Raw genomic sequence first — 131,489 nt, 5'->3', positions numbered from 1 at the left:
ACTTTAAGAGCTGCCGCGTCAGTCTAAAGTTTGTCAGGATTTCCATCCTTCCCATCTCCCCACAGCATGATGCCGCCGCCACCATGTTCCCCCATGTGGGGAGTTCCCGCCACAGGACAGCATTGGCAGCAAACTGCAGGAACCTCTACCAGATGGGCCAGAGTTGTGGCAGACATCGGTTCACACTGAATTCATTGAATGCTCACGCATTTTGTTATTTTGGGGGCGGCAAAAATTTAATTCAGACTAATTAAAGTTTGGGGTTGTTAGGTGAAAATTACAGACTTATATCTTGTGTGTAAAAAAAGCCCCCGCTACCGCAGGTAATTGTCCCTGCTACCATAGACTTTACAATGCTACTGCACTATAACCTGGTGTAAAACAACTGTAACAACTGTGCAATAACCTGTACAATAAATCCTGTACACTGCAATAACTGGCCATTACTATTTGATAGTTTTTTTCCCCATCCACTGATTTTACTTTATTTACTTTGTTTTTTTTATTTTTAAAAAGGGACAGGTACATTAATCAACATTAAAACAATGTAAAGGTATCCGAGTTAGTTAAAGAGTGCTAAATTTTCATCGGGAGTCCCCCAGGCCAGGTGTAAAAAAGGAAACCTTAAAAATAATCACAGGTAAAAATCACAAGATAAAATTACAATGCCAATTACATAAAAAACATTATTAGGGCGCCTGCAATAGCATTTGCAATGAGGAGGCAGTGCTGTGCGAAGCACAGCACTGCTCCCATGCAAAGCATGGAGGCACCTATACTTGCACCTCTAAACGGACTCTTTTTAGGCGCCTGCCATAGCATTTGCAATGAGGAGGCAGGCTGTGCGAAGCACAGCACTGCTCCCATGCAAATGCATGGAGGCACCTATACTATGCACCTCTAAACGGACTCTTTATTAGGCGCCTGCATAGCATTGCAAATGAGGAGCAGTGCTGTGCGAAGCACAGCACTGCCTCCCATGCAAATGCATGGAGGCACCTATTACTATTCACCTCTAAACGAGTCTCTATCTTATTATTATTATTAATATTCTTAATTGTTTGACGTCAATGCGGCCCGAACCATAGCGTGCACCCCCACAAATAGGTATCAAAAACGTGCGGGCTCCGTCGGGAATAGTGTGCTACTACTTTTATTGGGATTTCGAGTTACCATGGCAACAAAATTTGCGAAAAACCACCCCAAAAACCCATAGGAATGAATGGAGTCGGGTAGAAAGAAAGCCTCAAAAAGGCCTCCAAATGACCAATTTCAACGCTGTACTGTGTCGCCATGTTTCACCTCGAACACCGTTTAACTTCCAGTTTGTAGATATATCTGTGAACTACTCAGAAGTGAAAACGGATGTGGATATTTTTTATCGTCTCTTCACAGTTTTACTCCTCAAAGCTCATGTCCAAAAATCAGCGAAATCATCGTTTACAATGAAAGTCAATGACGGAATTCTCCAACCGCTAGAGTGGCCCACTCTAGCTTTTTTAAAGATTTCAAACTCCGAACAACTTGACCTTTCTCGCTCAATTTTCCACTCTACGTAGACAAATTATCATCAAAACGTAGGTATTTTGTCAGGATTGGGAAATGTAACCTCATTGGTGTGGCATTTATAGATTTTTCGCAAATCACTCAGACCGACACAAAACCCGAAACCTCCCCCATTCATTCCTATGGAGCGGTTTTGAAAAATGACGTTGAAAATCCAAAACATCACATGTTTTCGCATCGTCGCTACTCCTAAAACCGTTTTATGTACAGACATGAGACTTTCACACATGAATGTCCCAACCCTTCTGGCACTCAAGAAAAATGAATTTTGTGGATAAATGTTACGGTTTTTCCACAGGAACAATTTGTTCGGGAGTAGTAGCGAATGTGCAAAATCCTGAAATCGCTTTGGAGCTGCATTTTCCCACATCATCCACTTTTACATCGTCGCTGTGCCTACACCAGATTTTGTAAAAATATGAAAATGAGCTACATGGTCATCAAAAGCCTGCTGATACTCACAGTGAAAGAATTATTTGATATCTCTTATACTTTTTTAGCCAGAGACGATTTGTTCTGGATCATTTTCAGAGGATTTCTGAAATTTCATAAAAATGTCCTTTAGATCATAATTTTTTACGCCTTTATTAAATTTTTCCAGCAAAAACCGATAGCAAGTCTTCTTCCCTATCCGTTACGAAAAAAACACAGAAAAAAACGTACGTCCTCTACCATTTACGGTTCCGGAGAAATCGTGCGTTGTTCGAGGCAAAGTTCTCCATTATAATCAATAGGCTGACTTGGACAAAAAGTGTCTGCACTTCTTTTAGACTGGCCCGCTGCAGCTGTGTCAGTGAGCTTTTCCATGACGACGGAACTCTGAGGGCCAGTGGGAGGAACGTTCCATTGAGATACAATGGCAACTTTCATCGCCTCACTGCAGTGGCTGTGATTAATGTAGAAATCTGAAATTCGCACAGTCACTTCCTCTTAACATTTTAAAATTTTCATGTGACTTTCAGTCATGTGTCAGTTTTCTGTGCCATTTTGGATTTCACATGCTTTCTATTGGGCTTTGCTTCTAACGGACCTGGAATGATGCCCAGACATGACCCAATTGGCCAATACAGCACCACCCACATGTGGGAAATGGCACTACACACCTTTTGGTCAAATGTTGAGTTCTGGGCCCAGATGTGGTGAGGCTGAGTTTCTAAAGGAGGCCAATCTGTCCCATGAACTTTTGTCACGTTTGGTGACATTAAGTATTGGCACCCCTATTTGAGGCACTTCCCAGTACGGATTTGGACAAAACTGAGAGAGTACAATCACCTGGTGATACTGAAACACAATGTTGCTAGCGGCTAACAGTTAGCATGTGCTAACCGGAAGTCGCTTTAGGAAGGTCTCACCAACTTCTGCTTCACAGAGTCTGTTCTTCCTTTAGAGAGAAAGCCTCCACAAGAAATTTGGGCTACGTGCCTAAAGCATCTCCAAGCTATGAGGTGTCAAACATCCAATGTTTTTTCAATGGGGGACCAAAACCCTTATGGTCCCCAATACTGCATGATCTTACTATGGCGCTACAGTATGGCTCAGATGGAATGGAAAGTGCAGGCTTTGCATGCAAGAGGTCGTGGGTTCTGAAACCCGGCGTAAGTGAGTAAGATTTTTTGTGTTCATAATCCTCACAGTGTGTTATTAAAACATCGTTATGCTGATCCCCATGAAGTATTTTTTTGTACCACCCGCCATTTTGAGAGTTACCATGGCAACATTATAAATGACGTATTTTCTCCCTATTTGAGGCTCATCCCAGTACAGGATTTGGACCAAACTAACAGAGTACACTAACCCAGTGATACCAAACAGAACCATGTAAGCGGCTAACGGTTTAGCATGTTGCTAACGGAAGTAGCTCTCTAGGAAGCTTGTACAAACTTCTGCTTGACAGATTTGGTGAATTTTAGGATTGTCTCCCATTTTAGGCATTTCTCAGTACAGGATTTCAACCAAACTAACAGAGTAACATCACCCGCTGATACTGAACACAACCCATTGCTAGCGGCTAACCGTTAGCATGTTGACTAACCAGAAGTAGCTTTAGGAAGGTCCTATCAACTGCTGCTTAGCCAGGGTTCTTCTGCCTTTACAGACAGAGGGGGCTGTAGCTGTCAGTGAGTCTCCATGACAACGCTGCTAGCAAGAGGCTCCTAGGAGGTCAATTGACTTAACCATGGCACCTTTCAACGGCCGCTGCGAGGGTCTGTGAAGGCCATAGGAACCTGAAATTCGCAGTGTTGCTTCCTGTTGCTATTTCTGACGGTACGGTACGCACCAAGTGGCAGGCGCCTTGCTAAATTTCTTCAGAAATTTTTCTAGTTAATATTATTATTCTTTATATTCCACGATTAATGCGTCCCGAACCGTAGCGTGCACCCCCACGATATAGGTACCCAAACTTGTGGCTCGGTCGGGAATAGTGTGCTACTACTTTTATTGGGGTTTCGAGTTTACCATGGCAACAAAATTAGCGAAAAAACCACCCCCCCAAAAAACCCATATTAATCAATGGAGTCGGGTGGGAGAAAGAAAGCCTCAAAAAACCCTCAAAAGGACTATTTTCAAAAGCTGTACTGTGTCGCCATGCTTTCACCTACGAACACCGTTTAACTTCCAGTTTGTAGATATATCTGTGAACTACTCAGAAGTTAAAACGGGATGTGGATATCTTTATCGTCTCTTCACAGTTACTCCTCAAAGCTCAAGTCCAAAAATCAGCGAAATCATCGTTTACAATGAAAGTCAATGACGGAATTCTCCAACCGCTAGAGTGGGCCACTCTAGCTTTTTTAAAGATTTCAAAACTCCGAACAACTTGACCTTACTCACTCAATTTTCACTCTATGTAGACAAATTATACATCAAAACGTAGGTATTTTTGTCAGGATTCGGGAAATGTAACCCTCATTGGTGTGGCATTTATAGATTTTTCGCAAATCACCTCAGACCGACACAAACCCGAAACCTCCCCCATTCATTTCCTATGGAGCGGTTTTGAAAAATGACGTTTGAAAATCCAAAACATCACATGTTTTCGCATCGTCGCTACTCCTAAACCGTTTTATGTACAGACATGAGACTTTCACACATGAATGTCCCAACCCTTCTGGCACTCAAGAAAAATGAATTTTGTGGATAACTGTTACGGTTTTTCCACAGGAACAATTTGTTCGGGAGTAGCGAATGTGCAAAATCCTGAAATCGCTTTGGAGCTGCATTTTCCCACATCATCCACTTTTTTACATCGTCGCTGTGCCTACACCGATTTTTGTAAAAATATGAAAATGAGCTACATGGTCATCAAAAGCCTGCTGATACTCACAGTGAAAGAATTATTTTGATATCTCTTATACTTTTTTAGCCAGAGCGATTTGTTCTGGATCATTTTCAGAGGATTTCTGAAATTTCATAAAAATGTCCTTTAGATCATAATTTTTTACGCCTTTATTAAACTTTTTCCAGCAAAAACCGATAGCAAGTCTTCTTCCCCTATCCGTTACGAAATAAACACAGAAAAAATTACGTCTCTACCATTTACGGTTCCGGAGAAATCGTGCGTTGTTCGAGGCAAAGTTCTCCATTATAATCCAATAGGCTGACTTGGACAAAAAGTGTCTGCACTTCTTTTAGACTGGCCCGCTGCAGCTGTGTCAGTGAGTTTCCATGACGACGGAACTCTGAGGGCCAGTGGGAGACGTTCCATTGAGATACAATGGCAACTTTCATCGCTCACTGCAGTGGCTGTGATTAATGTAGAAATCTGAAATTCGCACAGTCACTTCCTCTTAACATTTTAAAATTTTCATGTGACTTTCAGTCATGTGTCAGTTTTCTGTGCCATTTTGGATTTCACATGCTTTCCTATTGGGCCTTTGCTTCTAACAGGACCTGGCATGATGCCCAGACATGACCCAATTGGCCAATACAGCACCACCCACATGTGGGAAATGGCACTACACACCATTTTGGTCAAATGTTGAGTTCTGGGCCCAGATGTGGTGAGGCTGAGTTTCTAAAGGAGGCCAATCTGTCCCATGAACTTTTGTCACGTTTGGTGACATTAAGTATTGGCACCCCTATTTGAGGCACTTCCCAGTACAGGATTTGGACAAAACTGAGAGAGTACAATCACCTGGTGATACTGAACACAATGTTGCTAGCGGCTAACAGTTAGCATGTTGCTAACCGGAAGTAGCTTTAGGAAGGTCTCACCAACTTCTGCTTCACAGAGTCTGTTCTTCCTTTAGAGAGAAAGCTCCACAAGAAATTTGGGCTACGTCGCATAAAGCATCTCCAAGCTATGAGGTGTCAAACATCCAATGTTTTTCAATGGGGGACCAAACCCCTTATGGTCCCAATACTGCATGATCTTATATGGCGCTACAGTATGGCTCAGATGGAAAGTGCAGGCTTTGCATGCAAGAGGTCGTGGGTTCGAAACCCGGCGTAAGTGAGTAAGATTTTTGTGTTATAATCCTCACAGTGTGTATATTAAAACATGTATGCTGATCCCATGAAGTATTTTTTTGTACCACCCGCCATTTTGAGTTACCATGGCAACATTATAAATGACGTATTTTCTCCCTATTTGAGGCTCATCCCAGTACAGGATTTGGACCAAACTAACAGAGTACACTAACCCAGTGATACCAAACAGAACCATGTAAGCGGCTAACGGTTAGCATGTTGCTAACCGGAAGTAGCTCTAGGAAGCTTGTACAAACTTCTGCTTGACAGATTTGGTGAATTTTAGGATTGTCTCCCATTTTAGGCATTTCTCAGTACAGGATTTCAACCAAACTAACAGAGTAACATCACCCGCTGATACTGAACACAACCATGCTAGCGGCTAACCGTTAGCATGTTGCTAACCAGAAGTAGCTTTAGGAAGGTCCTATCAACTGCTGCTTAGCCAGGGTTCTTCTGCCTTTACAGACAGAGAGGGCTGTAGCTGTCAGTGAGTCTCCATGACAACGCTGCTAGCAAGAGGCTCCTAGGAGGTCAATTGACTTAACATGGCACCTTTCAACGGCCGCTGCGAGGGCTGTGAAGGCCATAGGAACCTGAAATTCGCAGTGTTGCTTCCTGTTGCTATTTCTGACGGTACGGTACGCACCAAGTGGCAGGCGCCTTGCTAAATTTCTTCAGAAATTTTTCTAGTTAATATTATTATTCTTTATTATTCCACGATTAATGCGTCCCGAACCGTAGCGTGCACCCCCACGATATAGGTACCAAAACTTGTGGCTCGGTCGGGAATAGTGTGCTACTACTTTTATTGGGGTTTCGAGTTACCATGGCAACAAAATTAGCGAAAAAACCACCCCCAAAAAACCCATAGGAATGAATGGAGTCGGGTAGAAAGAAAGCCTCAAAAAAGCCTCAAAATGACCATTTTCAACGCTGTACTGTGTCGCCATGCTTTCACCTATGAACACCGTTTAACTTCCAGTTTGTAGATATATCTGTGAACTACTCAGAAGTGAAAACGGGATGTGGATATCTTTTATCGTCTCTTCACAGTTACTCCTCAAAGCTCATGTCCAAAAATCAGCGAAATCATCGTTTACAATGAAAGTCAATGACGGAATTCTCCAACCGCTAGAGTGGCCCACTCTAGCTTTTTTAAAGATTTCAAAACTCCGAACAACTTGACCTTACTCGCTCAATTTTCGCTCTACGCAGACAAATTATACATCAAAACGTAGGAATTTTTGTCAGGATTCGGGAAATGTAACCCTCATTGGTGTGGCATTTATAGATTTTTCGCAAATCACCTCAGACCGACACAAACCCGAAACCTCCCCCATTCATTTCCTATGGAGCGGTTTTGAAAAATGACGTCTGAAAATCCAAAACATCACATGTTTTCGCATCGTCACTACTCCTAAACCGTTTTATTTACAGGCATGAGACTTTCACACATGAATGTCCCAACCCTTCTGGCACTCAAGAAAAATGAATTTTGTGGATAACTGTTACGGTTTTTCCACAGGAACAATTTGTTCGGGAAGTAGCGAATGTGCAAAATCCTGAAATCGCTTTGGAGCTGCATTTTCCCACATCATCCACTTTTTTACATCGTCGCTGTGCCTACACCGATTTTTGTAAAAATATGAAAATGAGCTACATGGTCATCAAAAGCCTGCTGATACTCACAGTGAAATAATTATTTTGATATCTCTTATACTTTTTTAGCCAGAGCGATTTGTTCGGGATCATTTTCAGAGGATTTCTGAAATTTCATAAAAATGTCCTTTAGATCATAATTTTTTACGCCTTTATTAAACTTTTTCCAGCAAAAACCGATAGCAAGTCTTCTTCCCCTATCCTTTACGAAATAAACACAGAAAAAATTACGTCTCTACCATTTACGGTTCCGGAGAAATCGTGCGTTGTTCGAGGCAAAGTTCTCCATTATAATCCAATGGGACTTATTGTGACCAAAGTGTCTGCACTTCGGCCGCTGCAGGTGTGTGAGTGAGTTTCCATGACGACGGAACTCTGAGGGCCAGAGCTAGACGCTCCATTGAGATACAATGGCAACTTTCATCGCTCACTGCAGTGGCTGTGATTAATGTAGATATCTGAAATTCGCACAGTCACTTCCTCTTAACATTTTAAAATTTCCATGTGACTTTCAGCCATGTGTCAGTTTTCGGTGCCATTTTGGATCAAACCACTTATGTTTCCAATAATGCATGCCCATATATGGCGCTACAGTGTAGCACAGATGGAAAGTGCAGGCTTTGCATGCAAGAGGTCGTGGGATCGATTCCCGGTATGGAAAACTTGGAGTTTTGTATTATAATCCTCACAGTGTGAATATCAAAACATGTGTGCTGATCCCATGAAGTATTTTTTGTACCACCCGCTATTTTGAGTTACCATGGCAACGTTATAAATGACGTTTTTTCTCCCTATTTGAGGCACATCCCAGTACAGGATTTGGACCAAACTGACAGAGTACACTCACCCAGTGATACCATACACAACCATATTAGCGGCTAACGGTTAGCATGTTGCTAACCGGAATTAGCTCTAGGAAGCCTGTACAAACTTCTGCTTGACAGATTTGGTGAATTTTAGCATTTTCTCCCTTTTTAGGCACTTCTCAGTACAGGATTTCAACCAAACTAACAGAGTAACATCACCCGGTGATACTGAACACAGCCATGCTAGCGGCTAACCGTTAGCATGTTGCTAACGGAAATAGCTTTAGGAAGGTCCTACCAACTGCTGCTTAGCCAGAGTTCTTCTGCCTTTACAGACAGAGAGAGGGCTGCAGCTGTCAGTGAGTCTCCATGACAACGCTGCTAGCAAGAGGCTCCTAGGAGGTCCATTGACTTAACATGGCACCTTTCGACGGCCGCTGCGGGGGCTGTGAAGACCGTAGGAACCTGAAATTCGCAGTGTTACTTCCTGTTGCTATTTCTGACGGTACGGTACGCACCAAGTGGCAGGCGCCTTGCTAAATTTCTTCAGAAATTTTTCTAGTTAATATTATTATTCTTTATTATTCCACGATTAATGCGTCCCGAACCGTAGCGTGCACCCCCACGATATAGGTACCAAAACTTGTGGCTCGGTTGGGAATAGTGTGCTACTACTTTTATTGGGGTTTCGAGTTACCATGGCAACAAAATTAGCGAAAAACCACCCCCCAAAAAACCCATATTAATCAATGGAGTCGGGTAGAAAGAAAGCCTCAAAAAAGCCTCCAAATGACCATTTTCAAAGCTGTACTGTGTCGCCATGCTTCCACCTACGAACACCGTTTAACTTCCAGTTTGTAGATATATCTGTGACCTACTCAGAAGTGAAAACGGGATGTGGATATCTTTTATCGTCTCTTCACAGTTACTCCTCAAAGCTCATGTCCAAAAATCAGCGAAATCATCGTTTACAATGAAAGTCAATGACGGAATTCTCCAACCGCTAGAGTGGGCCACTCTAGCTTTTTTAAAGATTTCAAAACTCCGAACAACTTGACCTTACTCGCTCAATTTTCGCTCTATGTAGACAAATTATACATCAAAACGTAGGTATTTTTGTCAGGCTTCGGGAAATGTAACCCTCAGTGGTGTGGCATTTATAGATTTTTCGCAAATCACCTCAGAGCGACACAAACCCGAAACCTCCCCCATTCATTTCCTATGGAGCGGTTTTGAAAAATGACGTCTAAAAATCCAAAACATCACATGTTTTCGCATCGTCGCTACTCCTAAACCGTTTTATGTACAGACATGAGACTTTCACACATGAATGTCCCAACCCTTCTGGCACTCAAGAAAAATGAATTTTGTGGATAACTGTTACGGTTTTTCCACAGGAACAATTTGTTCGGGAGTAGCGAATGTGCAAAATCCTGAAATCGCTTTGGAGCTGCATTTTCCCACATCATCCACTTTTTTACATCGTCGCTGTGCCTACACCGATTTTTGTAAAAATATGAAAATGAGCTATATGGTCATCAAAAGCCTGCTGATACTCACAGTGAAAGAATTATTTTGATATCTCTTATACTTTTTTAGCCAGAGCGATTTGTTCGGGATCATTTTCAGAGGATTTCTGAAATTTCATAAAATGTCCTTTAGATCATAATTTTTTTACGCCTTTATTAAACTTTTTCCAGCAAAAACCGATAGCAAGTCTTCTTCCCCTATCCTTTACGAAATAAACACAGAAAAAATTACGTCTCTACCATTTACGGTTCCGGAGAAATCGTGCGTTGTTCGAGGCAAAGTTCTCCATTATAATCCAATGGGACTTATTGTGACCAAAGTGTCTGCACTTCGGCCGCTGCAGGTGTGTGAGTGAGTTTCCATGACGACGGAACTCTGAGGGCCAGAGCTAGACGCTCCATTGAGATACAATGGCAACTTTCATTGCTCACTGCAGTGGCTGTGATTAATGTAGAAATCTGAAATTCGCACAGTCACTTCCTCTGAACATTTTAAAATTTCCATGTGACTTTCAGCCATGTGTCAGTTTTCGGTGCCATTTTGGATCAAACCACTTATGTTTCCAATAATGCATGCCCATATATGGCGCTACAGTGTAGCACAGATGGAAAGTGCAGGCTTTGCATGCAAGAGGTCGTGGGATTGATTCCCGGTATGGAAAACTTGGAGTTTTGTATTATAATCCTCACAGTGTGAATATCAAAACATGTGTGCTGATCCCTTGAAGTATTTTTTGTACCACCCGCCATTCTGAGTTACCATGGCAACGTTATAAATGACGTTTTTTTCTCCCTATTTGAGGCACATCCCAGTACAGGATTTGGACCAAACTGACAGAGTACACTCACCCAGTGATACCATACACAACCATGTTAGCGGCTAACGGTTAGCATGTTGCTAACCGGAATTAGCTCTAGGAAGCCTGTACAAACTTCTGCTTGACAGATTTGGTGAATTTTAGGATTTTCTCCCTTTTTAGGCACTTCTCAGTACAGGATTTCAACCAAACTAACAGAGTAACATCACCCGGTGATACTGAACACAGCCATGCTAGCGGCTAACCGTTAGCATGTTGCTAACCGGAAATAGCTTTAGGAAGGTCCTACCAACAGCTGCTTAGCCAGAGTTCTTCAACCTTTACAGACAGAGAGGGCTGTAGCTGTCAGTGAGTCTCCATGACAACGCTGCTAGCAAGAGGCTCCTAGGAGGTCCATTGACTTAACATGGCACCTTTCAACAGCCACTGTGAGGGCTGTGAAGACCATAGGAACCTGAAATTCGCAGTGTTACTTCCTGTTGCTATTTCTGACGGTACGGTACGCACCAAGTGGCAGGCGCCTTGCTAAATTTCTTCAGAAATTTTTCTAGTGGTTAAGAAATACAATTCATGTAAAATAATTTTGAAATTATTTAAATACACACAGAAAACCTTAGAGCCTACTAGTTTGGCTCTCTACAAGCCATTTTTTTGCATTCTGTTTGAATATATATATATATATATATATATATATATATATATATATATATATATATATATACTCACCGGCCACTTTATTAGGTACACCCGTCCAACTGCTCATTAACACTTAATTTCTAAGCAGCCAATCACATGGCGGCAACTCAATGCATTTAGTCATGTAGACATGGTCAAGAGAATCTCCTGCAGTTCAAACCGAACATCAGTATGGGGAAGAAAGGTGATTTTAGTGACTTTGAACGTGGCATGATTGTTGGTGCCAGAAGGGCTGGTCTGAGTATTTCAGAAACTGCTAATCTACTGGGATTTTCACGCACAACCATCTCTAGGGTTTACAGAGAATGGTCCGAAAAAGAAAAAACATCCAGTGAGCGGCAGTTCTGTGGGCGGAAATGCCTTGTTGATGCCAGAGGTCAGAGGAGAATGGCCAGACTGGTTCGAGCTGATAGAAGGGCAACAGTGACTCAAATAACCACCCGTTACAACCAAGGTGGGCAGAAGAGCATCTCTGAACGCACAGTACGTCGAACTTTGAGGCAGATGGGCTACAGCAGCAGAAGACCACATCGGGTGCCACTCCTTTCAGCTAAGAACAGGAAACTGAGGCTACAATTTGCACAAGCTCATCGAAATTGGACAATAGAAGATTGGAAAAACGTTGCCTGGTCTGATGAGTCTCAATTTCTGCTGCGACAGTCGGATGGTAGGGTCAGAATTTGGCGTCTACAACATGAAAGCATGGATCCATCCTGCCTTTTATCAACGGTTCAGGCTGGTGGTGGTGGTGTCATGGTGTGGGGAATATTTTCTTGGCACTCTTTGGGCCCCTTGGTACCAATTGAGCATCGTTGCAACGCCACAGCCTACCTGAGTGTTGTTGCTGACCATGTCCATCCCTTTATGACCACAATGTACCCAACCCATGATGGCTACTTTCAGCAGGATAATGCGCCATGTCATAAAGCTGGAATCATCTCAGACTGGTTTCTTGAACATGACAATGAGTTCGCTGTACTCAAATGGCCTCCACAGTCACCAGATCTCAATCCAATAGAGCATCTTTGGGATGTGGTGGAACGGGAGATTAGCATCATGGATGTGCAGCCGACAAATCTGCGGCAACTGTGTGATGCTATCATGTCAATATGGACCAAACTCCCCGAGGAATGCTTCCAGCACCTTGTTGAATCTATGCCACGAAGAATTGAGGCAGTTCTGAAGGCAAAAGGGGGTCCAACCCGTTACTAGCATGGAGTACCTAATAAAGTGGCCGGTGAGTGTATATATAGTATATATCTGGATGTACTGTGTATACCTCATGCACGTTTTCCTCCTTTGTGCACCTTCTGTTTTATATAAGAGCCGATGTCACAAGTAAATCTCTCCATGAGATCAATAATGTGAAACCGTTCATTGGGTAAAAATCCTTTTGTAGATTAAGAAACAGACCTCTTACTGTCATAAAGGAAAACAACCCGTTTCTAACCTTTGAGGCTGGTGGTTTTTAGCCTCAAACAGGAGCTTCAAATCTCCTCCTGAGTGATGCAGGGCGGCTGTGGAGGGGAGCTAGAGGAGCTAGAGTCTGTGGACGAGCAGCTGCTGAGGAGACAGAGCGGGCCCAGCAGACGGAGCATGCGGTCACCGTCTGCGGACCGGGCCGATGACAGGCAGCAGGGTCGGCGGCTCGGTTAAAGCAAACAGCCCGACCCACCGGGGAGCTCGACCCGGTTCCACCAGGTCACAGGCTTCCTGGCAGGACTCTGGGCCCGGCGGCGAGTGATGTGCCATTGGTCCATGATGGAGTTCTGGATGTTCTTGGTGGACGCATTTAAAGAAAAAAAAAAGAAAAACAGGACCGTGTGGATTTTGGCCTCCGGCAGACAGCAGCTCATAAATTAAAGATGGAGATAAAGACCTACAACGACTCCTTTTGAAGACATAAAACACTCCGGCTCTGTTTCCTTTTCCAAGCAGATGTCATTTTCTTTTCTTCTTTTTTTTTTTTTATCAGTGGCATGGTGTTCTGAGCTGAAACCTTGATTAGTTCAGAAGCAACGACTTGGTGACCTGATTAAAACCTAAACAGTTTATTCATTTAACAATCAACAGAAACACCAATGAGGCTGCTGCTCCTGATGTTCTCCTCACTTTTGTCAGTGTTGAATCTGCTTCTTTGGCATTGTATGTGGTAGAGCAACACTTAGTTGGTTAGATGGTTTTATTTTATATGGTTAAAAAAAAATGGATGTCACAAATGAAACGTGTGGCATGAATTTATACGAGGATAAATGTGAGGAGCAACCGTCCCGTAGAGCCTCCGTTTGCTGCAATCCTTCTTTTTCAAACCAGCGTCACGCGTTTAGAGGCTGAACGTCTGGCCCGGTCTCACTGAGCTATAAAATATACTGGAGTGCTGATTTTGCCGAAAAACTGAAGTCACTGGCCGCCATCTTGCTACTCCCTACTCTCACAGAATCCCATAGGCTTTGGTTGCAACAACAAGCAGTTTTCTGGCTGTGTGAAAACGTTTCACAGGTAAATCTACAGTCAGTGGATGTACTAACACTATCAACTACTAGGAAAATAGGTGAAATATGTTACATGTTATTCATATTAAATATACAAATATGTATATATAAGTATGTGTATATGTATATATGTATATATATGTGTTTGTATATAGTTATTTATATATTTAGAAATGTTATATATCTATATTTAAATGAATAAAATGCAAAATATTTCAGCACATAACTTTCTCAGTACTTGATATTTTTAGAACATAACATAAAAGTATATGGCATTTGACATTTTAAAGTTTTAAGCCCCCCCTGAACATGAGAAAATCCTCGTTATTCGATGCTGTAGTGCACATATTCCCTAGTTACTGGAGGAAAATAGGGAGTACCAATATGGCGGCCGGTGGCTTCAAAGCGACTCGTTCTAACAGCGGGCGATTAGCACTCCAGTGTATAATATAGCTCAGTGGCTGGTCTTCTGTTCGCCGTAGCTCAGGCTCAGTCAGATTTCAAATCTAGTCACAGCGTCTCAACTGGATTTAAGTCTGGACTTTGGGCCGCTCTGATGCAGCCTTTAGCTGAATGCTCCGGTCTGTTGCAGCCTCTAAAACCCTCTAACAGCTTTTCCTCGTGTATCTAAGCTCCATCCATCCTCCCCGCCCCGCCTGAAGACATTTATCCCCACAGCATTGTGCTGCCACCACCATGCTTTATGGCGGGGATTGTGTTCATTTTCCAACACGTCGAACATTTCAGTTTTTCTCTCACTTGTCAAGAGGATTTTCTTCAACTTCTGCTTGTGGCAAAGCTTGTTTACGACTCAAACAGGAATCGTTTTCTACTCACTGCTCTCCATGAGTGCCAGATCTGTGGGTCCTTCACTGAGAGGCAAGGCACATTTATTTGTATAGCACAATTCAGGACAGAGACAATGCAAAGTGCTTTACATGATTAAAATATAGGAAAATAAAACAGAATAAAAGCAAGTAGGAATAAAATGTAGAAACAAAATAGAACATGAAAAAATAGAAACTAAAAGCAAACATTAAAAACAGTTGGACTAAAAAAGTTGAACTAATTATGTTTCAGTAAAACAGTTTAAATAGAACAGTTGAAGGCAATCCTTAACAAATGTGTTTTTAATCTTGATTTAAAGGAACTCAGGCTTTCCGCACTTTTACAGTTTTCTGGAAGTTTGTTCCAGATAAGTGGATCATAGGAACTAAATGCTGCTTCTCTGTGTTTGGTTCTGGTTCTGGGTATGCAGAGTCAACAGATTTCTCCTCCTGAGCTGTGGATCTCTGCAGCTCCTCCAGCGACACCACGAGCCTCTGCTGCATCTCTGATAAATAATAATTTACTAGCTGTGTGACTCCTGAAGGCAATCGCTTGCTCTGGATTTACAATAAAAGGGGCTGAATATTCATGCCGTGCTTTTTAAAGATTTCTAAGAATAAAATTTAGAAAATCACTCTCACTTTCCATTTCACTTCACAATAGGGCTGGACGATATAGAAAAAAAGCATATTGATAAAATAGAAATCATGTTGATCGATATTGATAATTATCATCTAATTAAAAAATATATATATTTTTAAGTGCAGCCCTGGCCATTTTATGCTGTTGCTTAGCGACCTATTTATAGATAAAGAACACACAAACACTGAAATCAAGCTCAACACTTTATTCAAACAGCTTTTTACCAAAATTGCAAGGTTTTAATAAAGAAACTCTGAAGGGGGCGTGGCTTGGTGAGGGAGCGGTCCTGGGTTTGCATTGTGATTGGTTGGGAGGATGTAATGACTTTAATATTAACCCACATGGCTAGAATGCAGAAGGAAGGAAAACTGTTATTCTATTGAACTTTTTAATTTACCTTTTTTTCTATCATAAACATCTTTTTCAGGCTCATTCGAAGGGAAAAAAACAGCAGGTTTACATTTTGAAATTTAACTTGAATCACAGTTTAAAGTTACGACTAATCGTGACTTGATTTTGAATCATTTCTAAAGCTTAACGAGTTCTAAAGCAGAGGAATAAGATCACTGACTTTAAAAAGGGCCCATTTTATTGTGCCCTGACATGAATCTAAACGAGAATAACCTTCGTGTGATTTGAGATTTTCATGAACATGATCTCCAGATTAAAACTTAGACTTAGACAGCTTTGTCATTTTGTATGCACAGAGTGCGTACAGAATGAAATTTCGTTGCATACAGCTTGTAAATTGCAGTAAAAGGTGCAGCAGTGATTTAAAAGTAAAATATTGAAATGTAGTCAATGCAGGAGAAGTCACAGTGTACATGTGAGTATTTTTTTAAATCATTTGTATGTGCAGAATTGATTGTGCAAAGGGCATTAGTGCAAGAATACAGCTTGTAAATTACAGTAGATTTAAATTACAGTATAAGGTGCAGCAGTGATTTAAAAGTAAACAGTTTAAGTGTAAACAATACAGGAGAAAGTCACAGTGTACAGGTATTTAAAAAATAAAAACATTTGTATGTACAGAATTTGATTTGTGCAAAGGGCATTTGTGCAAGAATGCATTTAAAAAAAAAAAGATCATCTTAATGAAATCCAACGTCATGACGAAGGCCTTCCACAAGTTTTGTTTAGACGAGTCAAAATGTGCTGAACGTGTGTAGAAACTAGTGCAGGTTCCTCAGGATGCGTGTCACTGGATGACACTGTGAAAATGAACGGCGTGTGAATGAGAGCCTCCAGAGGCAGGAAGCAGCTCATATGTTGCTGCATCACATGCTGCTCTGACCCCAGCTCACTGTGCCGACCCGAGCCGAGGACAGGCTGCTGGTGTCAAAACATCTTAAAGAGTTATACAACGCTGGCTGTCGGCGCTGGCAGCCGCGGGCTGCAGCAGCTGTGCAGGACGAGTGGCCTGAGCTCCGTGTTTGATCTCTGAGCAGCTCCTCGCTGATTAACGACCTTCTTCAAGCTTCTGTGTCCCCGGCCTGAATTCCTCAGGCGAGGAGGAGGAGGGAGGAGGAGGAGGAAGAGGAGAGCCGTGTGAAGCCCGGCCGGCTTCTGGGCCCTCCAGAGAGACGAAATGGGATATTCCTCCCAGCATGGACCATGTGACACGATTCAACGTGGCTACAGCTGAGAGGAAAATTCCTCAAACGTCTGGCATTAAAAATGCGTGTTTGATTCTTCAGGAGAGCCACGCCCGAAAATGTAGTTTCCATTAAACTGTGACGGACCGGTTCAGTTTTCAGGACGATGAGAGCAGCGGTGGGACTTTCTGAGAGGAATAAATGAACTCCTCTATGAAGATGTTTGAATTCAGCCACATTGGAGGGTTTTCCAGTTTGAGCGTCACCGTAGGAGGCAGGAGGCGATGCCACAGGAGGACTTTAATGCAGACTAGACCAGGACATGCTGAAACCATGATTTAGCTTTAGCGCAGAGTTTACCGTGGACTATACTCATGCTGTTTAACCCAAGCAAGTTTAAAGGTCACAGCAGATGTCCTCTGGTTCCATCATGGATGAGTTGTTGTTCACTTTCTCCCTCCAGTAGATGCTGACAAAGCTGGGAGAGTAATTCACTCTTCCACTTGTTCACAGCTGGTTTGGCTGTGAGCGGATGACCCCACCGGCAGCGGAGCGGGTGTTTAGACACTCGGGTGGCTGAGCGGGGGGACATCTAAAGCATCTAAAGACAGTTACAAGGTCGGCTTTCTATCACCTGAAGAACATTTCTAGGATTAAAGGACTGATGTCTCAGAAGGATCTGGAAAAACTAATCCATGCATTTATATTTAGTAGAATAGATTACTGTAACGGTGTTTTCACAGGTCTGCCTAAAAAGTGGATCAGACAGTTGCAGCTGATCCAGAACGCTGCTGCCCGCGTCCTCACTAAGACTAAGAAAGTAGAGCACATAACCCCAGTTCTAAAGTCCTTACACTGGCTCCCTGTATCTCAGAGAATAGACTTTAAAATCCTTCTGTTAGTCTATAAATCCCTAAATGGCTTAGCTCCTAAATACATCACAGACTTGTTATCAGTGTATCAACCATCCAGACCACTCAGGTCTTCTGGCTCCAGCCTACTCTGCAGAACCAGAACCAAACACGGAGAAGCAACATTTAGTTCCTATATGCTCCACTTATCTGGAACAAACTTCCAGAAAACTGTAAAAGTGCAGAAAGCCTGAGTTCCTTTAAATCAAGATTAAAAACACATTTGTTAAGGATTGCCTTCAACTGTTCTAGTTAACTGAATCACCACTTTTTTTGTTCTTTTTTCTATCTACATGTTATTCCTACTTGCTTTTATTTTGTTTTATTTTGCTATATTTTAATCATATAAAGCACTTTGCATTGTCTTTGTACTGAATCGTGCTATATAAATAAATTTGCCTTGCCTTGCCTTGGATGTCTCGATGATCTCTTTGCACATAAAAACCCCACGATTCTCTCAGACTCAGCTTTCCTCAGCCCCCAGCTCTTCGCATCCAACTCCAAACACTAAACTACATTCAATATTTCTACAGGAAGGAAGGAGAATGAAGGAGACGAGGAGGAAAGCACGGAAGGAGACGAGGACTTTGAGAGGAACATAGAGGATAGTGGCGAGGAAGACACGAGGAACAAAAGGAAAAGGAAGAAGGAAAGAAAGGCGCGGCGAGGGAAGGGAGACAGGTAGGACACAAGGAAGGATGGACACAAGGAAGGAAGGAGGTGAACAGTAGGACGCGAGGTAAGAAGGAAGGACTCAGCGAAGGAAGGAATTAAAGGACACCTGGAAATAAACATTTTCTCTCTCCACGCTTTTCTCAGCCTTGGAAAATATTGAAATCATTCTCAGCCTTTTTTTTTTCCAGTCTGTGTGCCGCTGGCGTCTCACAGCTGGAGGACAGACCTGCTGCAGGAACGGCAGCTGAACGGCCCGCTTCGCCCCTCGGTCGGCGAAACATCTGACCCCTCACTGCTCTCCTGAGGGGGGGGGAGCTGCATTCTGGGAAAAAGCACCGCGGTAGAGACGTGAACCGAAGCGAACCGGCGAAGGCGTGCGGCACGTCGCCCCGTCCAGCTCAACACGTGCTGTTAACACTGGGCCCATTCATTTGGAGAACGCGGGCGGGACTGTTTGGATTCTCGGCACCAGGCCGGTGCAGGATATGAAAAGCCGGAGCGGTTCTGTTGGATGTGAGCGAACAGGCGGCGTTTCTGACAGGATCACGGCTCTTCTGCGGCGCCGTTTGTGTCAGACGCTGGTCCTCCAGGTGTTGTGGTCCAGGCCTTTAGCCTCGTGAGACCATCCTGATCTCGCAAGCTTTCAAGGTTTCACTCGCAGATCAGTCTGGCTACTCTCCGTTAAAGAAAATTTGGAGCCGTTCACCAAACGAACGTCCAATCAGCGTTGGCTTTGAGGCGGGTTGAGGTGTGACGCAACGAGAAGCGCGACAGTTCAGTCTAAAGGACATGGCGGCTTCAGCCGATGAAACTAGCGTTAGCGTGGCTATCGAGCAAGTTTTATCGGAATTACAGAATATTTCTTCACTGAAAAAGGAGCAAAGCACTGCTCTGGAGGCTTTTCTCAGAGGAAAATATGTTTTTGCTCTTCTCCTCACTGGTTTCAGCAAGAGCTTGTAGTTGTGTTTTCGTCGTCGCTGTTAGTACGTCATATGCTTCGTTGATCTGATTGGTTTATTTGGCCCGTCTATCACCAACATAGGCCAATCAGCTAACCAGTATTTTCGCCCCTTCCCAAAATTACTTCAACGGAAGGTTTCCAGATGGATAATGCGGAGCAAATCCATCTGGCGGAGTCAGGTTACCAGGCCTTGACCCCTTTGAGAATCTGCGGGATGTGCTGGAGAAGGCTTTGCACAGCAATCAATGTGAGATCTTGGTGAAAAATGAATGCTGGGTGGAAATAAATCTCATCACATTGCAGAAGCGTATCGAAACAATGCCACAGCGAAGGTGAGCCGGAATCAAAGCTAAAGGCGGCCCAATTACATATTAGAGTGTGTGATCTTTTATTTTTGTTGGTGGCAACTATTTGTTTTTGGCCAGGCAGTGTAGTACACAGATATTTCAATTCAATTCAATTCAATTTTATTTATATAGCGCCAAATCATGAAACATGTCATCTCAAGGCACTTTACAAAATCAAGTTCAATCATATTATACAGATTGGGTCAGATTATACAGATTGGTCAAAAATGTCCTATATAAGGGAACCAGTTGATTGCATCAAAGTCCCGACAAGCAGCATTCACTCCTGGGGAACCGTAGAGCCACAGGGAGAGTCGTCTGTTTTGTACATGGCTTTGCAGCAATCCCTCATACTGAGCAAGCATGAAGCGACAGTGGAGAGAAAAACTTCCCATTAACGGGAAAGAAAAACCTTCAGCAGGACCAGGCTCAGTATGAATGATCATCTGCCTCGACCGACTGGGGTTACAGAAGACAGAGCAGAGACACAACAAGAGAGACAAAAAGCACAGAAGCACACATTGATCCAGTAATCTGTTCAACATTAGATGGTAGTAGCGAGTGTATTTATACACGTCAACATCCTGACCATGGATTAAACTGGATTTTAGGCTTCCAGTCGGGTTCTCTAAAGTCCACAACGACTTCTTTTGTCTTTGAAGCATTTAGGTCAAGAAGATTTCTGTCACCCAGGTCCACCGAGGCAGAAAGAGTCTCTCCGTGGTCTGACTGCAAACGACGAAGAAGCAAAAGAAAAGGCTTTGTCATCAGAAAACCTGAGCAAGTAGCTGCCTTCTCCTGCACCCACCTGCAGCCGTTTGGGTTTCTATCCATTAAAAGGAGAGGTGAGAGAACACCGCCCTGAGGTGTCCCTCTGTCTGTCATCAGGACATCGACATGTAGAGCTGGACGATACAGGAAAAAAAGCATACAGATAAAATAGAAATCATATTAATCGATATCTGTAATTATCAACAAATAAACATGTATTTTAAGTGCTACCATTAACGCAAACCCTTTGTCTCCTGTCAGATAGAAAATTTAAAAGCGAGACGCCGTGCAAGTCCAGCTGATAGAGATCTAAAGGAAAGCAAATATCAAATTTTCCTTCCTCCTGGGCTGCTCTCTCACCTACAATCCAAACAAACCGCACCGGAGATTGTTGTCATAAAACGAAGAGAGAAGACTTTCTTCACAGACAGTACAAGACTGACCTTAAAGATTTAAAGTGTGCGCTTTTGTTCACTTACTTGGACCTCTGAGTCAACTTGGGAGAAGTAGGAAAAAATCCTGGACAGAGACACTGAAGAGGAGGAGGATGGGAGGAAAAGAAAGCAATGACTAAACCTGCGGTTCAAACTGAACTGCATTAACATGTCGGCATGTTGACATTAGGGGATCCAAAGCGTGGCGCTTAATTTAATACATTCCTGGTTTTTTTTGGATGTAAAAGTTGGTGAAATGATCTAATCCCCCAAACACCTGCACGCTCCCTCTGTTTAAAGAAAACAAGCCTTCAGTCATCGCTGGATGCGGGGACTTGTTAACACGACCGCGCTGCACGCCGCAGCAGGATTAATGGGAGCCTGGCCCTCTGAGCGTTTGTTCACGTGGAGTTTTTTTTATGGGGGGGAAACGTCTCCTTCGTTTCTCCACAGGCGAGCCGACCGCAGACTTCCTGGAAGAGGCGCGGAGGGAAGGGAGGCCTTCAGGCAGGAAGGGACAGGTAGGAGGAGTTTGAAATCAGACTCATCCTGGAGGGCAGAGATGAACTTCTGGACCAGTCAGACGGCTTTTTGAGACCGATAACTCCTGGGGAGAACAGGCCGGGCCTCTGGAGGCAGCATTCTGCCGCCAAAAGGCCACATCTGACCTGCACACTTCCTCCTGCCCCCTTTTCTTTAGGCCGCAGCACAGAGGACCATCAGGGAGCAGCGACCGACCTCTGCTTGATGCTCAAGGTGAAGCACGACTGTCCCGTTTGCTGAGAGGAGCGTTAGTTAGCTAACCTGACCCTAGCCAGCTGTATGTCGCTCCGCCTAGCTTCACTCACATCCATCTGGGACCATCTCCCATAGAGAGTGATGTCTCCAACCAATTTTATTGTCCAGCCAATCAGGACGCAGGGCTGGAGTTTCATAGATGTGACGTAGCGGAGAAGCGACCGTGACGTGAGACTGTTTTGATAGCAATGGCGGCTCGCATCGAGGAAGCAAGCGTTAACATTGATGCTGCTATTTCTTCCGTGTTTTTCAATCTACCTAATATTGTTTCATTAAGAGAACATCAGAGAACGGCTCTGAAGGCTTTTGTTGGTGGAAACCATGTTTTAGCCCTTCTCCCGACCGGATTTTGCAAGTTTTGTTTTCCGGGGCGCGCCCGTGGCGGTTAGCGGTTAGCGCGAACCATGTTAGGAGGCCTTTAGTCCTCAACGCGGTCGGCCCGGGATCGACTCCGACCCGCGGCGCTTTGCCGCCTGTCTTCCCCCCCCCCCACCCCCACCTCTTCCTCTCAGCTCACTGTCAATAAAACGCGTGACACTAGAGCTGCAAACACATAAAAAAAAAAAAAGTTTTGTTTTTTCCTGCGTCGCTCTCACAGCGTCACGGATTAGCTTCGGTGTGAGTGGTTGAAATAGCACGTCGATAAAGATGACAGACAAGTGGCTTATCCAATCATATGCAAGGATTTTTGATGAGGCCAAGCCTTCTGAAACACCATTCCTATGGATCTGTTCCAGATGGATGAGTGGAGCTAGGCGGAGTGAAATACATCTGGCTAGGGTCAGGTTATTAGTTAGCAGCCGACTAAAACACGCTTTGTCGGCCGGTTCGGTGCAGCTTGCGGTGGGACACTGCCGGGCCTCGCGTTCCAAACAGCTGCAGAAATAAACACCAAGTGATCATTAAAGCAGGAACACGTACTAATGGGCTCAGGGTTAGGCTTTCAGCCGGGATGAGCAGATCCCTTTGTTTTGGTTATTAGCTTAATGATGCAGTCGTGCAGATTTGGTTCATCTGGCGAGACGGCGTATGAAACAGAAGCAAGAAGTCATCAGTGCAATCAGTCAAAGGAGGGATCATCTCACAATAACCCCCGATATTAAAACACTCGTCTGTCTACTTCATCCAATTAAGCTCACTGGAGATCTTTGTTTCTATCTTAGTAAAACAATGTTAAATGACGTTTTTCTTTTCATAAGGTAATTCTAAAAAGGCGTCTCTGAATCAAAGCTGTGTCCCACATGTCTCACAGGCACATTTTGTTTAACAAACAGCTGTAGATAAATATGAGAAACAGCTGAAAAAAAGCTACTGGAATACATAAAAGTCTAATTATAACGCATTGCAGACCATCTCGATGTAAATGATATAGTCTTATTTTGTATCTCTTTTAAAAAATCTGGATATTTTTTAAATCTGCAGATATTGCTGCTGTAAAAACAGTTACATTTTCAGCTTTCTCTCTAGTCTGACAATTTATTCTGACACTGCAGACGGAGACACATAACATACATACGTATATATATAAAAAAGAAGGTTTAGGCAGGATAAATGTGGCTGTAAATAATTAAAGAGGACAGAGCTGGATTCTGAGGTTGTATAGAGGGAGCGACAGTGGTGCTCCCCCTGCTGGACACATTGCATAACGCAGTTTACTGTGAAGGCAAAGCAAAAACGATCTGATCAAGCTGAGGAGATCCATTAGAAATAAACTGCAGCTAAATTTATCCAATGTTTGACAGGCAGTGAACAGGGGTTACAGTTTTTTTTTTCATAGTGGCATTCAAGAGACAATAAAGACAAAAAGATGAAGATTATATGAACTAGTTGTTCTTCATGAGTCACAGATAATGAGGTAACAAGGTGCTTTTGTGGAATGATGATTTTAGGCTTCATTTACAGCGGTGTGCATTTAGATATTCTGGGATGATTGTGTGCAGCAGGCAGTAACATTGAGATGATTGTAACGTATGACAGTGTTAGTAGTGTCATGGTTTAGTTTTGGTCTGGCTTTTATCCCCTGTTATTTTCCCACACCACCTCCACTCCCTCTGCAATCAGTCACACCTGTTAGGCACTAATTGGTCAGAACTCACTCCACCTGCCAGCCTCCCTACAAAAGCCTCCCTCAGTCTTCTCTTCCTGCCGGTTCGTCATCAGTCTCCACTCACTCAATGTCTGTCAGCCTAGTTTGCGCCTGGTTTTGCTGCTGGATTCCTGCCACCTCTGTGCCTCAAGTAAGCCTCTGCTAGCTGCTGGATTTACTGCAGCCCCTGTGCTATCCACTAATCATCTTTCAATAAACTCTCACAAAATGGCTCCGTGTGTGGTGTGCTTTCTGGGTTCATCATGAAAAAAAACATGACAAGTAACAGTGTGGGTGATTTTTTTTTTTTTTTAAAGCCATGGACTGCAGTCTCCCATCAGGGGGCGATTGCCCTCACAGCTCTTGGGAAGAAGCTGTTTCTAAGTTTATTTGTTTTAGCTTTGAGGCTTCTGAAGCTGATGGGGGAGAGGCAAACAGTGCATTGCCTGGGCGGGTGGGGTCAATGTTGATAAATTACATTTAGCATGAGAACTGCTGCCACTGAGGGTTTAGCCCCTCCTGACCCTAAAATACCACCATCAGAGCAGCGTTGGAGCAACATGGCGGAGAGCATCCCAGCAGATCAAAATGTTCTCCTGCTAACAGCATTATCAAGTTCTTCACGTGAAATGTTCCTCTAATGCTGTTTTGCTGTTTTTTATCCTTCACAAATATGCACATAGGAGGCGAGGCCCGAGAAGAGAGGCGGGGTTGGCGCACATCTTGTTTTGGGCTACAGACTGAAGCACCGTCTGGTGGTGAAATATCGCTTACTGCTCCTTTAACGGTGGTTGAGCAAAACGAGCTAACCCAAGAAGTGCTTTCTGTCGCCACGAAACACAATCAAGACCGGCCAAGTGAACCTCCAGGGTCGAACTACACTGAGCTGCCTTTTACACATTTCCATGCAGTAACGTGCAGTTTAGTGCGAGTCAAGGATCTGACACCAAAAGTGTTCAGCACGTTTGTTTGGTGCAAAATGGTAGAAAACAATGCAACAGTTTGCATTGTTCACCAGATCCAAATCTGTAAACATGTGGAAATAAAAAGAACCATTTTTCTTGGGTCATGTTGTTTTCAGTGTCCAACCCTCCATGATCTTCCCCATGTATTTTCAACCCCGGCTTCATAAACTAGTTAACTTCCTGGTGTTGTCCACGCAGCCATGCTCACTCAAACCAAAGACAGAGCTACAATCAGAGTTTAATCATCTGTTTCTGTGTATTTAAGACGTTGCAGATATCATGTGTGATACACGTATACAGGCGAACAGACAGGACTCATAAAAAAAACAAAAACAGGCTATGATTATCAAAGGATACAAAGAACAGCATATGTAAAAGCTTATTTAAAATCATTCAAGTACCTCTAACTTCAGTCTTGAGAATCTGAAAATGATCTTTACAAAATGTACAAGAGCTGTATCCCATGTTGCACAGGACAGAGATCCGTCCTCCGTTCAGAGAATCTACACAGACGACGTCTGAGGAGGAAAGCAGAACTAAACCCCTTTATGATCAACGTTTAACTTTCTCATTTTGAACTGATTTCAGCGCAAAGCTTTGGCTCCACAACCCCGAATCACTGTTTAGAGATAAATGTCCACGTTTGGGAACACGTTTTCCTGAATAGGTTCCTAAAAACGTCTGATTTTGTTCAACCTTTACAAGTCGCTTCTCCTCTTATGAAAACAGAAATGCAGACATTAACGTAAAAAAAAAACACCTTCATGCTGAGACTTTTCTCTGCACCAGATGAATCCAACGCCGACCGTCTGCGCGTGCGAGTCATCAGCTGAGCTTTTGTCAAAATGGAAATTTTTGCTCCGATTATGGGGCTGGTCGCTGTTTTCTCCTGCAGGACGAGCCACGGGGGGGTTGTGTTGAGTCGAATGCAGCAGGAAGAGGAGCGCCGACTCCTCTGCTAAACGTTACGGTGCAGAAAACCTAAGACTGAATGAAAATCATGAATGAAAGGCTTTACTAAAGGCCTCTGAGGTAACACAGTGGGAAAAAGCTGTGGAAAATGTACTTTTCTCCTCTTTACAGATTTTTTCTGTTTCTGTCACACTTAAAGGTCTCAGACCGATAATCGAATGTTAACTCCAGACAAAGATTAGCTGATTAAACACAAATCTGTTGCAGGACAAAAGCTATGCAAGCATCTCCTCTCATCTGACCGTTAAGTTTGATTATTTGAAACTTTTAAGTGTGACAAAAAGAAGAAAAACGACAACAGAAATGTGAACGGCAGAACATTTTTCACACCTACGTATCTTTGTCTGCTCTTATTTACGGGGTACTATTGATGTGGAAGATCATTACTTAACTTTAACTTCAGAAGAAAAATACTTCCTCGAAAGATTTCAGTAAACATCGGGTTTGGCTTAGGATTCACACAAGAAAAAAAATTAAAAATGATCAATTAAAAAAAAAAAAAAAAAAAATGTAAAAGCCCTCTGATGTTTTCCTACCGTTGTGCAACCTTTAGCTCGTGAGTCTCAACGTAAAAGAATGACACAATCTGCAGGCACCAAGACACTAAAAACCGCCGACATTTACAAATCTACTGGAAATCAAATGTTTTAAAATTCACAAATACCAAAAGGTTCGCTTCCAGTACAATGAACAGACGTGTGCAAATGAAGTGAAAGCATGTACAGGACCAACCTTTTCATGAAAAAAAAAAAAAAAACACGCTGATATTAAAGGACAGGAACAAGGCTTTTGTCTTCCTTTTTTTCTAAGTCAGAACTTGTCTTTTACGGGAAAAACAAAAGAAAAAAACTAATGAATAAGGGTTTTTTTTTTTTTTTAATTCAGATTACCAAAGTGCTTCCAGTTTCTGAGAAAAAAAAAAAAACTGCAAGTTTAGACGTTCGTGAAGGAGGCTGAGCAGCGTCAGGGTCTCTGCGGGTCGTACTGCTGGTAGCGGTTGAGCTTGTCCGGGTCGTTCGAGGCCATGTGGGTGAAATCCTGGAAGATGTCCTGGTAGGTTTCGTCGCCTGTGAGGCAGAGAGACAAGAAATACAAAACACAAGCGCATCAAACATAAACGTAATGGGAAAATAGAAAAAAAAAGAGGCGCAACTGTTTCTAATCCGCCCGTCGAATGTTTTCCACAATCGACTGCAGGTTTAGCAAAAAACGGAAAAAATGGGAGACTGACTGACATCCAGGGACATAGATCTCCAAAGTGTCGACTTCTTATTTTAAGCTTGTTTAGAAGAAGAAAACACGGGAATTTATGGCAGATAATAATGGATTAATAGACTTTTTTAACACAACGTAGCAGGGAATAGAGTCTGAAAACACGGAATAACTGCGGACACTGGTCCAGATCTAGAAACACCCGGCATTCAGATCCCAGACTTCTCCAAAAACTGTGAGGGGAAACGCGCTCCTGGTGGAGCAGAACAGGTCAGAGCTGAGAGGCTCATGCAGGGAAGGATTGATCGGCATCGACAGGGAATAACGGACGGAGGAATAAAAGTTGCCCCTACCTGTTCAGAGGGCCGGCGTGGCTCGAGAAAATGAAACAGAACGACAGAGAGGAGGAAAGGAGAACGGCGGCGGCGGTGGCGGCTCTGCTTGGGGAGAGCAGATCCACTCAGGAGAGAAAGAAATGAAGCCCACAGACATTTGTTTGGTTTTTTTTTCCTCAACAACTGTATTGTGATTAAAGTGCAGGAGTTTATATACAAAAAAAAAAAAAAAATAAAAAATACAGTTGTGATGGCCTCGGTACCCCCCCGGAGGAACAGAGAGGAACAGAAAGAAGGCACAAACCTCTGGGGGTGGAGAGCGAGAAAAAATGAAAAGCAAAATACAGAAGAGAAAGAGAGGCGAGATGAGAAGCAGGCGCCCTGAAGTCACCAGCTGATTGGAGGCTTTTTAGAAAACACGATCGCTCTAAACCCTCCCTGCTGCTGCTGCTGCTAATTAATCTTTAAAAAAGGAAAACATTTAACAGAACAGTACGGTGCCTTGCTAAAGTACTCACACCAGTTGAATGTTATAGCTGCTAAGCTGCGTGTATTTTGTCGTGACTGACCCACACAGAGTAGCGCATGCTTGTGAAGTGGAAGAAGAAGCTGCGTGGAGCTAAACTAAGAAAAAAAAACCTGTGAGAAAACCTGCCAGAGGCTCTTCAAAGCACGACTATATGAGCACCCAGAGCTAAGATAGCACAGCTTAGATCCAAGCACGTGCAGAAAGGGTCTAGTCAAAGGCCAGACCTAAAAATCCAGCTGAAATCTGAGGCAGCACTCACAGATTAATGCACTCAGATGTGCTCCTTGCAATCCGTCTGAGGTTGAATAATTTTGAGAACACTATAGTGTTGGCTGAGGAGGGGTGAATAAGAATGCTAATGTTTTAAACATGTTTAAACCTGCAGGCTTTTCTTTCCTCTTCATCGTTATGCTCTACTTATTATTGCTTTGTCACATTGAAATTACCGTAAATATATCAAGCTTTGCAATTTTGAGGTAACAATATGTGAAAAAGAGGAATGAATACTTTTTCAAGGCACTTTACTTTCCGTATATTAGGATTTTTTTTTGCCACTCAGTTTAAAAACAATAATAATAATAATAAAAAAAAAAACAGCTTCTTGGGTAAAAGCAGCTCTGTAGAGCTCCCTCTTGTGGTCAGCATCTTCACTCGCCTCTCGTTTTAAAAATAAAAGCCCATCTGGTGATGCAGCAGCACCTTTCATTTTAAAACATCACATGTTGCACAGCAGGGGGCGCTGCTTCACTTCCCCATCAATTCAAAGTGCTTTAGGCGCCCTCTGATGATTTCATAGAGCATCAACCGGGGGCACATTTCAATTAACAAACCCAAACTGAGCCTTTCAGCAGACTTTGATAGAAGTTGCTGTTTTAGAGCCCTCCCCTCCCCCCTCCGCGTGCAAAGAGAAGCTAGAACTAAAAATGATTTTAAAAAGCTTAACACTGACAATATTCATCTTTTTCTAGGACATTTCACTTGACGAAACGTTATCCCTACGTGGGTAATCCACTAACATTCTAGACGATCGCTGCAACGGCACCAAAAGGCCTTTCGTCTTACAATTTTAGATCTCCTGTGAGTTTACGCAACAAGGGTATTGAATCTTCATGAGTGAATACCTTTCAATCGAAAAGAAAAATAAAATATATATATATATGGGTATGAATACAGCATCCTCATGGCACTCATTCCCCCTACGGCTACAGACATACTCTGTTATTCACAAGCTGTAAACATGAAATTATTTTACAACATTTACAGTGAAAATAGCTCTAACATGCTTCCTAGAGGTACTTTGTAAAACAAAAATTGTCCTAAAATAGACGTCATTCTGTTTGGGCATGTAAAAGCAGCACGATGCATCTTTACAATTAAAGCATAAAAACAAGTAAACAAGCCCTGAACGTAATTAAGACCTTAGATTAAAACCAGACAGTCACAAGTAGGAAGGTACAGTAGTTGCATATGACCAACACCTGGAATGTGCATCATTTCTAAAAGGTCGATGTTTGTAGTTTGCTAGCATACGCCGAGTTTTCACTCAACAGTCTTGATTATTGCCACATCTTGTGTTAAAGTCTGATTTTAAAGTAGTTCTGCGGACGCTTACTTGGCTTTGTTTTCATGAAATACTTTCATTTCCTGACAAATTTCCTCTAAAACAGAGGAAACCACAGCGTCTTAGACAGGGATGGAAAAAAAAAAAATGGACATTTCGTTGCAGTTTGCTGCCATCCCACATGATGACAGTCACTTACAGGAGAAGTCGCTCAGGTTTTTGGAAGCATAACTCTTGCTTAAGAGTGCAGATCTGATGGCTTTACGCTGCGAAGCGTGCCAACACGGTGCAGCAGCTGGCTCAGCTCCCAGTAGGGGATGCAGAGTTGGGCTGAGTCAAGCCTTCCCTGGAGTACGGTAAAGATCGTGGCACAGCTCAGAGCGCCAGTTTTGCTCCTCTGCTGCTTTAACTGAACCCAACCCTGAACTTTCACACCTCTACTCAGACTCATCGAGCTGCAGGCTAATGAACTCCTGCATGCACTTCCTGTACTGCATCTCGGTGGGGCTGTTGGAGTGATATTGACCTGACGGGTTGTAGGGCCCCTCCGCCTCCCGCATCTCTTCGTTCATCTTGGCCAACCGCAGCCTGACGAGGACAGCAGAGCAGAAAATGAGAAACCTATGAAAGGCTTAACATTAACAGAGTTAAAGAGTTTGTCTAAGTTAGACTTAGACAAACTTTATTGTCATTTTGTATGCACAGAGTGCGTACAGAACGAAATTTCGTTTGCATACAGCTTGAGAATTTCAGTGAATTGCAGTGGATTTCAGTATAAAGTAACTTTGCAGGATAAATAAAGTAACTTTTCAGGATAAATGAAGTAACTTTTCAGGATAAATAAAGTAACTTTGCAGGATAAATAAAGTAACTTTGCAGGATAATAAAGTAACTTTGCAGGATAATAAAATAACTTTACAGGATTAATAAAGTAACTTTGCAGGATAGTAAAGTAACTTTGCAGGATAATAAAGTAACTTTGCAGGATAGTAAAGTAACTTTGCAGGATAGTAAAGTAACTTTGCAGGATAATAAAGTAACTTTGCAGGATAATAAAGTAACTTTGCAGGATAGTAAAGTAACTTTACAGGATTAATAAAGTAACTTTGCAGGATAGTAAAGTAACTTTGCAGGATAATAAAGTAACTTTGCAGGATAGTAAAGTAACTTTGCAGGATAGTAAAGTAACTTTGCAGGATAATAAAGTAACTTTGCAGGATAATAAAGTAACTTTGCAGGATAGTAAAGTAACTTTACAGGATAATAAAGTAACTTTGCAGGATAGTAAAGTAACTTTGCAGGATAATAAAGTAACTTTGCAGGATAGATCTGTTAATTATAACAGATAGATCTGTTAATTATGGCTTTTTTCCCCCACCTCCAGCTAATAAAAACACAGCATTTAAGATAAAAATTTCTAATAATACATTTTATCCTGATTAAATGATGGCAATTTGCGTCAAAGATATGTTATAGATTAGTTAATGCAATTAAAGTAAATGTCAGAAATATTTATACTATTTTTTTTTGTTAAATTAACCCATTTCTGTTTAAAATTATTATTATTAGTAGTAGGAATGGTTAGAGAATTTAAATCCATCTTTAACGAATCAACACTCACAATGTGACAATATCTGCGTTTGCTGCGTCCACAGCGATGCTCAGAGGCGTCTTCTCGTCAATGTCGGCGGCGTTTTGGTTCGCTCCTCTCTTCAGGAACAAACAAACTTGCCTGTAAACAGAGAGACGTTCGTCATCTTTGACGTTTCCAGAAACGGTCGCGGCAGAGCGACGAGCTACTGAAACAAAGCGTGTGAGCAGACCCTGTGTGTCCCAGCATGGTGGCGTGGTGCAGCGGCCCTCGGCCCTGAGCGTCCAGCTGGTTCACATTCGCTGCATTTTGGAGCAGAAACTCACAGGTGACCATCGAGCCCTGGGGAGCACACGATAAAATGCATTTCCCCAAGTTGTACTGATATGTTCTGGATTCGTTATGAATCAATCCAGGAAAAAAAAAAACCTGCAGTAAAACTGACAGGATGTCTTATTTTCACACTGACCCCGTGCACAGCCATGATAAGCGGCGTCCTCTTGTCCTCCTCGGTGTTGACCCAGTTGACCTCGGCGCCGTGGGCCAGCGCCTCGGCCATGTCCGGCAGGCTGCGGGCGAAGGACGCCCAGTAGAGCTGCAGACCCGGGCTGTACTCCTTCGGCTCAAAGAAAACCACCTCCTTACAGGGAGACGCCGCCGGGAGCGTGGCGGGCAAGGGCGGAGCCTCTGCTGCCTCTGGAGACGGAAAGGAAATATTTAGGTCTTATGTACCCCTTAGATTGGTTTTCTGTTTTTACTTTTTTTCTCTCACACTCTGATGATTAGGATCAAGCAAACTGGTAACCTGAGTAAAGGTAAAAAGCCTTTAAACAACGATTTCATTTATTATTATACAAAGTTATGCAGACCTGCATGGCTCTAGATGGAAAAGCAATTGCCACAACATGTTCAAACCAAGGATGACGTGTGATTAAACCCGAACGCTCGGTTGAATTTCGCTAGCGACACAAAGGCCTGGCCTCATTTATAAAGCTTGCGTACACACAAAACGGGGCCTTAAACGTGTGTACGTCACTTTCCACGCTATAGTTGGGATCTATAAAAAAAACTAAACAAAAAAAAACTTGACTAGAAAATGTGCGGTCCTCACTGTGACTCCGACCCAGGCGTACGTACATTTTGGAGACGGCGGGATTTTGGCGACGCAGATGGTAAAGGTGTGAACAGTGCAAAAACAGAACTAAAAATGAGTAATATTTTCTTAAAATGAGCGTATCTGTCCTTGATTTGAGCAGGTAAATAAGATGATCTGCCAATGGAATAAGACTTTTGCACTTAAAATAGGAACAACTCATCTCAATCATCTTATTTCAAGTGCAGGATGTCTAATTATCTTATTTTAGGGGTCAAAGTACTCGTTCCATTGGCAGATAATATTATTTAACTGCTCAAATCTAGGACAAAAACACACATTTTAGGAACATTTTGCTTATTTTTAGATCAGTTTTTGCAGTGAACTGCAGCCACGTTGCACCACGGTTCCTCTCAGACGCTCAATTTCACTCCATATCAGACTTTAATCATAGATCAACTTTATTATAAGCATTCTAAACCCCAGTGTTATTCATGTCTGCGCTGGTGACACTTAAGTATACATAAAGACCTTTCAAAAAAATAAAAATAAAAAAATGCCCATAACCCAACTTAAATCTTAAATCATAGTCCGCTCAGCATTTTACCAGGGTTTTCACATTCCTCTCCCCAATGATTACCGCGGTTGAGTTTATATGGAGCTCCGTGTGAGGCTGTCATCCGGCGTTTAAGACTGCAATAAAGTTTACTTTTTGACAAGTTCTTTTAATGTGGACAACATAGATGCTTTTACCTCTGATTTAGACATTCAGTAAACTTTTTAAATCAGAGTTTGTTCTTTCTTACCATGAAAAATCAGCTGACCCATTTTTAACACACATTAACATTCATGAGGTGCTTTGCGTCGACCATTTATGGTTGAATCTGGGCGTGTAGAGGGAAGAACATGAGGCGGAACATAGTACGCAAACATTCAGGTACAGATGTGATCGATAAAGGAAAACTGCTTGCTGGTGTGTGCGCACGCATGATCTTATAAAATACGATCTTTTTTTTTTTGCCGTACGCCATTTTATTTTTCTTGCCGTATGGGCACTTTTAGCATGGATTCCACGCAAAGTTTTATAAATGAGACCCATGGTTGCTGTCAAACCTGGAATAATCAAGATTCACTTAAATAGAGCCAGTGTGAAGCAGAGAAAAACAAGAAGCGCTTTTAATTTCTAGTCGCACTCAAAGCACTCGACACCAGACTGACTCCATCCACTGAGCCGCAGTCGACTTGATTTTGATCCTGCGGACCCTAAAACCGGCATTTTGCAGCAACTCAGGTTATTTTTGACAAATATTAAAATTAGTTTGAAGGTCTGAAGTTATAGTGAGGCTGAAAAAAAAATCAAAAGGGAGGCAAATACAAATTCTTGCCTTATAATCTGCTCAATGAAAAATGTTTTAGCTTCACTTCAGAGGCAGACATCTAGTCAAAGTGTCCTGAACGCTGATGTATTTCTTCTTCTTCTACAGGAAACACAAAGCTGTGAGGAGAGGCGCGTCTCACCTGCATCTGCCAGGCTGTTGCTGGACGCGGCGGTGGCCAGCCTCTCCCTGCTGCCGTCGGCGCTGTTCTGGATGCCGCTGTCTGCGCTCTTCTCTGTGAAACAAACAGTCTGCTTCACTACATGTGCAACGACATCAGGATGTTGTCGCCAAAGAGTAAAAAAATAAATAAAAGGAACACCTTCCAGCTCATGAGATTTTGCTTGTATGATGATAAAATACTCCAAATGTTCCTGAATGGCAGCTTTTTATTTAAAAACAGGGTTCCCACACCTTGGTGAACATCAAATTCAAGGACCTTTTAATAACTTTCCAGGACCAATTTCCTCAAATTCAAGGACCACACATGGCGGCATTTACCTACTGTGACCGCTGAATAGGATATCATATTTTAATACAATGCAAATTCAATAAAAGACTAAACGGCATAGAAGTTGTTGGGTCAGAAGCAATGCAAGAAAGTGGACTTAATTTATAGCCTACATTGATATTGATCATATTCATAGCCTACATTTATATCCACAGTACATGGCTATGCCATACTACATTACATATAAGATGTACATTAGCCTACCGTTTCATGGAATCTTATGGAAAAAAGTGCAGCATTGAGATGTTCAGAATTATATCATTTTGTTTCACTTACTTTCATCTTTGATTAAGCTAGTTTTTTACTTCTGTTTAAAGTGCCAGAAAACTGCTCAGAGATATATTTAAGTCATTCTCAGGCTTTTGTTACCTTTGTTAAAGACACAATTTCAGTGCATTTTACTAACCCTCCTCCTTTAACCGGGTTTGAGATCGGCAAAATGAACCATAAAGAGACACTATGGCGGAGTTACACATTTTTTCCTTTTCAGCTTTTTTTTAACATTTTCTTTTTTCTCTAGTGGTCCACTAAGAAGCCTACAAATCACGGTAAAACATGAACATGTGGCTGTGTGGATCAAATGCCGTTATTTATTTAAGAAAAAATATTTCAAATTCAGTTATTTATGATCAACCTGCGCCGTCAATCCCGGCACATGTGCGCTTTGTTTGCAGTCTGGACGCTGAGGGTAAACATGCTGTGGCTCTGACTGCAGCGCTGAGAGGGACTCCTGCGGGAGGGGGAGAACGGGAGAGGCGCCCCACGGCAGCACCTGCCGCTGGAGGACAAGAGTATGAACGATACGTGCTTTCACGTAAGAGTCTCCAAAAGTCGCTAGATTTGTCGCTAGTCGCTTTTTTGAAAAAGAGTCGCTAGAGGGGTCTGAAAAGTCGCTAAATATAGCGACAAAGTTGCTGAGTTGGCAACACTGCATGAATGTAACCTATTGGACGCAGGTAGGCCTAAACCGTAGCCTACCAACCAACGAAGAAGAGCGAACGTACTTTTGCAAATTAAAAGTCTGCGGAATAAACATAATTTTAAAAGATCGTGTGGTAGTAAAATAATGACACATGAGTCGTCATCCGTGTGAACTTTCAACCCCACAAAAAAATTCAAGGACTTTCATGGACAAGGTGGTTTTTTTGGCTGTTTTCAAGAGCTTTCAAGGGCCTTGAATTTATTTTTTTCAGATTCACAAACTTTCAAGGATTTCAAGGACCCGTGGGAACCCTGTAAAAAGATGAAGTTTTTTTATGTGCTTTTCTGAAAACGTATTATCTGTTTAGCTTGGTTTCTGCAGTCTGATTAGGAAGTTGCACCTAGTATTTCTCTTGGCAACAACTCAACGATAAACACAAAACAGAGCCCCTGGATGACAGACTCCCTCCATCACCTTAAGATCCCGGTTCCCTAAAAAAAACAACAACAAAAAAAAACACACGAGGAAAAGAAAAACAAAACAGTGACAGACTAAGTGCAAATACCAGTGTGAGTGAGAGAAATCCTGCCCTCCTCCTTAGCAAACACAGCAGCATGTCATGTTCTGCAAAGCTTACAGGACAGCATGACTTGATGAGGGAGAAAGAGAGGAAGAGAGGACAAAGAGGCGGCTACTCCCCAAAAACTGGAAAATTCAAAACGAACAGCAGAGGGAGGGCGGGCGGGTTTGGGATAGCAAGCCAAATACTCAGCTTTTATTACTTACTGCTCCTGAGCTTGGAGGAGGTGTCAAAGTAGGAGAAGAGCGAGTCAAGCTCGTCGGGACAGAAGAGAGAGTCGCGGCGGGCCTCTCCGCCGCGGGCGGCAGCTACGCAAGGGATGATGGGAGGTGCGGGTTAAAGTGGCGAGGTTGGGTTGGAGAGTTTCGAGGTGGGGAAACATAAAAAGGAGGTTATAGTCCAGAAGCACAGAGCAGCCAGGGGAGGAATGAAGGGTGTGAAAGGGAGGAGAGGAGGAGGAGGAGGAGGAGAGACAAAAGAAAGCAAGGTAGGGGGGAACAGATGGTTAGACTACAGGCTCGGCTAACGCTGGAAGAGACAAAGAGAGCAAAAAGCAAAGCGAAGCAAAGAGGCTGCAGAGGACAAACACTACGCCGACACCGCACAGCTGTCAGTCCACATGTTGTGCTTCTGCTAAACGAGTCTGAGGAGGGAAAAATCCTCTAAAATCCAGTGTTATAACGTTTGTTTCTGCTCGGCACTGACCTGACTGTCCGGAGGCGTGAGAGCCCGGCCGCAGTTTGGGAGTGGGCGGAGGCGCTTTGGGCGGCAGGTGGTCCGAGCTGCTGCTCAGACGCTTCTCCTGTTTGCTCAGGGAAACCACTTTGGTTCGGAGCTCTTCGTCCGACGGCCGGCGCACGAAGCGTCGGTCCACGTATTTGGCTTTGATGTAAGCCTCCACCTCGTGTCTGTCGCACAGGAGGAGGAGGAGGAGGAGGGTCACATGTTCATCCTCCTGTAACTTTAGCCCCGTTTTCTCAACTCCAAACTCCAAACTTCAATGTCATTTCTGAGGATTTATATATGGTAGACCAACACGGTGCATAGTTGCCAAGTGGAAGAAAATTGATCTGTTTTTAATAAATATTATTATTTTTTTTTTCTCAAGTTCTACTGTTCTTCAATTATGCATTGCTTGTCGTCATTTCAGCTTTTAACTTTTTGCTCTCTCTCTTTTTTCTTCATAGTAGGTACACCTGGTCTGGCGTTCTGTTAACTGTGACATCATCCAGGGAAGACGGCTCACCTGCTATTACCATCTAATGTAGAACAGATTACTAGATCAATGTGTGCTTCTGTGCTTTTTTGTCTCTCTTGTTGTGTCTCTGCTCTGTCTTCTGTAACCCCAGTCGGTCGAGGCAGATGACCGTTCATACTGAGTCTGGTTCTGCTGGAGGTTTTCCTTCCCGTTAATGGGGAGTTTTTCCTCTCCACTGTCGCTTTATGCTTGCTCAGTATGAGGGATTGCAGCAAAGCCATGGACAATGCAGACGACTCTCCCTGTAGCTCTACGCTTCTCCAGGAGTGAATGCTGCTTGTCGGGACTTTGATGCAATCAACTGCTTCCCTTATATAGGAAATTTTTGACCAATCTGTATAATATGATTGAATTTGACTTTGTAAAGTGCCTCGAGATGACATGTTTCATGAATTGGCGCAAATAAAATTGAATTGAACTGTATTGCTTTAGTCTTCTGTTGCTGCGACAATATTTCGTAGAGTCAACATTTAATACAACTGTGAAAGTCTTTTTGGGGGGGGGGGGGGGGGGGGTTGGCTACCAGGTTTGCACATCAAGAGACAAATATTTCCCCATTCTTCCTTGGAAAGCAGCTCAAATTCATTTAGGTTAAATAAATTACCACTGTGAACTTTAAATCTTTAAATCTTACAGAGACTCAATAGTGGGCTTTGACTAGGCCATTCTGACACAGGTATGCTTTAATCTAGCTTTACGTTTAGGGTTGTTGTCCTGCTGGACAGTCCGTCCCGGTCTCTTGGAGCCTCTCTAACAGGATTGTCCTGTATTTAGCTCCACCCGTCTTCCCTGTCCCTGCTGAAGAACACGGCCTCATGCTGCCACCATCATCAACCAGGGATGCTGTACTCAGTACGACAAGCAGTGTTAGATTTCCTCCAGACATCGTGTTACTTTTCCCCATTTTTTTCCACAATTATTCACTACTTTAAGTTGGTCTACCAGGTAAAATCCCAGTAAAATATATTCAAGTTTTTCTGAGTAATGAGACGAGATGTGAGAAGTTTGAAGAGATACTTTTTCCGGGGCGTTTTTCGGTAAAATTAAATAACTAGCAGTAAATAGAGCTTGTTTAATACCTGGGGTCTCCCGGCTGTGGCTTCCTGGCCCCTAGTTCTTCTCGTCGGGCTTCATATATCTGGTTGATCACTTTGTTTCCCAGCTCACACATTAACTGGGAAATTTACAAAAGAATATATTTACTGAACCTGCCGTAAATCTAAATAAAAATACTGTGTGAGACGCGAGTTTAAAAGAGAGATTATTATCAATCTGAGCGATGAAACTGACGTACCTTAAGCAGTTCTGGCTCCCAGGTATCTAAGGTCAAAGAGCGAACCTTGGAGAAATGCACTCCCAGACTCCTGCAGGGAGAACAAGCAAAAGAAATATCACGTTATACGCTTTTTATTATTACAGCAAAATAAATAAAATAAATTTTGGAAGACAAAGAGATCTTGAGGAGCATTAAAGTTCTGAGGATTTATTGGCACTGCAGCATTAACTACACAAACTCCTTACTTCGTATGAGACTCTTGTATTTGTTGAATAACTGGCTTAGGACAGATAAAATACCAACATAAATAGTAACATTTTACTAAATAATGGGCCTGTTTATTCCAACCAAAGGCATTTTTAAGTTTGGATTTTATGGAAAGCAGCTTTCATGCCAACGAATGTTGCACCCTTCTCATTTTAATTAAGCTAAAACCAAAGTGTCACTACAGAAATTGAGCTGCCCTATTATTCACAATTATCTACACTATTATCTACTAAATCATGTAACTCTTTTTTTTCCTAATCGAAATAATTGTACAATGAAACCTGAGAAGATGAAAGAAAATCAATGATGAATCGTTTCTACGTTCAATTATTCTGCAAAAATTAGGAAGTTATTCCAGCGTTTATGTGAAATAATAAATTACGAATAATTTATAAATATAAAATCATAAAGGATTATGGAGCTGTAGTAAAAAGTTTTAATCTCTCTCTAAGGCAAACAAAGCATATATGAGTCCAATTCCTGTACTTTGAAGTTCCACTATTTTATACGATAAATTTACTATTTATTAATTTAACTTACAGGTTTGTGTAGTGAATCATATTCTATAACCACAGAGATGCCATCAGATTATGGCTTTTTAATGCAGAGTGTGGGAACAAACCTATTCACCTATCTTTTTTTTTCATTAATCTTCAGTTAGCATTACCCTGGAAAGTAATCAAAGGTTGTGACAACATCCCACACACAGAGTTTATGTAACAGCAAGTTTACATTTCACCATTCCTTCACGCCATAACAGGAAACATTTCCCCAGTCTCACAAAAACAAACAGTTTTTAATTATTCCTAGTTTTTTAGAGCTAAACTGACCTCCACATGAACTGTGTACAACCTTTCAGAGATAAAATAAAAATTTATTAGTTTTGCTGATTTTTTCCCCCCATCTTGTGTAAAAGCCATTTGAGATTATTTATATATAGACTGATTTCATCCTTAACGCCTCCCTCTAGTTTTAGCGTCTGTCTAACGCGGTTCATGTGGTTGTAAAACCTGTTTCTGCCGGGTTATCCAGCAGGAAGGGAGCAGGCTGTGGAAGCGTGTTGCTACCTGTGGATGCCAGAGCACTGTATACAGAGGGTGATGCCCAGGTTGATGCTGGCCCAGCGGGGATCCGGCTGCCCGCAGTCGCAGCAGCAGCCGTTTCCGGGAATGGCCAGGACCTTCTGCAGGGCGCTCTCGCCTTTCAGCGACCTCTCCTTGGGTTCCCCACCGGAGTCCAGACTCCCCGTTGACGTGGACGACTTCCTGTCCAGCTTCTGGCGGCAGAATGTATGAGAAAAAAACGCTCAGAATAGACATTTAATTAAACTCAAGACATGGGAAATAAACAGTTGAAAACAACTCCAGAAGGCTAAAATTAGACCCTGTTTGGTTATAGCGTTTAAAGATTTAATATCTGAATCCTGCTGCCAGCAGAATAACTGATCGTGTTCTTATACTTCAAAAGAATGAAGTTTCAGCTCATTTTCTGTGTTTTTTACCTCGCAGTTATCTCCCTTGTCACGGAAGGCGGTGGCGATGCTGTTCTGGACAGCTTTGATCCAAGCCTGCCGCAGCTTCTCCGAGTCGGCCTGCATCATGCAGCTCCTTCACGGGGGGGGGGGGAAACAAATGCATCAAACAGCAGCTGTGCTTGTGCGTATTAAATCAAAGATACGCTGCTCCTCCATGTTTCCCAGCTCTCATTTCCATATTTATTTCCTTTTCCATTTTAGTGTTTCTGGGACTAGTTTGTGGTGTCCGTGCGCCTCAGACTTACTTTGTGGGTGAAACGACTTCGAAGCAGAAGCGGCGCTCTATGTCCTCGCAGTGTTTGACCGTGCATAGCCTCAGGTCTTCCACCACTACTGTTGGGTTGTCCTGCAGGGGGACAGCAGAAGCTCGTTGGTCAGACAAATTACCGCAGAACACATCTAAGGCACGTACAAAATAATAAAAATGTATTGCTCAACAGTTTTAACAAAGCTGTCCGATCCAGACCATCTGGGCTGCTTTCTGGAGCGAATCTTTCACTCTGGTTCTCTGTGCTTTACTCCACACAGTAGAGCCGTTTCAAATAGATGCCCTAAAGACGTGAGCTAAATATATCCACAAGGATATTTGGTCTGGAACCAAAATGGAAGCATATTTCCCTGTGGTTGCTACAGGGAGAGTCATTTGACATACCTTAAATTTCTTCTGGTAAACTAGCTGATTGTTTTGGATGGAGAACCAGCGTCTGAAAGGAAATCACATGTTTAGGAGGAAAAATCAGTCGCATGCAATGACCAGAAATGCTGCTAAATACATTACACACTAACATCCAGAGCAACAAAGCTGAAGACTAAATAGATTAGTTTATTTAAATAAAAAATGTAAGATTACATTCAGGAAGCTTTAAAGTAATATTTTTGAAACGTCTAAAACTTTAGCAGAAAAGTGTTTGGATTCCAAGTCATTCATGAATCACAGGGAAGAAATTTGAGCTTTAGAGTTGCTAAATCGGATAAAACATCATCAAACCCGGATTGAAAAAGCACTTTTCCGAACATGCGTGCCAAAAATGCCAGGATAAATGTCAATATTTGAAAACAAATCCTTTAGAGGTATAAAGCTTAGGGTTAATGAGCCTGAAAATCATTTGAGTTTCTACACTCAAGATGCATGAGAAGCGTTTAAAGCAGCTTCTTTCAACCACAGCTTTTTGGGGCACTTCAAAGAAGCACAAACACGCTCAGCTGGATTGAAGTCAGATTGTTTTTTTTGTTGTTTTTTTTAGTTCTGATACCATCTGAGCTATAAAGTGTCCTATTATCCGAGCTGCAGGATCAGACTGAATCTAAGAGGAGAGAATTTAAGTGTAAGAAAGTGGCTAAAAGTTAACAAGGGCCACATTATGGCTCCTTTACTTCAGTCTACATGTCTTAAGAGTTCTTATTAATAACAATATTTAAAATCAACTCAATACCCCAGCAATAAAACATGCTACCTTGAAGCAAAACACCTTGTATATTTCTGGAACTTCTTGAAAACTATTATTTCCTAATACCATTAAACGTTATATCAGGTCAAGCTTACTTTGAAGTATACATAAAGCTGCCAAAACAAGCAGAGTTATCACCTGTTCCAAGTCTTGAAAGCATTACTGGCCCTCTTGAAAAGATAACCTTCCATTGCGATGCCATTATCTGCATCCACATTGTATTCCAGCTTCGTGTCATCATTTGAGAAATCCTGGAGATCACATGGGAAAAAAAGGAAACGTGCAGATATAAACAAAGGAAGTAGCAGAACAATTATTAGACAGCTTAATGTGATAAAGCCTTTGATGATGTTTATTTTCTACAGAGTTATGAAACCAATTTGGAGCCTTACTGTAAAGTGTCTTTCACAGAGCAACACTGAGACGACATGCCTTACTAACAGAATTAAAATACCTCGTCATCACTGTATGCAACATATGCAATAGGTTAAAACAAAGAGAAACACATTTACCGTTTATCACCTAAATAATAATAAAACAACTTATTGCGCTAAAGACAATACATAGAGGGTATCAAGAGATAATTAAAATCAAAATGGATTTTTTGATGTTTATAATAAACCAAATAATAAAGAAAGTACAAAAATGGTAAATGGTGGGATTGATTTTTAAGTTTTAAGTCAAACATGCAAAGGTTGAATTTACACATTCCCTTGTTTAAAAAGAAAAAAACAAAAACAAATTCTCAGTTATCTGGGTCATCGCAACTGCAAATGAGCTTAAATTGGAGGAAACTGGACTTTCGCTCAGGGGAAGTTTCCAGCAAACGTCCGGCTGCCTCCAATTTAAGTCTGTTTGCTGTAAATATTGTCGTGGGGAAATCACTGCTAACGATTAAAAATTTTAATGCCGATTAAGCGCAAAATTGCAATAGTTAACGCAAGATTAATCGCATATTTTATCTTTTTATTTCTGAAAGTGTAAAAGCCTATTTGGGCATTTTAATATGCAATGTTGCAATAAATGACACTAGTAAAAAACATGCTTGTACGAAAAATATTTCTATTTTTTATTTTCAAGCACTTTTCAGAATTGGAATGAAAACATCTAGGTGCCACAAAATGACTAATCATAACGCCCTGATGTTAACACAATGTGTTAACAAATGTATAAATAAATAAATATTTCATGCTGAAATATTTTTTTTTGCCTCTTAAACAAAGATAGACATGGTATTAAGCATTTACATATAAATTAATACTAATTTTACATTTTAATAAAGTGGCAAAGTTTATTGTTAATTTATTCACTCTCTCACACACACACACATCTAATCCTGAGATTTCAAACCAAAAACAATAATTTCTTCGTATATTTTTGCATGCTGTTTATATCCACAGTCAAACAGTTTCCAGGTCATTCCAGAATCTTAGGCTACGTTCACGCTGCAGCCTGAAGTGACCCAATTCCAATTTTTTTGCCCATATGCGACCTGTATCTGATCTTTTTATGACAGTCTGAACGACACAGATCAGATTTTTTCAAATGCGATCCAGGCCACTTGGATATGTGGTCCTGAATCCGATACGTATCTGATCTTTTCAAATGCGACCTGTGTCTGTACGGCCGGGTCGCATTTATCCGACCTGTACGTCACCGATACTCGACAAACGTCACTATTCTGCGTCCTGCTATGCAGAAGCAGGAAGAAAGACGACACCCATAGCGGACTACAATGAGAAGAGCAGTCAGTGGACGGAAAGCTCTGGTTAGAAAATAAATTAATGACCGCAAAATGCGCGCCAGCATTATAATCCATGTTTACTTCTGCAAACACTGAGGACGCTTGCTACGTGTGACGTCATCACGTCCTCGAGTGCGCATGCGGGACACTTAGGTTGAACGCATTCAGTTCACACAGGAGATCACATACAAGTTGCATATATTTGGAAATGTGAACGACCATGCAAAAAAAAAATCCAATTTCACAAAAAAATCGGAATTGAGCATTAAGGCCTGCAGTGTGAACGTAGCCTTACACTTTGCTTGCAACTGGGCAGGAGCTTAATACCCTTGAAAGAAAAACTGTTTAGCACAGCTTCACGTGCTGACACTGTAACTCCAGGCTACTTCGTTTGGCAATGTGATTCAGCCTTAGTTTGTCAAATACAAAGACAACAAATTCACAAGTATGGTTTATGGGTTGGGTTTCTGCAGTGTTATCAGGGTGTGAAAACTCATCTCCAGAACCATGTCTGCACAAAATGGTCATCTGCACCACGTAATCTACTTTCAGCAGGTATCACCGGTTATAGCAACGGTAAACTGCAGAAAATACGGGCAGAGCTGCTCCATCTGCCTTTACTCCCGTCGGCTCCAATGGCGGAGGGATATTTCAGCTGGTTATACTCAGCTGAAATATTTTAGAGCCCAAATAAGCGACTTCTCTTTCAGAAACGACTCATGAAATTTACAAGCGATTTTAGAAAAAAGAAGCTCAAAGTTGCATAAAATAAGCGGATTTGGCATCAGTGAGCGCGGGTCTGTTTTGCTACAGTCTTTAGCATTCTTGGAGCTACGGAAAGCGCTGAGGGTAAAAAAAACATTAGGGAACGGTGTGTGCGTGTGTTGACGCGCAATTAACGTTATAGTCTGATAAAGTTAACGCGTTAATGTGTTAAAACGGTCAGCACTACTTTGTACTGTGTATAAATCAGATGTTGGTTAAAAACATAAGCTTGGCTGCATGAATGTGGATCATCCTGTAATTCCTGCATTTGGTGTTGCATCTAAAAGCGCTTCTTCTAAGAACCTGTAAGCCCATTACTCATTTCGATGCGTCATCGTTCTTATATTTAAACTTTGGAATTGTTCAAAATCAGAGATGGCAGCTCAGAGATTCATGGATGTTTCTCTACAAGGCACTGTGAAGCATTTTGTTTATTTTTTCCCCCACATTTGTTTGGAGTTTGCACAGTGAAAATGTGCCGTTTAAGAGCCGTCAACGAGTCTCTCTCTGAATGACTCTGCATCTCTGCTGTAACCCAGTCTTACGTGTCGTTATGAGACTGCTCAGCTTTAACTACCAGACCTGCTGCCACACTCTCTCAGCTTCAGGTGACACTAGGCCCCAGACTGTGCAAGAACACAACAGTGTGTGTGTGTGTCCTTGAAGAGTCAATTTCCACCAAACATCAGCGTCTCCAAGTCTTCAGATCTGTTCCTGTTGTAAGCAGAGGCATCATCTTATCCGTTGTCCTCCTAGAAACATCCACAACCTTCCACCTAACTACTCTGATTAGTAAAGCAATGCCTTTGTAAGTGCCAGCAAGCCAGTATCTACGCACAGGACTCTCCTGACTGAACTTAAACGTGGAGGAACCAAATGTCCTCGTTTGTTCTCGACTACTCTGCATGTGGAACAAGTACTGACCGTGTTGTAAAAGCAGCAATAAAACAACTATTTCAACAATGCACTACAAATAGCCCGCCTCCCCAAGGAGCCTCGGTTTGGACCCAAAACATTATACGGCCGTGAACAAAGCAAACATGTACAGATCCCTGTAGGTTTATGTTCCAAAGCCGATAATTGTGCTTGTCGACTGGAAGTGAGCTCAGTGACGCAGCAGGCGGTGACAATGGCCACCACTTCCTGTTTCACCGTCTGGACATCAGCATGCTAATAGAATCAATTTTACAATTGTAGACGACCACAGTGCCTTGCACAACTATTCAGACCTATTGAACACCCCCCCAATGCAATACTTTGTAACTTCTGCCTCTGTCTCTTGAGGCCTTTAACAGGTTTTGTTTCTGTATTGTCCTGCATTTAAAAGGTACATAGCCACGTTATATGCTTATAAAAATTGACCAAAACCCATTTGACAAAATAAGGTTATATACACCAAGCGTCCATCCTGATAGTGTATTGATAGTCCTTTTTATGGCTAAATAGAACCCAACATCGGGCGCGATGAGTAAATATAAACAAACATGGCGCCCTCTACTGGCAGTAGTGCAGAACTATCAGAAAGTCAGATGAAGACTGTGGAGGCTAAGAAAAGCATTGCAATTACTAATATAACCGTATAAATCAGAACATTTACTCATGTCAATCAACTCTGATGCCAATAGCCGTTCGCCGTTTCCCTGTTTAACCCCTGCTGCACATGAGCAGTGTCGTACTTATAAATAAACACGAAGGGCTTTATTTACTAACTAATTGAGCAAAAACAAAACAATCTAATGACAAAATACGGCAGCAGGACGTGATAATCTTTCATAAAACACTTTGTATGCCACCTAGATTGAGCTACTGACACAAAAATTAAAAACAAAATGTTAAATAATTTGGCTATATACCTTTAAATCCGTACTCCCAACAACTGACCAGCTAACCAGCCTCTGAAGAATAAATCCCACACCATGACACTGCCACCACCATGTACTGTTGGTGGGATTGTGGAATACTACACATAGTATTTTATGTGTAGTTCCTTAGATTTTATTTGTGTATGTAACTCTTTGAAAGCCATTTATCACCTTTCAAATTCACAATTGTGTCCTGATTGTGTTGGGCTATCGTATACAGTTCTGGTTAAGTGTGTTGGTTTCTGTGGTGATGTGACAACTGGATAAAGTTCTAGGGGTATAAATACAAAATACATGAAAATACATTGAATGTTTTTGGTTTTAACTGTATAACTGAGAAAGTCTACTGCATCATTTATGATAAAAAGAAAAAAAAGCAGATTTTTACTAAATGAAACATCTGCATTCCGTCTCAAGGTCTATTCACCTCTACAGAGTCACAGACTAATTTCCAAGCTTTAAAAACACCAAAACAAAACAAACAAACAAATAAAAAGAACTCGCTTTGTAATAATCTAGAACCATGCTAAAAAAAAAATACGTTTTAAGATACCTTTTGTAGAAACACTACAGAGTCACACAGCACATTACTCCGGAGCAAGCTATTTTAAATGCACATTGGAAAAAGCCGTGTCTTGTCAGGGTTTTTTGATAGAAAAAAGAAATAATGGAGAAGTTCAACATGTCCCAGATGTAAGCAGACAGCTTGCAGTCAAACAACTACAGTTAACTACATACATAACGATAAAAAAAAACTAATTTAAGACTCCATCTTAAGGTGAACCAAAGAAGCATCTTGTTTTTGTTTTAATGTTTACCTTACAGGTTCAGAGCTGTGTTACTTTTAGGGCTTAATAAAGTATCTCAATCTATAAGTAAAGATCTAGAACAAAGATCCCACTGAAGCATTTCAAAGCAGTGGATTCTTGGTCCTGGTTTTAGCCATCCCATAAAAGACTAAAATGTGAAAAATAGCAAACAATAAACCCCTCTGACATCAAACCAGCAACCCAAACTCCCCATGGCAGACACTGGCAAGGATAAAAAACGTTACATGCTGTATTATGAGGGCAACAACACTGATGCATGTGTCGGGGCTGTAAAAACGGGGAAACGGACAAAGATGCAAACATCCACACGAACACTGCAATGCAGTTTCCAAGCATGTGGTGGCGAGGGGATGAAGGGCTGAGAGGCAGGTGGGGTTACAGCACAGACACCAGGTGGAAGTCAACGCATCGACTACGTACAGAGGTCGACCTCCAGGCACAAAAGCTGCGATGGTCTGGTAAAAAGTCAAGCTCTGCCACCTCCTAAAATTTCACACAAACAGCAAGAGAACCACACAGAGAAAAGAACATGTTGCAGTTCCATGTGCTCAAACCCAGGAATCCATCACGGAAGAAAATACAAAAAAAAACAAAAAAAAAAAAACAAGACAGTCCACATAAGAGGAAACTTGATGTGAAGAAGCAAAAAAATAATAATAATAATAATAATTCGAGTGGACACTGGCAGGGGGACACCGTCACACGCACTCACCAGATACCACACATAATGAAAACGGCTGAAGATCTTCATCTTTCTCAGCTTCTGCCTGTAAGCTAACTTGTGTGAGTCGTCCCCGTGAGGCCGACAACAGGTCAGCGTCTCACAGTCTGTGTGGCATCTCGGTGACTGAAGTCACCTGAAGCCTCGTGGCTCGTCACGTCTACAAACCATCGCCTCCCCGCCTCTCCTCTCCTGCGGCTGCGTCTATCCAATCCACCGTCACAGCCTCAGCTGCCGCTCCTCCTCCAGGGGACTCAGGATCCCAGCCAAAGTCACCTGTCTGTGTGTGCTTGTGTGTCTTACGGCATTAAACATTTATAAATGACTTAATTTTAGCAGTAGTACGCTCAGCCCCCACGCCTTAGCCACTCTGAAATCCTTTAACATGGACACAAAAAGCTAATTATTAGGCGCTTGTGTCATAGGGGAGTCCAGATTATCCCCATATTAAAAACTTATGTTAAACTAGAGATTTTTGTGCATTTTCTTTAGATCAGATGGAGATCCAATGCCCCCCTTCAGCATGTAATTACGTTTCTTAAAGCCGTTTTCGTTGTGTCATGGTCTGAGCTCAGGGTTTCTGCTGATCAATGCACGCAGGCACCGAGATGGCATACTAAACACAACCTCAGGACCCGTTTAAACTCCCATGAGGATGTAAAGCGTCTGCAGAAGAATCACGATGGCTGATATTTTTATTCTGCACAAAAATAAACATTCTGGATCCGGCAGACTTCCTTTTTGCATTACGGGGAAATGACATGATAAATGACAACGTGCATAGAAGAGGTTCCTTGTATTGCTTTTATAGACCTAACACACACTTTCAGACAAATTATTTCCAAACGCATGCAGGATCCTTCGGCTTGGCGTTGAAAAGCTAATTATGCGGTCACTGTGCAACAACAAACTAGTTTTTTTTTATTCTGAAATATGTGATGGGGCGACACAAAGCAGTGCAAAAATAGTAAAGTGGAAACAACACTGATTAGGGTTTAGGACAAATGCATCTGGAAAATGTGGCGTGCATTTTGTCAGTCATTGTAGAAGCACATGCTGCTGCAACTTTGGCTGCAAATTTTTTGGAGTACGTCTCAACCAGCTTCGCACAACTAAAGACTGAAGTGTCTGATCGTTCTGCTTTACAGGGTCAGACTGGGTGGAGAGTGCATGTGGACGGGACATTTCCAGCCGTAGATTCTAGATTAGGGCTTTTGCACTGCAAAAAGGGAACTAAAAGTAAGTAAAATCTTCTTGAAATGAGTATATTTTCCTTGATTTGAGCAGGTTAATAAGACTATTTGCCAATGGAATAAAATTTTTGCACTTAAAATAAGAACAACTCGTCTCCATCATCTTACTTCAAGCGCAGGATTATCTAATTATCTGATTTTAGGGGTAAAAATACTCGCTCCATTGGCAAAAAGTCTTACTTAGCTGCTCAAATCAAAGGAAAATATACTAATTTTAAGAAGATTTTACCTACTTTTAGTTCCCTGTTTGCAGTGTGGAGCCTCCAACAGGATTTTATTCCAGTTTTAAGATCCACCCATAATTCTGTCTACTCTGAGCACCTTAAACTTCTCTGCAACTTTCTCCCCGACCTGTCTGCCGCGTTCTTTCATCTTCGTAACGCTGTTTATTTTTTCTCCAGCAAACCTCTGACACCTTCGCACAGAACTTAATAATGCATAGTAAGGTGGACTGTTTTTTGATAAAGTAATTAAGGTGTTTGTACTTAATTTATATCTAAATGCCACACTTTTCAGATTTTCCTTCGTAAAACATGCTGAAAACTATGTTTCATTCTCACTAATTTACAATTATGTGATAAAACATTGTAAGGCTTGAGGTTTTAAAGTTACGTGACAAAACGTGAACAAAATCAAGGGTAATGAATTCTTTTCAAGGCCTTGTATGTCTGATATGAAGTGTGATAATTTGGCATTAAGGAAAAGTCAGCAGCTGAGCCTTGTTTTAACAAGGCTATGGACTATTTTAGGAGCCAGACCCTTAAGCTATAAAAATATATATATTTTTAAAGTTAACAACAAACTGACAGATTTAGGCTAGATAAATTGAAACTAAAGACTGAATAACGTCTGTGAATAACCAAACCTGCCTGGGGATGAGTAGACCACGTGAAGTCATGTGCAGTTAGGGATTAAAAGTGTCAAAAACATTTTTAACTTCTTCAATAAACTGAGTGAACTCATAAAAAGGTATGAATGCACAGAAGCATGCATGGCGACTCAAAGCAAACATGGCGTCCCATCATCCGGGCTGCCCATCAAACGTCAGGATCTTTTAGCTCACTGCTAAATAGCGAGACCAGCAGAAATCACGTCTGACTTCTCTGAGATCACACGGCAGAACGTACGGTACATTCGTGCACACGTTGCATGGAGGGGACAGAGAGGGGGGGAAAAAAGGAAAAGAAACATGACTTACCTGCAAAGCAGCCTGGAGAGATCAGAACAAAAAAATAAGAGACAAGCGCGAAGGCAGAAGGAAGGAGAAGACAACAGGTTAGAAGTGTGCAGGTAGATGCAGCCAGCCAGGCAGAGCAAGAACTACAGAAAAACAGCATCCGGCTAAACTGAGGGAGGACGGGCGGACACGGGCAGAGATAACATGATAGAGCTACAAAGAAGACAGGACAGGAGGGAGGAAAAAATACATGTAGGAGATAGAAAACCGTAAGGCTGGGATAAAATCACTGAGCTAACAGGCATGAAAAAAAATAGAAAATCTCAATAAGAGATAAGTGGAGCTAAATCTGGACCGGATAACTTCCACAATAACAACCAACATCCGGCTCCACTTATAACCTACAAGAAGATCATCAAACTGAGCAGAGGCCAGGGTGAGCAGATGTAGCACTGATCCGTTTGCCTCAGAAATCAGAATCAGCTTAATCGCCACGTTGCTTCAGACAACAAGGAATCTGACTTCCGGTCCACACTGCAAAAACGGATCTAAAAATAAGTAAAATGTTCTTAAAATGTGTGTTTTTGTCCTAGATTTGAGCAGGTAAATAAGATTATCTGCCAATGGAATGAGTATTTTGACCCCTATAATAAGATAATTAGACATCCTGCACTTGAAATAAGATGATGGAGATGAGTTGTTCCCATTTTAAGTGCAAAAGTCTTATTCCATTGGCAGATCATCTTATTTACCCGCTCAAATCAATTACAGATACACTAATTTTAAGAAAATATTACTTATTTTTCGTTAAGTTTTTGCAGTGCACTTTGCTCTCAAGCAAGACATTTTAAGCGCAACATTAAAAAAAAGTCAATAGCGATATTTTTAACGCGGATATGAATATATACATGTTGAGAAAAGACGACTAGACTGGCTGTCAATAAAAGGCGGAGAAACCGAATGGTGAAATCGGCGCGCGCTAATCAGAAGATCTCAAAAACACGCTGAAACCTAACCGAGCTTGTTTTGGAAACGAATTCCCGGCCGCCGTCAATAATGCATGGATGTGTAGCTGAGATCATCCTCAGGGCTCACCTGACACCCCGGAGTGGACTACTACCTCGGTTTCCTTAATGACAAATAAATACACATTCACCCGAAGAAGCTAATACCTCAGCACTCCGTTGTTTTCCTTTGTTTCTGACTCATTTTTTCAAATTTTTTACCAGATATTTACCAGATTCATAATGAAATTCAACAGCTCAAACGCTGCTAAATAATTTGAATGTTCATTTAAACAGTAAATTACTGCTTCAGCCTTCAGATCTTAACAAGGTGCTTTTAGGTTCCAGCCAAACACCAACTCTGGACATTTTCAGAACGTGTGTTAAGAAAAGTTAAAAGGAGAGATTTTAATCATGGGAAACTAACAGTATCAATATTAAAGTTACTAAATATGCAAAATGCAGCTTTATTCTGATGACTGCACTTTAAGTGTTTCTGTGTTCTTGAAGGGGTCGTTCAAAAGAAACCACCAGTCACGCTTTCTCTCCACATTTGTGCCACTAATCATTACACACAGTGCATTGCAAATATATTTATACCTCTTGAACTTTGGCAGACTTTGGCATGTGACAACCACAAACCCCAACAGATTTATTTTCAGTTTGATGCGACAGATGAACACAGATTAGTGTGTAGCGCTAAAGTGTGAGGAAAAGGATACAATGATTTCAATGTTTTGTACAAATAAAGTAACTTATATTTAGACTCTTCTCTCTTGGGTCTAAAATCTAGACAAATCCAGTCTCTATAGGTGTGTGTGAGGACAAAAGGAAGTCATGTTTGCAGTTTAGCACAAGCCAAGGTAGGGACACAGCAAACATGCGGAGGGGGAAAAAAAAAAAAAAAAAACTCTTTTTGGTCTTCATGCAAAATGCTACGATACACATGATCTTATAAACACAATCTCCACTGTGACACAGTGGTGGCAGAATCATGCTGTGGGTACATTTTGCTCCAGCTGGGACAGGGAAGCTGGTCAGAGTGGGAGATGGGTGGCGCTAAAAAAGAGGGCAATCCTGGAAGGAAAACGTTTGGAGGAGACTGGAGACTGGGTTCATCTACCAGCAGGACGAATGGGCACTAACGTACAGCCAGAGCTGCAGAAGAAATGCAACCCTGGTCCTCGACAGCCACTGTCCACCATGTTTTAGATGTGTCTCTGCTCCAGCACACATAAATCGAATGATTGCTTTACATCCTGAGCAGCCAGGGTGTAAAACTGCAAATACATGTTAATCATGTATTTAAATCAGATGTGTGGAAGCAGGGAAACATATACAATATGCAGGATAGTGGGTCCTGAGGACCAGGGTTGAAGACCTGGGGTCTGTCTGGTTTAGATCGCAGTATTCGTGTGTAAAAAATGGCCTAGTCAAAGTCCAGATCTAAAAACCAATTCAGAACATTTGCCAAGTTCTCAAAAAAGTTTATTGTTTTAATGTGCCAAAATGTGAAATAGCTCCAGGGATGTGAATCATTTTGCAAAGGCAAGAAAGCGTACGTGCCAAATGCTAATTGTGTGTTTATGCGGTTTTGGTTCGGATGCCATCTGACCGTGTTTGATTCAAACCCAGAAGACGATAAGCCGACAGCGGCCACTTGCATTTACCTTTTGCTGGATGGTGGAGTGCTTCTGCTCCATGTCCCTCTTCTCTTTGGCAGCGTCGACCACCAGCTGGTCCAGCTGTAGGAGACAGAGCAACAAGCTTAGCGAACCAACCGGTCCCCCATACATGTCAGTCAAAGTCTGCTTTAGCTTAAACATAAAGAGGAAAATGTAACACAGTTTAAAAGAAACTGGGCTCAGAGTTTGAGTCATTACAACCATGTTGGGATTTTAGATCATCAGAATGTGAGGTTTATCTATAGACCTGAAATGTGTTTTAAAGGCCAATTATCATCTTTTACACTGACCAAATTTAAACAGAGCAAGTTTTCCCTTCTAAACAAAATCGGTCTGTGTGGAGCTGGCTTGATCATGAGGGAAATAAATGAGAAATGATTGATTCTTTTCATTCTTTACAGTATTAAATGCATGCAGAGGGGGAAACAAGGGCTCCTTTGAGAAAAGGAGAAAACAGCCCGCTAAAAAAAAAGCCATCGAAATGAAGCTCGGGCTCATATGGTGTTGCTGAAAATGTGCCAGTTTAGCTTAAAGCAGTGAAATCTTAACTAGGTCTCCCAATGGTATGTTGCTGCAGCATGACCTAAATGATCCTGTCTGCAGCCTCTAACACAAAAGCGTCGGTGTCTGATTCAAGGTCAGTGTTTGGAGGGGCTGCAGAAGGCATGCAGGATGGTGGTGATGAGGGGTCAGCGTTTCATCAGCAAACCACTTATTCACATACTGAGTAATGTTGGAGGTTTAAAGTAGTTTGAACAATTTGTGGCTCATCTGCATGCCCACAATTCAAAATGTTGTATTTATTTCAACAGGAAAACTTTAAATCACATCATGAAGCGCTTTCTCTATGCATTTCTGGGCTGTATATGCGTGTGAGTGTGTGTGTGTGTGTGTGTGTGTATATGTGTGTGTGTGTGTGTGTCTAACACTTTGTCAAACTTTCTGATTGCAAAATAAAGATTTTTTAAAAATAAGCCCATTTTAGCAGCAAGGCAATTCAAAGTGCTTTATATTGTGAAAACATAAGAAAAAAAGAGTAAAAAGTAAGACAGGGACAGTTAACAGAGACTTTGAAATGAGAGAAAAATGGGAGGAAAACTGAACCCAAAATGATCACAAGTAATACACAGTATATTTGTGTAAAATGTTAATTTTTAGTTCTGCTGAACCTTGCAGTTTTAACTCTTCTTCAAAGTTTAGTGCCTCAAGTCAGAGCTTGGATTTGGGAATGACTTCACATCAGAGTTGCACGTCAGAAAAACAACGTACTGAGAAAAGGGAACTAAAAGTAAGTAAAATATTCTTGAAATGAGTGTATTTGTCCTAGGTTTGAGCAGGTAAACAAGATGATCTGCCAATGGAATGAGTATTTTTACCTCTAAAATAAGATAATTATATATACTGCACTTGAAATAAGATGGAGGAGAGTTGTTCCTGTTTTATGTGCAAAAATCTTATTCCATTGGCAGGTCAACTTATTTACCTGCTCAAACCTAGGACAGGAATATTTTACTTACTTTTAGTTCCCTTTTTGCTGTGTGGGTGTTGGCGTTTCTTGTACTATTATCAGCATTACCTACAGCATATCTCTGTCATTCAAACATTGGAGGTAACCTGTTTGCAGATAAAGATTCACAATACAATGAGTGCCACTTAATTTAGATTCAAAAGTTAAAAAGTGCAAAAATTTTATTCCTTCCACTTTCAATTTATTTTTATGTGCACAGCAGTACATAAATAATAATTTTATTTCAAGCATTTTGGACAAGAAAAGAGAAAAAAGAAAAACGCAAATATTAAACAGAAAAGAAATGATCTGCTTTAATCAAAAAGTTTTGTTTTTGTTCAGCTCTAGTCAGAACAAAAAAGTACCTTTAATCATTTTAAGAAGTTAAGGTTAAAAGCAACAATATACCAAGTTTAAAAAGTTACACAGTAGAAACACATCGTGTCTTTCAAAAAAATATTAAATCAAGACATTTTTTTTCTTTTTTCTTTTAGTAAAGACATATTTTACTACTGAAACACTTAAAACTGTTCCTCTGATTGTGCCTTTTATCTCTCAGCATAGATCCAGCTGAACAGACCTATTTTAGGAGCAAACAAAACTAACAGATTCACACTTTAATCTCAAATGTATATAAAACAAATAAAAATAATTTTAATGTGATCTTTACTGGCCTATATAAGGTTTTTAAAGATTTTTATGTAGTGTTGGTGACCTTTATTGATTGGGACAGTGAAGGAATCGAACCCCGGACAGCTGCGTCGAGGACCACAGCCTCGGTGTTTGGGGCTTTTCCAGCAGCAGCTCACCTGAACCTGTTTTAGTCTGACCATATTTCAGAAGATTAGACGGGCCAAACAGGGATCAGAACCAAAAGAGTCTGAGAATAGGGAGTAACAGGAGTCTTACTTTACTTTTCCAGTTAGTCGAATGTCAGATTTAACTATTTTTAGGATTATTTATCTCTATAATTCATGAAAATACTTAACAAGAGAAATAAACTGATCCCTGAAGGTTTAATTTAGTGGCATGATGTGGTTTACTGTTGTCATAGTAATAGTAATTTATGAAGATAAAATGGGTGCAAAACTGGGGAAGGAGAGAATTGATGTGGAGATTATTTTGAAAAGATTATTTTCTAGGATAAAAACAATAGAGGTGAACAGAAGTCTTGTAGACTTAGAACTCTTGTGGCGTCTGAATTTGCATGGTAACCTTTTTTTTCCTAATGATGTAAAATTTTTTAATGTGGACTTAAATGGATATGTTTTTTTCCCCCCATTTATAGTAAGTGAAGACTAAATAAATAAAAAGACAAAACTCAAAACGCTATCATCCCTGAAGCACAGAGGCTCACGTCGCTGCTAGCCGACTCTTTTAGAGAGGACCGTTCTCTCTGGAGCGGGGATTTGTTTTGCTTGGACCGGAAATGGGTGGACGCGAGTGCTGCCGGCTGATAACATCAGGATGGGAAACATTTTTCGCTGTTGTGTTTTGATAAGCGGTTCGGTCAGAGCCATACAGTCTCTGCTGCCTTTTATAAAGCAGGTTTACATTCGATATAAGGCCGTTTTAATTTCATATCCACCTCCCGTGACAGCGTCCAGGCTGTCGGCGCAGACGCTTCGTGACTGCCTGACCGCAGAAAACTACAACGACAAGCTTTATGACTCATGGAAAAGAGACAGAAAAATCCCTCCGACTGAACGAAGCTGGTAAATTCATCCAGTCACAAGGCTGTTTGTCACTGAAAGATGCGATCCGTAGATTTCATATCTAGAACTAGTTGAACGTGTGAATGAAGGAAAAGCCTAAAAAAATGCAGATCAGTAAAGCCAGAAGTCATCTGCTAACTTCTAACTCATTTTCCGGGCTTCCCTTACGATATTTCTCAAAGTTTACCTTTAAATGTTTGAAACGCCTTTAAATGTTGACTATTTCCCTATCAGGACGGGTATCAGATGGTATTACCAGACCTGTTGACAGCTCCTCCACACCTCCCTGCACAGCCTCTCCACCTTCTTCAGCTTCATGACGAGAGACGAGGGAAAGCACGACGCCGTGGCTGCGGCTTCCCACGGCCCGCTCTCTGATCTCCCGCTCCTCTCTGCTTCTCCTCCGGATTCGGTGCGACAGGCTCGTAATCCACAGCAGGCTGGTAATTCAGAGCCTCTTGGCTTTTGTTTTCCTCCCTCTTTTTAGGGTTTGGATCTCTTTCAATCTTTACTCATTGTTCCCCTTTTTTTTTTTCCAGTGCATTACTAGTGCTGCCTTGCAGCTCTGAGCAATCCTTTTATTCCTTAAAAAAAATATATATGCTTTTGAAGGTTTTTTTCTGTCTTTAGCTCCTTTTTCTTCTTATTTTTTTGTCCTCCTGCTGTCTTTACATCACAACATGTTCAGAGGACAAACGGCATGCTCTTCCCTCCAATCCCACAGATTTTACCGCCCATAGTTTCAACGCTGGCTCCCAGAGACGTCATCTTTCAAAAATATAAAAAAAAAGATTTTTCTAAATAGAGGAAACATGACAAAAATCTCTCTCTCTATCACCGCTTTTCCTTCCAGGTCTATCTCATGATCCCAGCCTCTTCCACGGTTTTAGCTCTCAGATTCCACACGCTCCGTGCGCTCCGACCTGGAGCATCGTCCTGGAGTTTCTGCGCTGCGTTTCGCTCAGCTGACGAGCAACGCTGCTGCGCGTCTGCCTGTGGGAAAACCCTGATCCAGCCTCCTGGCAGCATCCTTCCTCATTCCTGCTAAGTGGAGCAGCAGCACCACTGCGATAATAATCTTAAAGTCAAACTTGGGCTGTGTTCTGCCTCAGAAGGGCAGGCTCTGTTTATTGGCCGAAAATTAAGCTAAGGCACACACACACACACGCACAGAGATGAGATGTGAACATAAACAGTGTGTAGGGGTGGGTCATCCTGGGGTGAAAACCGCCTTTTTGCGAACAGGACAGCACTAAGCTTACCATTTCAGAGTTGGAGAATACAGAGGGAGGGATCTTTGATCATTCCCATTTGCACAATCTTCCTAAATCGACTAGAATCCTTTTTTATTACAGTCTTTTCTCTCATGGAAGAAGCATTGTTTATCTGGTGAACCATTTCTGTGTTGACCTATAGCCGTGCGTTTTGGATCTTTGTCCTGTTTGTGAACCAGGTGACGACCCGTTTTCAGTTTTCCGACAAAGACTACCAGATCTGAATTTACACCCATAGGGACCATGATAAAACAAACTTCAACCAGCCTCCCCTGGCCTTCACTGCAAAAAGGGAACAAAAAGTAAGTCAGGTTGTCTTAAAATTAATGTATTTTTCCTTGATTTAAGCAGGTAAATCAGACCATTTGCCAATGGAATGAGTATTTTTACCCCTAAAATAAGATAATTAGATATACTGCACTTGAAATAAGATGATAGAGATGAAATGTTCCTATTTTAAGTGGAAGAATCTTATTCCATTGGCAAATAGTCTTATTCAGTTGCTTAAATCAAGAAAAAATACATTCATTTCAAGAAACTTTTACTTACTTTTAGTTCCCTTTTTGAAGTGTTTGTAAAAGAAACAGGCCCACAGTGTTAGAGATCTTCCATAATAACTAACAGTGTCAGTATGTTGCCTTTCTGAATATCATTCCTTGTTTGATGAGCATATTTGTTCCCCAAAAAGATGAATCTTAAACAGTCTCATTTAAATAAAACACATGTTCAATTAAAGTCCCAGGAGAGATGAGCAAACTCCACATGTTTTACATTTGCAACGGTAGGATTCAAACAGGCTTTTTTATTTAATGGCACGCCTCATGAACCACCAGCTGGCATGCAGATGCTACCCAATAGTTGTTCAGGCAGATTGGTTTGCAGTTTAGAGAGCCAAATAATTAACACAACCTGATTATTCTGACTTTTAACTGTATGGAAGATGTGATTGAAGAGCCTGGGAGGCATTTTCTTTTTAACTCTGGGATTAAATAAACGGATCAACATATAGAGCAGTTCCTTTGACTCTGTGTTGATTTAGTTAGAAGCACAAGACCAGATCTATTTCGGGTGAGTTCAATAATGGCGACTCCAAGATGCTGATCTGTGCTGCAGCTCTCTAACAATGGCTTTTGGAAATGTTTTTCCTCCCTGAACATCCTGCTCACTCCGTGTAGTGGCAAGATGCATACGTGTGGTTCCCCGTCCAGTCTAGTGGCCAGCGGCTCAAATAAATGGGTCTTTATGTCATATCATACTGTATATTTATACACTACTGGAACAAAAGGTTATGGATCACTAATAAAAAGTTCATAGAAACTCTTATCAACTTTAAAAATTAAAATAAATAAAAGAAATACATCAGTTGCATTAATTTAAAAGTGATTCTTAAAGGTACAAATAATTCAGTCCCCAGGATAAAAACCAAAAAACACTTTACCGCTTAAAAATGTACTCAAATTAAAGGTTTAATCTTTCACAATTTTTCAGTATGAGATTAAGCTGCTGTCCTAAAACATAATTTTTTCTTCATCATTTGGCCCAATAAATGAATAAAAAGTGAAAAAGCTCCTAGAAAACCCAAATATGTTCAAGCAAGTAACACGAATGATCAAGTTCTGCACAGATTATTTTTTTTTCTATGGCAATAAATACAAAAGATAAAAGGTAACCAAAACCTAAAAGCAACAGAATTCGCACTAAAATATCACAGCACAACACTTCAGCGCATTAAAGCTTCATGAGGATGTTTGCAAAAAGCGGCGCATACCTGTCCCCCCAGCTGCTTCATGAGAGGCTGCAGTTCACTGAACAGGTCGTAACCTTGATGGAAGAATGTCAGATGGGCGTACATGAAGGACAGCATCTATAAAATAAAAGAAAAATAAGAAAAAGAGATGATCAAACAGTTATAAAACCCAACAAACAGCTGGTTTCATGGCGATCAGGAGGTAGAGTTACCGATTTCAGGATTTCTGATCTTCTCTTAGACTGTAGAACATTTATCTGCAAGTCAGAAAAGTGAAACGTTGAGAAGCAGCAACATAACGTGAAACAAAAAAAAAAAACAAGACTTATTCAAAATATTGATAATAAGCAATCAGAATTAAAAAAAATGGAACAAAAAAAAAATCCCAATTTATGTTTTCCTTTTTGCGTTTGTTATCTGTAGCATTAAAATAGACCGACGAAACTGAAACAGGCAGTAAGGTTCATATTGAGGCTACAAATAAATATAAAATAAAAACAAAAAAACAGCCTTTAAAATACATTCAGACAAAGATGAAAACTAAACTAAAGAAAGATTTGCCAACTGGCTGACAAGCATAAAAAAAAAAGCAGTATGCCACTGCCCCAAGCTTTTATAGACAGCGCTTCGTTTCCTGAACACCAGGGGGCGCCCAATGTCACACATTTAACAGACTAAAGTCCCTCTCTCCCTGCCGGGCTGCACTACAGCCTCCTGTCTTCCTGCTTATGAGCTTGTCTGTGTGCAGCAGACTGTGCCAAATGATAGTAAGCTTCTCAGGAGGAGTTCATCGGAGGTTAATGTTGCAGAGGAGAGGCATTTGATGGAGAAAATGAAATGCAGAGTTATTAAATACTTGCCAGTCTATATTAACTGGCAAGGAACCAATAACGTCATGCATGACGGAACAGTCGATAGCACGGTTTGGTTGGTAAGAGCAAGAAGGTCCAGGGTTGAAATCCCAATTTTCTGCAGGGATCTTCTCCCCATGCATTGTCCTCTAGCAGATAGTCTCCTTCCCAAGGAGTTTGAGCCCACAAAGCGTCATTGCTAAAGAAGCTATCTGTTCCCAGAGTGTTATATCAAAGCATATGAACAGAAAGTCAAGTGGAAGGGAAAAGTGCTGCAGAAAATGGTGAACAAACGACAGAAATGACTTGTGAATCAAAGCCCTGCGAAGAGTTAAGAGATTATCTAAAGATTATCTAAATTTAGTGATACTTTCATTTATCGAGATGGATTTTATTGAGACGGTAAGGCCACTGCTGAGCGTAGAGATGCCTCTGGCTGCTTAGAACAGACAGGAGAGTCTGTCAACACTCATTTTGTACTTAAGGTTTAGGAAAGCTCCCAAAACAAAAGATCGGATCCCTTTTTGTGGCCGGCAACAATTTCATGGTCGTAAGGCAACGCCGACCACAGTTGTGTTCCTAAAAAGATCTTAACTTCCATCCTGGAAAGGACAATTATTTTGCCATCTGAAAGCCACAGCAGCTGATGCATGACAGCTTTTACAAGCACCCCCCCCCCACCCCACCCCCACCCGTTTCTCTTTTGATTGCATGCAGTTTGTAATTGTGCCTAAAGTAGCATGTCAAAGCGACGGTGATTTAGTTGGACCGGTTGCAGCACGGGGGTCGAGACAACAGCCGCAGGCAAAAGCTACGGGCAATTAGAGCTGCTTGTTCAGTTGTGGTAAATCTCACGTGGCACGGTGGAGGGCAGACAAAATTTGAGAACAATTAGGCCTAAATCTGTCCGTCTGCAAGTACTTTTCAGAAGCTTTAAGAGTTAAAAACAGCCCTCGTGTGTTTTCTGTATTCAAATGTTAAGAGCTGGTCTTTGTTTCCAGGGTGTCTGAAAGACACCAATGCCACTGAAGACTAATTCTGAAAGAAAAACAATGTAGCGGCAAATCTTTCTATTCTGTTAAACAAGTAATTTTCCTTCAAAAAATACTGTTTTACATTATATTTCCATTCTTATTGTGTCCTACAAATCAGAAAACAAAGATTAAAGCAAAAAAAATACATGAGGTGTCAAATCCAGCATAAAACGGATAAATAAAACAAACCCTTATTTATATTTACTATATAAAACCCCTGAAGCATTCAACCATAGCTGAGATGGAGCTGAACACAACTAAACCAGATAGTTACACGCACCGTGTCTATAAAGAGAAATGTTTTCCCCCTCCTTTCTCATTGTCTGACATCAAATTTGCTGCTTTAGGCTTGATTGGGATTTCCTTTAAACAATCTGGGAAAGACCAGATGGTGAAGTCATGGCTGGGTAAGCTTCTGAATGAAACAGAAAGCACACCTGTGGATGTGTTTTAAGACACCGCCTCAAACCAACAGCTTCCTGTGAGATCATAGGAAAAATGAATGGAAATCAGGTCAGATTCCATAATGAGAACTGTGGACCTAAACAGGACTGGTTAATAATCTCAACTTAACTTAAGTTAATTTCCAGAAGTTTGCACGTAATTGATGGTCTTCTGTTAAAACAAATATGTGCAAATATAAAACAGCAGGTTTACAGCCATTACACAGTTCAGGCAGAAGACGGGTTCACTGAGCTATATTATACACTGGAGTGCTAATCACCGTCTGTTAGAACGAGTCGCTTTGAAGCCACCAGCCGCCATATTGGTACTCCCTATTTCCCCCCAGTAACCAGGGAATATGTGCGCTACAGCATCGAATAACGAGGATTTTCTCATGTACAGGGGGGGCTTAAGACTTTTAAAATGTCAAATGCCATTTACTTTTATGTTATGTTCTAAAACTATCAAGTAATGAGAAAGTCATGTGCTGAAATATTTTGCATTTTATTTATTTAAATATATATATATATACATATATAACATTTATAAATATATAAATAACAATATACAAAAACATATATTTACATATATGTATACATATATATACATATATACATATACACATACATATATATACACATATATATATATAAAATATGAATAACATGTAAAATATTTCAGCACCTACTTTCCTAGTAGTTGATAGTGTTATTACATCCACTGACTGTAGAATTACCTATGAAACGTTTTCACACTGCCAGAAAACTGCTTGTTGTTGCAACCAAATCCTATTCTGGGAGGGTAGGGAGTAGCAAGATGGCGGCCAGTGACTTCAGTTTTTCGGCAAAATCAGCACTCCAGTGTATTATATAGCTCAGTGGTGTAGAGAAGCATGGCGGCGGTAAGTGTGACACGGACTCAAACTACGGAGGAGCAGCGCGTTTCGTTCTTTTGAGCTTTATATTTAAACAGAGAGCATTGACACTTCCCTCTTTTTCTTCTTCTACTGTTTACATTTGGTTTCCGGGTAGATGAGTCCGAGTAGCGCCATCTCACTACGGGGCTGAGTCCGACGTGTGGATTTTAGACACACAGTGTAAGAACAGATATCGTGAGCTCTGAACTTTTAAACCCTGCGGTTTCATCGTACAGTTTGAGCTGTATATGAGTACAACGATTAAAAATTATCGTACAGTGTATGCCCGGCTTAAGAGATAGTAAAACTACTTAAAAAGTGTCACAAAAGCCAGTTTCCAGCTTTCAAACGTGCGTCGCGACGAAAACCTTAATTTTTAGAGACATGTCCTGTTGTTTGCTGAAAATAAAACTGAAGTGTTGGACCATAATGATTACTGTTACATTTGGAGGAAATGTATCATACAGTGATAAAAAAAAAGCAATGTGTTGTTTTTTTCCCAGCGCATCTAAAAGCTGGTTTCAACCGTACGTCTGTTAAACATCTTTCACTTTCCTGTGTCTTCTGCAGTCAAATTTTCTGAACTGGTTTCCGTTTCAGGGGTGAAAACAAAACTGATCAGGACATTTTTTATGCATCTGTACTAGAATCCAAAACCCTCAAGTTCAAAATGTTGTCAGCCAGCTTTACTCGTCACATTCTGGTAACTAAACCAGTCCACAAATGTCATGGTTTAACCAACTGCTTTCAGATTTTCTTTCCATTGCCACCATGTCAATGTCAATTACCTAAAATCTAACCAGGGAAAGACGATCCTAAAGAAAAAAAAGAAGAAGAAAATCAAGTGGAAATCTTTGAATTTTCCCAGAAAGGGAGAGCTTTTAAAATGCAGACAGCACTAACCGGATCTGAGGTGTTAAAAGGAGGCTCTTTGAAATCAGCTGAGCTAGCTGCTCATTTAAAGATTTCCTGAAAGCAAACTAAACTGGACGATAAAAACTCAGCTAATTCCCCACAGTCAGGCCTCATTTAAAAGGCAGCGATTATGCAGAGAGCTGAAGAAGGACGTTGAGCTAACGTAAAATCCTGCTTTCTGACGGGGGGACAGTAGACTAGTACGTTCCTTTGAAGAGCGAAACTGCTGGCCAGCTGCTTTATCAGAAACCACAAACTAATAGAAACTGCTGATGTGAACATGGGCAAGTTAAAGAGAGAGAAACGCTTGTTTAGCCAGTAAAAAAAAAGAAAAAGAAAAAAAAAGGCAACACTTCTCCTGCCTCGTGATACTTCTTGGAATAACGTGTTAAATCTAGAGTCATGATGATTTATTTCTCAGGAAACCTAATAGGCAATTTGTATTAAAAGGTTTCAGCTGTTTTCTTGCAGGCTTCCTGTTTTTTTCCATTTCCCCTTCAGCTTATTTTTGATGAATAGGTTGAAGAAGAAGAGAGTCATTTCTCACAGAGTGAGAAAATGTGACAACTGGAGGATCTTTGTGCATCCGTCACTCCAAGCGGAGAGCTTGATTAAAATCGAATCACATGAACTCAATTGAGCAGACGGATGTCAGCCATACATATAGGAGTGTTTGAAAGCAGCCGCTGCTGCTTGTTTAATAAACCCTTTACCTGAGAGGAAGTATATCATTGCAATTAATGTTGGTTCAGGGGATATAATTGCTTTTTTTAATCTACTATATAGGGCTGGCCGATAAATCGATTAATTCAGATGTAAAATGCTTAAAGATTTCTGGATTTTATTTTGCCAATGCACTTTTTGTGCTTCCATGAAGAGAACAGCATGCAATGCTGATATATGTTTTGTCAAAATATTGTAAAGAGGAAACATTTTTGTTTTACCACAAGACAAGACGCACTTTAATTTACTAATTTAATCTTTTTCTAGTTAGTCTGAGATTACCCAAGTGAAGCCTGTTCTTAGCTCATTGTGTAATACCACCAGCAGCAAACATCTTGTTATATTTTCATTGTTTTCAACGACAGGGCCGCCATCTTGTTTTATAAGCATGTTTCACAGCTTATATTTAGTTGCCCTTTAAATTCAGAACAACTCCCACACAAAATGCTTGACATAAAAGCAAGTTTTAAAATTACTTCTTTAATTTTTTTGGTGAAACGAAAAGGAGAAAAACATCTTTTGTATAATACAATCTGAGATTTTATTTTTAAGCCCGCCCACCTACTAGACACAGAGAAATACAAAAGTATTAATACTGCTAACATTTTGTCACATTAGTATGAAATTTGACATCCTGTTTTGGGATTTTATGTGATAGACCAACATAACAAAGCATCATTTTGACATGGAAGGTAAACGATTCATGGTTTTCAAAAGGTTTTACAAGTCAAAATCTGGTAAGTTATTCGTATTTAGCCTTCAATACTTTCACCTCTTTTTGCAGTGAATGATGGTTGTACAAAGTATTTTATAGAGCTTCACACATGAAGAGACAGAAACATTTATCCAGTCGTCTTTGCAATCAGTCAGACTGGATGGAGATCATCCATAAACATCACATGCCAGGTTTTGAGATTATAAAATAGGTTTACGTCTGGACTTTGACTAGGCCACTTTAAAAATGCTTTGATCAAAATCTTTCCACAATTAATGGGCTGAGTTTTTTTTTCCTGTATTAGCTTCATCCCATCAACTCTGACCCACAGCGTGACGCTGCCACCAACAGGTTTTGGAAAAAGGTGGCACTATTATTTCCATATTTCATATAATCATTAACTACACGTTTTTATCTGTACGTTTACTTGATCATTTAATTTTGTGTCTCTCTAGTGGTTAAATGCCTGACTTCCTGTTTTAAACATGTGTAAATCAATTCTGTTACACTTGACTCCATGAAACATGCGCTATAAATTAACTTGGACGGCAAGATTTGTGGAGTCCACATATAACGCTTTGTTTAACTCCCACAGAGGCAGCAATACCTGTAAGACGTAGTCGAGGACAATATGTCGGAAGCATTTGCGCGTGGCGGTGAGGATGTTGGTGGCCTCCTCCACTTCATGCTGCTTGTTGCGAGGAGCCTGAGCATTCTTGATAAGCGCAGCCTCCTTTTCCTCGCTAACTTTGTCAAAGTGTTTCTTGGCTTCTTTGAACTTTCGCAGGTCACTGCAGATGAAGAAACAGATTTAGGAAGCAAATTGAGAATTAAAGCATTTATATATAAAACAAACTTTCTTAAAACAATATACAAAAAAAGAGCACTAGATGGTGATGGCACAATTAATTTGTAATTTATCTTAAATTCTTATAACAGTCACTCAGCTGTTATAAGTAAGCCTGTGCAGACAATTTAGAAGTGAGAAATGTAGAAATTCATTCTGAAAATAATCTAATTATGAATCCTGCTTGCTTTTTAAAAAAATCTCATGATGTCAATCAAACAACATATTACTGATATTACTGATATCAAATTGAAAATTCAATTGGGTCTAGAAAACACAGACCTTTATTTATATACATATTGATCTTTTAAACAACAATTTGTTATGCCTAAAATGACAGCTTAAAACTCATCTTTAAACTCTTTTTAAATGTCATCTTGTCTGACATAATATTAAAACTATATATAATATTAATTTAAACTATGAGGATCATTGCACCAAAGGTCCATGAAATTTTTTTTATCTTTAAGTAAACGTGGGGGGGAAAAGCCTCATAAATAAGTAATTTATGAAATTTCTCTTTATCTTCAATGGCCTCAAAGAAAGAAACATTTATCTTTCAGCGAGGTCATACAAAAACAAACTCAGTGGTAGCTGGAAGTCAAAACAGATAAAACCTACTTAAAATATCTCCACAGCTTTTGTTAAAGCTCTCAGAAAGGTGCCAAGTTTTTACCCTTAATGATGTTTATCTCACATTTAGGTTCTCCAAGGTCTTTTTTATCTCACATTTAGGTTCTCCAAGGTCTTTTTAAGGAGCAACTGTAAATGAAAACATGTTCTAGCTTTCCCTTAAACGTATTGGAGCTGATATTGTGGGTGTTCAGCCTTGGTGTGCCTGGGGCTAAAACTGTTAATCCTGCTAATGATTTAATCCTGCGACTACTTCCAGAAACTATGCCAACAGTCTGAATTTCCAAGCAAGAGACTTAAAAGCAGACAGATATGATGAAGTCAATTGAAAAAGTATTCACACAGCTTGACCCCTTTCCAATTTTAGTCGTGTTGCAACAAAGAACTTCAGTTCATTGGGATTTTATTTGCTAGACCTAGCACCAAGTAGTGGATAATTGTGAAATGGAAACTGGATATTTGTGTGTTTTTACTACTTTTAATACTCACTCTTTCACAAACGTTTGCAGCTGAGTCTTGATTGATCTCTGCGCCTGATCAAACAATATCTGTGGAAAGAGAAAAAAAAAATTGCTTATCAATTTATACTCGCTGACAAATTATGAATAAAGTTTTTAAACGATCAACATGGAATGAACCTGAGAGATGTACAATAACAGCAATACGTTTTCCATTTCATGCCTCTATTTATTCATATAGCCCTTCACTACAGCCAACCAGGCAGCCAAAGTGCTTTACAATAAAATGATGAATATTAAAACAACACATAAAACAAATACAAATAAAAAAATAATAGTTAGGAATCTCAAATAAAACACCATTGCACTATTACAAATTAAAGCCTTCCTGAATAAAGTTAGGGTTATACGCGATGAAGTCCTGCTCAATGTTTTCTCAAGCCATGATGTATTTTCTACTGAACATTTCATCTAGTATAGTAAAAAGTGTTTCTGAACAGCATTACCAAGTACAGCTTTAAGTAGAGAGTGATGGATGCGACCGATACCTGGTTTTAAAGACGGTAATCTAAAATCTTATGTATAACAATGGAACGACAAGAGGTGCTGAGTTATAATCGCCTTGAGTGGAACCAGATAGAGGGGAAAAAGGAGGGGGCCAATGATGGGACCCTGTAAAAACCCCACCTGACAGAGTAGCACTGGAGGAAGATGCATTATTACTTATAGCTGCTGCAAAAGACCAGTCTGTTGGATGGGATGTAAACCATTTAAGCGCTGAGCCATGGATACCAACATAGTGGGTTAAGTGACACAGAAGCAAATAATCAAGGACTCTACCATCAACGGGGCATCGCATGTCACTATGGCTACTTTTAAATTATGGCAGAGTCTGTACTGTGTCGCAGTCTGAAGCCGGACTGAACATTTTCAAACCATTCAGCATCTCAGATTTGGAGAGATTTCGCTAACATCACAGGCTGTAATTAGGAAACTAAATTTACCCAAACACAGCAACTCTGTAAACTCCCCTCGTAAACGATATAAACACACGGAGTGACGCAAAACGGTTTATTTTTCTTGGTGAGTCACACTCTCATTAACCTGCATGCTTCCCAAGAAAAAACAAAAAGGGATCCCTGGCAAAAAAAAAAATTCCTACAACCACTTAAAGTGGGGTCTGAAGACAATATGAGCAGTGTGGCGGGGAAAGGCCATCCCTGACAAACAGATTGAGCTCTGTGTTTGAGCGGATCATGCGCTGAAAGGTCGCTGAGTGGTAAAAACCAATCAGACAGTCAGCTGATACGGTCACAGTCGCCTCAGATGAGTAACAGTCGCAGGCTCGCAGTGCGACTCCTGGAGGCCTATAGGGGACCAGACTGGAGTCATTGTGGACGTCTAATGTTGGATTTAATGTTTTCTGAGCAGGTTTCTTTGTTATAATGCATGTCTTCCAAATGGTTTAGTGCCAGATAACATATCTAATCAGTATAGGACTCTGACTTCCACGGTGCTGACTGTTCTACTCCTGCTTTCTCACGTTTTTATCTCCCTGTAAATATGATGAATGTGCAATTCCCGGTACTCCATCGGTCTAAAGATCCATCTTTTCACAGAGGTGGTTACTTTTTCTGTGACAGTTATGCAGATTTGCGATTTTTTTATTTAATCAATCAATCGCTGTTGAGTTTCAGGGTTTCCCCCGGCAGATTATAAGCCTGGCGAGGCTTGACTCAGACCCCCAGAAGGTTAAGCATCTTCTGTTTATTTTAAATGCGTCGATGTTTGAAAGTGACATAAAACGGTGAGTAAAGTTCCCGTCCGGGAGAAAACCTTATAGGTGATTTAGGTAACAAGCTAGCTGTTCTCAGCTCAACGCACACCACGTCGCGTCCCTCCTCATGATGCAACGCCGCTACATCATAGCGTTTCAGGATGAGCCCATATCCTGGGGAAAAACCCTGAGTTTAATTACCATTGTCTCCCAAATTTTAAAGCAATCTAGAACATTAAAGTATCCTTGCATGTGGCATTTACAAAAGCTACTCAAGTCTAAAATGTATTTCAGCCCTGATCGGTGGCTGGTTGTTCAAAACCGTGAAAGTATGACAAGTGGACATGCCATACGTTACGTCCACCAGGTCACACTGACAACAACTGTCTTTGCTGTAATGTTCTTTCTGAGTGAAGTTAGCTATTTCAGTACCAGCGAGGTGTTTTAAACTGAAGTCAAAGGAATAATAGAGGTGTATAGTTTTCTATGAAATGTTGATACATTTCAGAGTTTTATTTGGGCCGTGATAAAGTGGGAGAGATAGAAACTTTCAGTAGATAACAGGAAGGCTCGACATTACAGGCAAAGCTGGCTCGTTTTTTCCTGTTTTAGCCTCTCCAGCTTTTAGCTTATCTGCAACAGAACAAAATGAGTTTGAAAACCTTTGCCAACCATGCTAATCACTAGTATAAGACGGTGAAGACATTTTATAATATCTCTCTTTAATCACTTTGTTTTTGTTTAATTATCAGAACCGTGTGTTCCAGTAACTGTTTCCTCACATGACGCAGCTTCTGGTAAGTGCATCAGCAAATTGACTGCTAACAGCAGGAAGGCAGGAGGTTTTTTCTTTTCTTAATTGTTTCTTATATCTTCTTATATTCACATAGCTCCGAAAAAGAAATTGTAATTGGCTAAATATCAGTATAAAAACAGGACATCAGAAATTGACCTAATTCTGTGGCCAACTGCAAGATAAATCTATAGTTTGTCTTCAAATTAAAAACCTAAAGCAACCTAAAGAATTTTGTTTCTCAGTAGAAGCAGCCCAGGATTTCATAGTTTGGTTGACTTGAGTGGTGAGAGTGAGAGTGACAGCGTAATGCTGTCTAGAAACTAACTGTGGACGTGATATACGGCGCTAACAGAGACGAGACATGACAAGCAGGACCAACAGAGGAACAGTCACTGCAGGAAAAAAAAGAGCCTTTAGCTCAACTTGTGCCTCCTCCCTGTGGCTAAATTAGAATTAATATCTTTCAACGCTCTGCCGTCTCCGTTAAATGTCACTACAATCCTAGCCAGAGTTTGACAAAATAAGGAGTCTTGGGTTGGGACTCTAAAGCAAAGCCTTCACAATATTAAATTTGACTAGCCGGGGCGCATAAACGTTCAAAAACCTGGAAATCACTGCTAAGCAGGAGCGAAGATCGCACATTTGAAATATTATATTACAGCAATATGACACTTAAGCTGTAATAGGAACAGAAAACCCCATCTACAGTCTAAAAACGCTTCTTCTAAAGTGTTGAATTGTTACGAAGGATGAGAACCACATCATAAAAAATTGACCATGACCATGCTGACTCCACTGACGCATAATTTATTCCTACAGATAAGATTCCAGCGCTCCGCAGCATGCAGTCTACCCTAATAGTTCTCAGCAAACCACTTTTTAAAGGCGGGTGGTGTCTTCAGCAACGCCGTGCTTTAGGGTGGTTTATCTATGACATTAAATCTTTGCATCACCTTTACCAAAAAGCGATGCTAAGAAAATGCATTTCGTTTAAAAAAAAAAAAAACATACATTTTCTGGCCTTCTGCACAGAAATATTTCCTTTCTGGTGGTTTACTGCTGTGTTTCCCAACAGTGAATACAAACTCTGACACTCTCACAGCTGTGGTGAACTATCTACCCATCTGGGTTTGTCATCAGCCCACAGCTGACAGAAAAAGAGAAACTCTTGAGAACACATCCGCTTTTCCTTCAGAGCAGCATACCGTGTGATAGTTGATCATCTCCTGCAGACTCTCTGCAAACTTAGTGAGGCTGGACTGTGAAGAAAGAGAGATAAAAGGGAATGACTTAGGCAAAAACAGTCTAGTGAGAGTTATCTGATGAGATCTAAAGGAAATCCTTAATCTGGGTGTGAAAAAAAAAAAACATCAAACTCACTAGTTTTTCTTAATTTAAGTCAAAGTCTACAGTGTCTGCTGAGGTTGAATTTCACATTTCAGGGTGAGGCAGTGAACACTGCTCACAGCCAGAGGGGAAAGCATGCGCACAATTATGAAAACTCACATGAGAAAAGAAAACATCTGGCTTCTACAACATGCAGAGGACAATACAGGCTTTTATGAGCCATGTTTGCGTGGCACTTTATCTAATCCAAAACATTTAAGAAAGGAAAAAAGGTGTTGGGTAAAAACCAAGAAGAACCAGGGCCGTTTATTTATGGGGAAAATAAAAAATCTAAACAAAAAGACCCTCGAAGCGAGGTACTTTCTTTGGTCTAGATCAAGTTGGATTATTTTACTGTTTACCTCGATGACTTCATCTTTGGCAGACTGCTGGGCTAGTTCCCGGATCCCGCTGACAAACTGTTTGTTGGCTGAGTTGTAAGCTTTTCCAGCATCAATCATCCCAATACACAACTTCACCAGCTGGCGAAAGAAAGGAGATGAGTTAATGAGGGTCGTTACAAAATCATTTAAAAAGAGAAACCAAAAGCAATGTAGGTCATTGCTTCAGGCCATATTCTTTAACATTGAAAAACTACTCAATTAAATTTTATTTATATTGCACCAATTCATGATACATGTCATCTCACTTTCCAAAGTCAAGTTCAATCAGATTATACAGATTGGTCAAAAAGTTTCTTAACTAAGGATATTCTGAGTTTATCTCCGGATGATTGGAGAGGAGGTTTTTTTTTTGCACAGAGCTAATATAAATGCTGCTTTATGACTTTAAATGCATTCTGTTTGTGTCCAACCTGAGCTTGGAAGAACCACAGAGGCCTTTCCAAATAAAAGCCTCTTCTTAAAGCTTAAAAACATGTTTTACTGTGTGACATTAAACCCAGCAGATTGCATCAAGTCTTGACAAGCAGCATTCACTCCTCCTGACGGAGCGTAGAGCCACAGTGGACAGTCGTCTGCATTGTCCATGGCTTTGCAGCAATCCCCCCATACTGAGCAAGCATTAAGCGACAGTGGAGAGGAAAACTCCCCTTTAACGGGAAGGAAAAACGGTAACACTTTGTTTGAAGGGGTGTACATAAGACTGACATTACAATGTCATAAACATGACATAACACCTGTTATGAACATAAATTACTCTTTATGAATGTTTAGGACTGTTGTCATTAATTGTCATTCGGTAATTTATGACACTATTAAAGCAAAGTTGACATTGTTTAAAATGTCTTTGTTATGACAAGCCCTTAACTTAACAAAACCCTAAGCCCTTAACTTAACCTAATCCCAAATCAAACCCTAAACTTAACCTCGTCTCTGTTAATGTCAAGTTGTCATAACAAAGTATGGTGAGTATGGTTCTGAGACATATAATGGGCCTGTTTCAAATCTTAATGCTCTGGGACCCTTGTTCGAGTGCACATCAACTTAAAGTTTTAAAGAGCCAGAACATTTTAAAGAGGAATCTGGGGGCTATATAGACCGAGAAACGGTATACAAGACACAAAAACAACCGTCCTGTATTGTCATCTCAGTCCTGTTGGAACTGTCGACCTGTTCTTGGCCTCCCCTGGTTCTTTTATCCGATAACGTGGCGTTTGCATTGTAGACTTCTGTAGTAATAAAAAAAGACTCTTCAAACCGTAACTATATTTTACCATATTTAATCTAAAAGGCAGAGGAACGTTTACAGACAGAACTATGTTCTCATAACAACGCAACCGGTCCCTGAGAACCTCGTTAGTTACATTAAATACCAAACAGGTGTCCACCAATTCAGGGCGTTCCCATTATGATATCAGCGTTCCTATTATCCCATTGGTGGAGAAGATCTGTAATGCGGACGTCCTTGCTGACACATATCACTGGGAGAAGACCGAGCTGTCATACTGATTGGTTGTACAAAGTATTAACAGCAGGACTACATGTGACTTAAAGGTTAAAAAAAATAATAATAATGTGAGTTTGTTTTACCCACTAAGTAAATGTTCTCAAATTACACTGTCTGGCAGTATAAACATGATATTATGATGTTAAAAAAAGACGAAGGGTTGTGGCTCATCCTGTCTTCCGGTTGATTAACAACAGGCTCTTCATCTTTTAACAACGTTGAGAAGAAACCAAATTCCAGGTTTTGTAATCTCGCCAAAACAAAATTTGACAGTTCCGACTGTACAGACTCCAGTGTCAGACTTGACCCAGAAAACGAGAGTGATTCTGTATCCAAAAGCAGCTAAACACCTCAAGGAAAAATGCAAATAGAGATCTAATTGCTTAATTATAATCCAGGCTCGCTGGCGGCTCGAGCCTATCCTTCGCTGTAAACAGGAGCCGAAGGGTAAACCGTGGAGAGGTTTGCCAGCGCGTCACGGTGCCAGAGACACGCAGAACCAGCAGACATTCCCACTTACACGCCAAAGGGCCACTTAAAGTCGCCAGCTAACCAGACATGCATGTTTTTGGATGGTGGGAAGAAGGCGGAGAGAGAAACATGCAATGGTCCCCGTCACGATCTGAACTGGTGTCCTTTTAGCTGTGAAGTGTGAACAACGGCATCCACCGTGCAGCTGCTTAATTAACTGGGTCAATCACATTTTCATTTAACTGCATAATTTAATGTGACACCAATTGTTCTCGCGGACTAATGTCATTCACTGTTAGATGGTTTTATATTAAAGAGTTTAGACCATAGACCACTAAGAATGTAAATGAGACATCATATGCCCATTCCTATTTCCTTTTTTTGTATTTTTTTGGTATTCTTTCTGATCCATTGTATATATGAAGATTCACTGTATATAATTGAATGCACCTTCCCTACTCTGCACCTTCTTGTATGAGCCGATGTGACGAGTGAATTTCTCCATTGTGAGATCAATAAAGACCATCTTATCTTATCTTATCTTATCTTAAAGAAAATCAACTGCAGCTAAGTCATATTTAAACACCACTACGGCTCAAGTTTTCACTGAAAAGCATGTTTGCTTCTTATTCAATGCGCCCGTGTGTGCGTCGGCCGAGCAAACAGCGAGCTCCAAATAGAAAAAAAAAAAAAAGTTGAACTTCGGTCGGTGTGAGCAGGACTCCACCCTGGACAGGGGTGACATTACACCCCGTCAGAGCCACACTCATGACTGCAAACACACCCACTGTCGGGCAGAGCCTTCCTCTCCACAGCAGGAGGGGAAGCGAGGCCGGGGCTGAGTCACAGAGGCGGGGCTCTAAGACCGTGTAGGTCCAGGAACAATGAAGCGGGTTCTCCCAGACGCTCACCGTCAGGCCTCGCACTTAGTAAACACAGCGAGTGAACTATTTTCAGGGGTTTAAACACAATAACAGCGATGGAGCTCCTATGATGTCAGATACTAGCCATCACAAGATGTCGAAGAAACGATGACATATGGTAGCATTAATGGGAATAAATTACTGTTAAAAGATGGCACCTCGTAGCTGGCATGCAAACCACGGATAAAATGAAACGTTGAGTGAGCAAAATTTGACTTGAATACCCGATGGTGAACTTTGGAGATAACTGGAACTGGAGATTTTCAGTAAGATCGATGTTCAACGTCTGCGATATCTCAGCGATTTTCGGTCGGTGATCAGACCAGGGTAAACACCGAAAACACTATTTACAACGAGAGCTGAAGCCTCAGTGTTTACCGGGTGTTTAAAATGACGGAAAGGGGGCAAAAAGGGGTAAGAAGTAGGGCTGAGCGATTATGGAAAATAATCTAATTGAGATTTTTTTTACCTCAATGTGTGCAATTTAATTAGGGCTGTGCTATTTTTGCCAAAAGTCAAAATCAGCGACTTACTTCAACCATAATTGCAATTTTTACTTTTCCCTGCAGCAACAAAGATAACAATAAAGATGTTTGTAAACAAGGAGGATTTAAAACAAGAACTTGATCTGTTACTTATTAATCAGAATATTTTTTATTCAAGAGAAATAGTTTGTTTAGTTGGATCCTTGCATTTCCATCCTTGTCGAACAAAAAGTGCAAAGTGCAACCAACGAACAAGTCTGTAATAAACAGTTTGACTGGTGCTTAATGATATGCTGAGATTCCTGTAAGTTTAAAAAAGTATTTATAATATAAACTCTAAAACGATTAATAAAATTGCATTATCTCTCATCTGCAACTCTATTCCCTTCAACCCAGCTTTAAACATATTACCATTATATGGTAATCCATTCATCCATTAATTGTTACTTGGAAAAAATAGCAGACCTCTGCGATTTGGCAATAGTGTTATTTAAAATTGTGATTATATTGTAAATGCGATTCATTGTCCAACCCTATTAAGAAGCTTTCAAAAAGGAAAGAAAATAAAGTTTGTGTTTTCTCTAGCATTCAGGCTGTGTCATCTCTTTGGGTTTTCCACCTCTGTTTGATTGCTGGATTCGGAAATGTTTGGGACCTTTGTGGAAATCTCAGGCTATTTTAGGATCAGCAATCTGAAGGAAGGCACATGGGGTTGTTTTAGTTATCATAGCCGAGCTAACGATGCTAATCGCTAATATATAATGCTAAAGGCAGCTTAAAATGTCAACTCAAAGTCCTTTTTGCTTTGCTTTTGAATAATACTTAAACCTCTTCATCTGCTCTCTCACACAAAAGTGTGACACATCCTATACTAGTGATATATAAAAAAAAAATAAAAAATAAAAATCGAGGAGTGCCCAATGGCAGGAAGAGTAAACAAAACATACGTCAAATGCTGTCCTTATGCCGGCTTATATTACTGGTCTAGTTATAACGGAGGCTTTTACTTTCTTCACTTTCTCAGTTTTGATTGACAAAGGTGTTAGAATAAAGAGAGAGACTTTTTTTGGCTTTAATAGTCAAACAAATACAGATAAGTCAGCATTGTGCCAGCCGTTTGTGTTCATCTACACAAAGACGACATATGATGATATTTCTTTATGTGAAGCATCTTGTCATTACTATGCAAACGTTTACAATAGTTCAGTTTAATTGCACTGTGCACTTTAACTTATGGGTTTGCGTAGACATAATACAAACTAGGCGCTAAATTTAACCATTTCTCCAAAGGTATTCTGCCAGAGAATACGCGGCGGCGGACGAGCGCTGGGACAATCCTGCACCTTCCCACTCACAGCATGTCCGTTTGCAGCTGCCAGCTCTCACAGTGCTGCAAACGAACAATTAAACAATGTTTTTCATGGGTGGTGGTACTCACTTTGTCGAGCTTGGACTCCAACTCGCACACATCCCCCTCCACTTCCTCTATGGTTGCTCTGTGAGGAGAAAAGAAAAAAGAAAAGAGGTTTGAACTTGAGCCCCTCTAAAAAAACTACGATTGCAGCACATGGTGTTATGGTTGTGAAGACTATTGACACGAGCAGACGTAGAAGCTGGTGGAGGAGGCCGAAGTGTGAGCTGCCGTTTCGGGTCAGGCCTCACAGATTGGTTCTCTGCGGGATCAGCGGAGTAAAAGCTGCAGAACGCCACGAAGGGAACGAGGCACTTCAATGACCCATGGCAGCTCCATCGGAGCTAATCTCTGCGCTCCTTAATCTTTACCTGCACGGCTACCGCATCACTAACATCTCACTTAAATGTTAGAGACCTGAGATTAAAATAAAAAAAAATTTAAAAAAATTGTGTTGCACCGATACCGATACCAGTATGGGACGGGGCCCCGATCCAGCACTAAAATGGTGGTATCGGTATCGCCGAGTACCAACAAATCTCTCCCGACTAGTATTATGCATGTTATATAAGTTCATGAAAGTTGCACTATTTTGGCCTTTGAGAGCCAAAACTCTGGGTTTAAAAGAGATTATTCAATTGTTAATGTGATTTTACCGTCTTACTGTTGCACTACTATTATACATGTTATAATTTCACGAATGTTGCACTATTTTGGCCTTTAAGAGCCAAAATTCTGGGTTTAAAAGAGATTATTCAATTATTAATGTGATTTTACCGTCTTACTGTTGCACTACTATTATACATGTTATAATTTCACGAATGTTGCACTATTTTGGCATTTAAGAGCCAAAACTCAGGGTTTAAAAGAGATTATTCAATTATTAATGTAATTTTACTGTCTTACTGTTGCACTACTATTATACATGTTATAATTTCACGAATGTTGCACTATTTTGGCCTTTAAGAGCCAAAACTCTGGGTTTAAGAGATTATTCAATTGTTAATGTTATTTTACTGTCTTACTGTTGCACTACTATTATACATGTTATAATTTCACAAATGTTGCACTATTTTGGCTTTTAAGAGCCAAAACTCTAGGTTTAAAAGAGATTATTCAATTGTTAATGTTATTTTACTGTCTTACCGTTGCACTACTATTATACGTGTCATAATTTCACAAATGTTGCACCATTTTGGCCTTTGAGAGCCAAAAGTTTATTCAACTATTGTCACCCATTCCAGGTAGGCAAAAAAAAGTTCTACTACGCTATGCAGTTCTTCATATATACACACACACATCCATTTCAAACAGATGGTATCGGTATGGTATTGTATCAGCCAATACTGCACAGCCAGGTATCGGGTATCGGTATCGGCGCAACACTAAAAAAAAAAACTGAACATCTCTAAATGTAAAACAGTGTAAAAAGAAGATGGCAATTACGCCAATCAGAACCAACACCTACGTTTCATTACCTGCATGTTTATATGAAGCCTGCTTTTAGATAATGATAAATGCCTTTTTATGCATTCAGTGCTGAAATGAAAAGACTGTCAAAGACGCTGAGAATGAGAATAGGAACGCATGTAGGAGGGTTAAAGCTACAGAATTAGGAGCAGGGCCATGATGCAGAGGTACGTTGGTCTGTAGGTGGGCCAGCTTCTCGTCTCCAGCTCCACGCACTCAGAATAAGACACCAGGATACTGAGACTCCTACAAAGTGTGGCTTTTTTTTCCTCCATCCAGCGCCATGTGTGCATGTCTTTGAGCAAAACACTCATTCAATAGTAGATTTTAAAAACAAGAGCAGCGTTTGTTACAGCGACAAGATGAAGGAAATAATCAGATCCACATCTGAGTTTGCCAGAAAAAAAATTATCAACAAGCTGTATGATTGTTTATCTGGAGCGGTGTCGAACTGGAAGGGTGAGCAAAAAAAATAAGCTTAAATAAAAGCCACATTCAGCTCAAGTGTTCTGCACCAAAGCAGCAAATGACTGCTGAAGGCTGACTCAGCAGAATAATTCCACCGCATAGAAAAAAAACAAAAAAACTTTCCCTCATTTGTCACTGCAAAGTGGAGATAGATTATAGTTTTACAAAGAGTATAGTTGGAGTCTTTTAAATTTCTTTGACTGAAATGAAATATAAGTGAAAGGACAATAAAACACCATCTCCTCCGTCTACGTGTTCATCGCCACATGTTAACAAAATCCATCTGACAGCTGTATCTTTTTTAACTTTTAGTTCACCATCTTCACAATAACCTAGGGCTGCACATAATGTTTCAAATATATCAACGTGAGTAATATGATTGCAACGGATTGCTTGACATGCAATAATTGTTGGCTATAATATTGCAGCTGTGGCGAGTTAACGTTTTTGCTTGACAATCTAATATTCAGACTGTTGGATGGCCTCTCAGTGAAGTCGATGTTTACACCTGATGCAGGTCAGATCACCCCAGATGCTAAAAGTCACTCCTAAAAGCCCAGATGAGAAAGACGGCAGTGAGGACAATGTGGATTTATTGCAACGGTCATCGTCAATATTTACTGATAATATCACCATTGGTTGATTTTCCGATACTGCAGTCCCCTGTAATAGTCCATAAATCAATTATTCAGGTGCTGAAATCAGCCATTGTTATTCCTTGAGCGACGATCACTGGGTTAAGCAGAAATCTGATAAGGAATGAGGACAAAATCCACCGAGGCATTACATGGAAATATTGGTATCATATCAGTTTCTGAAAGATTCAAAACTACTACTTCTGTCAAGGAACCTGCAGCGGACTTTATAGTGAGTGTTTGTCACTTGGGCTGCAAATAAATAATCGATTTAGGATTAAATGTCAAATTATGATTTACTATCTTAAAATTTGTTCCATCCAGTTAACTTATAATGTACACTTAGACTGGCCTTCTAGCAGTGCCCTCTCCACCCTTTCCTATCTTGCAATGTATGAAGTGTTTTCTTGGTTTAATCCTATTGTCTAAGTGAGTGTTTAATGAGATCAGTAGCGTAGAAATCCCAGCAGTCTGCCTGGTCTTTTTCTTGTTTTCATTTTTTTATTTAAAACGATCAGCTGATCAACCTGGGATTGAATTTCAATGGTCTATGAGGGCCCCAAATAATCAAATGATTATTTACTGAATTAATCAGAGAGTAGCCTGGTGATGTCCAGCAACCCTGGAAAAAAAAATGGCCGAAATGCAACGAGGGGTTATTAGTCCCCTAAATCAGAGATGGACAAGAAGTATCTGGTTTAAAAACTGTTCAAACGGGAGTCTCCTTGTGTCGGATGCCTCGCCAACAAAATGCAAACTGCAATATCTGTGGTGACCGTCACACTCTCCCAACTTTCATTTAAAAAGCATAAAATACATCAAAAAGCTATGCATCTTTTTCTCAAAATAATGTATATATTGTTGATTTATAGGGCTGGGTATCATCTAGGATGAGCCGATTCGATACAATTCTCTATACACAGCTCACGATACAAAATTTGACTCCAATATAAATATTTATTACTTTCAAATGAATGCTCAATCAACAGAACCAGCCAAATATTATATTTATGTTCAGTTTATTAATCGCTGTTATATTAACTGGAAAACAAAGTGCATTTGGTTCAAAGCATTTAATGTACGAAGGCGCTTCTAAAATCCTGTGGGTCATTCTGCAAATTGGTCTCACTTGCACTTCCTCCCTGTGAACAGTAATGGTGCACTGTAATATCGCCCCCTAGGGGTTGGGAGGTAGATTGATATTGAAACCCAGAATATTTGTATTAAATCGTTTTTAAAAACATTGATATTAATCTTTGTATCGATTTTTATGCACTGCCCTCTTAATTTATCAAAAGATTAGCTAATGTTTTGTTATCTGGTATTACAAATATGACACCCAGTAACAACTAACCAGCATCATTTTCAGTTCCTCTGATTTAAAGATTTCTTCTTTAACTAGCTGTAGCTCTTTATACTTTCTAACTCAAAGCACAGCTGCTACTCTCGCTGATGGCGACAACATGCGACATAAAAAAAAAAAACTACTTTCTAAACATACAACCTGAACAAAATTATAAAGTAGGCTCAAACTTGAAAGAGGTAGTAGCTTTTCAGCTTGGAGAGAGTCCACCGCTTCTTTTTATGACATTCTGAGAGTGACCCAAACAAAGACGAATGAACTTCGGGTTGAAAATAGACTCGAAGGCCAGCAACGGGGTCAAAAGCAATAAAGAGCACGCCACTCATACACAGACATGAACATTTAAGTGCTTTTCCCTTTATCTGATGGAGCAGGGAAAGAATTTCTTTAATGAATCACACAGGATTAGTAGGTCAACATATTCTACATCTTTAAAAGCATATGTGCTCCTAGAAATTTAATGAAAAACTCATCAAATTCATTTCAAATTGCCACTCTGCCGTTCCGTAACTAAAACACAATTACACGATGGTTCCCCCCTCCCCTCATAATCTTGAAGCGTGAGTCGGTCTGGTGGAGTTGTGAAAGTGCTGACAGAGGATAAGACAAGGAGGGGCCGGTTCAAAATGAAAACTTGGGCCGTTGCCTCACAGATCTGGCCTTGGAGCGATAGCAAAAAGCGGAAGAGAACAAGGGTGGCAGGGTGTTCATTGTAACACACACAGTGCAGCCTCTTTTAATTAGGAAACGCTGTTCATCGGGAAGCAGAAAGTATATCGAGAATACGTGGACAAAAACAAAAGTCTTGAGAGAAAAACTGAGAGTCCCTAACCTGGAAACCTTGACTTATTCTGATACCCCCAACAAGTTGACTAGTTGGTTTCAGCAGATGGAAAGAAGGAATGAGGACAACGGATAAATGCCGGCTTTTAACGAGACACAAACTCAGTCTGGCACAAACTACTGGAAACACACTGCAAAAACGGATCTATAAATAAGAAAAATGTTCTTAAAATTTGTGTTTTTGTCCTAGATTTGAGCAGGTAAATAAGATTATCTCCCAATGGAATGAGTATTTTGACCCCTAAAACAAGATAATTAGACATCCTGCACTTGAAATAAGATGGAGATGAATTGTTTCTATTTTACGTGCAAAAATCTTATTCTATTGGCAGATCATCCTATTTACCTGGATTTATCAGGGAAAAATACACAAATTTTAAGAACATTTTACTTATTTTTAGCTCCGTCTTTGCAGTGCAGCAGATGGCGCCACAATAATCCGAGCTCTGGTTTCTGAATCTAATCAATCGCACCACCGTTACGGTTTTCCCAATAATTAGTAGATTAAATGAGCCTGGGACAGCTTTCAGGTGTGTTTTAATATAAAGCTAATGAGGAACAGCCAAAAAAATATCCAAGAAAGTTGCATAAGACTAAGCATGGGCCAATATGATCCCATTCATCCCCCACGTCCATTCAGTAGAGAATATCACGTTTTTTTTTTTGTCTGTACGCAAAAACTGTAATGAGGAATGTAAATTAACTTACCACGATTTGTGATATGATTATATATATATCCATCCATCCATCCATTTTCCAAACCGCTTTATCCCTCATGGGGTCGCGGGGGGTGCTGGTGCCTATCTCCAGCGTTCACTGGGCGAGAGGCGGGGTACACCCTGGACAGGTCGCCAGTCTGTCGCAGGGTAACACAGAGACAAACAGGACAAACAACCATTCACGCACACACTCACACCTAAGGACAATTTGGAGAAGCCAATTAACCTAACAGTCATGTTTTTGGTCTGTGGGAGGAAGCCGGAGTACCCGGAGAGAACCCACGCATGCACAGGGAGAACATGCAAACTCCATGCAGAAAGACCCAGGGGTGTACTCGAACCCAGGACCTTCTTGCTGCAAGGCAACAGCGCTACCCACTGCGCCACTGTGCAGTGGGTATATATATATATATATATATATATATATATATATATATATATACCCACTGCGCCACTGTGCAGTGGGTATATATATATATATATATATATATATATATATATATATAAACCATATCAAACTGCTGATTAATGTAGTAGTAACTTTTCTAATGGTTACTTGTACAGAACATTGTCTTTTTAGGGATGCACAGTATATCTGCATTAACATCAGTATCTCCCAATGTTAAATGAAGCTGAGATGCAACGTCACCAGTGGGGTAATTTTTCATGTTGTCGAGAAATGATGTGCGATAAACAGCGTACAAGCCTAGACTATAGCCACCAATCAAAAACTCAGCTTAAAAATACTCAAAATAGTACAAAATGTGATCCTTCAAGAAACGTGAATGTGTGTAAATTTACACATGCACACACACACACGTACATAGCTCAAAATCAAATAATCTGATTATGACGTGCGTTTACTCGCACCAAGCTTTATTAAAGGTAGAAGCTGTCCGACATTAAGAGTTGTTGAATTTCCATAAATTGCAGATGTTTTGTACTTTTTCATGCAAAAAAAAAAAAACAACAACAATAAACGTGGAGGTGTGTTGGTTCTGGCTGTTCTGAGCGCATAGAATGGACCCGCACCAGGTACTGACATGATTAAGAACCCGTGCTGTTGAGAGAACGGGAGGAAATGATGATCATCCCAAAATGTTGCGTGCTGCAGAGCGCAGCGGCTCCATCCTCCACCTGCAGGAGCTGTAAGTTCACTAGTTAATCAGAACAAGTGTTTAGATGGACGCTGATCAGATTATGGATCATAAACCAGCCCTCTCAACCAGAACACAATTTCATTCTGATGGTAACAATTTGTTTATAAAACTTTAAGTTTTAATTTGCTGACAAGTCTTAGTGAAGGTGCTGTATGGGAGAGAGGAGCATATATCTAAACTAACTTTTCATGAATCAAGAGTCTTTATTTTTATTCTGTGACCATAGTGAAATTTAGTGAGACACTCAGAATGATAACAGCTAGACCTAAATTTAAAACACATGCAGAAAAACAAGACATAAGCATCCCTAAAGGACTCCCTCAAAAATGTAAAACCCTCAGAGGAAATAAAAAATATTAAATATCTAACAGATTTTTTGACTTTTCGTAGAACTTTTTTAAAAACGTATGGAATAAACATCTGCATATTTTTCTGGAAGAAAAATATGCATTAGGAAAAAGCAATTATTACCAAATACTGTAACAGAACACCTAAGTAGCAACTTTTATTTTGTGCGCTTATTTGCTCTGTCAGTCTAAATGTTACATTTTGGAAAAAAAGAAATGCAAATAAAAGTTGTTTTTTTTGTACAATTCATCGATTAATCATACAAAAATAATTGTCCGATTAATCGATTATTAAAATATTCGTTAGTTGCTGCCCTACTCTCATCTAAGTAATAGTTTTTCGGCCAATTATAAGAGCTCATATGAGAAAAGAAAATGAATAATACTTAACTTAAAAACTTGCACAATGCACCTTTAAGCAAGTTATTCATAAATGTGAAAGCCATTGAGCTGTAACAACGCTGCAAAGAAGGGTGGGTAAAAAAAAAGGTGCAGTACAATGCTATCAGGGACTGATAAGGTTAGGCAGACCCAATTACTTCAAAGAAAAGATGCTCACAGGTGGCTGGAAATACCCTGCAATCAACGGGTGGACTTCAGCTACAAAATATTTTGAATTTTTTTTTTTTTTTTTTTTTTAGAAAAAAATACAAAAAGACGGGGTTTAGAATGGGAGTCTGTTTCCTACAGATGCTCATTCGCGTCCTCTCCTCAGTGAAGTATCGTCACTTCAAAGGTAGATTACTTCAGCAATTAGCTCTAATCTCCTGAGTGTGTGGGAAACGAAAAAGTCAGCAGAGGCTGCAGCCACAGCAGGAAAGCAGCTGGACTGACGTGTAGAGAAAGCAATCAGGGGATCATCCAATCAGAAAAAAGTCTGAGACCATTGGAGCAATTTTTCGCATTTTTATCATTTATTAGAGTTTGTTTTTCTTTTGAAACATTGTTTTGTGTCAAAGTTTGTGTGTTAAAGGTTATCCCAACAGGTAAAAGATTAGTCTTTAGAAATATTTGCTCTGTGATTTCAGATGTAAATGTATCTGAGGTAAAGGAGAATAAAACACAATTGTAAAATGTTATTTTTTTTAAAATGTGTCACAATTCTTATTTTAACCCACATCAGTCCAGACTATGGAATGCAATTATTTTTTGGACTCACAACAAGGGGCTGACATTACGGACAGCATTTCAAATGATACGGCTGTATATAATCTTAAATAATTAGCAATGGGATCAAACTAATTAACTATTTCCACTATCATTGAGGTGTTTAAAGGGAAAATCAGAAAAAGCACAAAGATGCAGCAGCTATTTAAAAGGGAACCTATAAATCCAGTCCATGCAGTCTGGGAGCGAGAGCAAAGCTTTCAGTAGATAACAGGAAGGCTTTAAACACAGAAACATTGCTCTGTTTTATCTAGGCATGTAACAAGACCTGATTGTACGAGATCTTGAGATCATAAAACATCAAAATGTTTCTCTTTGATAATGTTACGCTCTCACCAACATTAGCCAGTTGGATTCAGTAACCTTTGCCTAATGAAGTTATAAAAGAAGATGCCCCAACTACCCTTAAAACTGCTCTTGTGGGTTTCCAGTAGAGACGACAAATTGCGACTAACCAGCAGGCAACGCAAAAAAGTCCCACTTAATTATAATGAATGCTTGAAAAAAGACAAATACTCAGATTTTTTTGTATTTTATTCTAGCATCTTAAAGAGATTCATTCATAGAAAAAACAAACATTGCTGTATGCGCCGTTTTTACCATTCAAATGTCATAGAAACTAGAAAAAAATACTCAGAAATCAGGTAATCTTTTCCGAGTTTATTTACGCAGACTCTAAAGAGTCTAGTTGGTGGAGTCTATTACAGCTGCGAGAAAACAAAGCCAACCAAACTGGAAAGGATTGCGAAACAAAGCAAAAACTGCAACGTTTGATCATTAGCTTTTAACTTACATTAAGTAAAACACGTTGAGGAAATGAGACGTCCTGAGCTAAGTGTTTGACCGTGTGGGCGAAGATAAATAAAGGGAAACATGTGGTGCAAAAGAAAGACTAGAGGCCATGAAAAGAGGAATTAAAAAAAGCTCGCCATGTGAAGCACATTAGTTTAAAAAAAAAAAAAACATCTCTGAGGAAATGTTTAGCCCTGGTTCTTTATGATGACTAAGAGTTTGAAACGGGACGCTGATGAGTACAACACGCCAGACAGAGAAGTTGATTCATTTAAAAATACATTTTTTTTTATTTAGAATAATTGGATGCAGATGTTGGAAATTATTAAAGGCTTTGCCATTTTTTTTTTTTGATTCTTCTACTTGTATCTCAACGAAATCTTCACGGCAGGATGATCTTCAACATCCTTGGAAAGCATAAGTGAAGTTAAGCTGGTTTTGGGGTCAACATCCACATAGAACTGCAATATTTTTAGCAGGCGACTGCAGCTCTCTCAACGTCAATGGCCACGGACAAAAATCAGACGAGGCTTTGGATTATTAATAGAACTAGAAAACGCTGTTCCTGCGTAACAGCGAGTGAGAATGCTAATCTGCAGAATGATTGAGCAGAAGAGGCAGAAGAGTAAAAGTAGCTGAAAACCATTGAAATCAGATTTAAAGAATTTGAAAAAAAAATGAAGAATTTGAAGGGATTTGAAAAAAATTGAAGAATTAGAAGAAAGAAGAAAGAAGAAAGAAGAATGTGAAAAATTTGATTAATTTGAAGGAATTTGAAGAATTTGAAAAATTTTGAAGGAATTTGAAAAATTTGAAGGAGTTTGAAAAATTTCAAGGAATTTGAAGAATGTGAAAAAATGTGAAGCAATGGGAAAAATTTGAAGAATTAGAACAATTACAACAATTAGAAGAATAGAAGGAATTGGAAGAAGGTGAAGAATTTGAAGGAATTTGTATCAATTTGCATTGCTTTCAACGGGAACAGCCAAAAAAAAAAATAAAAAAAAATTACACAAAAAGTGAAATATTTTGAAAAGTGTAAAAGTTAGCAAAACCATAAGATATAGCAGTCATGCCGGGAACATTTTGATACCAAAATTGTTGAAATTGGTTGAAGTATGTGGGAGTAGTTAGAAGCTGACGGAATAATAATAATAAAGAAAAACAGTGAGAATGCTGTATAACATTCTCACTGATAAATTACTTGGCTACAAAAATCAGACTAAACACAGAAACGACACATTATTCTACAACAGGGACTTAATGACTTGCCTTACAGCAGAAGGTGCCTCTGCTGGAGCTTTGTTGGCAGCTAGCTACCGACCGGTTTGCTCTGCGTTCAGACGGGAGGTCGTCCAACAGGTTTGGCCTGATGGGAGACTTCAAGGCTCTACAAACTAATGCTCCAAAGCCAGCTGATCTCCAATAATTAGAATCGGGCGGAAAAAGTCTGGCTTCCATTAGGAAGACAAATGTAAAGCAGATTTTTTACATTGTCTATTTACTAGTACGCTAAATAAAAACTTAAAGATGGAGAGAAAAGTTGTCCTGGCGGGGAGACGAGCCTCCGGAACGAGACAAACCAATGTCATCAGCAACAGAAATGTTTAGTTTGTTTTATACAAAGACAAATTATTTCAAATCCCCAATAGAGATGTGTAAAAGGCAGTAGCATAATCCCACATAATCTCTAAGTATATTCATTAAATTTGGAGAAACAAAAGGCAAACAATCCCAGACAATCCCTTAAAACCAACGTCGCTGAAGCCGCTTTATCTTTATTTTACCATTTTAAGTCGATCAGAGTTTCTAGGATGACTTTCTGTTTCCCTGGGGTGTAAACATGACACGACGCAGAGTCCCATTTATCTTAGTAGCAGGAAACAAGGAGGCAGGTTTATCTCTCCAGAGCTCACCGATGGAGAACTGTCACCAACAAGTCATAACTACCTACAGTCACCAACACCACAGGCAAACTGGCTGGCTGTTTGCCAAAAATGTATATGTTTTTCTAAATCACCACAAAAATAAACTGGTGGACTTTGACTGAAAACGCGTTTTGGTCCGATCAGACCAGGATATTAGTGGTTATTTGGTGTGAAAGAAAGCCCTCATGCCTACTGGTTTTAAATGTGGACCCGAATGTGGATACGAATGAAAAAATTTAATTTCCTCCCCAGACAAGGACAGTTTAAAAATAAATGTGGTGACCTCAATCAGTGAAGTACAAATGGGTTCTCCCTGGGTTTTTCCAGCAGGATATTGATCCAAAACAAATGACCAAATCGACACAGAAGTTCAACAGATGGAAAAAAGAAAATTTTATTGAACCTTCTCCCATGATTATCTCAGTGGCCAGACCTCCATCCTACAGAGAAGCTGCAGGATGAGATGAAAGGAAAAGAGCAGAAGAGAGGACCTTGTGAAATATTATAATGTGTATTAACAGCAGGGGCACCGACTTACTTTAACTTCATATAATAAATATTAAAAAAATTAATTATTAACCAATGACAAAAGGAGTCACTGGAGCTCCGATGCTGTTCCTTTAGCCATTCTTTCCCACATTTCTTTGGGACCTCTCCGCCCCCCAAAATACGCTCTGATCCGCAATTGCTTTTTGCCTTCTTCAAATAAGGTTCCTCGCAAATGAAGAAGAAGGGGGGGGGGGAGGGGGGTCTGAAACAACAAAGCTGGAGGATGCAAACCACTTCCACTGAGTGAAACGACCGAGCTCTGGTGCCGTGACGTAGATCCTGTGATTGTTAAAAAACTAACAGTGGCGGTGTGCAGGGATCATTGGGGGGGGGGGGGGGGGGGGGGGTGACCCACCGTGGGGGGTGACCCACCGTGGAAACAACCGTCCGTTAAGACCCACGACAACGCCATCGGCATCCACAAGATGAAGTCATTACTTCAACATAAACGCTTTCGAGGGAATTTCTCTTTGCTGTAGTAATGACCGAACATTAGGGATAATCTCACAGAGGGCGTCGCTCCCCCATTGATTTGACGTCACTGACATGCTGCAGGAAGGAAGCAGCAAGGGGAGGGGGGGGGCACACATTGTCAGGATCTACGACAACAATGGGAGAGTGAAGGATTCTGAAAAGTTTTTGTGTTTTTCAGCTAAAACCCAACACTGTTAAACATGAGATACATCAAAAGGTCCCCCATAAAGGCCTAAAGTAGACGCCAACTTCAAGTTCATAACTACTCAACCATAGCAGTGTAGGACATGTTCTGGTGTCAATGAACAACAGGATCACTAAAGGGGCAACTATGAGAGGAGGGACATTCTCCCCATGCTTGTTTTTTGTATATAACCGATGCACCTTGTCCTACTTTTGACACCTTGTTCTGATTATTGATTACTGAGCGGATGTGACATGTGAATTTCTCCAATGTGAGATCAATAAAGCCTATCTTATCTTTTTGGCCAGGGTCAGTGTCCCTACTGGTAGCGTGACGCGACACCTGGACCCTGAGAGGTTCCTCCGGTAGTCCACCTCCACCAGGACGGCTCATCAATACGAGCCGTCGCCAGAAGGTTTGCTGTGTCTCCTGCTACGGTCTCAGGACCATGGAGGAGATTCTAGGAGACAGGCATTTGCCCAAGGAGAGCTGGAGAGGACCGTCAGACGTTGGTAACTCATCAGCAGGACTGCTATCTGCTCCTTTGTGTACGGAGGAAGAGGATATGCCCGGCCAGAGCCCTACAAAGTGACCTCCAGGGGCCAAACGGACTTCATGAAGGTGCTCTGAGGGCTTGACATCCTCTAGTAGGCGCTGTGTTTCACTGCCAGGCACCGTGGAGCTTGACTGGCATTTACCAGACAACACCAGGGTCTCAGGTTCAGCAGTAGAGCCCCTTTCTTTTCAGGGCTGGTTCTCTCTGAGCTCATGTGAAAAGATCTGGAGAAGCTGAGGCGAACGTTATGCTGCCTGCAACGTTGTTCAGGGAGGATGGGTTTGGTGGTGGGTCGGCGTTGGTCTCGGGGAGGCGTCTCCCTGGAGGGTCACACAGACCTCTAGAGGATACATGATGGAACCCTGACAGCCATTTGGTATCTAGATGAGATCCTTAGAGCCATTGTTGGACCCCTGGGTCCAACAATGGGATTGTGCTTATGGGAGGAGATGCATAGGGACACCCTCCATCATCTCATAAGGAGCGCGCCCTGATGTAGCCTCGTGAGACCATCCTGATCTCACGAGCTTTAAAGGTTTCACTCGCAGATCAGTCTGGCTACTTTCCGTTAAAGAAAATTTGGAGCCGTTCACCAAACGAACGTCCAATCAGCGTTGGCTTTGAGGCGGGTTGAGGTGTGACGCAACGGGAAGCGCGTCAGTTCAGTCTAAAGAACATGGCGGCTTCAGCCGATGAAACTAGCGTTAGCGTGGCTATCGAGCAAGTTTTATCGGAATTACAGAGTATTTCTCTGCTGAGCTAACGAGCCTTTACCTGCAGCAGCAAGAGTAGCTTGGCTTGTGGTTGTGTTTTCGTCGTCGCTCGTAACAGAGTGACGACGAATCTGATTGGTTCATTTGGCCCGTCTATCACCAACATAGGCCAATCAGCTAACCAGTATTTTCGCCCCTTCCCAAAATTACTTCAACGGAAGGTTTCCAGATGGATATGCGGAGCAAATCTATCTGGCGGACTCAGGTTAGCCCTGATGTTCCTAGACATGCATGCAGCATGTGGAGGCCGTACCATCTACTGAGAACCATTTTAAGTTCCTGTAATCACATTTCAGCAAATTCAGCTAACCTGCTGCTGCATCATTTCTTCAGTTTCACTTTGCTTGTGACTTCAGAGTAAGCCCTTCTGTGGGTTGATCATTTTTTATTTTCCTCAAATCAGTGTTGTAGTCAAGTCACTATGCCTCGAGTACGAGTCCAGGTTCGAGTCTCCAGTGTTCAAGTCCGAGTCAAGTCCAAGTCATTAAAAAAAATTCCAAGTCGAGTCTGAGTTAAGTCACTATTGATCCAAGTTGAGTCCAAGTTCCGCACTAAAGTAAGCATAGCCTACATGTTTTTAAACTAAAAAAACACTCCACCACATTGCACTAATAATTTAGATATTAAAATCATACGCCAAATAATATTCTAATGACATATTAAAATTATAGCCTAATGATATAAAAAAAAAAAGTTGAGTCTTTTTCTCAATTTCCGAGTCAGAATGATCTGAATGTAGGAGTCCGAGTCCAAGTTCGAGTCATCAGTGCTCAAGTCCAAGTCAAGTCACGAGTCTCTAAATTTAGCTAATGACTCGGACTCGAGTTCTACAACAAGGCCTCAAATGATGCGGCATCTATTTGGTGCAGGGATCAATGAAAAGGGTGGCAGAATTAAGGAGAAAAAAGGAAAAAAGGGAAAAACTGAGGGAAAGATGAATGGACAGACAGGTTAAAGGAGGGAAAGATGGAGAGGTGGATGATTAACAGACAGGAGAAGAGATGCAAAGGTCTGAGTGGATGGTTGGAGTGACCCAAGAAGAGATAAATGAAAGCATGCTGGATAGATTAAAGGAGATGCATGGACAGACTGAAGGATGGATGAACAAATGGAAAGATGGATGGGGGAGAGAGAGAGAGAGAGAGAGAATGTGGAGGATTAAAAAGGGATATTTTATATATATATATTTTATAAAAACTAATATAAAAGCTGCTGATGGAAGAATCTTATGCAGAAAAGAAAAAGAAATAATCAAACAGACAAAGCAGGGACTTAAATCTGGGAAACCAAACCTTTTCCATCCCTCCCAGACTTGGGAAAATACTCCACGCTTTCCCAGACGTCTCAGTCCGGTAGAGACCCGGTTGTTAGCTGGATGAGAATGATTTCACGGGATTGGTCCCTGCTGCAGTTCCTGAGCTTCACATCCACACAGCATCAACTGTACGTGAAAACTATGTTGTGGACATACTGGCTTCAGTTGGGATGGAAAGTTGTCAAATATGTCAAACGTTTGCTCCCTATACATGTGGAGAGCGAAGCCGCAGCGCTCTGGAAAACGTTTCAGGCATCATACTTGAAGGGGAGCCAACGGCGCTCATGAGCCCCAAGTGGGAAACTAGGCTACAAGAGTTTACTGCCAAAAGTGCTGATTTTCTTCTCTTTTCTTTTCTTTTTTTAAGATGAGAGCGCGATCTATGACCGAAGAAAACTTCTCCACTAAAGTAATGATGAGAGTCTGTTAAAAAAAAAAAGAGAAAAAGACAGATGCGGGTGTGCCAAATTACCACTTAAAAAAAAACATCCACATTTCAGGGCTCCATATTCTCTCTGGCACGAAGTTGAAAGTAAACACCAAAATGGAAACAGATGTTAAGCTAGCCGGAGTCGCTCTACGCTGCTTCGATCATCCATCCTCTCCGTCTCTGCTACGCTCTTCTTTCCTGGCCAAACGTAACTAGTTTGGGGGGATGCTGGGAAAAAAAATGTGAGGAAAGCAGCGGGGGGTGGTCGAAGCTAAAAACTGTGTTGTCTGATAGCTACAGAACTAGTTTATGTTGACTGGCGGCTCCTAAAAAGATCAAAGGGTAATGAAAATACATGGGGGGGGGGGGGGAGCAGGGCCTCAAGGGAAGAATAATAATATTACTAATAATAATTTCAGACTGCAAAGTGTTAAAATTATTCAAATTCTGGGTATGAAGAGCTTCTACGACCAACATATTTAACAGGAAGTAGTTATTGGATACTTTGTCCATAATTAAGCATCCTGATGAGAACACCGCAAATCACGATCTACATATGAAGCTTTGATACAAGCAAGTACACGTGTAGACTTGCTCCGACATAAAAAGAACATCTAAAAAGAAACAGCAACAAAACTTTAAAAAAATCCCAAATATAGACAAGATACAGAGGCAGGCATGGTATGGCAGGACAAGGTTTTGGGTAAACAGGCTTATTTTAAAAGTGAAAGTAGAAACTATTGAATCCATTTTTATTTTATTTTTTTATTTAGACAGAATTGATTGTGTGGTTGAAAAGTTTTAGTATGATCAAAGTAACAGTAGAAATATAAAGTCTAGCAATGCAAAGCAACTCCAATTAAGACTAAATACAAGGGTCCAGAAGTAGTCACACCTCTGGCATTATTAGAATTTAACATTTCATTTAATCAAGAACTTTATTTGTGACAGGAAATATAACTGGTATATCTTAATACAAAATAAAAAATAAAAACATTTTTTTCAATTTTGAAAACAAAAAAAAAAATCATTACATTTATCTGCATTTTTATTTACATCTTATTGAAACTGGCATGTTCAAAATTATTTATGGCATTCTCAATAATCAATAGGAAAGTCTTCATTTTAATTAAAGCAGTCAGAAACTTAATTTTTTTATGCTTCTGCTGCGTTTTTGATAATTTATCTTTGTTGATGAGCTCCAGGTCTTTGAGGCTGGAAGGCCTCGTTGCCATCACCCTAATCTTTAGTTCCCTCCACTGATCCAAGCCAGGATTCTCGCTGGGCTGCTTTGAAACCCTAATATTACTTCCAGTCAGAGGAAAAGCAGGTAAAAATCAAAAGATTAAATTAAACCTAAATCTACGGGGGATGAGGGGTGGGCCATATGGACTTTAAATCATATCGTGATATATTGTGGTTTTGTTGTGATAACGATAAAAGTGATGATAAAAGACTGTTTACAGCTTCTTGCAGTCTTTTTCAGGTAACTATGTGGCTTTGACTGCAGGTCAATTATGGCCCAATAAGCACAAATACCGTCCTTAAAAAAAAAAAAAAAACATTTGAAAATTAAATATTGAAAAAATTCAAAATATGTTTCATCAGGACACTGTTCACATAAAGAAGTGTGATTTTTTTAATACCCAACTGCACATAGTAACTGCTTTTAATTATATTTTTGGATTTATTGAAATTAATTGATACTCTCAATAAAACAACAGTGGATAAAATAGCAGAAATAACAATCCAAAGCAGTTTTGGGGGTTTTCAGAAACCACTAGTTGGAATTTACCGTTATCAAGATAAAACCAAATTCGTATCATAAGACGTTTTTCACGATAACGATAAAACGATCCGATAAAAGGCCCAGCCCTACCGCGGATATTAATAATTTTGAGCTTAGCTGTACCTTTAAACAACAGGGCCAGCATAAAGCAATCAGCCTGATCTTAAGGACAATAATTGGTCAGTATAATTTAACAGAAAGCCTTTGTATCCGACTCTACATCCACGGTGGTTGAACAGATATTGAAGCTTAGCCAACGCGTACTAGGACACGATCATGGAGGCTGGCTCTTTAAAAGAACGGAAACATGTTCCAGTATGTGCGGACGAATCCATTCCAATGCAATGAAACTTAATTTGTCCCTGAGGGGTAATTTGAAGGCACAGCGGAGCAGCACAAACATAACATGCACAGTGATTAACACAACTGACAATGACGAGAGACCTAAACGATTGTCTGTTAGATTCATAAATAAAACATTTAAATATTAGTTCTATGTTTTTTTTTTATAGATAAGATAGGCTTTATTGATCTCACAATGGAGAAATTCACTTCCCACATCGGCTCATACAAGAAGGTGCAGAGTAGGAAAGGTGCATTCAGTTATATACAGTGAATCTTCATATATATAATGGATCAAAAGAATAGGCATAAGGTGTCTTATTTACATTCATAGTGATCTCTATCTATCTATCTATCTATCTATCTATCTATCTATCTATCTATCTATCTATCTAGATAGATAGATAGATAGATAGATAGATAGATAGATAGATAGATAGATAGATAGATAGATAGATAGATAGATAGATAGATAGATAGATAGATAGATAGATAGATAGATAGATAGATAGATAGATAGATAGATAGATAGATAGATAGATAGATAGATACAAAAGAGCTGTTTTAATTGTAAGGTTTACATAGCTGAGGGTGTCATTTCTTAAAGCTAAAACTAATGTTTGGAGGCGTCCTTAACTCAATACTTGCTTTAGGTCTGTAAAGTGATAACTTCTTTTTTATTATTATTATTATTCTTTGATCTCGTAACCAAAAACTTCGATTTTATTAGAAAAATCATATTTTTCAGACTACTGCATCAGAAATTTAACCAAACATTCATTTCCAGCTTAGACGCCGACTCTGCAAAACAGAGTTCCTATTTTAATAATCGTCAAGATCAGTGGTGCAGTTTCCTCACTTCCTAAATACCCTAATCCCCCCCCCCCCCACACTGTTCATCTGTGTGTTAGGGCAGAGCAAACCCAGCGTTTGCTCGTTACTTGTGCACACTGGTCTTAACGGGATCCAGGGATGCTGCAGACGTGGGGATCATTATCGAGAGCGTCCTTGCCTTGTTTTCTGAAACGGCAGCCGGCTCTCTCCAAGCGGGTTCTGCTCTGACTCAGCTCCTCTGGTGCTCAGAACCGAGCTAAAATTAGCTCCGTGTGTTGATGTTAAGAAGACACGGGCTTTAAAGGCACCATCTTGCACTAACAAGCACAACCATCTGTCCCAGTTTAGAGAGTTTTGGCTGCATCGTATCGCTTCTTATATGCATTGCATTATGTTCTGCTCAGCTTTAAGGCAACACCACGGTGTGGGAAGTCCCCCCCAACCCCTTCCCCACCCTATTTTCCAGCCCCCCCCCTGACATGATCTTCTGATTTTAAAAAAAGAATGGAAACTTTCTAACATCTGTTCCTCGTTTGGTTGGGGGAGGATGTTCCAGCGATGGAGTGTGAGAGACAGGAAGAAGGGAGATGCTTTCTCAAAACACTGAGGAACCCAACGCAACCCGGGGGGCTGAGGGGGGGGAAGGGTTGGGTGAGGACAAACATTAAATCGACACCTTCTACAGGGCTGACAAAGCGAAAGGTGATATTTGAGATACAGTGTGTGGTTTGGAAAGATTAAAAAAAAAGAAAATAATCCCCAACAAAAACACCTAACCAGCATAGGAGTTCAAGAACGAAATTAGCCTGTAAAATAACCCACAGATGTCTTTGATAAACAAGTTTGACAATATTATTATTAAACAAACTGGACAGATTAATTGAGCTGAAATAAAATTACCAATGATAAGATAGATAGATAGATAGATAGATAGATAGATAGATAGATAGATAGATAGATAGATAGATAGATAGATAGATAGATAGATAGATAGATAGATATCAATGAACCGATCAGGCTGATCCAGGCCAATACCAATTTCAGATTTTTTTTGGCTTGCCAACTCTCACCTGGACTAATTCCAGTTTTTCTTCACTCGTTCTATCGGTGGACAGAGACACTATGTTGCTGTTTCAGGAAAATGATGTGACTGACAGTCTTTAGCAGACTGTTTGAGTCCAAAAAAAACCCTCCACGACTATCCTCATTCGTGCGTCACATGCCAAGTGCCTATCTAAACTTATCTAAAAAAAAAAAAAAAAAAAAGCAGAGGTACGGCAATCTGGAGATCCCAGTTTGATCAGATCGATGATCAGCAGGTCAACATTTGGAAACTAAAAAAATAAATAATCTGAACAGCTTGGATGGCCTTTTCAAAGTTTAATTAAAAGAATATGATTATGTATGTACATTTGTACATACATACATGTATGTACAAATGTATACAATGTATATGCACACACACACACACATATATATATATATATATATATATATATATATATATATATATATATATATATATATATATATATATATATATAGACCACTATGAATGTAAATAAGACATCATATGCCCATTCCTATTTCTTTTTTTTTTTTTTTTTGTATTTTTGGGTATTCTTTTTGATCCATTGTATATATGAAGATTCACTGTATATAACTGAATGCACCTTCCCTACTCTGCACCTTCTTGTATGAGCCGATGTGACAAGTGAATTTCTCCATTGTGAGATCATTAAAGGCTATCTTATCTTATCTTAAAACGTTCACCGCATATGATGCATAAATGCAATCCCTCTACTAATGAACCTGCAGATTAAAGATGCACTTTTCTGAAAAGGATAATATTGACTGTTTAACGCTTTCCATTGAAAGAGTTAAACGTTAAATGTTTTTTTTTTTTAAGTAAAAAGGCAGCATAAGGGAATTGCTTTAAAAGGTGGGACTGCGCCCATTATTAAGCTATAATAAACAGCTCCTTTAACTTGTGGTCTTTCTGATCTGAGCGGGTGAAACTGTGCCAGATCAGCATGGATTATAGCGTAGTGTCGTGGCTGTTGATGCAGAGCCACGTTTAATGTCAATGTTCCCAGTCTCTACATAATTTAGGCAGAGAACCATTCAGCCCACTGGGTGCCAGCTCGGTTCCTCTGCCCCACCACCACCACCAGCCATCCCAGTCTGGATCCGGCTTTCTTAAGGGGACAAAAATAGCAGCGCAGCAGGCAACAAACAGCAATCTCCTTACTGCTGATCATCGCTCCCCCCTCTCCTCCTCTGCGTAAACAAATTCCCATTTTAAAACGGAAACGATCGTCACTCACCTAAAGCGTGGGGAGTCCTTCAGACATTCCTCAAAGTCCACGGTGATTTTCATGTTTGCCGCGGTGAAGTGAGCACCGCTCTTTGTGCTCGGTTCACAGGCGGTAATCCGAGCCCAGCGTTTTCCGGCTAATTAGCTTGTTCGCTAGCCTTTCGGTTCCTCCGTCGGACCAGCTGGCTCCGCTCGGTCACCGCTCCGCTAAGCCAGCTAGCCTCAGAGGCCAGCAGCTACCACCAAGAAGTGGCCGGACGGCGCTCATACACGGCGCTTTTTTTCTTTGTGTATGAGTCCACACAAAAGAAGAAGAAGACAGAAAAATAAATAAAACCCGTCCCTAAACTGTCCCGGAGGCAGAGGTCAGCACTGGAAGCGGAAAGTGTCGTCCAGTGCCTCTATCATAGCAGTCAGCGGGGGGAGAGGAGCGTTTCTCCAACAGATCCACACACAAAGATCGTCTATGTGTGAGAGACTGCTCACCGACCGGGGATATGGGCCAAGAAGAACACACAACCATCAACCCTATTTTCATTAAAAACTAGCATTGTTAATGTTAATCTACATTAGTGTTATCTTTAAATAAACATAATTAAGGTGCTCTGCGGTCAATGTGAAAGATTTCCAGCTATATTTATATGTAGTATTTCGTGTGCCGGCGTGACAACCGTTTACGTTCGTTACGCAAAGCAGTACGATTCCTGTGTTGCTATAATCTTTGAAATGCAACATAACCGCCGGAACTCTTGTATAAAGCGGTGTTTGCACAAACGGGAAGGCAAAATTCAAACATCTCATAGCGAGAGAGAGAGAACTATTTCTTGGACCAGCGATTAAGAATTAAAGTTGGAGTGATACGTCTGTCTCTAAATACACAATCTTTGTGTCAGTTGACAGGAGCTTCCTGATCCTTAAGAATTGACCCAGGACCCGCTATCAAGATACTCCCCCATCTGCGTCTGTGTGCTTCTGTGCTCTGACAAACGATAAAACCACGGCATAAAGACTTTTGGACGTTCTGGTTAAAACTAAGTGCCACGTTATTTGTGTTTAATAGGACGCTTTCGTTCTTGGATGTAATCAAGTCCACGCTTATCCCATGTTGGACCAGAAGGAACCCTGGGACGAGATAGTGTAAGAGCGCCATCTGGTGGTAAAGGCTACATTAGCAACAGCGCAGTAAACGCTGCTGAACTACTTACAGTAAAAACTGCACGACTGTCACTACAAATTATGGCATTTTCTATGTTTTTAGACTTCTGTTTAAACAGGCCAGATCTTTTTGGGGGTGGGTGGTCATAATTTCAAACAAACCCCCCCCCCAAAACATGCCTTTAAGAATAGATGCTTTGCTCATTTCTATATCGTCTCTGATCAATTCAAAACATACATTTATTTCCTTCAAACCTCCAAAAGGAAACGCATATCACAAAAGGTTGTTTTTTTTAACAATGTTTAATGATGGGGGGAATAAAACAAAAACAGTATACACAATATGATGATTAAGAACATGCAGACAGGAAGAAAAAAAAACATGGCTACAATACCATTTTTGAGAGGCAGCACAGCCATAAGGAGACACACCAATCAGATGGTCAAAGATTTGAATATTCCCTTTGAAGCTATTTTTGTAAAAAAAAAAAAAAAAAAAAATACTTTTTGCCAATTTATTAAATGCATCATAATGAAGAAATCTGATCGTTTCCAGTCCAATAATGCAAACCAACAAAGTATTTTGATGTATTCGCTTCAGTGTATTAAAAATCAGATAAAGGTTTTGGACATTTGCTATGGCGTATAAATGGGGATAATTTTGCAATTTGTTTATTTTCTTCCATTTGCCGGAACCAGCAGAGGGAAAAAAATCGGATTGGCGCATCCCATAGGTTAGAGGGCTGCATAAACATCTACCAACCTTAGAAAAACCAACAGTAGGGTGCAAGTAATGCCAAATAAAAGAAATGAACGAGGCAAAAAAAAAAAAAAAAAAATTAACATTGAGAGAAAAGTATAATGGAGCTTGTTCACTGAACACGCATGTATATTAAGTTATTAGAGGCACGTTTTGTCAGATAACCACCTACGGGGTGATCCCTGTCAGTTGTTTTTCTCCTTTTTCGGAAACGATGAAGAAAGAAAAAAAAAAAAGTCATCTCCGCTTCTCTAAGATTCACATTTTCACCCCACAAGTTTAGTAATCAAAACAACAACATTGTCAAAAATCTCAAAAAGACAATCCAGCTCTGATAATTCAGTCCACGCGCTTAAAGTGTTTGTTGGTTTGGTTCAAAAAAACACGGGGAAAAACATTTTTAATTATGAACACAGACTTTGGCAGGAGTCATGCTTTTAGCTGTGACCTACTGTATTTGCACAACACGAAGCTCGACATGTCGGGTCGCGGTGGGGCTTTTTAACAGGAAAATTAAAGAGATCAACGCAAGACATCCTCGTAATTCCTGCATGCTTCCCCCCTCCTACCCGTTCCACACGCTTTGTTTCTGTGATTAAGTGAAATCGCAGCGTGCGCGGCCTACAACTCCTACAGTCAACATCGGCGTGACTGGCTTTCCTCTTTTAAGACTATAAAGCAGTAACACCCCCAAAATAAGCTGCAGTGGTTTGAACTCCACCTTCAACATCCTCCGACGTGAGTCAGTAGCATGGAAAACACATTTCTCGCCACGACGATCCTGAGCGGACCAAACGTCGAAGCATTAAAAAAAAAATCGAACCGTAGAGCGAAAGCCAGGTTAATAAAAAACGAACGCTTCACAACATCGCCGTGACTTCACTTCAAATAACTTACTGACTTTGTTTGGCCCGGCTCAGACAGTCCACCTAAGTAAGCGCTGTTCTCTTCAGCTCCATCAGTAGCAGCCCTTTGATACTGTCGAAGAAAACAAACACTGGGCGATCTTACAGGGAGCAGAGAACACACGGATAAACTGATCAGCTTCTCCTGTCTTATTCTTTAATAAAACTATCTTGAAAGGATGAAAAAAAAAAAAAAAGACGATTCCAGTGAATGAAAAATGTACCTCAAGATGTTCGGTTCTGCGACAGATAAATGTAAACTTGAACCGAGGTTGTGCGTGCGTGTGATGATTCCTCACACCAAAGTAAATAAGAGTTTTTTTAAAAAGATGAGAATCAGAGAGAGAGAGACAATCAAGTAAATATTTCTCCTTGTAAGATGCTTATTATTTTTGGTGATACAATTTGGACTAATATATTCCCCAAACTTTTAATTCTAACATGCCAAATACTGTCTGAGGAGCAGCCTCGTTAATGTCGGCGGTTGAACTACTTCTAAAGACAAGAACTGATGGAAATCGAACGCAGCAGTGTGATTGGTCGGTCACAGAGGGGGGAACGGCATCCGCGTCACGGCCTCTTCCAGAACCAACAGGCTGGGTTGTGCCAGAATAACCTCCAGCTTTGTGAGTTTGTTTTGTTTTTATTCTTATTTTTTTTTTTTTAAAAAAGGCCTTGATCCTCCTTTCAGGGCCTGAGTCATATATTCTTCAGTGCGACGTCAGTCCAAGAGAGATGTGAGGAGAGCGTTCTTGGCAACAGGAGAGGAGAGGAAGGACAAGCAACAGTCTTCATATTAGGTGCTGGGATTTATTCCTGGTGCTGAGAAACCTTTTTTTTTTATTAAGAAAAAAAAAAAATATTGCACAGTTTTATGGACTAGTGGAGACGAAGAGGTGATTGGTACTCTTATTGGCTGTTGGGAGATGTTACACAGGTAGTGAAGCGGTGTTTTTGCTGCATGTCTCGGCTTTCGGTCACAGATCTGATCGGCGGCGTCTCGCTGGGCCTCGATCTGACGCGGCGCTGCTGACGGCGGCGAGGGGGAGGGGGGGGGAGACGTCCTCTACGACTCCAGGGAATCGGCTGGAGGAGAGACAGGCAGAGCAATGGGAGATGCTTGATTGAAACGTACATTATTTAGTAGGGATTCACTGAACGCTTGCTCGCCACAGAAGCAACGCAGGGATGCTTTTAATTCACACTCACGGCGACAATGACTTATCGCTCTAATGGGCCGAGAATATAATCCACGGGAGGCATAAACGGACCGTAATGAAATCTACACTGATGAAGATGAGCAAACCCATCATGTCCGATTAGTTTTACTCATCCCTCACACGCTTTGTTTTAAATAAATGATCTAATGTGTAAAGGAACCAAGCATCCCTTCTCCCTACCTTCCTGTGGCGGGTCTACGGTGATCTCCTCCGTCTCCTCCCTCGGGTCCTCTGTCGCGTCCCTCATCTCTTCATCCTCATCCTCATCTTCCTCCTCCTCCTCTTCCAGCTCATTGGCGATGAGCTGGCGAGCCAGCTTTATGTTCAGGCCCTCGTTATAGTGCATCTTCCTCATCATCTGAAAATGCTTCTTCTTGGCTGTATAAAAAAATAAATAAAATAAAAAGGTGAAAATATTTTTAAACCAGTGAAGAACATTCAGTGCGTCGTAATAGTACCGCTTCAACAGTTTCCCCATTTTGTCAGGTTGCACCACTAAGGTGGCCAAACAGTTGAGATTTGGTTGCATGTGACCAGGACACCTTCTTACGCGTTTGCTCTTCCTCATCAAGGCCAGATTAGTGGAGCGCAGGACAAATCCCTGAGCCGTGGATCTGTGCAGCTCCCCCAGAGCCACCATGGATCTCTCTGTTACTTTTTTCTTAGGTTTTGTTATTTGAAAAAGAAAATATCTTCTGGCTGACATCTGCTGTTTCGGCAGTGAAAAAGAAAAAGGCTTTCCAACTTATCCCCTCTTTACCTTCTAGAACTGCTTAAGCTGCGTTAAACAACACGTTTAATGCAGCATCAAATATATTGCAGGCATCGAGAGACTGAACGCATGGTATTTAAATAATCGGCCAACCTTTATAGCAGTCCACTTGGTTTCCTGGGATATGCACAGTGCGTACAATCAATCTGCAAGAAGGATAAAGCTGCCATATATTGTGCAGCCCTTATAACCGGTGTATTACAGATGCTTTTTTTGATAAAACATAAGCTTTATTGTTGAAGCAGTGTTTGTATTTGTTGGAATCAGGCCGTATGCAGTGATAGATTTATACATTTTAAACACCATTTTTACTTTTATCTTTCTCGAAACACATTAAAGCTTACAATGATAATTAGTTTCAAATCCATCGCCCATCCCAGTTACAAATATTATATTTAGCCAGCTGGATGGTCTTTAACTGTCCTAAATGCACACTGTATGTATATTTTAGTTGCCAAGATGCTAAAGCTCATAGAAAGCAAAGAAAGCTCATGTTAGGGATATTATGATGGGACAATAGCCAGGAAAAAGCGCGTTAATCATCACTGATGTTGGCATCACAATAATAGCGCTATTACAGGTTTTCCTGACATTCTGCAGCTGCATTTCCTTGCTTTTGGGGTTTAACCTTTCTTCACATGCTGTCATTCTAAGCTGAAAAACTCCATGTGATGCTGAAACTTGTTCATTTGATATAAACAACAAAAGCAGAACTCAATAGTCAAAAGAGGCCACCATGTTGTTCTATTATTCTAATGCGCTTAACCACAGCAAGACCTCCATCCGTCAAAGTTAAACCTCGCAGTGATCAAGAAAAATCCTCAGATTAGTTTTACTCGCCGCATGTTTTCCTGTTTGAGGACTGACACAGGTCTCCCCCCCCCCCCCCCCCCACCCCCTCCTCTGGGCATCAGAGAGCAAGCTGACACCCGGACCCGCCGTCTTGCGCCGCGTGGTCAGGTGTAGTAATCTGTGTCACCGCTTGCATGTGGAATCTAGTTAAGGTGATTAAAGGCCCTCAGTTAGTCCGTGTTTGTAACAGACAGGCTGAGTAAATCACCGTCTAAATACCTGAAGATAATCAAACAACAGCTAGGCATTATTTCATAAAAGGCATTAAATGGAATCAGGGAAAACGGATGCTGCCAACAAATGAATGGAAATCAAAGTGGGTGAAGAAATCCAGCGTTCCCGCCTGCACTGCCATCTCCCTCCAGCAGGTGGCATCAGCTGGTCCAGCATGTACTGAAGCTGCAGCTGTGATGCTGAGTGATATCCACTTGATTTGCAGATTTTCCAGGTTAACCCCCCCCCCCCCCCCTTCCAGATATAAATCTGAAACGCAGGCGAGCGATCTGAGAGGATTATTTCTGTGAAAGTACAGAGAGGGAGAATGCTGGCACCCAATCTATCCACCCCCCACACACACACACCACACACAGTAAGCTTCATCATGAGTTGGAGAGATGCGCGCCTGCGAGCACGCACGCAGACGGCCTGGTTAAAATCCTGCTGACACAGCGCGGCTGTACAATGGCTGCGTCTTGGTCGGGGACAGCACAGAAAAGGTCAAAGGGAGCCCAGAGGACACTTGGGGACGTCTGCGATGGAGACCTTTCCTGCCAACGCTCCGCTGGGCCACCCTCACAGCTGCAGAGGATGCTTTTTATTGAGATCGTGGGTATAAATAGAAAAGGTGAACTGTGTGGGTGCCCTTGATAAGATGGAAAATGAAACCAGTAAACTACGGATACTGATCCAGGTTTTTATCATTTACCAGCAAAAGCATTTATCCCCCCCTAAACTTTTCCCCCATTATGTTACCGGGATATGCGTGATTCATTTAACTCTAGATACAACATATAGTCCACTAGGTATATTACTATAGATCAGGGGTGTCAAACATACGGCCCGCAGGCCGGTTCCGGCCCGCCGAACAATTTAGTCCGGCCCGGTGGCTAAATGCATTATCTTTATCAAAATAAATAAATAACTACCGTATTTTCTGCACTAAAAGGCGCACCTAAAAACCTCAAATTTTCTCAAAAGCTGACAGTGCGCCGTATAATCCCGTGCGCCTTATATATGGACCAATACGGTAAGCAGCCGCCGACTTCATTTTCCCCCGTAGAAGAAGAAGCGCGCGGTGCATGCTGGGTTATATGACTGCGCGAGGCGCCATTTCATTCCATGTGTGTGACGTACAGACCCCAAAATGGCTCCTACTAAGAGACACGCCTACGACGCAGAGTTCAAACTCAAGGCGATCAGTCACGCAGTAGAACACGGGAATAGAGCAGCAGCCAGAGAATTTAACGTTAACGAATCAATGGTGCGGAAGTGGAGGAAGCAAGAAGACGACCTGCGCCAAGTAAAGAAAACTAAACGGAGTTTCCGAGGGAACAAGGCGAGATGGCTACCGTTGGAGGACAAACTCGAACAGTGGGTTGTTGAACAGAGAGCAGCAAGTAGAAGTGTCAGTACAATCACTATTCGAATGAAGGCAACAGCGCTAGCAAGCGAACTTAACATTACCGATTTTAAAGGCGGTCCTTCTTGGTGCTTTCGGTTCATGAAAAGACGTAATCTCTCCATCCGCACACGGACTACTGTTTCACAGCAACTGCCAAAAGACTACCAAGAAAAGCTGGCCACTTTCCGCGCATATTGCAAAAAGAACATTACTGAAAAAAAGATCCGGCCAGAGCACATCACCAACATGGACGAGGTTCCACTCACCTTCGATATTCCTGTTAACCGCACTGTGGATAAAATGGGAGCACGCACGGTAAATATTCGCACCACAGGGAATGAGAAGTCCTCTTTCACTGTGGTTCTCGCTTGCCAGGCTAATGGCAATAAACTTCCACCCATGGTTATTTTCAAGAGGAAGACCTTGCCAAAAGAAAACTTTCCAGCCGGCGTCGTCATCAAAGCTAACTCGAAGGGATGGATGGATGAAGAAAAGATGAGCGAGTGGTTGAGAGAAATTTACGTGAAGAGGCCGGGTGGCTTTTTTCACACAGCTCCGTCCCTATTGATCTACGACTCCATGCGCTCCCACATCACAGATGGTGTCAAAAAACAAGTGAAGCACACTAATTCAACACTCGCCGTCATTCCGGGTGGATTGACAAAAGAACTCCAGCCGCTAGATATTGGTGTCAACAGGGCATTCAAAGCTAGACTGCGAAATGCGTGGGAACAGTGGATGACAGAAGGCGAACACACGTTCACCAAGACAGGGAGACAGCGCCGGACGACATACGCCACTATCTGCCAGTGGATCGTAAATGCCTGGGATGATATATCAGTCTCAACTGTGGTCCGAGCTTTCAGGAAGGCAGGAATTGTCACTGAACTGCTAGACAACAGCAGCGACACTGACTCAATTAGTGACGACGCCGACGGGACGGAGCCGGGCACGTTGGATCCCGTATTCGCCCAACTGTTTAATTCGGACACTGAAGAAGAAGAATTCGAGGGATTTGCGGAATAACTTGATAAAGTGAGTTTTACATGTTTATTTTGTGTGTTGTGTTGTGTGACATTAACGTTTGAGCAACGTTATATATTGTTATTGCTTTGCACTATTTCGAGTGTTGCTATATTGTGATAGCACTAACGTTTGATTTACTGTAACAGTATCAGACTGTTCTTTACGTGTTTATTGAATCCAGGAAAAGTTCCCCTCCACTATGTGATATAAATGTTGCACTACATATTGTGCTGCTGTTGTTAAAAGATAAACGAAATACCACATCACATAAAACAGCTGTTCATTCATGTTGGGAGTAAACGGATTTGTCATAATGCTGGTTTGTAAACTATAAATAAAGTTTGACTGACCTACCTGACTGTTTTGTTGACATTCCCTTTAGCGCAGCTCCATCTAGTGAATGCATAACGTAACCCCAGCCTCTACTGTAGCGTCTATTCTATGCGCCTTATAATGCAGTGCGCCTTATATGTGGACAAAGTTTTAAAATAGGCCATTCATTGAAGGTGCGCCTTATAATCCGGTGCGCCTTATAGTGCAGAAAATACGGTACATATTTTTTCCAGTGTCCTGTCTGGCAATGTGGCAATAAGAATTGTTGTCTTAATGCCAAAGAGAGCTCATCAGATTTGACTTTCACAAGTGGAGCAGTACAGCTTTTGCCATAGTGCTCCGCTTGATTTATGAATGTGAATAGTTTTATTATGATTCATGAGGGGAATATCTCAAATGATATGGACACTACAATGGGAAAGTAGGAGAGGAAAGGAAGAACAAGAAGAACAAAAGAAAAGGTGAAAGAAAGAGTAGATAAAAGGAAGAGAATGATAAAACAATTATTGAAAAAAAAAACATTTTAATCAGCAGATGGTAGCACTGAGCTTCAGATGTGGAAAATTGATTTTAAATAATTTCTTAATTTTTATCTGTTTGATGTATTTTGTCATGCAGGACGGTGTTTTAAAGTTCCAAAAAATGTGAATAAATGTTTTTCAACATTGTACAATCACTGTGATCAGTTCTTATGCATAATGCACAAGTAAATGTCTAACTGAGTAAAAGTATTGTTGAAATTGCAAATACTTTTCTCAAAAATACTGAGGTTATTCATTATATATTGTGTAAAAGTGAAATTCATTTAATATAAAAATCAACAACAATTTAAATTAAATTAGTTCTATTTAATCTTGCAATGAGTTAACTCGTGTGGCCCTCTTGAGATCAGATTAAGCTGAATGCGGCCCCTAGACCAAAATAAGTTTGACACCCCTGCTATAGATGCATTGCAGTACATAGACAAAAGGCATGAATGTTATTTTACAAAGCTACAAAGCAGTGCATCAATGTGAAGTGGAGGGATACTTGTACATCGTTTTCAGTTTTAAAGGCATACTATGCAACATTTTTCAGTTAATTAATATGTTCCATACCGTTTTGGATGATTAAATGAGTCATTTCAGGTCGAACTAAGGTTTTCTCGGCCGCCCTGGTGGTCTGTGGGGGAAATACCGCACTTGCAATTGCAGGAGCCCTCGGCCCGCACTCACAGGCTCAGAAGTCTTGTGTGCATCGCGAGAGTCGGTCTTGCTTTGCTTTTGACACAAGTCAAACTGGACCCTGAACACACCGTCACCCTGAACACACCGTCCCCATAATGAAACACGGTGGGGCGCAGTCATAGATGGAGGTAAATGCAGCGCAATTCTTTACGGAAACCTGTGAAAGGCAGCAAAACAATCAACACAGAAGCAGACACTCAAAGTGCTGATTTAAATCCAACTTGAGAATCTCTGACAGGACTATGAAATCCTTTTTCACAAATGCTTTCCATTCAGTTTAGCTAAGATCAAGCTAATTTGCAAAGAAAACCTGATGTTTGGGTAGCAGCATCAGTGACTGCAAAACGCTCAACATACAGATAAAGAAGGCAGCTAGCTCTGATCTGGGGGCTGCGCTGACACCTCTAGACACGATTGTCCAAACAAGTAGGGCTGCACGATATTAAATAACTATTTGATGGAGATAATATCGGCAAATACTGCAACAACGATCTCCGTCGGGATCTCTCCTTTCTTCTCTCGTTCTCATCTGTGCTTCCATCGCTCTGTGGTCTTCGGCATTTTGGCCGATGTCATTCGTTTCACACAAATTAGCATTATCGCATTAGCATGCCACAAATGCAAGTTCCTAACACTGGGAGGATATCAGCCAACGATTATTGCGCTCTCCAGGAGACTGTAATACAACAACAACAACGGCGGGCTTTCAGTCAGAGGTTTCATCAGATCCGCTGTAACACTACACCGGCTATAATCCTGCCCGCACCCATCGCCATCTATTAGGACTCTTTGTAGAAAGATTCATAGGATCATGTTTTCAAAACACTTCATTCCCTCTTTGGGATAAGTCATTTTTTTTTTTGTTTTATTTAATCAAAGTGAACGTACAAAGCTTGTAAACATATACTCCAAAAGATATGAAGCTTAAATGTAACAAAATGTAGTTTAAAAAGGGTTTTGAGGGGAGAAAATACAAACGCATACTACACTTTTCAGATTTTTATTTATAAAAACAGAAAAAGAAAATGAAGCATCCGTTTTGCTTTCACCTCACAACTTGTTGGTCTACACCAAAAAACAAAACAAAACAAAAAAAAACATTTATGGCTTGATTACGACAAAATGGATAAAATAGCTCTGTATAACAGCCCACCACCATGACCGCATTGACTGAAATTCAAAACAAATGAGACCACGATCTCATTGTGCGTGTGACCAATTAGAGGAAAGAAAGCTCACCTTGCTCTGCTGGAGTCAGCTCCTCCTCTTCCTCCTCCTCCTCCTCGCTGCTCTCTTCCTCTCCTTTCATGAAGCGTGGCTCCGTCCCCTCCGCTGCCTCCAGCCTGAAGAACAAAGTTAGAGGAGCCTTAAACGTGTCCTTCCGGCACATCGACGCTAACCGTCAACATCAATGCAGAGAGATCATAGCGCTCACAGCTTACTACAGAAACACGCGTTAAGAGCCGGACCTTAGAGAATAAACCTGTGGAACGGTGGAAATGTGTGCGATGATGACTCAAACGAGGGATAAGAATAACACAGGCATCTATTCTCACCTCTCAGACCCACTAGAAACATTAATTAAATGAATAAGGGTTTATGGCTGAGTGGATGGTAGTGAATGCGCCTCAGGGAAGCAACTCTTTGCTGCGCTGCTGCTCTCCCAACCAGCTGCCGCGAGTCCCTCAGGGTGGCCGAGTGTACATTTCACTGGAGTTCAAGCGCACACAGATAATTGAGTCTGACGGGTTAAAACTGGACGGGAGAGAAAAGTTTAGGCAAGACGTAGAAGCGGAGCGGGAGAGACGGGAGCAGCAGTCGTACGGGACCGTCTGATGAGTTTAGCGTAAAAACAAAAGAGGGCATTCGTTACAAAAGCAGACAAAAGCAGCTAATTGACTTGCAGGCCGGAGGCTAATCGCTGCGCTGTGTGTAACGTACATACTGCCTCGTCCCATCCAAGCTTTAATGCACTTATATAAGCACCATGGCCCAGAGCAAAAACACTCCTCGGGCTCCCGTTTACATCCTGATGGGCTGCCTGGAGGGACAGATGAATGTTTCTTGGATTATTAGGATCTAAACTTTCAGAACTGATTATACAAATTATGACCAAAAAAAAAACAAAGGGTAGAAGTAGAGATGTTAAATCTGTAAAACATCTGTTCTGAAGGTAGTTTTGATCATGGCAACAAAAAAATAAAAATAATATAGAAACATATAAACTGTTTTAACATTTAAATCAACATCAACACAGTCCAGCATGTAAAGCATGTTCAGAACCGTTTTTTTGTTTGTTTTTTTCTCACATCGCTTCCCTGTAATGCAGGGCTGCAGGCAAACATTTATTGATCTGCACTCATTTTGGCTCCATGCAGAAACAGAAAAACCACGTTTAAAAAAAAATATTATAATAATACGGAGCAGTCACACCGAAAAAAGAGATAACATGCAATCTCAAAAAAATGTGACATGTATTTGCTCTGATATCCTCAAATAGAATCCAACGCAACCAACTGGCTCCAGAAGTCGCTTAATAAACAGAGTTCATTCTTGCAATGTCGATTATCAAAAACTACCAACCTACAAACATGGTTGATCTGCCTGAACTAACAGGTCAATCAAAGGGAGCACCAAGAGGAGCGTGGTAACTCTGGAGGAGCTGCAGAGATCTGGAGCTCTGGTCGAAGAGTCTGTCAGCAGGACAGCTAGGAGTTACGCACAAACCCAGCGGCATCATACTCCAGGAAGGAAAGGTGGGGCTGGTCAGAGTTGATAGATGAATGCGGCTAAATACAAGGCAACCCTATAAAGAAAAGCTGTGCTACGCTGCAAAAGAATTAAAAACTGGCTTCTAGGTTTACCTTCCAGGGGAACAACGATCCCAGAGCTATAAATGAACTTTAGATCAAAGCGTGTCGATACGCTAGCATGTCCCAGTAAAAGCCCAGACCTAAGTTCTTTTGAGAACATGCCGCAAAATGACAAAATTACTTTCTGGCTGAGCTTAAACTGTTTTGAAAAGAAAGATTAGTCCAACTTTTACTCACTAGATTTGGGAAAGCTTGTAAAGAGATACCCGAAAAGACTCAAAGCCGTAACTGCACCAAAATGCCCGGACCTCTTTTCTGCTGCTTCTCCTCTTTGGTGCATTGCTCGTCTTTGTTTTGGACCTGTGACATATTCCTACCGAGCCACCCCCCCCCCTCCCCTCTGCCCACCTGGCTTGTCACTGCGGCTCCTTGACAAGTTGCTGCTGACTCAGTTACTGCGCACCGCTGGGATTTCACAGGAGAACGTCCCAACTCTGTCTGCTTTTGCATTACTTGTGAAGCTACTCGTCTACTTGCCTTTCAGCGGGCGCTGGCAGGAGAGCTGTTTGTTTAGTAGTGGCGTAACATTTACAGTTTTTAAGGAAACACGCCTTCATTTATAAGTGAAAAGCTTTAATAAAAAGATGTTTTGATGTACTGCAGTATCACAGCATTCCTACATCCCCTGTACTCACAGTGCTTTCAATGAATACAGAGCAGTGTTTTTTTTAATGTTTTTTTAGAAAGACTGATATGCCTAGACCAAAGCAAGCAATTTGTACAAGAGGTATTGATTAAAGAAATTATTGGGGCCATAATTCATCTGAAACCAAGCAAAGGCCCGGGCCTGAACAGGTTTTTTAATCAGATTTTTATGCAGTAACCCTGATTTTACAACACATTTTCAACTAGGTTTTAACAAGAGCAAGACACCCGCCTCCTGGAGAGAAGCAGTCATGTCCCTCAATCCAAAGTTTTGCGGAAGGTAATGATAGCCTTAAATGTGGCGATTTTAGACCAATAAGCGATTTAAATGATAATCCGAAGGCAAGAGTTAAGGTATATCAGACTTGATTAGGCTAGAAAGAGATGTGAGGCAGGGCTGTCCTCTCAACCCTATTTATTTGGTCCCTTAGCCAATGACTTATCCAAAATCAACATAAAGAGGGGATGAAGTCAAAAAATGTCATTATTTGCCGACGACATTTTGTTATATTTATGTGACCCGGGACACTGTTTTGAGTATTTAGTTTTACTATTGAAATAATACGGTTGTTCCACCGGGTATAAATTAAGCTTTTCAAAAACTAAAGTATTGTGTTTTGGGTACAGTCCATCCAAACAAATTACCTAAAAAAAATTTTAATAAATACTTTAAATCCCTTTACAGTGGGAGGCAGAATCTATGAGATGTTTGCTGGTAAACACACCAAAACTAACAAATCTGAAGTCTATAAACGTCATTCCTCTTAAGACTATCAAAGACGATGTATAGAGATGGGAGGCTAGCTCTCTCCTTCATTTTGGTAATGTGGATTCATTCAGTCAAAATGAATATCTTACAATAAAGACCGCTTATTTCAGTCTCTTTCAGTAGATTTATCTTAATCAATTTCAGGGGTGGGATAGACTTCTTTCAAGATACATTTTGCAGGGCAGGAGATCTAGAATTAAATATGAATAAATACAAAAAAAACCATTTTGGTATTGGTGCCAACATGTATTTTGATGCTTTTCAATACTTTTTCAAATAAAAAGAAAACACAAAAATTTTTATTAAAAGTGCATGGATCGGGCCACACATCGGCGATTTTTAATTACGAGATTAAAGTCATAATATTATCAGAATAAAGAGGTGATGATATGAGAGTAAAGTCGTGATATTACCAGAAAAAAAAGCTTCTATTATAAGAAGAAAGCTTAGATCAAGATCTGATGTGACTATCAGCTCAAACAAACTACAGACACATCCTGAGACAAGCATTTTAATGCAGGGTAAAGACTTCTCTCTCTATTCAAGCAGAAGTCTTTGTCAATTCTGGTGGCTCACACATAGGCAACCTATAGTTGGAGCACTAACTTTTTTTAAACACTGTCAATTCAATTCAATTTGAATTCAATTTTATTTATATAGCGCCAAATCATGAAACATGTCATCTCAAGGCACTTTACAAAGTCAAGTTCAATCATATTATACAGATTGGGTCAGATTATACAGATTGGTCAAAAATGTCCTATATAAGGAAACCAGTTGATTGCATCAAAGTCCCGACAAGCAGCATTCACTCCAGGAGAAGCGTAGAGCCACAGGGAGAGTCATCTGCATTGTACATGGCTTTGCTGCAATCCCTCATACTGAGCAAGCATGAAGCCACAGTGGGAAGAAAAACCACCCATTAGCGGGAAGGAAAAACCTCCGGCAGAACCGGGCTCAGTATGAACGGTCATCTGCCTCGACCGACTGGGGTTACAGAAGACAGAGCAGAGACACAACAAGAGAGACAAAAAAACACAGAAGCACACATTGATCTAGTAATCTGTTCTACATTAGATGGTAGTAGCGGGTGAGCCGTCTTCTCTGGATGATGTCACAGCTGGTCTAGAAATGGATGGCACTTGTTCCAAAATCCAAACCAAAGAAGTTGAGGCAATCATCAACCCCATCAACTCAGTGGACAGCAATATCAAGTTTACCAGAGGGGATGCCGACATTAACATGTTGCTCTATCTGGACTGTAAACTGAGGTTTACCGGAAGGTCCACACACACAGACCAATATCTGCATTTTGATTCCCATCACCCACTGGAACACAAACTCTCTGTTATCAGATTTCTGAGTTATCAGGTGGACAACATTCTCTTTGATACAGAAAAACAAAAACAACACAAGCACGTCAGGAAACCACTGCAAGCTTGTGGTTATCAAAACAGGTCATCTGTCAAGTTGGCTGACAAAACTGTCTGAAAAAAAAAAAAAATAACTACACTGCGTCTAACGCAGAGCAAAAGACAAAGACGCAAGACTATTGTTATTCCATGTGTGTCAGCAGTTTCTGAGAAACTCAAGAGAATTTTCTTAAAATGCCCGTCAATTTCAAACCTAATAATACGGTCACACAGAAAATGGTTCGCCCCAAAGACAGAAGACCCAAACCAAAACACAAAACACAAACCGGTTAAAGTTAACTCGAGTGGGGAGGAGCCGAGGTGGGCGAGTCAAAGCAAGTAGGCTTGGTGGAACTGGGGCTAAAAACTCCTGGATAAGTGTCAAAAAGTTTTCAGAAAAACTGAGCGAAAGTCCGGCTGCCTCTCATATAAGCTTGTTTGTCGTCTTTATTTTTACTACTTCCTCTGGGGACTCAAGATCATTGAAAATACTACATTTCAGGTTACTAACCCTGGCCAAAGCAGTAATCTAAACGGCTTAACTATCCAGATATTACATACAGCTGTCCTTCGTGATTTTGATCAAACTGACATTGTGATGACAATTACCGTTTGATTTTTATCCTTCAAAACCAGGATAATGTATTACTCTAATGCGTTATAAAATTGCTTGAGTTAAATTTTTACCTAAAGGAAATAGCGCTTCTGTGACTTCAGAGAAAAGCCACCTTTCTAACTCATTTAATATTTTCTTTGGAGTACCAGGGTGTTAGCGTAAGTCATCAGCTCATCTGGGCTACCTGAGAACAGAACCCATTTTCCTTAATACTAGATTACCTTGAAACAACTTTGTGGTTCTGTTTCCATTGCCCGAGCATTTTCGCATATGATTTTATTTTTTTCTGTCTCCATGGGTCACTGTTTTCATGCTTACTTTGAGGCCAGGTCATCAGGCGCGAGCCCTCCGCCGTGGCCGTCTGAGTCGCTTAGTGCCCCTTCGTCATCGTCATCCCCAACCATCCTGAGGACAGAAAGACAAAAAGCAGAGAGAGACACCCAGAGAGGTCAAAAAGAAGAACGGAGAAAGCTGAGGGACAGGTGGAAAAAGATAAAACTAATGTGGTTCTGTTCAACTAAGCTCAGATGATTTATGATACAAATTTACAAGAAAATCAAGCCAAGGCCAATTCAGAGAGGAAGTAAACGTGTTTGGTTTAAAACTCATGGAAGAAATTCCAATAAAATCTAATTAGAATCCAATTCAACATATTGTGATCTGGTCTTGCTAAATTAAATTTTTCTACTACGTGTAAAAGGTTGTATTAGCTGAGGAAGGTAACTTCCCAGCATATGGCAATAATTCCAAGTCTAATAAAAAAGTAATTAATTCAGCATACATACAATTCAGTAAAATTTATAACAATGATTTTATTTGTTGAAATTCTAACATGCAGGATTTTATAGAGTTGTCTATCCTAGAAAGCCGTCTTAACAAAATTACAACGACCTCAGTTAAAACCATAGCTTTTACAGCGCATCCAGAAAGTATTCACACCTTTTCTCATTCATGTTACTCATTCCAGAAAGGGTGTCATTATTTTTATTCTCTATAAAAAGGTTCTGCACACAATAACCAGTAACTATGAAGTGAAGAGGGTTTGAAACCCGTTCACATTCATTGAAAGTGGAAAAAAACTGAAGAAAATCCCACATACATACCGCTCTTTAGCAGCAGTTTCTTATTCCAGTGTTTTTGAGGATGATGTTAAAAGACTGCCTTGTTTTAGGCAATTTTCCTCACTGCTTAAACTCTCAAACTCGAATGGTTCATTCAGGTTCAAGTCTGGTTTCTGGACCTCCACAGGAGATTCACAGAGTTGTCCTGAAGTCACTATGTTGGCTGTGTGGGCAGTGTCCGAAATTAACTCTCCGATTCACTGACCAAGTTGGCCGGTAGACATAAAAATCAACCAGCCAAGCACATTTTTTACCGGGCAAAGTAAGTCTGACTCCAGCTAAATATCTCCACATAATCCCGCTACGTAATTAGCCTGAGCCTCATGCTAGTTGTTAGCATACAGACATGACGTAGTTGCTGTCGTTCTCGTGTCACATGTTCGAGTGTTTGTGTACATGTGTGTTTGTTGTCATACGAGCTGACAGCGGATGAACATAAAGAAGCATTCACTGAAATGATGACCGGAAAAACACAATTTATTTTTTACATTTACTGGCCTTGTGGCAGCTAGCCCTCTAAAAATTTACTTGGCAAACGGAAAACGTGTGGGTTGTTGAACCTTCGCTAAGCTAATCTGCCCCAAAGACAACCTGAAAGGACCCTGGTGCTTCATAGTGGAAGGATGCTAAATATTTGCCCCTTGCTGGACACCCCCAGCATTTTGTTTCAGTCATCTCTTTCTCTGACGGTCATACTTTCTGTTAACTTTAAATTAGACGGCAGAAGTTCTGCATTTTTGTTTGCTAGCAACATATAAGTGCAGCCGCCGGTGCTGAATATCACAGCGTTTTACAGAGTTTGCACTTGAAATATATCCGTCTGTGTGTAATGAATGAAGATAAATATACCAGTTTAACTTTTTGAATGGAACCACTGAAAAATTTTTAACTTTTTCATCATATTCTAATTAGATGACTAGCACCTGTATTATTTGACGTTAACAAAAGCTGAAAACATGAAATAAAGAAGACACTGTGACGGGGTAATAATAGGCTGGATATTATGAATACATCAGAAAGCTTTTAACCTGTTATAAGGTGTGCTGGGTTCGTCTATCTTCATCAGGCCGTAGTCCTTGTCAGGAGGATGGTACGTCGCCAGGATGTTCATCTCATCCCATTTGGCCGACTTCTTTCTGTCAGGAGATCAGAGACGAAAAAGTGGAAGCGGTGGTTAGAAAAGAAGGGCCGACACAGACGGCCAAGCATCCGCTGCACAGAAACCTCCGGGGCCAAACAGAGTCCAGATATAATCTAGAGCAGAACGTGGCCCAGTTTTGAATAAGACTGCATAAATTTAGGAACACACATATGTCACTGGCACACAAAAAAAAGTAATAACTTACAGGGTGAAATACTTATTTATCTTTCTGGTTAAAGGTCAAACAGCAATCAAAATAAATCGTATTTTTCCAATATTCAGCACATTTTTTTTACATCTCAGTATTTATATTCTTTTCGGGTTTTTTTTTTTTACCATTGAGTTTAATTGTTTTTTTACGGCTTAGGACAGCATCTCTGCCCTCTTAAATCTCTTCAAGCTAAGCTAAAGCAGCACACGCCCCCCGCCCCGACGCGGTCCATGGAAAAGGTTGCGAGAGTCACAGGAAACAGGAAGGCAGTGGGGGACGGGAGAAGGTGCCAAATCCACCGCCTGCTGCCTGTAAGCCCTGAGCAAGCGTCCTCTCAGCATCCCAGCTGATCAGGCCAGGATAAATTAAGTTAAAACTGTCAGCAGCAGCTCAAAGAAGAGCTGAGAAAAGACCCATATTTTATATATATATATATATATAATATATATATATATATATATATTTATATATATATATATATTATATCTATATATATATATATATATATCTATCTTCTATCTTCTCTCTCTACTCTTATCTCGACGCGCGCGCGAGCGCGCGCGCGGAGCGGCGCGGCGCGGCGCGCGCGAGAGCGAGCGCGCGCGAGCGCGCGCGCGACGCGCGCGCGCCGCGCGCCGAGCGGCGCGAGACGAAAAGCGCGAAGACGAGACGAGAGAGAGAGAGGGGAGAGAGAGAGTCATGTATATTTGGCGCTTGTAAACCAGAATGTGTAGTTGTACAGACATTTTCTTCCCCACATTGTAAAGCGCAATGTCTGAGAATTTTATCCATTTAGAATTTATGTGCGGGTAAAAAAAAAAAAAGTTGTATTTTCTCTAAATAATTACAAGCTTTTTGTAACTTTTAGGACATTTCTTCCAGCTGTATGACTTTCTGATTAGCACAGTTATTTTATTTAGACGAAAAGATATCTGGTCCGTTCCGAGTTTCGACACCTTTGGTTTAAATCGAAGCATATCCACGTGTTCGAATGGCCTAGTCAAAGTCCTAAATCCATCTTAGAAACTGTGGCAATAATTCACACATCCTCAGCGTCTCTACATGGGCAAAGCTGGTAGACACAAACCAAAAATGACTACAAAGGCGGCTCGACAAAGTTAACAACTGAGGGGGGGGGGGGGGGGGGGGTGAGTACAAATGTAGGCCACTTTTTCCCAGGGTTTTTTTTCTGTTTTTATTTCGCAAACAGGTATTAATTTTCCGTCCATCTCAAAGTGCCAAGCTACTTTTTCTTGGTCTATCGCTGTAAAATCCCACTAATATACATTTTCTGGATCACACAATGTGACAAAGCTCAGGGGATATGAATACTAGAGCAAGGCGCTGTTAAAAAGGCCTCGCTTGTGTTTGCTGCTGTTGTTTTTGCTTAAACATCATGAACCAGAAACCTCTTTTCCAGTTAAACTGCTTCTGCCCCTTTAAGACGACCCAGGGCTATTCACCATAGCAGCGAAAACACAATGACGGGGCACCTGCAACACACACACACACAAAAAAAAAAGAAAAAATCCTGCCCAACTACTCGTAGACACTAAATATAGCGCTTACTCTCTTACGTGATGAGGTCTGCCTCTCCAGGGTGGTCAACGGCTGGTGACATAACACTACAGGAAAACTCATTAACTAGAGTGAGTCCTCTCTGAGAGCTGAGCCGCACTATCGGGTAGCATCGGCGGCGTACGGCGATGAAAGGTCAAGCCCTGCGCCCGGGACAAAAAAAAAAACAAAAAAAAAAAAAAAACACTGCACCCACACTGGAGCAAGCTGCTTATCATAATGCACAAAATACGCTGTTTCCAAAATACCGCGACCAGTCAGGGGAGAACTGGAGCCGGAGGGAAGAGCTCATCGATTTCACATCTCAGCCTCCCGTCTCGCTGCAAGACTCTGGTTGACTGGCACAGATTACATCAAATATGAAGTATTTCTTGGTCCGCTTTGAATATTTTTAAAGGAAGCTCTATTTTCTGACATATCGGCAACTCTATTTCACAAAATATTATCGATTTTACTATATATAGTAACAGACGATTACTACACTGCAAAAACAGAACTAAAAATAAGTACAATTTTCTTTAAATGAGTGTATTTGTCCTTGATTTGAGGAGGTAAATAAGATGATTTGCCAATAGAATAAGATTTTTCCACTTAAAATTGGAACAACTCATCTTCATCATCCTATTTCAAGTGCAGGATGTCTAATTATCTTTTTTTTTAGGGGCAAAGATACTTATTCCATTGGCAGATAATCTTATTTCGTTTTAAATCAAGGACGAGTAGAATAACTTTAAGAACATTTTACTTGTTTTTAGATCCGTTTTTGCAGTGTAAGATCAGTCTAAAGTCTGTTTTTTGTTTTTTTTGGAGCTGCTCTAAGAAAACCCCATTTGTGAAAGAAACTTCTATATTTCTGTTATTATAAAAAATTATCTTCTATAGCAAAGTAATCACATACTTTTTTTCTTTTTTTTACTTTCTGTCCCAATTTCCCTTGTTTCTCATCAAAACAGAAACTAGGTTGCCCACCTCAAACCTTTGTAAAGTAAGCCGTAAACTGTGCCTTTCTTGGTCAGATTATGGAAAGTCGCTGAAACTGCTCACCGCAGAGAGGAGCGCTTCAGTTTCATGGAGGCAGACATAAAAAATGCATCACTAAGTGTGAGGCTTACAGTTCACCATTAACTAAATAAGAGCAGACAGCTTAATTCACGGAAGGTGAAATAAACCCGACTTGGCCCTGAACCGTCGCCGGGGTGTGGAGTATTAACGCGGCACAGATTTGACCAACATGAGATGAAACTCCTGCACTTTGCAACTCTTTGCTCAAATCCATTCACAATACGGCCTTCGCTGTGAGCCCCACTTGAAATCAGCCGCCCAAGACACTTTCCATTTACTCACCAACTCAGCTCAGTGACAACCCGTGGTGTTTAAAACTTAAATCAGTCAAAGCACAGAGGTTTAAGAAGGTATTTCAAAGAAAAGTATATTTTCTACGACATGTTAGTTCACTCAGGCTGCCAGGGGATGACAGAGAAGTGGATAAAATAAGGCTGAACTGAGTACAGCGCAGTTGCTTTGCTGGGTGGGCGATATGGACTAAAAAATTATTAAATATTTTTAGGCTGAATGCTGATATACAATATTTATCTGGATGTGTTTTTCTTCTCATAAATTAATTATAAAAAGGCATCTCTGAATTAAAGCTTTATTCCAAATGTCTCACAGGCACATTTTTTAACAAAGAGCTGTAGATAAATATGAGGAACGGCTGTGAAATAACCTAACTGGAATACAGAAAGGTGTAATTCTAACTCAACATAGACCATCTCGATATAAACATATAGTCTCATCTCTTTAACAAAAATCTCAATATTTTTAAAATCGCGATATATATTGCCCAGCCTTATGCTTCGTCCTTTTGAGCTTTCAACCAGAGTCTGCATTAAAAACCATGATGGTTTGTAAATGTGTCTGTTGGGGTCTGTTCCCGTGTAATCCTGGATTGTAGGAAAATAATTCAGTTAAAATCTATTTAATCAGGTCAAAACTTCACAAAGACTGGAGTTTGACAACAAAATTTCGAACGGTGGTTCCTTGGTAGTTGGATTTAATGCCACATCAGCAACTATGGCTGTGTCATCAACAGTGTTGGGGAGTAACGGATTACATGTAACGACGTTACGTAATTTAATTACAAAAAAAGAGTAACTGTAATTCGTTACAGTTACAATGAGAAAATATGTAATTCAGTTACAGTTACTTCCGAAAATATTAAGAATTACAAATTTAGTTACATTTTTTAAAAAATATAAAGAAAAACCTTTGCGAAATATGTAATGATATTTTTATTGCTTCGCGCCCTGTATCGCCGTTTCCCGCTACGGCTCCTTGTCTCTATCACTCTGATGATCCATCCTGTGCTGGTGGAGCCTTCTGAAAGAACAGCAAGCGAGCAAACGTTTCACGGTTTTATTTCAGCTCAAGCAGCGCATCAAAAATGACAGCCTTCAAGCTTGTTGACAGCCACCTCTTGTTATTCACACACAACAATAAACCGTGAGAGCCGACGTGTGTTGTGAAACTGCAAAACTTTGTCTTAAGCGGAAAATCAAACGCGCGTCTGCACAGCTCAGCGTTCACAGTGTTGCGTTCGTGAGCGTCGGAAAGCTATGGTGCATTCAGGAGCATGGGACATTTCAGTTTTACAACGAAAAAGGCAGAAAACGGAACAGAACTTAACTCTTACAATAATGTATTTATCCAGAAACAGTGTGGGCTTTCTTACAATACTGAATGCTCTATAATTGTATTTGTTATTTTTGATCATGCACATCTGCTAGCTTTTTATTCTAAAAAATCTATAAAATTACAGCAGCAAATTATCAAAGTTTTTCAAAGCCTGTTTAAAAGCTCCAAATGGGGCTTCAGATCATACAGCAACAATTGTGCTGTCATTGTTTTACAGGGCAGAATTTGTATTTGCTGACTCTTGTCCTTTAACTACTGATGGATATACAGGAATAGTCATACAAGTGTCAATTCCCAATTCCGCTTTTTTAAGGTTCACATTCAGTTCTCAAAAATTAAATGTTGAACATGGGTCGATACTCATTAAAACCTTAAAGTAATCAAAAAGTAATCAAAGTAATTAGTTACATTACTTTTTAAAAGTAATCAAAAAAGTTACACTACAATTACATTTTAAACAAAGTAACTTGTAACTGTAACGGATTACATTTTTAAAGTAACTTACCCAACACTGGTCATCAAGGTATAATGAACAAACTCAGGTAGTTTTAAATAAATAAATCAACCAAAATTAAAAGATTGCTAAAAAAAAAACGGTTGTTTAAATCAATTTATTTTTGCATTTTTGATTAACTTTGACAATGAACTTCATCTACAAGTCTGGTTTAGTTTACAAATCACACATTGTCGTTGGTTGGATCAGCAGGTTCAAAATGAAACTATCTGGACAGGCTCATCCCTTATTAAAAAGCTACATAACAAAAAGCTCAAGAATATTGCTTATGAATTGCTAAATAAATCCGCGTGAAGCTAAATAAACAACATAAACAAGCTAACAAAACTTATATCGTGCATAATTAACCTGATGCACACGTCAGTCTTTCTCACAACGAGTGGATAAGACGCCACACAACAGAAAACGAGAGAAAAGGAAACAACAAAAACCGTTTCCTTGCATCGTTTCTCTGGGTCAAAGTACTGCAACGATGCAGTTTTTAGGAGCTCTAAAAAATGTGCCTCTGTTTTTTCACCGGCCGTCCTGTCATGCTGCGCCTCTGATAAAGGCCAGAAACATGCACTGCAAAGCTGCATTCTGTGTTACAACAAGTTACCCTTTCCATTCCAGTAAGGCCTTACATTAGTGTCGTTCAGGTTTAGAAACGCCAACGATTAGAGTAAACCAAATAGCTTAATATAACACCGCTTATATAGCCTCACTCACGTTAAGGTAATCAGGTAATGTTTACAATGAGAATTATTTATAAGGTAAGGGTGGGCGATACGACAATGAGAATCACGGTTTTATCACTGCTTCCCTGCATGAAAGCACAGCGAGCTTTAGGGCAAATCAGATCGCTCCTCTGAGTGAGGAGACAGAGATTTCTATCTTAGCGAGGAGGTGTGGTCGACCCTGCTGTTAGGCGTGACGCTGTCTTCCAAGAGCTGTGATTGGTGGACACAAGAAACAAAGAACAACAAAAATGCTGTGTCATGATGACAAAAAAAACATAGCAAAATTAAATAATTGTCAGCAGCACAATGTTTGACCGTAGCCTGCCTTATTTATACCAATCGTCGTCATTTTGATTGGATTTCCATCATGTTTACTTTGCCATACGGGTTATTTTACTATTTAATATTAATGTGCCCTTACCTGTCAGGCTATCAGCAACTTACAATGATTGCCTGCTTGTTCAAAGTGTCTGTATTCGGCAAAAGGACAAACATAAAATGGAGAAGAAAAAGGTATTTCATTTTAAACTTAGATAACAGTCTGGAAGCAATCTACGGACGTTAGCAACGAAAAACTACATTTCAGGCACTTGCGGGATCATTCGTGAGGCGGCGTCGCTGAAATGACCGTAGACCGCAGAGAGAGACTTTAGGCCACCAGGTTCTGAGAGGAAATCTACGGCGTGAAGCCGGAGTGCATAAACAGACAGGTGGTCAAATAAATCCCCTCCGAGGGGTTCATATCGGAAGAGGCAGTCCCGGATATCCTCCAGGAACACAGCAGGAGGATTTAGGACGGCATTGTGCTACGTTCTAAACAATTAACGCAAAAACAAAAGGGGAAACAGTTTGTGCTGCTGTTAGGCTTGTAGGGAATGCTGCAACTTTAAGGCAACAGAAGAAAGGCTGCAAATTTCTGCGAGCAACTCTTGGAAATAAAGTCTGAATAAAACAAGCTGTGATTGGACACGCGTTAGACATTGAAGTTTCTGAAATTCAGCTTTATTTTGCATTGGTAACAACCAGACAGGTACATGAGAACGCAGACTTAACCCTAAAACAACAGATTAAAGAAGCACCAATCAACTGGCTAGACATCCCCATTATCCAATTTCCCGTTAAATGGCCGTGGTCGGTAATTAGGAGGTTTCATTTAAAAAAAAAAATGTATTTCTTATTATTGTTATTCCTTTCATTGTAAAAAATCTGCAGCACATTTTTTGCGCTCTCAGCTCTTGCTGCTAAGGAAACGACAAAAAAAATCAGAATCTGTCACAATCGGCAGGTCAGATTTCAAGGTAACGAGGAATTCGGCATCAGCCAGAAAAGGCCTGATCGCTGCATCTTCTCAAAAAACAAAAACAAAAACAAACAAAAAAAAGCATAAAAGGTTGTTTTAAAGCATCAAACCTCAACATGATTTTCCCTTTGTTTATAACTACAGAACTATAAGAGTTTACTCAGGAGGAAAACTATTGGATGTTGTCACTTTATGCAAACTTTGTCATCTCAATAACATTTTAGTAATCATGCATTAAATAGCATTCTATTAATTATGGAGCTAAAGTCTAATAAATGATAATAAAAGGTAAATAATGAAAGAATAGAGAACAGAAGAAGACAGTGTGACCTGAAAGCTGACAGCAGCAGAGTACAGCGGTCAGCCTCCATTCACCTTTTAAGGATTTGCCACTTGGCCGCACACACGATCCTTCCAGAATCTCCTTTTCCTCCACTTCCTTGCCGCTCAAAAACTGACTATTTTTGTAGCAACACAGAAAACGTTTGATTCATTGCTGGAGGGGGGGTGGGGGACAAAAACATAACCGTTATCCTTGTATGGCCTAATTTCTCATGCAGCAACCGGGAATGTGAACAACTTCCAAATGACGCTTCAGTTGTTTTCGTTTGTTTGTTTGTTTGCGCTAAAGAGAATTTTGCAGGGATTAAAATCTACACAAGAAGCTGAACCTCCAAGCAGCATCGAACGTTCAGCAGCAGTTGGCATGTGGGTGGTGTTAAATCGTCCCCTTTAGTGTAACGCCGGTACTAAACAGCTTGTATAAGGCCTTAAAAGGCCTTAAAAGCCCTCCAACGAGTGGGATTATTCTTAGAACCCAAACACCAACGTATTGGAAGCTTCTTGATTGAAACATGATTGCATTTCACCGCCTGTTGCGCACCCTGCGCTGAGAAGCAACCTAGAGGAAGGGCTTTGCTTTGTTCCAAACTTGCTCAAGGGCACAGACGTCCAAAAGTGCGAACTGTGGGCGTAACTGGAAACAAAGAGACAAATAACCTTGAGAAAACATAGAGGACGGACCAATAACTGTTGTTTCTTTGGAGGCAGATTCACCCACTTGCACAGAACCGTTAGTTCAGCTCTCAGGTGACACAGAGAACTAAAAATATCCGTCTAATCTCATTTTATATAAATAATAACGTCAAAGACGCACATTATGTCGGGTTATTCGGTCCTAACTATACTAATTTGGCCACTTTGTTACATTTGGCTGAATAATAAAGTTAATTCCTCTTCTATTTGAATCCAGTTATGGCACTGGGAATCCTGCAAGTCGCCTGAGCGAAGAGAGAAATGAGAGGCGGTTGCAACGCAGAAGCCAAGTAAAGAAACATCTTTACGAGTTCGGCGATTTACGGCGTTGCACCTCGCTGCAACAGTAAAAGTGTCTCTGGCAGAGACACCAACGTGCAAGAGGTGGCAGGGCAAAAGAGAGAGAGAGAGAAAGAGCAGGACCCTTATCAGCTCATCCCTGAGGCAAAGTGCCCAGCCGGTCAACAGAACCGCTGACTTGGCAAAAACCAGAGCTACTTTTCACAATCTCCGTGGCGTTAAGAGGGGGAAACGTACCCAACCTGACAGCCTCTTAATCCCTGACCATGATTCTTTTGTCTTTTGGACCGATCCTCGATTGTTCCTGTGACATTTGCAGAGCATCTCCTTCTACTGCAGCTGCATCAACCAGCGGCCCTAGCCAAGCAGTCCAGGCTGTAGCAATAGGAGATGCCAGGCAGCAAAACTGGAGACTTTTTTTTTTATACCTCCACCAGATAATATTTAACGCAAATGTGCTAAATGTTTGTCTTCCAACTCAAACAGCTGATGTGATACAAAATTGACAAATACAGACTCATTTTCCCCCCAAACTAGCTCTTCAAAACTAGTGCAGGTCAATGATGAAGGCGTGTGAACCATACAGATTTGGTTGTAATTCGACTTCTTAGCTTAAAACTCCAGCAGCATACCCTGCGTTTCGCATGGAATACAGAAAATATTAGCATTTTGTTTAATAATCTTTATATATTTATGAGACTAGGAGGTTGTCTCGTTTCTCTTCTCGCATAAACGGGGAATAAATCGCACTAAACTGGACACCCAGGTTGATCTGGACTACTTTTAGGGGTGTTAGTTTTAGGCAAGTTCATTAGTTGTTCGCTTCCTTGTTTTTAATCTGTCACATAAAAAAATAAAATAAAAGAACATCTACGGCTTTAATGTGGCAAACTTAAACATTCAAAGGGTCTGAAAACCAGTTAAACTCCTAAGGGTTACCGGGTTGTTAGGCGAGTCGTAAATTAACGGTCACGTAAAGTGACGTGCCTAACTTCTTTTAAGCTAACCACTAAGCTAACCAGGGGGAAAAAGGCGCTTTTTTTCTCCCCTGAAATCAACCCGAGCTCCCACGGACACGCAAACACACACACATTATATCAGCGTTTGACACTGTAAAGAAAGACCCAGAAAAGAAAGCGCTTCGACTCAGGCTGGAGACTGCTGGTTAGCCGCCAAACAAACGTCAGAGAGAGGCTAACAAGTGTTTAGCTACCAGGGTGCCACCCTCAGCGCGGCTGCGGGGTAAACTTACTGCTGGTCATCCTCCGTGAGTCCCGGCCCGTGCTCGGCGTTCTCTCCCGGCGCCTCGTCGGACAGAGATTTCAGATTCCTGCCGCTGTTCTTGTTTTTCAGGATGCCTTTAATCGGCCGGGGAGCTGCCATTCCCACGCAGGCTGACAGAGAGCCAGCCCCTCCGGTTGGTTGCTGCTAACTACCTCGGTCTCCCTCAGTCCTTGGATTCCGTGATGCTTGCGAGGGGTCTCCTAGATTCAGGTTATGACTGGAAGGTGCAGTCTTTCATAACTGAAATGACAACAATAATAGTAACAGACAGGTTCCTGCATGCACGGACTACTTTGACATGCCTGCTCTCCAGGTCGCTGACTGACTGCCCACTACTGCTGCTGCTGCTGGGCACAGGAGAGAGCTCTGCTAGCGGATTGGCTCCGCTCAAAACATCGCGAGGTTTCCGATGTGCGGTTCTACAGCGTCATCTTGTGGCCTTCATAGGTAACTTCATATTAAAACTTTATGTTTTTCGTTTTTAATCAAAGCAAACTGTAATAAACACGCGTTTTAATGTATACAGGTGATTGATGTTTTAGAAATTAATTTTAGTTTGTGATAACCCTGGGGAAGATAGAGCTTATGGTTAAAAAAAATTAAATTAAGGGCAAATATACTTGAATTCATTGTACGTGCAGGCGTTCTATAAGAAACGAAGCCGTGAGCAGTTGAAGGAATGCTTAATATAAGGGTGGGAGGTCCTACATGTATTACCTTTACAATGTTGGGAACATATGGTTCTGTTTACATTATTCTTGGGTCTTTCTATTATCTTTATCTTTATCAGAATCAGAATCAGAATCAAGTTTATTGCCAAGTAGGTTTACACTTACAAGGAATTTGACTTGGTGTTGATGGTGCAGACAAAAAAATCAAATAAAATTAAAAAAATATAATAAATAAAATGGATATATATACAGAAGCTATATAGTCTACACTCAGTAGATTGTGCATTAATGTAACGCACAAGCTTGTAAGTCCTGAACGGGGGAGAGAGACCGTGTCCAGTTTCACGGGCGACTCTTGGCCTTGTTGATAAGGCCGGCAGCAGATGGGAAAAAACTGTTCTTGTGGCGTGAGGTTGTGGTCCTGATGGACCGCAGCCTCCTGCCAGAGGGAGGTGGCTGAAATAGTCTGTGACTGGGGTGCGAGGGATCAGCCACAATCTTCCCTTTACCCCTCAGAGTCAGTGGCGGTTCTAGACCAAATTCACCAGGGGGGCCAAGGTGGGGCCAGTGTTTTTTCACAGGGGCACAGAACAAAAAATAAATAAAATAAAATAAAATGGCAATATTTAACTGTGTAATAATATTAAGTGAGCCATTTGTGGCTCTGGAACTGCAGGTTTCAGACCCCTGATCTAGCAGTTGAAACCTTTGCCCCCCTGCTCAATACGGCTAAAGCTAAACAAAAACATCTTAAGTTTTAATATTCTTTTTAGAGTAAAGCTGTATAGGTAAAAAATAATATTGGTCAAAGTGACCAATCAGTTATGGTTTCTTTGCCATTGCAAATAATTATGAGAAGTTTATTTAACATCATGCTTTTAGTACAGGGGCCATTTCTACAGGGGCATGGGCCCCTGTTGGCCCCTGTCTAGAACCGCCCCTGCTCAGAGTCCTGGAGGCGTACAGGTCTTCTCTGCAGACCGGATGACACGCTGCAGTCTGCCCTTGTCCTTAGCGGTGGCACCAGCGTACCAGATGGTGATGGAGGAGGTGAGGATGGACTCAATGATGGAGGAGTAGAATTGCACCATCATTGTCCTTGGCAGATTGAATTTCTTCAGCTGCCTTCTTCAGGAAGTCCATCCTCTGCTGGGCTTTCTTGGTGAGGGAGTTGATGTTCTGCTCCCACTTTAGGTCCTGGGAGATGATAGTTCCCAGGAAGCGGAAAGACTCCACAGTGTCGATGGTGGAGTCACAGAGGGTGATGGGGGTAGCTGGGGCTGAGTTCTTCCGTCCGATGAGAGTGGTGTCGTCCTATGGATAACAGCCGATGTGAGCGAAGATATGAGTTGTGCAAAATACTTCATGAGATGAGTTTACGGTAACTGATGTTTTTTATCATTTGTGTCTTAATTATTTATAGATTTTTATATTACAACATTAAATAGCTTAGCTATGATCCAGGAGACCGCTAAATTTGCGCTTAACCTTTGTTCACAGTGATGAGAATACTTCCAAATTCTTTTCAAAAAATTGGCACTGATTTGAGATGAAAAGGCCATAAAACATTTTTGTAGCACACACAGATAAAGTGATGATGTCAGCATTTCAGCTCAGTGTGCTAGCACAGACAAGATGTCAAAAAAAAAAAAACTGGAGCTACATATTGTCTTACATCAGCTTTAGACTTGACCTGTTTTTGTTTTTACAGCAGCAATAACACTTTCTGGCTTTTAACCTTGTGACAAAGTTCAGTAACTCATCTTTATGAAGAAAAACTTTACACACTTATACAGTACCTTACCAGCAATGAAAATAAAATCATTGTTTTAAAACTGGATTTGTAATTACTATCATTATATTTTCCTGATATTGATTATTTCTTTTTTTTTTTTTGCTAAAACATTTTAATGTGACAAACAAGCAAAAACGTCAAAAATTTGTGATGGAGTAAATCACTTTTCATGGCACTATGAGTGTGCAATCTAAAAAACAAAAATGAAGTTTATGAGTTATAGCCGGAAAAATTAACTCTCTCATGTGGTTCTCCTTCTCGTGAGAAGATTATAAAATTTGACTTTCATAAAATCCGTGATCTCTGTTTTTGTGGTTAAGGAAAGCAAAGAGAGAGTTTTGTTTTACAGGCTACAGAGCATGAGGAAAAAAATAAAATAAAATAAAAATGGAGATAGCTTATGCAAAAGACTAAGAGCAATATGTGCAGTTTCACTCAGCTTTGTTTATATAATTTTCAGTCTTATTTTTAATCGAGATCTGGTTCTCTTTTTAGGTACCAGTATGTCTTTCTATAGAGAGCCTACTCTTATAACAACAGGCTCTTTGTACAAAAACGATTGTAAAATTTGTGCTGACATGCCAAAAATAAGTCACGCCTCTTTTAAATTCCTTTCCATAGCGGTTTTAGTTAGAGCATTGGTTTACAGTAACAATTCATTTGCTTTTATATAGGGTATAATATACATTCAACTGAGTCATTTTGTATTTAGTGGCGGCATGACTGTGCTACTAAATGTAACTGTAGTGCTGTGCACTGTATGAAAAAAGGATATGGCAATAGTGGTTTCGTTAAGCTATGATTGTATGGAGGGAAATATTATTTTATCTTTTTGGATTGTCATTTCACTAAACACACTCTGTTTTTCCCTTACCTACTATGGAACAGAAGAGAACATGTACAGCGCTGACATAAGTATTCATGTCTTGAACCTTTGTACATTTTGTCACAAACACAGATGTGTGTAGGCTAGATTTTATTAGAAACTTATATGAAACAGACAAAAAGTCGCTCATAGTTTGAAAATGGATGAAAATTTTCACAGTTTGGACTTCTAACTAGGTGACTTCTGAAAGTAAGAAGTGGTAGTATATAGCATTTTATTTAGGGGTATCAAAGTAAAAGGGGCTGAATACAAATGCAGAGCTGATAACTGTTTCCCTTCCACTTGTTATGTTGTAACTACCTTTCCATCCCAAATCAGATAAGTGAGGGAAAATTCAAGAGGTGTACGTCACTCATCGAGGATGTCCTTTTTTTCTGTTTGCCTTTAGTTTTTGTCATTATAATCTAATAATGATAACAGAATTTAGTTTGGAGAACACTCGAACATGCGTCTTTCTATACAGCGGTCAAGATTTAAAACCTACTGTTCAGCATTCCATCGTTTATTGTTGTAGTTTAGGTTCTGACACCACGTAAAACTATAAGGCAGTCACTTCTTTTAGCAAAAATAAATGCATAATTTGAACGATCCATTCTACAGCTCAAAACCGATTTTACACTCCGCTCATGAGACCGTAAAGGGCTGCGGGTGGTTGGTTGTTTGGCCGGTCGGGTCTATCACGTGGACCTGTTTTTGTCCGGAGTCGCTTCCGGAACGTGATGATTGACGGGAGCCTCGTCCAATCAGAGGCGGAGGAACGGATCGCCGCAGGGGGCGGAAGTTGCCGCTCTCACACGAGACGCGAAAAGCAGCTATCGGTGCGGGGCGGGGAGGGGGTTTAACTGTAACGTTTATGGTCGCACTCATCGACCCCCCCTTCGCGTCCAAACGGAATGAATTGCACCCGTCGTCGTTGCTTTTGGGTTTATTCCTTAACGCGATGCGCAGTAAAGGAGGGTGATGTCGCAGACAGCTGCTAGTTTCTCGGAGAAGGCAAAGCTACGAGCAGAAATAGAGGTAAACATCCTGAGGGAGGTTAGCTTCCCGTGCTAGCCTCATGCTAACGCGCTCTGTTTTGGTCGCTAGCGGCAAGAATTCAAGAGGGTCTAAATTGATTTCCCCTCCCTCCCCCTCGAGCACTGTCCTAAACATGTACACATTTAAACCTGCTTGGCACTATTGTCACGGTTTTAATTGCATTTATATTGTTACGTGTGCAGTTATTAACAATTGGTTTAGTTTAACGAGAGTTAAGATCTCTTTCTGGCATGCTGAGTGTAGGTTTTTTGTCATTTGCAGCCCCCTCCCCATTTAGCATGTTTCTTCAGAAAATGTGATCGCTGTCACTTGATGTGTTGTCATCATCTGACCTCTGCTCTTATGAAAGATGTGTTGACTTCCCCATTATAGGGCTTTTGTTGTGATGAAAAAAAATTATTTATTCAACAATGATCTTGCGTAGTTTGCCCTTCACATTAGAAAATTAGTCTGCAAAAACCGCTATTATGATTATAGTGCTTTCTTGAATCACTGTCTGATTGTTTTTTTTTTTATTTTTAGTTCCCCTAATGCCAAGAGATTGTGATAACGCTTTATATCTTCTGACAAGAACGTCTGCAAGTTCGTCATCGCCACAGATTGTCACACAAGTGGTCAAACTTTCCTAAAAGTGATCATGTGTTTGGGTATTTTGGCAACATTTTCACAAGAGTTAATAACCTGAAAGAATGGCAAAAGTCACCACGATCAAGTATGTTGTTTTGACATGAAGACAGTTACTGGATTATTTTGTTAGTTAGTTTTTTAGCTTGTATCCTGGAGAAATCTAAGTGTCCCACTTTACTTTGAACTCTGGATAAAGCTGTGTCCCACAATCACAAGAAAACATAAATGTATTGTTTTAGACAGTGCTATGCAATAATAAACGATCTTTGATGAATGTAATACATACTTAGTGATAAGAATGTTTGTTAGTTAATTTATTTGTAATACCCCCCCCCCCCCCCAGAACAAAAAGCTGTTTGTTATATTTTTGCAACAGAATACCCTGTCTACAAACAAGAAAGCCATTCAACTATTTCAAATGATGCATCACAGTTAGATCCCGAAATTAAGTCATGAAGATGGACTTTGGAAATTCTAATTAAATAGCTGCTGACATATCAGATCAGTTGGTTTAGGTTTGCTTATAAAAAAAACCAACATGTCTGTCTTCAAGACCGAGACTTCAGCATAAGGCTATGTTGACAACAGGGATTTAGAAAAAAAAAAAAAAGATAATTACTGATACTCTAGGTATTTTTACTTTCTTAGCGACTGAAACCAAAATGGCAGCTGTAGACTGGATTATCATAACATTACTGCTAAACAATGGTTTTCAAATGTCTGTCTTGGAGTGTCATGATTCAAAGCTCGCTTCAAAACAAGTAAATAGGGTTAAACTTTGGAGTAATAAAAGACTTGAATTGTAATAGCATGTTAGGTAGCTGGTATTGGTTCGCTGCACGGGTTAATGGTGTTGAGATATACAAAAGATTTCAACAGTTGCAATTAGTTTCAAAACTGTAAAACTTTATTTTTTTTCATGTTACTCGTTCAGTTTAAAGCTCTTTAAATGAGATGTCTGAGAAAGTCGGCGTGACCAGAGTGTTTTAATGGCCAGCTTTCCCTGGGTGCTGTGCACTGCTGGTCCAACTAGCCAAAAGAGAGTTGTTACGCTTTTTCCTCACTTACAGCAAAGTCAGATTAAAATATTCATGTTTTCATCCGGAGGAGGTTGCTAAAGTGACGAGCTAACCCAAGCGTTTTCTTCTGCTCTGGTATCGCTCTTTAACAACTTGGCTCGCAACACGTTTTCCTTGCAGTTCTGGTAAATCGTGTGCAGGTGAAGTTTACAGAAAATGTACCATTTAAATTAATAGACGCAGCGCTTCTCTTGGAACGCCATAGTTTTTAGTTTGTACTGCTTTAGCAGCGCCTCGCTGCGCTCTCAGACCTCCGCGCTCCAGTTAAGTGGGTCGCCTGACAGACAGACAGGAAGGCACGGCAGCCAATTCGGTCTCTCGCTTTCATTGTGATGTTTTTGGAGGTGAAATCCTGGATTAATTGGATCACATTCAATTGATTAACAGATCCCACAATCTTCTGCTTCTAGAAACGTTATTAAGCACCAGCTACGCGTTTCGGACCTTTTACGTAGAGTTTGTGATGTTCAACGGTTTAAAAATGTCATCAATGCCTTACTTACGCAAACGCTATGCTTTGTGTCTTCGTTTTTAGGTGCGGCGAGCGTGAAGGAGCCCTGCTGCAGGGCGTTCTGCGTGGCCATTAGTGTATGCGTGTTTCCGGTTTTGGGTGTTTATGAGCGAGGGGCATAGGAGCTGGGGGTTTTAACGTGATGCCAAAATGCTGCTGTCTCTGGGAATGCTGATGCTCTCCGCCACGCAGATCTACACCATCTTCACCGTCCAGCTTTTCGCCTTCCTCAACCTGCTGCCCGTGGAGGCCGACATCGCTGCTGTGAGACATTACGACACACAAAAACAACGCACAAATTCACATTGTTTTTGGTCAGATTTGAAGGAATGACTCTTTGTTGTGTTTCATGGCTTTGGACGGTCACTGTGCCGCGCTTCTGACTGCTGATTTTATTCTGCTTTATTTCAGTACTCGTTTGATAACAAAACTGAGACCTTTGACGACATGCCTGCACGGTTTGGCTACCGGCTCCCCAGCGATGGGCTGAAGGTGAGTGTCCGAGGGCCAGAGGCTGTTCTCATCCGTTCTAGGTTACGGGGTTCCCATGCAGTCTGGAAAAAAAATGTTTAATTGTATTTGATCATTTTCTAAGTCTGGATAAGTCTAAAGCAAGAAATACTGACTAAATACAGCGAGACTTATTGTTTAAACTATGATTTAATTGGTTAAAAATTACAATTTTGAAACAATTAACACCTGTTTTTAATTGATCTGAACCAACAGATAAATGCACACATATTTAAAATCACTACAGGGTCATTTCAAAGCTTTTTTTTTTTTTTTTTAAATCTTCCTAAACTGGATCTGTTGTTCTTTAACTGGATCTGATGGGTATTCCTGTATTTTGG

The 131,489-nt window shown here is 40.8% G+C and overlaps 3 protein-coding genes across 8 annotated transcripts in view; 1 reads left to right on the top strand and 2 right to left on the bottom strand.

Annotated features, from left to right (window-relative positions):
* Positions 1–25,320: 25,320 nt before the first annotated feature.
* LOC105928645 (arf-GAP with coiled-coil, ANK repeat and PH domain-containing protein 2) lies at positions 25,321–96,404 on the bottom strand. Of its 6 annotated transcripts, XM_012866002.3 has the most exons (26): positions 95,960–96,012; positions 75,522–75,579; positions 70,659–70,778; positions 70,116–70,169; positions 66,369–66,427; positions 65,007–65,190; positions 59,014–59,058; positions 58,823–58,918; positions 52,544–52,618; positions 49,891–49,902; positions 47,139–47,201; positions 41,656–41,768; positions 40,722–40,773; positions 40,315–40,415; positions 40,037–40,142; positions 39,603–39,811; positions 38,287–38,356; positions 38,072–38,166; positions 36,440–36,642; positions 35,941–36,042; positions 33,864–33,956; positions 31,722–31,948; positions 31,485–31,594; positions 31,283–31,393; positions 30,188–30,249; positions 25,321–27,091 (listed from the first exon to the last, which is right to left on the bottom strand). In XM_012866002.3, exons 1-26 carry the CDS (start codon positions 96,010–96,012, stop codon positions 26,988–26,990), a joined length of 2,577 nt encoding a protein of 858 aa, XP_012721456.1. In that variant the 3' UTR covers positions 25,321–26,987. The 6 variants fall into 6 exon arrangements, with proteins under 6 accessions (XP_012721456.1, XP_012721460.1, XP_012721457.1 ...); XM_012866006.3 differs by lacking the exon at positions 35,941–36,042 and having other exon boundaries at positions 25,322–27,091; positions 95,960–96,403; XM_012866003.3 differs by lacking the exon at positions 47,139–47,201 and having other exon boundaries at positions 25,322–27,091; positions 95,960–96,403.
* A 3,030-nt stretch (positions 96,405–99,434) lies between these two features.
* ppp1r2 (protein phosphatase 1, regulatory (inhibitor) subunit 2) lies at positions 99,435–124,388 on the bottom strand. The gene is made up of 6 exons (XM_012866008.3): positions 124,000–124,388; positions 114,284–114,391; positions 112,453–112,539; positions 107,059–107,162; positions 100,170–100,367; positions 99,435–99,855 (listed from the first exon to the last, which is right to left on the bottom strand). The coding sequence occupies exons 1-6, from the start codon at positions 124,128–124,130 to the stop codon at positions 99,836–99,838; spliced, it is 648 nt and encodes a 215-aa protein (XP_012721462.1). The 5' UTR covers positions 124,131–124,388; the 3' UTR covers positions 99,435–99,835.
* A 3,789-nt stretch (positions 124,389–128,177) lies between these two features.
* rnf13 (ring finger protein 13) overlaps positions 128,178–131,489 on the top strand; it is a 53,005-nt gene continuing 49,693 nt past the window's right edge. Inside the window, exons 1-3 of the mRNA XM_036141090.1 lie at positions 128,178–128,400; positions 130,663–130,902; positions 131,050–131,130. Coding sequence (XP_035996983.1) covers positions 130,789–130,902; positions 131,050–131,130 — 195 coding nt within the window. The 5' untranslated portion in view covers positions 128,178–128,400; positions 130,663–130,788. The remainder of the gene's footprint in view (positions 128,401–130,662; positions 130,903–131,049; positions 131,131–131,489) is intronic.

Source organism: Fundulus heteroclitus, chromosome 9 (genome assembly GCF_011125445.2).
Source record: "Fundulus heteroclitus isolate FHET01 chromosome 9, MU-UCD_Fhet_4.1, whole genome shotgun sequence".
Classification (NCBI taxonomy): Eukaryota; Metazoa; Chordata; class Actinopteri; order Cyprinodontiformes; family Fundulidae; genus Fundulus; species Fundulus heteroclitus.
This window is presented reverse-complemented; position numbering and strand designations above follow the sequence as displayed.

What these genes read in the sequence shown, in the direction of transcription:
- ppp1r2 (XM_012866008.3), bottom strand. Translation starts at nt 124,130, where the DNA reads ATGGCAGCTCCCCGGCCGATTAAAGGCATCCTGAAAAACAAGAACAGC. An exon ending in CTCACGGAGGATGACCAGCA is followed by an intron (nt 114,392 to 123,999) that starts GTAAGTTTACCC and finishes ATCTCCTGACAG; the next exon opens with AAAGAAGTCGGCCAAATGGG. An exon ending in GCTGACTCCAGCAGAGCAAG is followed by an intron (nt 100,368 to 107,058) that starts GTGAGCTTTCTT and finishes TTTTTTATACAG; the next exon opens with CCAAGAAGAAGCATTTTCAG.
- LOC105928645 (XM_012866002.3), bottom strand. Translation starts at nt 96,012, where the DNA reads ATGAAAATCACCGTGGACTTTGAGGAATGTCTGAAGGACTCCCCACGC. An exon ending in GATCAGAAATCCTGAAATCG is followed by an intron (nt 58,919 to 59,013) that starts GTAACTCTACCT and finishes TTTATTTTATAG; the next exon opens with ATGCTGTCCTTCATGTACGC. An exon ending in CTCCTCCAAGCTCAGGAGCA is followed by an intron (nt 33,957 to 35,940) that starts GTAAGTAATAAA and finishes TTTGTTTCACAG; the next exon opens with AGAAGAGCGCAGACAGCGGC.